Source organism: Periophthalmus magnuspinnatus, chromosome 7 (assembly GCF_009829125.3).
Source record: "Periophthalmus magnuspinnatus isolate fPerMag1 chromosome 7, fPerMag1.2.pri, whole genome shotgun sequence".
Lineage (NCBI taxonomy): Eukaryota > Metazoa > Chordata > Actinopteri > Gobiiformes > Gobiidae > Periophthalmus > Periophthalmus magnuspinnatus.
Genome location: NC_047132.1, coordinates 19,069,396 through 19,191,294, shown reverse-complemented (window position 1 = coordinate 19,191,294; position 121,899 = coordinate 19,069,396). Strand labels below are relative to the sequence as shown.

The window sequence follows — 121,899 nt, the reverse complement described above, 5'->3', positions numbered from 1 at the left end:
GTACAGTTTTGTCATGTCCTGACATGTTCTATTTTTTGATGCGAGTTTCAGATTTTTACGTTGACTTTTTTCTGAGTCGGGCTCAGAAAAAAATCTAAATTTGAGGTGGCACGTTCCGGGTTTCGGACGCAGTCTTAATGAGTCCCTCGCCGGGATGTTGTCCCAGGCTCGGGCCTAATAATAATAATTAGTAAGGAATTTTAGACTATAGTTTATTTTTGGGTTCTGTTTTTACTTGAAGTGCAATTAGTAGTAATCTGTTCACAGGATGGGGATCTGATAGGACTTGAGGAAAATGTGAAAACATTTTTACTATAGTATGTTATGTTCATTATATATAACCGATAACACATAAATTGGACTCAAGAATAGGGTGACCAGATGTCCTTATTTACCCGGGACAGTCCCAGTTTTGAGCCCTGTGCCCCCTGTGCCAGCAGATTTACCCAAAAACATTGATTTGTCCGTGTTACGTACAAGAAATGTCCCAGGTGTCCCTCTTTTGACAATTTGGATCCCCATGACTATACAGAAAATTGAGCCTGAAAATGAGGATAAGGCAAAAGGAATGTACTCAGATTATGACTGACCCACAAGTGAGTTTTGTTACGTTTTTTTATTTGTACCACTCTTTCCAACCTGGGTGTGTCCCAGTTTTGAATTGTGAAAACCTGGTCACCCTAAATACTGACACTTGCAAAATCACAAACTATATATAACGCAGTATGTGATATGATTTTTGTAAGTACCTTCTGTTAATTACCAGTGAAACCCCAAGTATTCTGGCTGCGTCAGATAGACCTATTGGGTGTCCTACTAATGTGGCAACTAATTTCGGAGACTGCCGTTGCATCATTTCAACAACAAATTGCAAAAGCTATTGGTTATAAATACACCCTTACGATGACTCACATTTTGTTTTAATATCACACATGAATCACACTTAAACCCAACCCCAGCCTTGTACTGAGCTCTGAGACAAGCTCCTTCTTTGTAGCTCCAGACTTTTGCAGCATGTGCTAAGTCTCCGTAGTCCCCCAGCCTCAGGAGTCCCCCGCTATTACCGTCTAATGTAGCAGCCGCGGTCTTAAGCTGAAAAGCCCAGGTTGGCACTCACTATTTTCCATTTTTAGCACGCCGTAATAAGACTCCTCCCAGTGGAGCACAAAGAGTGTAGCGCCATCAAAACAGCACCTGCTCGACGATGTGGATCACTGGGTTAGTAGGAGTTGGAGATTCACACCTTATAAATCATAGCACGGCGCACATATGCCCCAAATGTGTTGTATACTTCATCATCTACATGTTTGTAATTGTATACAGTAGTAGTAGGGTGCATCCCAGTTTGGTACTCGTATGAGACAAAGGTTGTAGATTTCCATATTAATTCACAAATGCACACTCTTGACCTCCACTTTGGCTCGTGTGACCCCTGGCCGCACCACTTCACACTGAAACGTGACCTGCATTCATTAGGTCTGATGCCATGGCTAATTTAAGGCTCACTCATTCTACCAGGTCTGTATTTGCTCAATAGGACGTGATGACAAGTGCAGTTAGAGATAAAGAATTTTTCGCATAAGTCTTAGATGAAGCCCCATCTCCACCGTAGCAGAACTGTCAGCCCATTCAGACTTTTTTTTTTACAATTATATACAGTCTATACACAGATATTTTCCCTCACACATCTATCATACTCCATTCCTTTGGTACCTGCCAGGGTCATTGCATCAAACTCTTTCTCCTCAAGACCTTTTATCTCATTACACCTTGGACGGGAAGTTCAGAGGCACTTATAAAATGTGCTCCTTGTACATTAGAGGTAGGCTAGTACTTTTGTTAGCATACATGAACTTAAAGAAGGTTGTCGGTGTATGATAAAATTGAACAAAGGCTCAAAACGCAAATCCACTGAGACAAGTTTATTGCGCCATATGAAGTTGTTGTTAGGGTTATTGGTTAGCAAGGCTAAGTCAGTTTGTATCTACATGAACCGCAGTGATGTTAGCCTCCAGCAATTCTACTTTTCATGGCAAAGATTAGGAATTAACCTTTTTTTTAACAAGTTAGTTTGCACATTACAAAGTATACTGGAAAAATAGATACAAAAAATAAAAGCAGACATTTGAATAGTACCAGGATTCAAGCATCATGTGTTAATCTGTGCACAGCGAACGTTCACACAACACTAAATAGCTTGTAAAAATGTTCCGTCTTTTACAAAATGACACCAATGCAATATGATTGAGGACAAAAATATAGCCACGTATCGCTTCTACTTCTGAAAAGCCTAAACAACAACAAATGAAATAAATAAACAATAAGTTAAATCAGAAAAATAACATACGTCTTTGACACAGCGCGTCTTTGGAGGCTTCTGGATGATGTTCCTCGGTTTGGAGACATCAGGAGAAGCAGTAACACTGTTTACATGGGTCAGAACTTCAGTGCATTCAATTGGACAGGGGTAAAGTTTGGTAGTTTGTTTCTGTTTTTGACTTGAAAAATATGGGTTGTGTTGAGTTGGTATGGCAACAAGAAAGATTTTTATTATTTTTCTAAGATTATAGAAGATTACAGTCTGGAACAGGGCTGGGTGATATTGACAAAACCTATTGACTGAATCTTTCATATATTTTGCATAATCGTTCAGGCCCCCAGTGGGTGCTCTCACACTTATTAGAGCATGCTAGGATGAGCGGAAAGACGTCTTCACTGTAAAACTTTTGTCCAGTTGACAAAATTTAATTTTTCCTTTGCTATGGATCATACCTGGACATCTGAGGGATTGCACAGACATTATAACAAGTTACCACCAATGAAATTACAATAGTAACAGTTTGCCAGTGTTTGCAATTATCATATTGTTGGTAAAATTCACAGTGCCCCTTTGAAGTATCCAGGACGGATCAGGTTAAGCTTATCAAAAACGCACAAGTTCACAAAAGTAGACCAGATGAAAATGTTAAAGTTCAGCAGTGAAAAGATTTGACGATGTGAAGCTTTAAAAATCGTCCTTACAAACTAAAACAGCAGCACACACGTTAAGACTCAGGAGGGTGAAGACAGAAGACCAAAAGAGTAGAGTTGTTTAAATCCATGTAAGACTCAAAAGGTGAACAGTCACCAAGAATGTTTTTTTTTTTTTTTTTTTTTTTTTCCCTTTTTCACCATTTTAACCAAAAAACACAGTGCGTATCAATGGTGCAGGAATGTTCAGTATGTCACAGAAAAAGTGTGGTTCCCTTTCTTCTTCGTGGTGCCAAAAACTCAGTGCTGAAGTTATGTCAACCCTTCCAAGATGATTCCCTCCAAGTGTCAATAGTTGTTGGGAAATTCCAGAGTTCAGGGGGGTAAAGGTGCGTGTTTTTTTGAGTTTTGGAGGTCATAGGTCAGTCACTTTGTTTTCCACAGCGGCTGCGATTTGCTGGAGCCTGTATCCGAGCTGCATCTTCTGAGCCGTGGAGTCGTCCTCCAGTGCCGTAATGATCTGAAAGTAATTACAATGAACAGTTTTAAAATTAGACAGAGGATATGATTTGTTGGAGTAATATTTAAAGAGGAGGTTTTAACCATGTTATAATGGCATTCCCTCATCATTTAGTCAATTTAGAGTAAGAGTTCATTTAGAGTAATAATGTTTTGTCCTAGATTCAAGGCTTGCCCAGAGGATGTCTACTTACATTTACCCCCATCTCTGCCCAGAGCTTTGTACTTTGTATCCATCCTTTCTTTTAGTTGCTTTAGATTAATATTGAGGCTTTACAATTAAATCAACAAGATGTAAAATAATAATGTACATGTTATAGATAAAAATAAAAATACCTCAAAAAATCTAATCTTAATATGTCTGTTTTAACCCATGCCATATTTATCAATAACTTCACTACTGCATAATACTATATACTGCATAGCCCTGTTTTAGTCTTGTAGTCCTAATAAGTGAGCTTAGTCCTGATTTAGTTGTGGTCATTGGTTTAGTCTTACACCTGCTTTCATCTTGGTTTGGTATCCTGATTTGCTCTTTTGGATTGGTCGAAACAGAAACATTGAAAAAACACTGCAATGCAAGACCTGTGTATCAACTTTAAACTAACGGTATCTGATTGTATCTTACCTGGTCATAGTATTTGTTTATGTACTTGTAGAGTTCATTCAAAGCCACCAGACAGTTGACCTCTGCCGCGTAATTCTGCGTTTTAAAAAGAAAAAACAGTGGCACCACATAAAGTCTTCATTTTAAATAAATTTTTCATAGTTTTATATTCATTTATGTTCTTAAACTCACCCGTGAAAGTTCAGCCAGAGCAGAGTTCATCTCCTGGTCACTGGCTGAGATGGTCTGTCTGATGTCTCCGTAGTACCTATGAGCAGAAAATAGAATATTGGAAGTTTATTTCTTACCATTCTGAAGCTGATGTATTTGTGTAACTACAGTGACCTCTTGTGGTGGATTGATAGATTTTTTTTACACTATTTTTGACTGAGAAACTATCAGTAAAATGTGTAAAAAGATTAGTTCTTATCTTGTATCTTTGCCATATTTTATAACAAGATCTTTACACTTTTGTACACATACACTTTAAAGTAATTTGACTGTATCATATCATAACATTTTTATCTACATTCTCTGTTTTATAGGCGTTAAGGGTGGCCTGGCCCATATTGCAATCAGGGAAGCCACATTCTGTTGGCCAATATTTAAAACAGATTGGGGTAGCCAAAATACAGGATGTAATAAGGCCGACTGAATATGGCACAAAAAGGAAAAAGAGAACACACACTGAGATGATGTCTAAAAAGAGAATTGCCTGTTTATAATTTCTCCTAATTCACGAGGCTAACCATCCTCTCAAACTGTCCGATTAGCGTCTAACACATGTCCAATGAGCCTTCAGAGTATCAGAGCACTAAATGTAACCGTCTGCTGTAGACCCACTCACGCGTTGAGCCTGGCGGGCCTTTGCTCTGCCCTGGTCCATGTCTGCTCCCTGTCTGCTCTGACAGATTGTCCCAGGACCCCCCCACACCCCCCTAACCCAGACTCTGGTGTACAGCATGTGTATGGGTGCGTGTATGTGTGTGTAGGCCTGGGGTCAGCAGGGCGCACGCTTGGCATATTCTCACCTCTCCACCATCTGCTTGTAGCGAGGGATGTCTCTCGCGTACAGCAACTTGTTGATGGGAGAGTCCTGAGCACAAAGACAGATGGAAAAATGCAAGCGTGAAGATTGGACAATGGAACCTGCTTCAAATTATGAAACACAAAACTAAAGGGAATCAGAATAGTTTTGCATTATGCTTCTAAGTGCAATTTTTCAAATCAAATTGTGGGATTTTCCTTGACTTTCCTTGAGTATATTTTGTAATGCTATTTTTAAGGTGACTTTAAATAGGATTGCAGATCCAGTAACATTACCAAAGTTTAGTAGGCCTATGAGGAGATAGCGTAAGTAGCTAAAGATCATAAGCAACTTTGAGCCGTACCCTTCCTAGTTTATGGTCAGCAATGGTGCAGGAGTCCATAAAGGTCTGTGCAATAACCGACAGCACAGCGTCCACATGGTCTGAAGTCTGAACATCAAAGATGAACTGAGGGTTCTTCAGAATGTTGATCCAAAACCGCAGAGGCAAACTGTACACACACACAATCAGATTAATCTAAAGATATTCAAGGATGGTTTTGGTTTACATATGGGTAACATTAGAAGAATAAATAAGTTTCCTGTCAGCACTGATGATGAAAATGATGAAAAAATACTCGAAAAAATTTCACTGTTAGGAAAGACATTAAACCAACTGGAGACACACCGTTCTCTGAATATATTAATTGTCTTGGTATATTATTTACTACAAATATTTGTAATATATTTAACAAAAACATAAATTTTTTGCAATTGTTGTCAATGGAAGATGTTCAAGATCAGTGTGTGATCAGTACTCTTTTTGCCTGCTTAGTCACCTGTCAGCTCAACATGAGCCTGTCTGTATCTGAGGGGGTGAGTCTACTTTGGCAGTGGTCCACTCACCTGTTGGTCTTCCAGATGTGGATGGTCTCTGGGTCAGTGATGTTGTGCTGTAGAGCCTGCTCGTCCAGCAGGTCAAAGAAGTACTTCACAGCCAGAGGCACAGGGCGACTGGTGCTCAGGATAGCTGTGAACAAGTCATCCACAAACTTCTGCAGTGTGCCCTAGGATCAACACAAGAACACAGGTCAGAGCAGAGGAGCTGTTGAAGGAGTCGTACAACGATTGTTGTGAGGAAAAAAACTATTTACAATTATTGACACCACAGATGAAAAAAGTTAATTATTCATTCACTTTGCTGCTGAGTAACCATAACTAATATACAATATACAAGCCCTTTATTAAATGTACTTTATTATGCCAGTGCATCAACTAGAGCATTGAAAAGTTAACTATTCTCAAGCTTGTGGCAAAAACTGCACTCTGGAGCAAACTTGAGTTTGGTGAAGGTGTATGGACTTTAAAAAGGACCAATATGAATTCAAATTGATGTTCAAACAGATACACCTAACAAATGGGGCAAGCATTTTAAGGTTTCGAGTAAATATGTAGGATTACTCAAACATGCCTCAATGAACCACAAAAAACTACCGGTAAATACACAAAGTAAATATAAATATGCTTTTCATTCAAACTTTGTGACCCCTTGTTTGAAAATATCAATGACATTTAAATGTCATAGTTGCGTAGGCTACATCCTTAGTTGTAAAATGGACATCCAAGTACCTTCATGGAGAGTAGCCTGGTGAGGTAGATTTCGGGGATAGCCTTGGCCCTCTCCCCTCCTCTCTCCCTCAGGCTGCCTCTGCGGTGTTTGGGCAGCTCTGAGTCCTCACTGGCTTTCACCAAGTGCCACAGTCTCACCCCACCTTCCTCCCCATCGTCCAGCATTGGGGTCTCTGCACGTAAACAAATATTTAATGCAGTTATTTCTTGTACTTCTGTTTTAATCATCTAACATTCAACAAAAACTTTAAAACGATGTTACATAATCCTAAAACAATAAACTAAATAAAATATGTATCAACTGACTAATGTACCATACAGAAGGTGAATTAGCTTGCCTTGCTGCCAGTCGGTGAATATAATATGTACGTCTGTGTATGTAACAAGCTGTAACTGCTACTTTGATTAAAATATAAAAATGCTGCATTATGCATTTTTTGTTACAATCCCAAATAATTGTGTATTTGCAAAAACAATTGCTATTAATTCCCTGTATAATGACTACATCATAACAAAAGGACACAGCACCCTCCTCTGGTAGATTTGTGAATTGCCTGTTTAATTTTATAGTATATGAACACTTTACAAACCTTTAGTGAATATGTGTGAGTACTCACTCTCTCCAGGCATGTAGTCGTGGCTGTCGTGGAGATGGTGTTTGACATTTCTGGGGACAAGAGCCACTGTTGCTCCATCAGGAACCTGTGGAAAGAACAAATGTGCTTAATGAAGAATAACAACTGAGTATTGAATAGTGGGCACGTGTGCTGTGTATGCACTGACCTTGTAGTGCTGTAATGTATTGAGACGCTTCCATGAGCCCTGGACCACAGAGGTTAAATCCTCATCTGAGAGGATGAGGTGACCCGCTACTCCTGCACGCCATTCTGTAAGCACAGAGCAGTCACAGAACTTAGATCATAAGGTGTATGCACACAAACAGTTATGGGCAATTAATCGATTCCAAATATTGGCTCTAAAATTTCCCAGATATCGGTATAATGCTGAAAATTTAGCAAATATTTGGTGACAATATTGTTTCTAAGCTGCTCCTGTCTGTGTGCCCATTCCCAGTTTGTACAACATCAGAATTCTTTTTGATCTGACTAATGAATAAAAATGGAAATAGAAAAGCAAAAAGGCTAAAAATACATCTGTTAAGTTTACACAATCATGCAGCTAATAATTTTATACCCTAGATAAATAAAATATGTTCACTTAGTATATTATGTGAAAATGAAAAGTTAATTTTACAATAACTTTAACAACAATAACAAAATATTGATATTGGCCAAAAAAATCTACTTCATGAAGGGGAAATACAGCACTCACCAAGGAGCACAGAGTCTATGTGTGGTCTTTGAGAGAACGACGTTCCCTTCCAGGTCTGCTCCAGAAGTTTCTCCTTCACCTGGGTGATGGTGTCACAGTCCAGCACTTTGGCTGGTACTGTCTGAGACGCAGCTCCTCCACCCGCTGACGCTGGCACCACTACATTCAGGGTCTGTAAAAATTTGAATTAATTTAATAAAATATAGTGAAGTTTATTATGTATCCTGTACTGTTTGATATACATTTATTCAATCACAATAAGTATGTAGAAACAACACAAAATGTTCATAAATAGTTCTTATAGTGTTACCAGAGTGCGGTACTCCACGTCCTCCCTCAGCAGACGGTTGTCATTTAGTGTGTACTTGGCCTTCCCTGTCACAGCGTCCACTGGGCCCTTGTCCACCTGGTGTTTAATGGCTCTGAACAGCATGTAGAAGGACTCCCCCGCTGACTCCTGCCAACAACACATCCAAGGTCAGGGCAGGCTTATCTCTAATGGATTTAACAATTGTTTAAGTGATCCCATACAGCATTTTCCATATAAGAATCTTTTATATCCAGCAAAAGTTTGGACACTGCCCAACCTGGTCAGCTTACAGATAAAGCTCTCTTTCAGTAATTGTTGCATTCCAGATACACATAATAGTAAGAAATAAAAAAAACAGCACTGGACAGGTTTCTCCTATAAGGCTATTAGTTTGTTGGCACTTGGCTAATGTGAAATGATAAAAGCTGAGACTATGTACTGGATACAGAAATTTACACCCCTGCTAGTTTGGATTTCTTCCATTTTCTAGGCTAGCTTCGAACTGACTTGCAGTACATTCTGAGAAATTCCAATCATTTTTTATTTATTTTTTAATTTTAGACTGAAAATGCAGAACATACCCTCAAAAATGTGTACAGACATATTGACATCCAGTTTGTCAAAAGCTTTTCAACCACTGATTCAGTCCTGCAAAAACACAAAGTATTTTAAATGTCTATAGTTCACCCGCTTTAATACTGATAGCCATGCAATATTCTTACCTCCGCAACATCAGTTTGGGGTTTTTGGCCACATACTGCTCCACCAGGTCATTGAGAAGTGTTTTGAGGATGTCTGTGAAGTACTCCAGTTTACCATGCAGAGCAACAGTGAGAAGAGACGCCACATAGGCCCTGTCCCGAGGGGAAAAAGTCCTCTGTACCTCCAACGTGTGGATAAACTACAGGAAGGAAAATGACAAATTTGATTACAATTGGTTGCTGAATAATTTGAGAATTTTTTACCATAAAAACTAACCTTAGTGAGGAAGAGTTTACTGTTGAGTAGATTGGAGAGCTGGACCAGACCCTGCTCTACGGTCTGTCTCCGGCTCTCAGGAACATCCAGGTCTCGTCTCAAAGGCGACTCCTGGTGGCCGGGAAAGAAAATGCGCTCTGCATAGGCTCTGTAATCCAAGAAAGGGATCCCGGAGCCCACCAGGTCACTAGACATGTCCATCATCTCTGTCATGAGGTCTAAGGGAACACAGCACCAAACTTTATCTTTCAGAATCAAATTAGTTGTGTCTTTTTTTGTTGTATTTTTTACCTGTGAATTCTTTCTTGCAGCGGTCTCTCACGCTAGTTTCCAAATTCTCCAGCTGGATCTGTACCTTTTTGTAGTCTCTCATTGCTTGTTTACTCTTCCTCCTAATGGCACAAATTGCATGTTGGTCTACATACCTTTTGATATTGATTCTAGGACATACACAGCCTTTCTGTACCTGTATATGAGCACTATCATGAGCACGATGAGAGCCACAATAGAAGCCCCCACTCCGACCCCCACCTGAGCCTCCAGAGGGAATGTGGACTGGGCCTGGCTATCGTACTGTACTCTGCCCAACGAGAAGTTCAGGTTCCCCATTCTCACCTGAAAAAAAACAAAAAACAAAAAAACAATTCATTATAACCAACTTTTTGGATTATTCTCTGAACAATTATAACACAAAATTTTTGAATTTAGCAGAAAGGTACAAAAATGTATTTTATTTTAATGATAATTTTGTATTTTGGTTCTTTATTTTTGTTATATGTAATGCTTTTGTTATTCAAAGGACAGTGAATACATCCAAAAATTTTCACCAGTAGAAGAATCACTTTGGTCGTGAATTCCCTTTATTTTGATACTTCTCCAGAGATATTATTACTACATAACGTTTATATACCCCCAAATAAGTACCAGTAAATACAACTATTTATGTAATTGAAGTACTATTAGTAGTTGCAGTGTTTCTCTTACAGTAAATTCAGGCAGGCTCTCCAGGTCCTGCTTCTTCCCAGAGGTGAGGGAGGGCAGGTGGGCTGGGGGCTCACAGTACAGATGGTTGTGGGTCAGAGTCTTCACTGCACAGGTCCCCTCTCCAATACGTGCCTCTACCTCATGTTTGAAGATGGCCAGGTCCAGGTTTTCTCCCTAAAACACACCGAGATAATGGTATATTTTCTTTAAGAATTAAACCAGTACCAAATATATAATTAATAAATATAATTATTTTCTGTAATTTGTACCATCTAATTTAATTAAATAATAATTAATGCAAGTAGTATAAATGTGTAAGGAAAAAAATCCACGATGTCTTGTGACTTTTATTTCAGTATTATTAAATGTACAACTCTGAGAGGGGATTAAATAATTATTATTGTGTATTTAAGCTGTGTTTACCTCCACAGAGATGATGCTGCCTGGCTTGTGGTGGAAGGGCTTGTTGGGGTTGTTGTGGTTGAGAGGATAAAGTCTGGGGTTGGGCTCATAGCTGAAGGCCTCGTTCCCCACAGTGCTGAAATCAAAATGGAGGCTGTCCAAAAGGAAGTGAACTTTGACCTTCGCTCTTCTGGCCTCTGGTCCCACTTCTGGGGTAGGACACAAGATGAGGGTCGAGCTGTTGACTGTACAGCGAGCCTCGTACTGGAACAGGAAGAAGTTAAAAAATAAAAAATAAAATTAGCATGATTTTTATTTCTGATTCATCTTTTTTGCACCAGATCATTTTATAAAGAACAACATGTTCTTTCTGGGATAGTGTAGCTAATTATATTAAAGTGGATAAAGGAGTAGAGGTCAAGCTTCATTTTGGCACCAGATTGCATATATAGTCTAAAAAATGGGAGTAAGGAGTAAAAACATTCAATAACATATCGTACATTTTTTTGTATTTTGTATTTTTTTATTTATAGTTATCATTGTCTAATATTGGAGGGAGTACCTGTTTGACCTGACAGAGAGCACCCTCGGGACAGTCTGCCTCTGGGACAATCCTCCTCCACCTTTTCAGCGAATTCTTATGGAGGTGTTTCCTGTCCTTTTTCCGCACCACGTTCCGTCTCCTTCTCGGGGGGAGAGTGTCCGGGGGGCTCAGAGTCACCCGGATTTTAGGCTCTTGGACAACATCCAGATTCTGACCAGACACTCGGATAATCCTGCCACCACTGAACAGAGCGAGAGAAATAATTATGTGCCTTAAATAAAAACTATAGATGCTTTGCTCAACATTTAGTTATGTTAGTTGCATTTAGCATAAAATAATAAAACATAAACTTTTGTTTTAAAACTATTTTAAAATAGAATCTGTTTCAGAGTGCATCACAATATTCTATAAGTCTATCATTTCTAATAAAGATGGAAGTTGGTAAAATTACAGCTAAAACAGTCATTGTAGTTGTAGTAGTAGTAGTAGCAGTAGTTGTGGAAATAGCAATAATAATCTTTCAAGGGCCTAGTTGTTATAAAAGTGAATGACAGGTCTAAGATGTGTAGGTATTTCTGTAGAATATTTGTGGTAAAACCATGCAATGAATGTGTCTGGGAGTATGATATTAACTAACATTAATTAAGCAACAGACCTGAAGAAGCTCTTGGATGGAGCTGCACTGGTGATGTTGGGGTTGGGGGTGTAATGATAGACTAGGCCCTGCAGGTGTCGCTCTGCATTTCCAAATCTTACAGTGATGCTGTGCTCCCCTGTTCTGTTACCGCCCCGGGTCACACACTGGATCTCATCATCCAGGATTTTCAACCTGCGCGCACAAATCCACACAGAAATAAACAACACTATGAAGCCTAAAAAGTAGGTCACTTCACTGGATGTAACAAAAACAGATTTTTAAAAACCCACTAACCCACAATATAGCTGTGCTGATACTTACACCAGACAGGGCTCTCCTCCGATCAGGACGCTGACTTCACTAGTATGTCCTGTCCGCAGCCGCCTGCCCCTAATGGTCACAGACGAACCCCCGGCTTTGGGACCTCTATGTGGGAATATGCTGTTTAACACTGGGTCCTAGATGTTTTTAAAAAGAGAAAAATATATGTGTGCATATTCATAAGTTTCAACTTCTTGTTGTAGGTGACATTTTGAAGACTTTTTATCATTGAAAAAATACAACAATATGTTTTTAATTGTTAATTACTATGGCAACGGAATTAATATTTCATCAGTATGGAAATAATGGATAGGTCTTTGTCAACATGTCTGGGGATATTCATATTCATAGGGCTCTAATATTAAATAGAGATGGGGCTGGGGAAAATTACTATTAAAAGTAGTAGTAGTTGTATGATAGCAGAATCAAGGGCATATTCACTTTTATGATCCTCACATCATCACATACTATAGTCTGATCCAACAGTAGGTGTGTGGAGATTTAAAGTTTGCTATGTGCAACAACATCATTGTGCAAAAATGTATGCAATCTATTTTCTGTAATGTGACATTTATAGAGGCTCAAGATCATATCAGTATTTCACAGAAAACAGTAGCACTGCACTTTCACGCCACACAGGAAGTCTTCAGAGTCAGTGATAAAGAGTTAAATCCCATCTGTGTCCGACCGTTTCATAAACAGTCAGATGTGAGTCTAAATGGAGCGTGACAGTGTAGCTCATTACAGCAGAGAGGGAAGTTCCGTGCCCTGGTCCACACAACATAAATGTCAACCGTGTTTTATACTCCCTGGTATAGTCTGTTTTTTCACACCAAGTAAATATTTGGCCTTTGGAGTACTCTAACCCTAACCAAAACCAGGTCTAAATTGGGACTACACACTACACTAGTTCTAACCAAGGACTGGTCCAAAGGAGGGCAAAACTCAGCAAATATTTGAACTGTGCAGACTGTACCACTTGAACGAGCTTGTGTACCGCCAATGGTACGCATACCCTGGTTTGAGAGCCACTGATGTATACCATTATTTATGGAATGAATGCATCTAAATTTGGTTGGGCTTAAGACAGTAATCCTCAACATCTATACAACGTGTTTTACCTGGAAGCTGAAGATTTGTTGCGACAGGCCTAATCCTCCGCCTCTCACTTTGACAGAAGCATGGCCACTTCTCTCTCCTCCGCTGCTCGAAGTCTCACACACAATCCTAGAAAACAACATGAAACAACACAACAAACAATCAACACAAATGAATATCTCCACACTGTTCTGGAATAAAGCCGCATGCATTTGACTGAAGCAGAGATATGTCTTGCCTGGAGGACACTTCGTATCTGCTGTGGATGACGTGACAGGCAACTCCAGCCACAGTCACAGAACTCTGGATGTCCTCGGCTCTCTGCCCCAAGTTAGAGCCAGAGATGGTCACCACTGTGCCCCCCTCGACCGGGCCAGACACCGGGTCCACCTGCAACATGTGAACCGTCGGGCATGTTGAGTTATAGTAGTTCACAAAAAACAAATAAAATAAGAAAAAAAACTTTAAAAAACATAAGTAATAAATAAATGAAATTAAAGTTATCAAGCATTTTATTATACAAATTTGTACTGATATAAAATATGCACATTTGTGTGTCTAACTGAGCAAGCAAGATTTCACAAAATTTGTCCAAAGCTTCCATATCCTCCGAGGCTAACGCAGCTCTTTGCAAACCACAACTCTTTAAGCTTCTCTATTGTGCTAGTGATTATCTTTGCTTTATCTACACAAAAGTCGTAGAACAATGGGGACTGTTTCCACTTTGAATAGACCTACGAGAAAAACAATGTCAGACCACAAATGCAAAACCGTTAACCAAAAACAAACAAAACCAGTTCTATACAACATGAAAACGCATTCAAGTTTGTCTTAATTTCTTATCCACCTTTACCCAACAATTCTTTCACATTAGTGTTATATAATGTGCTAATATAGTCATTTAAAATCGCTTTACAGTTTAGTGCACTCATTAACATGATGAACATACAGCAAAGACAGTCCCTCCCACTCATCAAAATCACACACTAACACTTTTCTCCTTAAATATTATATCTACCAATCTAACACAAGTCTATTTTTACAGTCACTTATGTTGAAGCAGTTTCATTATTTTGAAAATGCTGTTTTGAATTAGACTTACAAAGTGAATAACAGGTGCTGGGCAGGAGTGCTTGACTTCATCTGAACAGGAGTCTCTGTACACACATCTGGATTGCACCGCTCCCCCACACCACACACAGCCATACTTATGGTCAGCTGTCCGACAGCGGCTGCAGTCTGAGCGACCCACGGAGCAGTTGAATAGGGTCACTGCAGAAGACAGAGAGAAACATTCAGGAGATTGCAGTAATGATCAAAATCCATATCGGTCTCAAAATATCGTCAGAGCTTATCAGCAATCACTGCTCTATATTCCAATACATTAGTATTGGCCATGAAAAAAACAACAACATACTGGCTCTAATTATGACACAACATGCATGGAAAAGTCAAAATGGCTGCCTGCACTGACCATGAAGATTCTCAGAGCTGTCGATAAGAAAGTGGTTCTTTCGTCTCACATTTATAGTTGCCTGGTACTCCTCCGTCAGGGATGAATAGGCATACTGGAACACATCAATGCAATGGATTAAAAAAAAAAAAGCAAAATAATCTACTGATGATAAACATTTATCACAGACTATCATGGTATAAGATTAGACCCAGACCGTTTCACTCACAGAAGAAGTTAGAAGAGTTAGAGACAAGTTATGAGGTAAATATATTCTACTAAACATTGGCCACAAAACTATTAAACAGCAACGCTGGATTTTATCTTATATTTATTTGATTGGGACAATGCATGTTAATGAACAGACATGATTCAGCATGAATGTAAACACACCAGATTATAGCCAAAGGCTAATTTCCATCCGTTGTCCTAAAGGCAACTAGTATATACTAATAAAGTTAATCACAATCACAAACGTACCAAATTTAAAATCATTTTAGCACACTGAAACTGAATAATGTCAGAAGCAAAACATTTGATTAGTAGACAGACGTTTCCTTATTTTGAGTTCAGACCTGGTGGGGGTGACAGGTGATAAAGAAGACAGTGGGCTGGTTCTGGTCCTGCTCCACAGACGCTTCCACCACCACTGAGTGATTCTCTACATCTAGAACACACTCATACTGCAGACTCTCATCCTATGGGCCAGAGGACAGGGATAAGGCAGGGAATCGGCACAAGTTAACCATGATTTTATCTTTTAAAACAAATACATTAAAACGGTTTGGGAGATGATAAACAATTAAAATCTGTTCTGTCAGCGTAATATTTCTTATATTCTACATTTTTAGTGGTTTACCTGGAACAAGTGTAGGTGCTGTCCCACCAGAGTGATTTTTCTCTCCACATTCACTGGCAGAAGAGAGGAGTCCTGGACCTTATCCACACAAGGACACTCCTGCTCAACCAGGACAAACCATTAGTAAGGACATATAGGCAAGAAAAGACAAGTGCCACTTTGTAAATTACACTACTGACTATTGACTGCATAGACAACCAACAAGAGAGTACTAATTTTGTTATTACAAGTCTAAGCCTCTGGTGGTTTCTTCATAATTCAGTGGCAGCAAATAAGAGACAAATTATCTTTCCGTAAATGACAGCTGTGTAACAGTAGATACCTTCACACTGTCAGAAAAGATCAACATTCACCTTGCACCTTGGGTTAATCTTGGTGAACAATATTTTCTAGACTACTTCACAGCCTCATCAGCATGCTGACTCATGCAAACTATTCATTCACTTCATGCAAACATTTACACACCAAGCAAACAGGCACTGCTAATTCTAAATTATTACTAACAAACTCATAAACCAACTCAACATGAACAAGAGATAGTAAACCTGTTTATGATTTGTGCATATATGAAGAATGACATCTGTGTGTGGTCAAGTTAATTTTGACTGGATCGTTGTAGTTAGCATATCATGTGGTGAGCAATGGCATGGAGAGAGCTGTGTTAGTGCTGTGAAATCTTAAGACTTGTATTAAAATGATGTCAGCTAGTGTGCATTTTAAATAGTTTACAAAGGTTAAAAAATACCACCACTATCAGAAAATTATTATACTTTCATTTTTATTTTTCAGTGGTTCTGTCAACATAGATGCTACTTTCATAAGTTATTCTATTCATTGGCCAAATTATGAGAAAACCAACGTGGCGCACGGTCCATTGTTGACATTAGATTAAACTAGTGCAATGATTTTTGTTTGTATATTTTGGTAGTTTTATTTATTTATTTATTTTTCATGATTTTCTTTGCACACCCGCCTTCTCCACTCACCCGCAGATATGTCTCATCTGTAGAATCCCCCTGATAACCCACTGCCATGTCTGATATGGCCTCACTTTGCAGAGGTGGTTCATAAACTTGAGCCTCGTCTTCTTCCATTGGAGCTTCTGATGCTGTAAAGATGAGTGCTTCCTTCTCCTCTTCTCCACTTTTGTCCCACTCTTTCACCCAAGCCTCCGTTCCCTCCAACACCTCCAAACCTTCCACCTGACTATCCGCCATAGTTGTAAAATCTGTCAAAATTATTATTTCTGAAGATGTAGTCGGGTTAATACCAGATGAAGAAGACCCCACACTTTCTCCAGAGGGATCTAGCAACTTCAACTCTTCATGACCGCTAGTGCTGCTGGGTAATGTAGTCCCACTGGTCACATTTACCTTAGTGCCCTCTGTTACAAATAGTGTAGTTGTGGTTTCTTGGCCTTCTTCCTCTGTGTTGGTGAAAGTAGGGGTGACACTTGTTGTAGCTTGGGTCATAAACTTTTCATTAGTGGTGATAAAAGTTAAGTTGGCGTTTTGGGTTGTTGGGGGCACGGGGGTCATGATCGTTGTTGCTTCTATAGTTTGCGTAGTAATTGGAGGCGGCATAGTTGATGTTGTAGTGGTCATTAAAACTGTAGTAGCAGCAGTAGTAGTTGTAGTAGTGGTAGTAGTAGTTGTGGGCGTTGTGGTCGGTGTACTGGTAGGAGGTGGCATGGTTGGTGTAGGAGGGTTGAACTTAAGGATGGATAGAAATAAAAAAGAGGAAGGGGAAGACAAAAAACAAAAAGGTAGAACCACGAATGACAACGACATAATTAAAGAGAAACAAAATGGATCACCGAACATGCAGTCTAATAGAGGGAGCATGCACCATTCGGCTAAAAAAGTAACATTCTGGGGATTGTCAAGTATGTTTATAAATGTGGTACCAATATATTTATTACCTCTGTGGCTTGGAAAAGGAGGACTGAACAGACATTAATAATAAAAACTAAATTGAAGATAGATTATATTAAATAAAATACTTTAGGTATCTACTCTGTTCACTATATTTTATAATGTCCCATACTGTGAACAATACAACAATTCTGAATGCAAGTCATGCTGTCATGTACCACCTATCCTCAAGAGTCTGCTCAACAGTTTGCTATATCACTCGCTCAAATAGTTAACATGTCACTTCAATCTGGAACATTCCCAAGAGCTTTGAAAACTGTGGTTATCAAACCTCTCCTAAAGAACAGCAGTCTTCATGCCACAATATTGAACAATTACCGACCCATCTCAAATATGCTGTTTTTAGGCAAAGTCCTTGAAAAAGTTGTTTACCAACAGCTTATTAACTTTCTCCAAATGAACAACTCCTTTGAAGATAAAATGTCCCTGAGCTGTGGGGTGCCCCAGGGGTCAGTCCTGGGACCAATGTTGTTCAAGGTCTACATGCTGCCTTTAGGCCAGTTAATACGCAGCAATGATGTGTCGTACCACAACTATGCAGATGAAACTCAGATCTATGTCTCACTGGCAGCAGGTGAATATGGACCAGTGGATTGACTCTGCCCCTGTGTTCAATAGATCAGTGTGTGGATGCAAAACAACTTTCTCCAGTTAAACTCATACAAGACTGACTAGTCTCTGGCCCAAAGAAACAAAGAGAAAGTGTCTGCAGTTACCTCGAATCTCTCTCACTAAAACCTTCAAATCAGGCTAGAAATCTAGGGGCAATAATTAACTCAGACTTCAACTTTAACAACCAAATTAAATCAATAACATTTTCAGCTTTTTACCATCTAAAAAACATTGCAAAAATCTAAGGTATACTGTCAGACCAGACTTAGAGAGACCTATCCATGCATTTGTCTGGACTAAACATGGGGAATCAGCGCTTCAGTTTTATGCTGCTAATATGTTTTGATTTCTTTGTATTATGGTTTTAATGTCTTTCTTATCCTGTAAAGCACTTTGAATTACTTTGTGTACAGATTGTGCTATACAAATAAACTTTCCTTGCCTTATACAAGATATGTAAGAAATGTGAATGTATTTTTGTTCAATTAAACAATGAATACTTATACCCACTAATTAATTAATATCAAAATAGAAAATGCTTACTATTGTATTATGTTCAATATGCACACATTTCAAATTAAAATGTATCATAATACGTTGACACTGTAAAAGGAGCAGTAGAATTTGAAATTACAGAAGGTTTGCGAAAATGTGTTAGTTGCAGTTATCCATATATAACCGTGATCTCAGAGTCTGGACAGTTTTCCATGATTGTAAAACTAGTCCCAGACTCTCCAGAATACTTAACACAATTACCATCTACAATCCTACTTAACAAACCCCAGAACATCACTTTGATAGACCATTCATTTGCACATATACTTGTGTTGTCACTCACATGTTGGTTGTAGATCATAAGCCCCTGTCCACAAGAGTGCTGGTGGGTGCAGAGGTGCTGTTGGATGCACCAGTTACAGCCCCAGCGACTGCTCACACAGCCCTGGCACCTGCCACAAACACAGGGGACCAGATGAGAGGGGGTGTCCATATGTCAGCGAGATGTAGAGGGAGGATGCATCAAATATTAATAGATGAAATATTAAGGGTGCCAGACATAAAAACGGCCTCAAGCCCACAGATTTGTGTCTGATGGTGTCCAGCTATCACCCCAATACTCAAACTTTACATTAATGAAGTAGTAGCTAAATATAGCATAGTTTAAATTACATAGTTATATAGTTTAAATTAAATTATTCTGTTATTTTCCATTTTGATATAACAAAAAATTGGTAAAAAGGTAAATAAAAATTACTTGAATTCAGAATATCAATTCTGCCAAAATTAATAAGATCTTTTTCTTGTACACAACTTTCTGGAGATGTCACCTGCATGACTCCATGGAAACAGAAAGTTAAAATCATACTTCAGAACATTGTGTATGATAATGTTGTATCGTCAGAGGAACAACATTTCCATGGAAACAGCAGGTGGTGGTAAACTACTATTGTAGCCACAGCTGCCCTGGAACAGGCTGACAGAAGCGAGGCTGCGAATCTGTGCCATTGGTCCAGCCGACCATCACCAATTATCTATGCACACACCACAAGTGGTCTGAGTGGGAATTGATCCTCCAACCTCCGGGACCAACTGCTCTAACGAGTGAGCCACTATTGCCCCAGTTGACACAATTTATTTATTTTCTTTTATGCTAAATTATCATGATTTCTTGAAAACTTAAATATTGTATGTACTAAAATCCATATTCAAATTCTGAATTTAAGTCATTTTAAGTTTATACAGCCACATATTAACTGGGATATCAAGCTGAAATGCTTTGAGATAATAATAAGCCTTTCAATTCAAAGTTTCAACTCTACTAAGCCTTAAGCAAGCCATAACCACTGTGGACATACAAAAAACAAGGCCACACCACTGCCCACTTCTGGCTGTGTGTACTCACGGCCTGCGTCCTGAAAGCTGCTGAACCAGGCTGCAGTTATAGAAGGTGAACTCGGTCTCTGCTACAATCACATTGAGAAAGCGCAGGGAGAGGGTGGCCATCACATAGTCTGCATACAAACACACCAGCTGTCAGTTATTTCCAGAACTTTTAGATGTGATTTATAACACAAATGTTGACTTTTGTGTACCATCTCCATGTCTGATGGGAGGTAGTCGGTTCCCATCAGGAGTAGAACACATCACTCCACTGTTGGTGAGGACGGCTGGAGACTCGGTGTTGTGGAAAAAGCAGGAATAAGCCTCTTCTTTGGTGAGACTGGGAAGGCCTTCTACTGACACTGTAATCTAAGGAAAGAGGGAATAATGCGCCATATTTAATTTGATCTGGATCATGTTGTATCGGTGAGAATGGATAAAACAAAAAACAATAGCAACAGAACAGAACTTATTGGTTGGCTGTATCTGCAATCGCTCAGCTGCCCTTTCCAATTGGTTAATATATTTTAGACAATCTAAATCCAATCTCTGGTTAGTTGTATGTGAATTCAATTATATCTACAGTTTACTCTGCCCAGGGGAAACAATAACATTACAGAGACCAGACAGGTTAAGATGGCTATCAACTAATGTAATATGTCCAATCAATAGTATTAAGTAGTAGTAGTACATTTTGAAGCAAAAATGTTTCATTATATTCACACAAGAACATTTTATAAAGTTTAATAGAACTTGTGAAGTGATGTTAAAAGTACAATGAAATTTTAAAGGTGCACTATGTGACTTACATACTTGTATCTATGGAGATGATGTTCCACAGAATGGCATCAAAAATACCTTTCTGTGAGCAGGATGTCCTCTTCAAAGATTTGACCAGTAACGTGGCCTGGTGATCTCCATGTAGATTTATTAAGTATATGTTTAATGCCATGCTGTGGAACATTCTAGGCAAAGTAATCCAATACCTCTCTATGGACATGAGCAGGTGATGCATCAGAATGTTGCATAGTGCAGCTTTAAATCAAAGAGAATTTGTATAATCCTTAATCATAAACTTCATTAGATCTTAAAATTAAAGATATGTGAATTTTTTTCAGTTTTGCGCTCTCCTTTTGCTCACCTCGGTCTTCACCCCTCGGCTGATGTTGTAGAGGCTGAGCTGCTGAATACTGAGACATTGCTGGGTTTGGTTGAAGCTCCAGAGCCAGTGACCGTGTACAGATCCACGCCGACATTCCCAGCGCTGGCCACACCTGAGCACACCATACACAGTGTTACACATGTATGAACCCGGGGGTGAGCGGGTGAAGGGGGAGTATGGGAGGGCATCAGTGACTCACCGTCCCTCCAGCACACACCAACCGCAGTACGGGTCTCTGGTCGACAGACAGGACTGGCAATCTGTGTGCTCTCCACATTCAGCCACTGGGCGCTTCTCGACCTGAATACAACACATCACATGTCAGCAATACTTTAGATCTTGAAATACAATTCGGTTTAAAGGTGGGCAGAAGGGTATAAATGATATGTCTGCACTTTTTTATGTTACAGTGATTTATAGTGATACTTAAACCTCAAGTAGTACATAAAGACATGGTTTTACACATTTCTGTTGGATTGACATCATATCGACTGAATATTGCCATATTCTACAATATTCATAAACTAATTTTGTCAATGTTGCCCACCGCTAATTTTACTTCTCCAGATTGTGTCTGGTCAGAAAAAATTTGAAGATCTACATTGGAAAAAAAACATAAATCTTGTTTGTTTTTAGTTCTTTTAAAAGATCTGTTATGCCCAAAGCTCAGACTTTGAACATTTACCAACTGTATACTCCAAAAGTCATCTAGTAATAAACTGTTGGCTCACCTAAAAACGTATAGGTTCTATATCACGCAAAACTGATTCAAGTGAGCTTTAAGAAATGTTAGAATGCTGTTACCTCCTCAAATACATACCTAGAGTTGTATTTTGTTTCATTCACACATGTTTGAGCTTAAAATGCTCTGTTCCAACTTGTGATGTCATGAAGTGGTAGTTTTCAAGTTAAGAGTTAGCTTTTACTGTAAGTTCAGTAGCGATCGGAAATTTCAGGGCTGAATTTTTCCAAATGATTCTAATGAAGGTGCATGAAGTTTAAAAACACAGTGGAGTGTTTTCTGTTTAGAAGAAGAACTCCTGCCTAAATATGCAGGATTTGTGTGTTAAAAATGTGTGAATGAAAGAAAACACAACTCCAGGCACGTTTGAGACGAGGAAACAACATAATAACAGATCAGAAAATGGCGTAATGTGTGCCTTTTAAGGACAACACATTTTTAAAAAGTGCGTAACTGTTAAACAAAACTGAATTCATCATACCCTTTTGGTTTGGAATGTTATGAGTCATTAATAATAAACTAGGGCTGTAGCCAACAAGAGAAAAATATAGTCAGCAAAATCCTGACCAACCGCTCTCCTAGTCACACATAACAGTTCTCTTACTCACAGCAGCTGCCACTCCAAACCAGTCCAAATTTAACTGCTTTAGCGAGTATGTATATAGAGGCATTACATGGGTTTAGGTAAGGATCATTAGTCAAACTCAAAGCTAGAGCTGAACATTGGTCATAAGCTGTCAACACCATTCAAACTATGGACTCAAATTCCCATAATTCCCCATAATCATTTATCAACTCTACCCTGTCCACGCAGAGCCGCTGTAGGGAGCGTGCCGCGACAATGAAGGCCACTTTTCCCAATCAGTCCTATTGTTGTGTCTGACCTGCACCCTCATGCTGACTGTTGTATCGGGCACGGCGGGGGTCGTGACCTCTGAACCCTACAGCCAGCTGGCCTCTGTGTTTCCTTTTATGAATTCTCTGCCCGTATTTGGTGTGAGACGCAGCCTGAGGAAGTATCAAAAGCTGAAAACGTCTGACAAACGCTAAATTGTCGGAGGTTGAATGATGGGCCATGTTCACGTTGTTCTATGGAGACATCTGGGGACAGAATGAAAGGACTTATACCTTGAAAAGGCCATGGTTGTTCAGGCATCTGTTCGCAGCACAGTAGGTTACACACATTCAAATGGAAACTTAAGGACTCTTATTGATTTAGAACATTTTGCATTGTTTGAGAAAGACCAGGATGTTAAAGGTTGTGAGTTGATCAAAAGAAGTAAATGAGAGTAAATTAATGTCATTAATCATCTGTGTGAAATTGACTGTTTTATAAAATATAAATAAAGTTATTCAGAAGATGATTTATTAGTCATTCACTAGTTTAAGGTGCAAATGACTGATTTATCTTTAACAAGGAACAAGTAAACAGTACATTTTTTGCGTTGAATATAGGGGTGGGCAATTTAGATTTTGTTTTATTTATTAATTTATCATCCTCATCATTATTATTATTGTTATCGTTAATATTACCATCATCACCCCATTGATGGAATGCAGACAATACTACAACAATCCATCAGCAGACTGTGAGATTCCTGTGAGAAAAACTACTTTTGGTCAAAATGTTCTGTCATTTAAAGGTTGTGTACAGTGGAACAGTCTTCCCACTTTTGTAAGGGAGGCACCCACTTTTACTACATTTAAAAGTTATTTAAAGGAGTGGCTTAGATCAACACAAACATGTGAACACAATTCATAGTTACTCAGTTTTAGATTTACATAAAATACTCGACTTATAGGACTTGTACAATACACCTTGCACTTTAGGTTATGTGCAATACACTTAGCACTTTAGAACTCGTGCAATACACTTAGCACTTTAGAACTTATGCAATAAACACAGCACTTTAGGACTTGTGCAATACACTTAGCACTTTAGAACTTATGCAATAAACACAGCACTTTAGGACTTGTGCAATACACACAGCACTTTAAAAGTTGTAGTAACCCTCCTGAGTTTATGTTTTTGACTTGGCTTCTGTCCTGCCCTGTATGTATTTGACTGTATTTTGTGTATGTGGTATTTTATGTTAAATGTGACTATCAACCTGTCCAGGGACAACAGATGGAAACTAGCCTGTGGCTAAAATCTGGCATATTTACATATGTATCTTATGTTCATTAGTATGCACTGTCCCTTTTCTAAATAAATAAATAAAAAGCAATGTGCTTAAATGCCATGGTTGAGGAACTGCACTAAACATCACTTTGGACCCCAATTTGAAAGATTACACAGGAAGTTTGTTTTGTTTAGTTTTTTTAACTAGCTATTTGTCCATCCTTTTTTTATTAGAAACAAAATGCATGATAATCAACAATTTGTTTCAATATATGAAACGTGGAACAATAGTTTTTGGGCGTCAATATTTATTGTGGGTAGTTTTTCTTTGTACTATTTTTCTGTACTACAATAAGATTTAAGGTGTAGAGGGTGGAATGAGTTACATTTAAGCCTCACTACAGCAACACAAGCTAACTACTTAAGTGTTTTATTCTGCTATTGATTTTTTTGCATTTTTTAAACAATGCTGCTCACTTACAGTATTTTTGGGGATAACCCTGCTTCTCGATTATTGTGTCTCTGGCATCATTTAGCTTCAGTATTATCGTTTATGGTCTATATTTTCATTAGCAATATAGTGCACTCAATTTGTTGTCACGACAGGTGTAAGTATACCTTCAAAATTGATCTCTTTAGCATACAAATCTGTGAGACTTTTATAGGTCAAGTTTTGATAAACAGGGCGAGAATATACTCAAAACTGCAATTTCGGTGAGGTGTTGCCAGTCTGAAGTGGTCAGTATCTAACAGACGTCACTGTTCCCATGAAAGCAACAGTGATGAACCGGAGACAGGTACATGTGGGTAATTAAGGCTGGAGAGATATTGGGCTCATTTTATATTCATACTTACAGCGTTTTGAGTCATGATGTAAATGTGTCCTCCATTGGGGTCCAAAAGAAGATCACTGCTGATGGGAGAATTGGCCTGGATGACGGTATTGGCGTAGACCTCCACTTCTCCATTCTGTCCTAGATAAACCTAAAAAAGTACAACCAAAAAATGTGTAGAAATATGTTAGATACATAGTGATTTGCCTAGAATAAAATCAATAGCGATGGTTTTATATTCAACTGTGAGATTTGTTATATTCAACTGAAACTAAGTGCTGAAAAAACTAAATAAAAGTGAAAACCCTTCTTCTCTGCCAACCTAAATCCAATCAGGCTTGTGCAGGATTGCGGCAGAAGTGGTTGAGAATGCGATTACTGCCCTGTTAAATCTAATATGGCCGACAGGAAGACACCTCTGGCCTGAGTGGTTCCCAGACTCGTGTTACGTCCAGTTAACAAGATTAGCCTCGGCTCCCTCTGCAATAGAGCGGAGAATCCCTATCCCTACCCATTAACAGAATGCACTTAATGGGTAATAAGTGGGGGAAATAGCCTGGTAATGTATGGAGACTGACAAAAACAATTAGTGGAGTGTTTACAGTAAGGATTTGAATATTCAATGCACCTTATAGAATATATTACAGGTATGAGATTATATACCTGTCAATACAATTATATAAGACTAACAGAAACTATTACAGTACAGTAAGGCATTGTTTTGATGACAGAAATCAGTGAAAACTATTTCATGTTAATGATGCTGAAAGTAATAATTTCATCCATTAATGGCCATTTAATCTTTTAAATAAAGGTTGTTGCCAATATATTGAAACTGAAAGTAGACAAATCTCGAAGGAACGCCTACTAAAACTAGTCTTGAACTTTAAGTAAGGGGAAACCTTTCAGCAAACATGGTAGGTTCTGTCCATGGTGTTACTGCCTGCAGCATTTTGCTGAATGTCTCTCACCGCTCTTTATCCCCATTTCATACTACTTTCTGACCTGCTTACAAATTAATAAAAAAAAATAAATAAATAAATTAGAAATTTGTAACTTTTTTCAATGTTTTAATAGTTAGGGGTACATAAGGGCTGTACCTATTTTTATAAACAAGGCTAAAGTAGTCCTCCCTCAGGCTCACACTTGTAGACTGTGGAGGGAGTAGAAGCTGTGGAATGTGTCCTGCTGTGATACAATAATCCTGCCACAACAGCTCACTGAAGATAGCTCCATGGAGTACAGCTTTGAACTACCGCACAACCCAAGTATTCCCAATTCACACTTAGGAGGGACAGGGGTTCTCAAGAAGAGGGTCAGGGCTCTGCATGGGAGGTGAACAGACTAATAGGACATTATCTTTTGTGCTACCTGTGTATTAGAGGTAGATGTGTAGAACCAGACATGTGAGGCTTGTGTAAGGTGAAAAATTAATGTACACTTACATGTTACACAATTTTGACTCCAATGACAATGACATTAGAGAAAAGATCAATGCTTAGTCAGTTATAGTACGATTCATTAGAATCAGTTTCAACTGACAGAAATAGATATCCTTTCATTAACTGATTATATGACGGTCGCTTGCGTGTTTCTTTGAATTAAGTTACTGGCTGGTTACTAATTTATATATTTTCTAGGTCATTTTAAATGCAATACCAATAAAGCTTGCAATAGCCTATACAAAGAAGATAAAAATAAATGGTGACGTTTTTAAGCGTCAGCACACTTATGATCCTGATATAGTCCTGATGGTGAACTGGTTAGGTCCTGTTCTAGTGCTGGATTTGTCCTAGGCTAGTCCAGGTTTAGTTCTGGGTTTCATCCCTGATCAGTCCTAGTTAGATGCAGTCTATGTGCAAGTGTGAACCCACCTGAGTGAATACTTATGTCTGCACTCTTCATATCTGAATACCAGCCTAAGATCAGTAGAGATGATACCTCCCCTGCTTTTCAAAAATCAAATAAAAACGATGCTTGTCTTTTTTGGAACACAGTGAAGAACGGAATGAAAAGAATGTCCTGCTAAAGCCACAAAGCTGTAGTGCAAAAATCCTTTTATGTGGTGTCTGCGGGTCAGGCACGTGAGCTTTGATTTGAGAAAAATTAAATGCTGCAATAATACATAATCCCTTCGGGTCATAGTCTTGGGAGAGTATTTTGAGCGGCTTCCCTGATGGCCAACACCTCTGTTTGTGTCTCCTGTCTGAGTGGGTTGTATATCTCTACTCAAAAGCTCATCACTGCATTTGATTGTGCCAGATAAGTACAGAACTAGAATCCTATTGATGTGATGGAAATTTAAGTATATTTATGTTGTAAAGAAAATATTCTTATCATTAGTCATTTAGTCATCGTTAGTCTGCCAGACGCAGACCACACATTAACATGTGTGAAGGCTCTGTCCCATCCTCCAGGAAACACTTTGTAGTCTTATCTGTCCTCAGGTGTAAAAGTTCATTATCTCAGGAAAGACAAATCCATCTTTGAATGGAAATGGGGGTCAGAGGCATAATTTATCTCCTATGTATAACTCCATCCTCAGACCTAAATCAAAACAACAGTACTAGCCAGTATGTTAATAGGTGAGAGAGCACCCATTAGGGGCCTGAATGATGCAAAATATAACTCAGGCAGTGTTCATACTTGATTTTGTAGTGCAGTGTAGTGTAATGCAATAGACCTAGCCAACAAATAGTAACTAAAAGTTAGCTCCTGCCTTCAGATAAATATAAGGCAGTGTCCTTCAGCAATCTGACCACAACAGAAATATACCAAGACACCTTTTATGGTGTGTGGGTATATTATCTTGGGAAAGAAACCTTGATAGAAATACAAGTAATAGTAATAAAAATCTTTATAATATCTACATCTTAAATAGCCTCTATAAATAATCAGCAAAAATTCATTCATAATGAACAAATTATTGGTAATAGAATAACAGGTTTAGTCACAACTTAATTAAGGGGTTTGGGTATTAAGTAATGACTAAGTCTGAATCATTTGAAACTGATTTTGAAATTGATTGAGTCTTGCTGTTCATGATTTATTAATACTAATTAAAATGTACTTATTATAAAGTTTTACCAAAATCAGTTTGTTTAAAAGTGGTGATATATTGATTCATTGTCACAGCATGTAGATGCAACATACTCTGGTCATTCTTGTTTTGAGACGAAGGGTAAACTGATTACATCCCTTCTGTCGGTGCACGCAGCACTCTGATAGAAACACATTAGGATATTGGTCACCTTGTGCAGCGCTCCTCGGGCGTCTCCCAGAAAGGCGATGCTGTGTCCTTCCCTGACACTGACGGCCACCGCAGTGAGACGTGAGGCGGAGGTGCTCCATGCGGGCCGGACCTCCACGGGGGAGCGGCTGGCCATGGGGCTGGGGGTGTGGTCTGAGCCACATGGGTACGCATTCAGGGTGTTCTGGGACACAGTATCAGAGAGAAGAGCAGTTGGATATATCTCAAAAGACAAAATTACAAAGAATGGTTTATGATGTGACATTCTCCGACATATGTTAAAGAGGTATTACGCAAAATTGACTTTTGGGCGATTTCAACCATGTTATAAGGTTGTTCCCTCACCAGAAACATACCTGAAGAGGTTTTAGTTCCTATCCATGTAGTTTATGTAACTTAGCAATCTCTTCAGGGATTTATTCGAACCCTCCTTAGGGTAAGCTGTAAAATTGCTCCTGCACTGCAATTCCCCATAAATCTACAAAAGCCTGATACAAAACAATACACTAAGTTCACAAACCTGATGCCATGTGCAGTAGTTTTATTGGAGTGACTTAGTGAAACAAAAGTGAAACTTGTGAAACATGTTAATATGTTGTTTTTGGCTAATTTTGCATTTTCAAAACAATAAAAGGTAACATGATGATCTAAATATGTGATGTATTAGTAGTTAATACATCATAGAAGTAAAATACCCCCACTTTAACAGGGTTTCTTTATTTTTATCACTTCAATGTATGAGTAAATATATTGCATGTGACAAGTAACCTTATGTAGTACAGTTTAAAACCGGTTAATGGTGTTCTACCATCATATCATTTACAAACTCAATAAGGTTCCAAGCCTATATGACTAAAGGCATGGGGGCACAGTCAAACCTTTACTATTCACCAGTTTCAATGATTCACTGTAATAACCATTATCTGTGGTCCATTGCATCATACCGAAAGCGACTATGATGAAAATATAAACATCCCTGAAGCATTTTATCTTTCAGTTCTTTCCAAAATAACATTCCTTTAAAATTACAGTTACAAATAAGGTAGGATATGTGAGATTTGCATTTCAAATTTCATTGTAACAATTCAACTGGTAAAATGTGATTAGATTAGTGATGAGTATTAAGCAGATTTAGTTTTGGCAAGAGTGTATATTGAATGTTATATCCAGCTAAACTCATCATGGATTATAAAAGTAACTTAAAGCACTTGGGTTACCAAAGATTCTAAAGATTATACTGCATATACATTTTTACAAACTCATATATTGGTGGAACTAAAAACACAGGTCCAGATTGAAAGCCATTGTAATTACTGTATATTATAAGAGTGATGTTCAAAGATTAAGCAAGAGAAAACTTTCCTATGTACTCCAAAGATGTAAAAGTTTGCTCTACACACAAAATGTCTCACCAAGTACTTGATAACAGTGCAATATTACTCTCATAAACTGCTGCTTTATAGATACTGCCCTATGCATTAGCCCTGCACAGTAAACCACTTGGATGTATACGATAGTGAGCCTAATGCATTTTTAAATACGTTGCCATAGGAAATTTAGTGGTCAGGAATGCATCACAGTTCAGGATCTACAAGCTCCTAACAAGGCTTTTCATCTGCAACTTTCCATAGAATAAATAGTGCGTGATCTCTGGGTCACTGAGTTGAGTAATAAGGGGCTTGTTTAAAAGACCTAAGCCCCCACCTGCAGTTTTCCAGTGGGACTCTCCCCTACCTCTGCACCATGCCCAGCCTTAGAAGTCTAATGGGATCATTATGGATCAATATGAACTAACCCCAAATCAGCTGCGTAGTTTTATAATGAGAGCTGACAAGAAAGACATGCAGTTCTTTTGAATTTCACAGCCAAATGAGGACACCTGGGACTGAGGTAAAAAGCAGAGCAGTAAAAATCTTGAGACAAACAACATTCACAATCAAGAATTTGGAAAATAAAAAAGGACATTTACAATGGCAGAGATATCCACAATTTGGGTTCTGCTTCGTCCTTCAGGGCCAATTATCTTAAAACTTGGGACTTACTGGAAAAGCAGGATTTGGAGTGGTTGTTGTGCAAAAACCAAAAGAAGGGAGTTGGCTGCCTCCGTTTGGGCCCGCTTTAATCTATAGCCCAATCCTCTTATGGTGAATCATAAGAGGATTCCCAAGCTTTGGGGCAATCACAAAAAGGAAGGAGAGACTAGCCCAATACATGCCAGCCTAATCGTGTTAATCGCAAACTTTACTCAAAAGGCATTTGTGTGGTCTATTTACAGAGAAATAGTTCATCTTCTTATGTTCACTTCTACTACTGCTATACATAGATTCTTAAATTTGCTATACCTGTTTTTTACAGTCTTAAAAAATGTCAAAAACAGAACTGTTTGCAATAATAATAATAATAAGCTGCTCTTCCTTGTTAGCATAGTCATTTGACACATATTAGAGTCAAATTATGTCGAACACATATTGTATGCAGTATTATCTCACCGGAGGCAGGTTGGCACAACTGGACTTGACCTCATACTCGATGTAGGCCACCTCCTGTCCCCGGTCCGTGCGCCCGTCCTGTGTGTAGCACAGGTTACGGGTGGAGTTGATGTGCAGGTCGAGCTCCTCCAGAGGGTACACACACAGAGCAGAGGGGTCCGAGGGGCTGGAGTGTGAGGAGCTCAGACGAGAGGAGAACACCCCCAACAAGTGGTCACCCTGCCTGCCCGTCCCACGACCCACCTGGGAAAGTGCACAGGAATATATATATATTATATATATATATAGACTTGCAAAATAAACTTATCTACCAGGAGAAGGCCATGTACAACATTTTGAGAAACACAGATTTCAGTGTTCAAAGGTGCACAAAGTAACTTTTCTAGTGGAGGAACAACCACCTGCTTATCTGGAAATAAAATATTACTTTGCTTAGAATGTTCCACAGTATGGCATTCTGTATAACATTTTTTCCAGGCCGCTTTTATTTTTCATAAAAATACAGCATATCATTCTTCCTGTGAGAGGAACAGGCTCGCAATAGATCTGACCTGTAGCTTTACATAGTGCGTCCACCTTTTTGTCTCCATAGAGATAGATGAGGTTAATGGCAATTTTTGTGGAACATTGTGGGCAAAGGAATAACATCTGCGTGAAGACAATCATGTGGCATTCACTAAACCAGAAAAGTTATACAGTACATCTTTTAAGTTTCCTTTTTATTGATCCATTTAACCTGTGCTCTTACCTGAGCAGCTTGGAGGAGGTTGAAATTCCTACTAGAGGCAGATGATGACGACTTACAAACCAGAGGCACTTCAACATAGGAGTAGTAGGAAGTATCGTCTAGACAAACTCTGGCAGCGTAGGTCCGGTACTCCCTTGACCCCGCCTGTATATCCCGCCGATAAAACAGAAAGTACACGTAGCTGTGTCGCGTAAACACAGACACAAAATGGTGGTCGTACTCTGCTAGCCGCCCAGCTACCGCTAACTTTGCTGTCTCTTCGTAAGAGAACACTGGCTCAGAGGACAGGTGACGTGTGGATATGGGGGGGTGGTTGGCCGTGTAGCCCCTTCCCACGTACATCACAGTTCTGCCCCCTGCATGAGGTCGAACAACCAACCCCACTGTGGACACATGCTCGTCATTGGCGGCTACATGTTGGGTGTCTACTGGTCGCTCGGTGGAGAATATAACTTTCTTGATGGAGGCAAGGCTTCTCTTTTGGCATGTCCCCTGGTGAACACTTCCACAGGTGATAAGTTCTTGCGCATACGGGTCTAGCAGAAGTAGTTTATTGTAATTGCTGGTTATCCCGGCGTGAGAGCAGCTAGTCTCGGTGATAGGCGGGAAGCAGTCTTTACCATCACTAACAGGGCCTGTAATCTCCTCCTGCTCCAATCGTAGTCCTCTTAACCCGTCCAGCTGGAAGAGGTGGTTCCGGGCCCCCACGTACACGGTGCCCACAGAAGGGTCCGGGTGGAGGGCCAGGTGCTGGAAAACTGTGTCATTACGGGAGAATCGGGGGTAAGTGCGAGCCAGAGCAGAGGGGGAAAGGAGAGTGGAAAGGAGGGTGGAGAGGAACAGGAGCAGGGTGCAGCTCGCAGCCTTTCCATGTGGCATTGCAGATATTCTGAAAGGGGATAAGAAATGTATTTATAACTGAAAAAACTAAAACTTTTTTTCTCATTGACAAATGTCAATTTTCAGTTTCACAAACAACATTAAAGTGGCTATTTCAAGGACTTGTACCTGATTTTTTTTCCCCCATGTATTTGAGCAAAAACCATCTTGCCCCAGTACATATATATTGTAGCTATTGAGGTCAAACTATGTCGCTGCATACCATCTGCATTTAATTTCAGTGAATAATTAGGATGCTCGGAATGCATAAGGTAAGTGAAGATTAACTATGGACCACTGCAGACGCTTTAAACTGGTTCAGTTTTTCACATTTTAAAGACCTTTAACACATAAAATAGTCACATTTCTTCCCACCATGTCTGAACTCTTCTCCAGACCAAATGTTTTTACGGACAGAAGATTGGCTGATCATTGGTGATCAGATATGACTCTATCTTAATCTCGAATAAAATTTGATTAATTCCTGAAAATAAGGAGGAACATTTAAAAGTAAATTCTCACCATCTATTTTCCTGGTTCATTTGAAGATGTCCTCCTTCTTATCACCTTGACTCAGTTCCCATATTTTCTGCAAAACATAAAAAAGGACCATAAATACACCAAATGCACACATTTATTATAAACTATAGTTACATTATTATATTTTATTATGAGTAATTTTCTCATGTTCAGTCTTGTAATACATCAATCTGCTACATTCAAACCGGCCACCAGCCTCCACTGTATCTATTACCACTGAAGCATTCACAACAAAAACAACTCCCATTTCCTACTCGCTGGTCCATCAGTCAACGCCTCACAGTAGAGTGCACCCTGACAGCCCCGCCATTAGACAGAAAAACCAGTTTAAATATTCACGAGCTGCTCGGGACCTCTCTGTGACCTTACAGTGGAGGGTAACACCAGAATACATGTTGTGCTTCATGTAGCCAGACATGGATTAGACAAATTATACATGCATTAAGGATCTGCATAATGGCAGGGCTAAGGTGCTCAAATGACACAAAATCACAAAGCTAGCATCATGTTCCATGCAAATAGCACAGCTCAGACATCGTGTTTGTGGATTGAGCAAAATTACTCAAAAACATATGGTAAAAAAAGGCAAGTGTTGGTAATTGTCCCTCAAAAAAAAAAAAAAAAAAACAAGTGTTGAATTTAGAGCATAAAGTAGATCCAAGCCTCATGTATCAATGATGTCATGATACTAAAATTACAAAGGAGATTTTGGCACGGAGAAAAGGGCTCAACTGGTTTTGATGCCGCAATAATAATCAAAACACTCTTATTTTAGATAACACAATGTAATTTACAACATAAAATAATACAAATGTCTTTAATATTCATTTGTGGGTCTCATAATTTGATTAAGGTCAAAACCATTCTAAAAGTATTCAGAAAAAGCTCAATTTTGTCTGTGTTTTATTTTTTTCCACATCAGTTTGATTCGTTGTGTAAAGGGTCTTTTTCGGCATCTTGTAAAGTGCTATACAAGTGCTATGTATTATCTTTGTTAAATGAGTATATAGTGGTATTAGTATTTGAGTATGTGGACACAACAAACTCTACTCAGAAACAAAAACAAGACGTTCTGTGATTTATCAATTTGTAGTTGTAGGAGCAATTTGAGTTTTATTCAAAGATGTCATCGAAGTATTTTCCATATAAATGAGCTGATGCTTCTGCTGTTCACCCTTTAAGCCAAGATATAGTTTTGTTAGATAAAGCACATCTGAACCATGCATAAAAACTATTTCAATTTAATGATTTACTTTACTGCTATTGACAAATGTAATGTATTCATGATTATTATTATTTTTTTTTTACTTTGCTTAATTTTCTACATACACTTTTCTCAGACAATAGCATTACATTACTTTGTGCAATAAAAAAGCTAATCCTCCGACAAATTACCAGCCTGGAAAAAAAACAACACTTTTCCAATTAAACTAAGCACTGTAAAATTGCACTTTACAGTTGATATTTCGACCTTACACATGCCGCCGCCTCACCCAAGCGTCCACACTCTAGGGGCGCGTTCAACAACAAAGAAAAAGTGGGAGCACCCAGTGAGTGTAGCCAGGGGCATTCTGAGGCTGCAGCGGTGTGTTCGGGTGTGTCTGGAAAATGTGTCTCAGCCTCGCCCCGCTTACTTATTCATGAGCAGGACGAGAGGTATAATAACTAACACCCTCCACGCCCAGGGTCAGGACAGAGACGGGCAGAGGACAGAGGAGGAGTAAAGGGAGAGACAAGAGACAGAGGGAGAAGAGATGAGAGGAAGAGGGAGAGATGAGAGGAGGAAGAACAAAGACAGAGAGGAGAAAGAGGGAGGAAAGCGTCAGAGAAGGAGAGAAGAGGGGGAGGGAGTGAGGAGATGAGAGGAGGACAAACAGAGAGAGAGGAGAAAGAGGGTGGAGAGGGCCAGAGAAGGAGAAGAGGAAGAGGATTTGAGGAGGTGAGAGTAGGAAGAACAAAGACAGAGAGAAGAAAGAGGGAGGAAAGGGTCAGAGAAGGAGAGAAGAGGGGGAAGGAGTGAGGAGATGAGAGGAGGAAGAACAAAGACAGAGAGGAGAAAGAGGGAGGAAAGGGTCAGAGAAGGAGAGAAGAGGGGGAAGGAGTGAGGAGATGAGAGGAGGAAGAGGGTGGAGAGGGCCTGAGAAGGCGAGAAAAGGAAGAGGAAGTGAGGGGATGAGAGGATGAGAGGAGGAAGAACAAAGAGAGTGAGGAGAAAGAAAGAGGAGAGGGCCAAAGAAGGAGAGAAGAGGAGGAGGGAGAGAGGAGAGAAGGAGAGGAAGGAGGGAAAGATGAGGGAAGACGAGAAAGAAAGAAGAACAAGAGAGAGGAGAATGAGGGAGGAAAGGGCCAGAGAAGGAGAGAATAGCAGGAGGGAGTGAGGAGATGAGAGGAGGACAAACAGAGAGAGAGGAGAAAGAGGGTGGAGAGGGCCAGAGAAGGAGAGAAGAGGAAGAGGATTTGAGGAGGTGAGAGGAGGAAGAACAAAGACAGAGAGAAGAAAGAGGGAGGAAAGGGTCAGAAAAGGAGAGAAGAGGGGGAAGGAGTGAGGAGATGAGAGGAGGAAGAACAAAGACAGAGAGGAGAAAGAGGGAGGAAAGGGTCAGAGAAGGAGAGAAGAGGGGGAAGGAGTGAGGAGATGAGAGGAGGAAGAACAAAGACAGAGAGGAGAAAGAGGGAGGAAAGGGTCAGAGAAGGAGAGAAGAGGGGGAAGGAGTGAGGAGATGAGAGGAGGAAGAACAAAGACAGAGAGGAGAAAGAGGGAGGAAAGGGTCAGAGAAGGAGAGAAGAGGGGGAGGGAGTAAGGAGGTGAGAGGAGGAAGAGGGTGGAGAGGGCCTGAGAAGGGAAGAAAAGGAAGAGGAAGTGAGGGGATGAGAGGAGGAAGAACAAAGAGTGAGGAGAAAGAAAGAGGAGAGGGCCAAAGAAGGAGAGAAGAGGAGGAGGGGGAGCGGGAGGGAGCAGAGGGCCTGGGAAGGAGAGAAGATAAGGAGGGAGAGAGGAGAGAAGGAGAGGAAGGAGGGAAAGATGAGGGAAGATGAGAAAGAAAGAAAAAGAACAAGAGAGAGGAGAACGAGGGAGGAAAGGGCCAGAGAAGGAGAGAATAGCGGGTGGTAGTGAGGAGATGAGAGGTGGAAGAACAGAGAGAGGGAGGAGAAAGATGGAGGAGAGGGCCAGATAAGGTGAGGAAAGGAAGAGAGAGAGAGTTTGGGAGAAGAGGGAGGAGAGGGCCAGAGAAGGAGAGAAGAGGTGGAGGGAGACAGAGAGGAGGAAGGAGGTAAAGAAGATGGAGGAGGAGAGAGCCACAGTAGGAGAAGAAGAGAGAGAAATGAGAAAGGTAGAAGAGGAGAAGTGAGAGAGAAGAGGTGGAAGACCAAAGAGAGTGAGGAGAAATAAAGAGGAGAGGGCCAAAGAAGGGGAGAAGACAAGAAGGTGGAGTGGGAGAGATGAGGAGAGGAGGGAGGGGGGCAGAGAAGGAGAGAAGAGGAGCAGGGAGAGAGGAGGGAATGAGAGGAAGAAGGAGGGAAAGATGAGGGAGGACAGAAAGAAAGAGAACAAGAGAAAGGAGAAAGAGGGAGAAGAGGGCCAGAGAAGGAGAAAAGTAGGAGAGAAAGACAGAGAGATGAGGAGTGGAGGGAGCAGAGGACCAGAGAAAGAAATGAGACAAATGAGTGAAATTGGGAGGAGAGGATGAGAGAGAAGAGAAAAAGAAAAAAGTGGGAAGAAAGTAGGAGAGGATTAAGAAAGGAAATGCATTATAAAAGCATGTGGATACGATGAAAGCTGTTAGTGTTTACCAGGGTCAGATGTCAGGAGAGAAAATTGACTACAACATAAATGACAGCCCTCGTGTTTAAAACCGCTTCATTGCCTTGTACTCAACATCTACGCTACGGATGAGTGAATATTGGCCTGTCAATCCTGGCCCTACAGTCAAAGGTGTACCCCATTTGAAGTCCATTTAGTGTCATTACTGCGGGAATGGAATCTCTTGAAAGCGTCCAAGCTACCACTCAAGCTGCCATGATTTGATTAGCAACAAAATACACAGCTAAATGTCAAATTACTCCCACGACCAAAACATTAAATGTTTTCCAAGTGAACATATATACTGTACTTTCCATTTCTACAGTTCAGTGACTTCTCTTTTTCCAAATATGGCTGACTAACTGTAAGAGTTTATTTATAACTGTTTTGACATCACCCCATAAATGAAAACACATCCCAGTGCCAAATTATGGGATAATACTTCTCATTCTTCTATGGGGCTATTCACTAGACTTTGTCCCATCAGAGAAGATGGAGGAGTTTGTATAAAAGGGATAGGTGCTATATCGTATCAGGCCTGTAACAATAACAAATTTTGAAGCTCGATATATTGCTGAAGTAAATATAGATGACAAACGATAATATTGAAACTAATTCATACCACTGACACAATAACCTAAGAGAGATTTATACCACCAAGGCCGTTCTAAATGAACAATATGGTTAAAAAACAATGAGCTGCTTATTTTGCATCTGTAATGGGTCATGGAAGTTATTAATTAAAACTTCTACAGGTCAATTATTATCACAAAGCTACAAAATAAACAACAATTTCAACAAATTTGGGCAAAGAAAAAGTAATAATATAAACACTATATAAACACCGATCGCCCATATCGACCGATAAGTCAATAGTAATTATCGAGACAGGCCTACGTATCAGTAATATCAGGGGATGATTTCATATATTGGTATTGCACTAATGGTATTGCACTAATGGTATTGGATTCATATTTTTCCTAAAATGTAGGTTTTATTTCAAATGGAAATAGAAGACCAGTGAAGATGAAGAAGGGTCTGTATGTTAACACAATTATCATAAAAGCTACACACAAATACATGTTGTTACATTTTTTGTTTTTTAACAAATTATATATATATTTGTTTATTAACTTAACCACAACTTCAATTCGTGGGGTTACAATTAATTTTAAACTATTGATATCGAGATCAGCAAATATCGTTATCGGCCACAGCATGACAAATATCAGATATAATGAATACAGAGTGGTAAGTATGTTCAAAAGTTCTCAAACCTCATTATAAGGAATCATTTTCATTTAGACAAATGATTATAGGGAGATACATAAATCAGATAAATGATTATAGGAAGTGTGGTCAAAATTGGTATTTAAGTTTGACAAAGTTAAGTCCCTAAAGACTTTCTCTTGTGCTAAACAAGAGCTGGCTGATTCTGCTTTGCTCGAGCTCATGAAGCTCATAGCCGTTGGGTTAGAGGAAGTTCCCATGGAAATAGGGTCGCAGTAAAACTATAAATAAGAGAAGAGACGTTAGGTCAAAGATCAGGTGAGGACGCCAAAGCAGAGAGGCAGGCAGACTGAGAGGGGTAGTTTAAAAAGCTTGTACATACAAAGATTAATCAGTAGGGCTGTGCAATTAATCATGATCACAACTGCACCAATCAATCCGAAGCCTCCAAATTCCATACAGAAAGGAAAAGGCTAAATATTTTAAGCAACAGATTTTATTTTTAAGTACTATTTTAAAACATATTCCCATACACTTTACAAGAGGCTGTGATGAGGGGTGTAAAAAGTACTGGGTGCTATGGGTCCTAAAAGACACAAGTTGCATTGTGTCCTGCAGTGAAGAAAGTCTGCTGCCCTAAGATTAAACTTTTTAACTATTATAATAACCAAAATAAATACAAATATACACATACAATATAAACTTCCCTTTTACAGGCTATAGTCTCTGTGCACAACTTCCTCACTCTCTCCATGCTGTGTGACAATAGCACAGACAAATGTATCCTCTTCACTGTATATAGTGGATTTACAGCGCTTTAAACGTCCCACACTGTGATCGTGTGAGTGCTCTTCTGTCTTCTCTGTCTTTTTAGAGCTGTCTGCTGTGGACGCTGCTTTCTAAAGGCGCTAATGAGCCGTGACTGCCACTGAATGTCTGATAAAATATGTGGTCAGTCGCAGCAGTGGCGGGGGACAGTGGTGGGGGTCCAGTGGGGGGTCCTAGGACTGGAGCCAGGAGTAGCACATTGTGGAGCGCAGGGGTATTCTGGAGGCAGGCCCTGGATAGATTCACTATGACATTTTCTTTCTGTTAGAGAAGAGTGAGGGCAGTTATGTATTTATTTATTTTACGGATGTGGTGAATATCAACTGTAAACTAACAGACCAACAGTGTCTCTTTGTCTGTAGTATTAATATTTTTTCCTCCTTGATAACATTTGATAAAATAACACTGGTTTTCTACGCATGTCCTTTTCTAGAGTTTGAGCCCCTTGATGCTCTATACAGCCCTGTGTGAAAAACTAAAGTGGGAAACTTGGGCCAAAATGAAGAAGTAAAGATGAGTTTATAAGCCCTTTTTACAACCGTTAGTAGTAGCCAGAGTAGAGTTTTTCCTGTGAAGCTAACAACAACTTATAGCACCCTTCCTGCTCCGTCCCAAGTTATAGTAACATGCCAACGGTACAGAAGTTTTATTTTGAGCCAAAGAGAAAGCTTTTGCTATATATCTGTACTAGGGCAAATCAACTTTTGCTCAACATCAAAAATCGTGGAAAAAACAGACTCTCTAAGCCAGGATAAGGAGTACCTAACTGAAGGATTAGCCTACATGCATGTTTTTTGATTAATCGTGGAAACCAGAGTACTTAATGTTGTTCTGCCTGGAGACACCTGTCTGATGGATTGTGACACTGTATCAACACACAATCTAAAATGCAGTTACTGTAGCTTCTGCCTGACTGCTCAGAGACAGAGCCATCCATCCGCAGTCTGACCTGTCTGCTCCCCCTTCACTCAGTCAAAACCAGCCAGCAGACAGACTACTAATAAACTTCTTCAAACTCTACTTTCTACAATACACTCTGTCGTCTGCAGTACGTCCCAAAGTATCCATGCAGGTCAGTGAAGAGTGCAAGCTAATATTATGAGAGGCAGACGTACACATGCTGGGCACGGCTCCACTTCCGTTGCCTTCTTCACTTCAATAGGCGCCTCTAAGAGCAGTGGTCTCAGCCCTCGACACAGAGGTCTGTTTGTCCAGACACCGGTGGTGAACGGCCTCTCTGTACTGGCCCAAATAGACTCTCTTTCACTGGGCTCACAGATCTGGGGCTGCTCAGAGCGGATCCACCATAAAAGACACTTCCCCTGGCTGTAGCAGTGCCCACCGCCCAGGGCACGCTCCCCTATAACAGAGCCTTTCACTGAGGGAGGCTGCAGAGGCAGGTGCTGCCTCTAACGGACTGCCTGAGCACAGTCATTAGAGTCATTAGCGGTGGACATTCATCTGATGAGAGAGTATAAACAATAATATCTATCCCATAAATTAGAATAAAAACACAATATGCACTCATTGGGTCTACTACAACCGAGCTTGGTAGTTACATAGGTTTCAGAGTCATGTAAATCTAACACCATTTCCGGAGCAATTAAAAAAATCATTATCAAACACTAAAATTAGGGCTGACAATCGATTACATTTTTTAATCACGCTTAATTGACTTTTTTTTTTTTTTGTATATTTCAACAACACATTTAGCTTTTTAATTGCAAATACATTTTTTATTTATTGCTTATTACCATATTTTCAGGACTTCCGGAGTACCAAAAACAAAATTCAATAATGAAGAAAAAAAACATAACTGTGCTGGACTATAAGTCGCATTTTTTGGGGAAATTTATTTTACAAAATCTGAGACCAAGAAAAGGCATTTTTTTTCTTTAAAGGCAAGTTATAATAAGAACAATAAAATAGAGACCAACAGGCTGAATAGCAGTACACAGTACACAGTAACTATACCATGCCAAACTATGAAAAAAGTGCAACTTATAGTCTGGAAAATACGGTACTTACTTTACTAATGACTTTATTTGTAAGCATAAATACTATCTAGAAATGTTTTTTCGAAAATTGTATCTTATATCTCACACAGGCCTAAGTATAAAGTTAAGCAGTCACATTATGAAGTGATATGACTTATTCATTATCATCAGAAACATTCACTCATTTAAACACTGCTGTTGCTCTACGGTCCACAGTAATCTGCTCTGTCGCTGTTTGACTCTTTCACAATAAGACTCTTTCTGAAGCCGGAGACTTTTATTGTGCAAATGTGCTCTGGGATTTTAACATCGAGATATGACATTGTAAGCCCACACACACAGAATGATGAATCAGAGCCAGCTGAGCCCAGTCTGACCCAGAACCTCGCTCTAAACTTGCTTTTTGTATGAACCACTTGCCCATCTCCTCAAAAACATCATTAATTTGAATGAATGAATGAACTGTACTCATGGTCTTCCACATCAACATCAGAGAAACTGATCAATTCACGCCATATATACTTGTAGAAAAAATACTGCAACAAACACGTAATCCCCTACATATAACTTCACCGCCACTGGTGTGGGAGCAGACAGTATGACGACACGCCCTGATGACAGCGTGTCTTTGACCTCTGACCCTGACTAGGTGAGGGAAAGAGGAGAGGGGCTTGGGTGCACTTATGACGGGCTATAACTCCTCATCACAACACAAAGATCAAAGGGACAATGACTGACAACAACAGCTGAGGGTGGCCCACTTTACCTTTTACTCACACAAAACTAACACCGCTCAGCAAGTTACAGAGATATAGGCACTTAATTATCAAGTTTAGAAGCGAGATAGTTAATAGTATAGTTAGTTTAATGGAGCTCATAAGATCCTGTTTAAGACGTTGCGTAGGCCAAGAGGTCACCAGAGGAGTGCATGTTAGCTTCAAGGAATGCATAAGTTGAACTGATGAGTGAATAGTGAATGAATGATACGTGGTTGTCTATCGATGTCAATGTGTCAGCCCTGTAACGCAACATTTCAGTCAGTACCAAATTTACCAAATGTCCGATTCAATAGCAGCTGAGGCAGAAAAATTTGTTGGTGAAATTTAAAATCTTTACCGGGGCATACAGATTAGGGTTAAGTTGTAGTAAAGTTAAAGAAAAAAAAAATCCTTTAAAGAAGACCTATTGTGCTTGTGTCTGCTATATAGTTATAATCTATGAACATTATTTTGCAATTTGCACATTTTAAAGCGCAGTACTCATCTAAAACGTCTCCATAAAGTCTGTGTTAGAAAACTGTGGTGCCCAATGGGATCAGACATCGCTGTAAACACCATCACACATCACAACAATGAGTCGCCACCTCTGATGGATAGATACAGATCACACAAGTTACCAAAATGGCTACTCAACTCTGCTGCATCCTGCGCATGTCATCGATTAAGAAAATAAAATTGTTGAACACAGTAAGTACAGAGCAGTGGGTGAAAATAAAGATTGATCAGCATACAACAACATAACAACATAAAACATAATGACAAAACAAAACACCGAATGATATCACCAATATTAGCACCATCTGTTGTCCGTCCCTTACCAATACTCAAAGCTACTGGAACAGAATCTTTCACAAAACAACACATAAAATGCTGACAAAACATAGAACATTAAGATAAATGACAGTACGATTGCTTAAATGACTGGAAATATGTCATATGCCGTTTAAATAGAACATGAATACAACAAGCCAAACCAAAATAGTGCCACATTAGAACACGGGATAATAATAATGATCATAGTCAGAAAGTGCATGGGTGAGAGTGTCAGTTACTTATTTACATTAGGTTGTGCTGACACAGTTCCACCGCAGCAGCTCCACACTCACTGACAAATCCCCCACAATTACAGCTCTGAAAGGGACAGCACTCAGCCTGGAGAGACACGTGGAACATAATGACACACAAGAAAGTGGGAAAGATGGTGGTGTGTGTACGATAAATGTAAGAAAAGTATTATTTTCAGAAATTTTGAAATCATATGTGGTCTGCTAGGCTTGTAATTTTTACCAATGCAAACATGTTCTGAAATGCGGGATTCTTAGGATAGTTTCATACTTTATAATACGGTCTTATCTCAAATGTTAATGCGGCTAGACATGAGATAAAAATTTGCACTTTGAAATGAATCCTGATTTCGAAAAATAAATGACAAATCTAATTGCAATGGACGGGAAAATAAAATCCAATTAGCAAGTTTATCAGAAGTGTTTTAGTAGGTTACAGTGGACCGATTTTTGCCATAAAAACTGTGCATTAGGAATAAGGCAGTGGATAAATGTTATCTTGATCTGCAACCATAAAAGCAAAGTACTTGAACCATGGTAACTCGGGTTGTTTTACAATTGTAGAATAATACCAATGTAACTGGGTGGGTGTGGCTGGTCTCTGTGTGTGAATCGAAGTGTGTTTCCCTTTTTTGTTTATGTTGCAGTTTAACTAAACGTTTAACTCGACGCAATTGATGCAAATCTTTGATAAAGGTTTTGGACATCTATAAGGTTCAATATACATGGATTTTGAGAAATGTAGATGTACTGCTTTGCCCATTTCTGCCAATGCTGAAAACCTTAAACCACAGAGAGAGATTGGACTGAGTCAAGCATTGACTGTATATATAAATGGACGTAGCTAACTTGCTAGCCGCCGCATTCCAAGTAGGAAGTGAGCATGGGTGCGCTTCTGGCTCCATGAACTCTAGCACCAATTCAATTTGTACTGAAAAACTGTCGCTCCTCTCTCCATAACTGCTACTCTTGTGCTCATCGTTTTGGTGTTAAAATGTTCGTATTAACCCACTCTACATGATTCTGGTATTTTTATTTCACTACTGTGTCCATAAATTAAGATATGAACATTAATAACAGACAAATCAGGCGCCTTTTTTCCTTGAGGTCTCTCCCGATAGTGTTAGCAACAGGTTTGATCTATAGCATTGCTAAGCGTCCATTTCATGTTAAACCAGCAGTGAGGGTGGGAAGGAGTGTTACCTTCAACAGCCTCACTCCAGATTGGCTCTTTGCCTGCTATGATACTCGCGATCAGGATCCAAGTATAGAACTCGGCTCCAAATTTGACCCTATAACTGCTAGCCATGATGAGCTTTATTTGATTTGAGCTGAACGCACACTCCCTTAGTTAATTTCTTTATAGAGTCTGTGGAGTCAAGAGTGAATCACCTGTATATTTTTTTTAATATGGCAGAACTTTATGTTGAAATTTATGTAACATTAACATCTATCATCAACATCCTGGTCCAAAGTCCATCAAAGCTAAACAACAGAAAATGATTCAGTCTAGCCATACCCACTTTTATTGCCAGGCAGGTATAAATGACTTTCAGGTCCATTCAATCTGGCACAATCAATATCACTACTCTATAAAAGCAGCAAGCATAAGTCACCAGCCTCTTCACATTCAGTAATATTATATGGATTAACAGTGGCACTATAAAGACGCATTTGCTTGTATTAATTATGGAACAGGTCAATTCCCATTTACCATATTGCCCTATAAAACGCCAGGGCACATTTCAAGACTCCCATGGGCTCAGTAACATAACCTTGATTGGATATTCCCACTGTGACTAGTAGAGATCAAGACTCTGCTTTCAGTGTCTTACCACTCAACTGAACAAGCAAGCTTAAGACAGTTTTAGATGTGATTTTGAAAGTTATTTCAAAGTTCATTTATTTGACTCATCATTAGATTAGAGACAGAATAGGAATGTCACTTATCCTTTATTACTGGTTTGTCTTCTTGTTCCATTGACTTGTTGTTTTTAATTTTTTTTTATTTCCGATATGGTTTTGCACTTTAGAAAGTAGCTCTATGTAACTTTTCAAGTGGAGGGTCTGACACCTGCTTGTCTTCATGGAAATGTTGTAGTTTTTCCTTGAATGTTCCACAGTATGGCATTAAACTCATCTTTGGGGGAAAGTAACCCGACCAGACAAGGTTACAGGCCAAAGCTTTGGTGAGCAAACCCCATTCACAAGAAAGAATGTGTGCGTTTTTAGTTATTTTCTTACAATAAAAACACCTGTTATTGGTAATGAAGATAATGCCTTACTGGAAAAGAACCAATGCAAAGCTGTAACATGTAACTCAGAAACCAAATCACAAAAGTTACACAATGCACCTTGCCATTCAGGTTCCTCACTATACAGGATGTTTTTGACAATCCTTTTAAAAATGGAAAAAAATAGGGTGTGTAATCATTCACTAATAATACACAACAAGATGAATTCATGAATGTTTAACTGCCCTCAAGTTCACACTCTGTCCATCAAACCTATGTCTGTGTAGACTTTGCTTTGACTTGCATCTCCAACACAGCGCACTACATCTGCCACTTTTAGCCCAAAGACAATGAGTGAAAAGATGACCAATCTGAATCATTAGCATGCTGGCTCTACAAAAACAAAGCCCTCACAAATAACCATTCTTCTGAGGTTAATTAGTGGTTTAGAACGGCCATATGCTGTGATGCAGCCTGCGTCATCGGCGCATGTGAGTATGCTCATTGTTCAAGCTAATGCTAAGGAGGCAGCAGTGGGCTCAACTCTGCATACATTACCACCTACGGGCCGGACAGCCGCAACTCTCCAAGTCCCCTCTTTCACTGCAGCTAAATAGACCCAGGTCGGCCATTGTGGTGCTGGGTTGTCGTGGCGACGGGGGTGCGTTGAATGGAGAGTGGTGGTCTCGCTCATGTCGGTGGTGGGCATTTTAATCAGCTTGTCACGCTGTCTGGGGGTAACTGGTAATGGTTGGGACAGAGGCGTACAGTTCTTTTTTGCTGAAAAAAATTGTGTGTTGTCGTATGATTCAGAGAGCTCTGGGAAACATCCAGATTCATTTTCCACTGTGTTATTTAATAAAAGAGCCAGTGGAGAAGGGGGAAGCGCCATAGCCAGGCACCAATGATGGTGACCAATGAAGTTTATTGCCAACACGACCAGGCCGGATGTTTCAAAGGGATATAAAATTACTAGTCCCAAGATGGAACCAAAAATGACCTAGTTTAAGCAGACAAAATTGTGTGCACAAGCAAAGTGCTTGTTTCTGAGTAAATTCTACAACTGTATAAAAAAATGAAGAAGAGAAATTTGTAGGAGAAATGATACTTATTTAAGTGATACAATTTCTAGGGCTGTAGTCAACTAAATTAATTCTTGGTAAACTGAGGACATGCAGATTGATTAGCCAACTAAAAATAGGGTGTGGCAAAAGGTCTCAAAACTATTGTGTATCTCTATGTATCTGACCCAAACTGCACTAACAAGACTGCACCGGCACGGGAGTTCATGCAAAAACAACTATTCATGCAGGAAAAAAAGTAATAGGAAACAATGCATTTACATGTAATAATGCATGTAAAGACAGAATAAACTTGTGAATCATGAGTTTAATCTGCCTTATTAGATATTAAGGCCAAACAAATATAAAATCTGCTAACTCACTCGTTCACTAACTCTCCTTTCTGCTGTTGCCCCATTTAATTCCCACAATCTGAATACAATTATTAGGACTAATACAAATTTTGGTTGACTTTACTGCAATAATATAACAATGAAACCTTTCCTTCATTGCAGAATTCTTAAGGTGTAGATCTGATGTCCATATAAAAGGGAACTGAGGAGGAATGGACTAAAATTGCTATGACTATGACCTGCTGCTTATTCAGTCTTCTACAAATACTGTTTAATAAAAGGAAAAAATATTACATTCAACCACATGTCAGTATTACAAACCATCTATTATTACCAATATTCCACTCTCAAGTTTCAAGGGAACAAATCTCAGCCCCAACTTAATAAGACAAGAAAAAATTCCAAAGACAGTCCCAGTCCAATCCCACCGGACTGGAGTACACACCAAAGAGCATCATTTGTTTAATTCATGAAAGAATCACATGACCTCTGGGTAAACCTTTGACTCCGCCTCCCCTCCCTCCAGTCACGGTCCTCTCCCAGTGCCTGCGCTCTCACCCAGGCTGCTGGTATGTAAGGCGCCTCTTTGGATGCCACACATATTCGGGATGTTTGGTCCCAATGCTTAAGACCCGCTGTCATGCACGGCTGTTGGGAGGGCACAGGCTGCAGGCTTATAACATTTCATCATCACACAGGGACACATCTGCTTAAGGGTTGAGAAGATGTGGAGAACCCCTCTGAACCGAAAAGGTACAAAATGTCTTAGAAGTTGAGGTTATGAAGCCTGGTGAGTCATGGTTTTGATTGCGTTCTGTCAAAAATAATTAATCTGAACAAAAGATATGGATTTCAGTACAAGAGAATACGCAAACACATTTCTGGATTAAGCCTACACAATCAGTCACCAAACAGGTATTAGAATAACAACATACAGAATGCAAGCAATGGCACGAATACATCCAAGTGATAATCCAAAAAAACCAACACACCAATTCTGCATTTCACTTAAAGGTTCTGCAGGATTTGAACAACTAACATTTTGGTGGATTGGCATTTGTAAAGCTTAAGGTACTTATGTTTTGAACTGGTAGGGGACAGTTTTGAATTGTTATGTCCCTTTGGAAACTGCCAAAATAAGCTGGCGGGTTCTGAACACATAGACTTGATGATTAAAGAAGCAAAAATAGCGGGACTCAGTTATTATCTTAAGTGTGCTATGTAACTTTTCTGGTGGAGGATCCATCTTGCACTTCCAGAAAAGATGTAATAGCTTTGTTTGAATTGGAATGTTTCAGAGTATGGCAATAATCTACTCTAGCTTCTATTTTATCCAATTACATTAGTTTTATTTGCTAAGAAAATACCTTGAAAAATATGTATTCTTTCTGTGAGCGGGGTTGTCGCTCCACAGATATGACTTATAACTTGGCCTGGGACGCACTGGCTTGTCTCCATGAAGAAAGATATGTTTAATAGCATACTGTGTAACATTTTGGGCAGCATAACAATAACATCTTCATCAAGAGAAGCGGCTGGTGGATCCTCAACCAGAAAAATTACATAGAAGCCATATTAACGATGTAGAAATGTACAGAATGTTGATGGTGTATATTTTAGATCGAAGCTTATACATACAAACATACATTTTTTTAATCTTATGTATTTGTAAATGATATACAAGTGAATTTTCTTACCCAGATTCTAGGTATTCTCTCGTTGGTGGAAACAATGATCTGCACTTCTATCCTTGTATCCACTCCACTCACCCCTCTGTCTCTGCCTGAGGACACTGCAAGCACACAGAGAAGGACAATTCAGGTGACTGCCTTTTCTATAGAACACATTACATCTTTTTGTCATCCCAACATGGAGGTGAGACATTAAACTGGCACTTGTGTCTGGATTTTAGACGCTAGCTAACACCGTTAAACCACAGAGAAGACAATTCAACAATACCAGGCCTGAATATCTCAATGGCGTGACTAGTCATTTTAACGCTTGTATGTAAAAGACTGCCTACTCCGACCAAGGCGCGTTTCATCTGAAGCCAGGGCACCCATGCAAACATAATCCCACCAAATCTCTAAAAAGGGAGCAGTGACAGGCGTTCCTAATTCGCATTTCACCGCGGATGGGCCCGTACTGTCCACAGGGGTCATTTTCGCACCAGGAAACTGCTCAAGGGTACTTCCTGCTGTATTACTCTTCTCCATAGGGTATAAAGTGCTGGTTAAACAAGTCAGTGATGTAGAAGTGACAAAAGGAAATGCATGTGGGCGTAAGAAAAAAGTAAATCAATAAAAGCTGACTAAATAGATATTGGGAAACCAGCCAAACTGTATAAGGCAGATATCATCATATTGTACTTCACTGAGAATGAGAGAATGAGAATAAGGTAAAGAAACAGTCAATGAGGGAAACTTGTGTGGGAAAACACAATGCATTTGAAAGATGACTGATCATCTATTAATTTAGTCTGAATCATATAATCTAAATAAAAAATAAATAAAACATTAAACATTCCATTTATATTGCAATGATGAATGGTTGAAAAAGATCATCACAACAAACTGCATAAGCACTGTTATATTAGATCTATTTCAACTGGAAACCATTCAATATTCAAACTATTCATACCGTTTGATAATGATGGACTAGATGGTATTATTTTTACATTTTCCACCCTCCACCACCACTAAAAATAGGTTGTACTTCTACCAGTTCTTTATATTTTTTGTTATGTTAGTTCATGTCTGTATGTTGGTGCTACTTACCCCTGCACCAAGTCAAATTTCTCCATGAGGAAACGGAAATAAATAAAACCTGAACCTGAACCTACCACTACATAATGTGTTAAAAGGTACAGTAACAAGCCCACATTAGAAAAGGCTGGTCACTTGTTATCTTGTCCTCAAGCGTGGTCCTCTGCATCTCTAAAAGATCTAGTAAAAATACAAGTTGCTCAAAACAAAGCAGCAAGACTTGTGCTTGGTTACTCATTTAAAACAAGAAGAGAACAGATTATTTGATTTAAAAGGCACAACAGAGTGGAAAACAAGTTACATTGGGCAAATTGTTATGCAATACACTGACCCTAAAAACGCCAGCTTTTATATTCAAGTTGATCATTGTGATTCTTTGCATAAGTATGGCACTAGAACTGTTACTAATGGCCATATAATTACACCTTACCCTTGTATAGATCCATATCTACTTGGAACAGTTTTCCTATTGAAATTCGCCATCTTAAAAACAAGCAATTATCTAAAATGTCATGTCTTAAATCGAGACTAAATATACTGTAAATGAACTGTAAATGTGCACTGAGATGAACTGGAATTCAACTGTGATTATTTTGTTTAGGAAATGTGCTTTTATTGCAATGAGGAAGACTAGCTGATTGCACGGCTTTCAGCTAATGGGATCCAAATAAATAAACATATTAACAATTAGGTTCAGAAACATTAATATTTTATAATAATAGTAATGCCTTTGTGTGCCAGTGTGCAAGATTGTCAAAACCTCTCAAAGCACTAATCATTATCCATTCCCTCCATACTCAGTGGCTAGCCACAGCTGTCCTGGGGTAAGTGATGGAGGCAAGACTGTCACTTCAACTACATTAACACATGAAAGAATATTGCTAATACCAGAACATTTGAAGATATTTAAACTATCTATTTTAAAAGATTAGTAGATTTCATAGGGCAAGAAAATAGGGAAGCATTTATCATCACAAAACATCTATGTTATCAACACACTTAAAATGAAGAGTGGGCTCTGATTTATCAAGAACAACAGTCATGTCCTTGTACCAAACTGTGCTGATTTAGTGTTATGTTTTATTTCTACTAATCCATTTTAATCAAGATTTAGTGGCGTTAAATACTGGAACATGCTCAATAAAAACAAATTGCATCAAAGTTAATTACATCTTGATATTGTGCACAAATAGCTTGGGTCTTTCCTGTCCAATATAAATTACTCTTTGCTAATTGCACAAAGCCAAGGCCCAATCACAATATTTCCAGTAACAATTTCCGCTCCCTTTTCTCAGCTCCACAATGACTTTAGACTTCCATTCACCCTCCAAGCTGGTGGTTGGAGTGTGGGCAGGTGGGACTCATATCCTGGCCTTCTGTCAACAAGCCCGGTGACAGACAGCTTCATTAGAAACAAAATGGACGCCCTTCGAGACACGCCTCACTCCCCCATCACCACAGCACTGGTCCCTTTAGCTCTCCAGAGATTGGGAGAGTGGGAGGTCTTCACTTGTCAGGCGCTTAATAGACTATGTTCTCTACATCTCCCTTTTGGAAGAGATGCATTTGAGATTGGAGTAGAGGTAGAGGTGGTATCTGTGGCGCTGGCAGGAAATCAAAGATGATGGATGAGAGTGGCCTGGCCCGTGCTGAGGTTCTGAGGTGTTGGAGGCTGATCCGGAGACAAAGAATAAGGTGGGGAGAGGTTAAGCGTATGATAAACCAGCTGCGAGAATCAAAGGGGGGATCGGACAAGTCATTAATCACGTTTAGCCCGTCAATCAAACATCAACTTTCAGAATCTATGGATGCCAGTGCCATTAAAGCAGAAGCATTTATTTAATTAATTACAAGAGGAGGAAACACAGTAAATGTAAGTCCCATCTCTGCATCGATCATGTATTATAAAAGGTAGGAAAGGACATTAGTAATGAGGCATTGCATAGGGTTCAAACTACTAATACTACTAGTAGTAACTAGTTTGACTTTTCATTTTTAATTAGTCTATTTTTATATGGTGTAGTTCTCAGACAAGACTATTCAATCTATTCTGATTATGTGACCCACTACTAATGTCAGCTGCTAGTACAATTATATAGGGCTCACAGCTTGGAGTGCTCTAAAGAGGAAGAGAAATAGTATATAGTGTTTAATGGTTAACTCCAGTTCTATGATTGTGTCAACTTTGTCAACACAATCACTGTCAGCACTCTATAATGAATACATACAATTTCAAGAGTTGTTTCATTCCACTAGGTCATAACAGCCTCTATCCCTTTGTCTTGAGTGGACTCTGGCTCTGGATAGATTTGAACTCTATCTGCAAGTACGTGTCAGTCCTGGACACATCTACAGCTTGTCCTTCACTCCTCAAGGTTTGTCTTTTTTCAACTGGGTTTTTGGAGTTTTTGCTGCACCAAATACGGGTCTAAGGACAGTGGAAGCTCTGGAGCAGTTATCCATTTTCTTGTTTCCTTTGAATGTTGCTTAATTTGACTTGTATTGACCAATGACTGTTTGACTGTTTGATTTTCTAACTTTTCTAACTAACCAACTTTCTGTCGGTTAAATCAACAATTGTGCTCCGTGAGATGACTGCTGTTGTGATTTTGGGCTCTACAAAATAAATGTAATGTCTAGGGCTTTTTGTGGAGCTAAACCACACACAAAAAGATGACCCTACACTGCTTTCTGAACTTGCTGCCTGCTCCTTAATTCAGCATGACTTCAAAAAATTCCAGATTACTTCCCGGAGTCTCTTAGCTCAGTGGGTGCTGTCCGGGCCTCTTTACAGTCAGTGATCTGGAGACAAACAGCGAGCAAACGGCAGCAGGAAGCTCCAAGGAGGCTTTGTCGACGCAGGGGCCACGGGCATGGACCCAACACTAATACGGCTAATGGCTTAGGAAACCCCACGGCTTCTTTAATTGAGGCTTCTCTTGAGGGTCCAGAGGGGAGAGAGCGGACCGGGCGCGATAAGGAGCGGCAGCAGGGACCCAGATTGGCCCCGAGTGCGAGATTGGACTGATGTGGAGAGAAGGGGCGGAGCTGTGGAGGGGCTATAGGACAACCAATCAAAGAGACACTTGAGGTCTGGGACACCTGGGATCATCAATGATTGATCAAACTGGAGGGGTTAGGAAAAGGAGAGACTGGTTAAAAAGAAGGTGGGGGGAAGACAAGAGGACAGGGATATGACAATGAGAAAGGAATGAGCAAAACAAAGTCCGACAGATTCTGAATCAACTGAATGAACCACTTAAAGAAAGAAAAGGTAAGTCGGTGGAATATTGAATAAAATATTGTGGGGTATGCAAACAAAGCAAAAAGCAGAGTTATAGATTTTACAGGTGGGAGCTTTGTCCACAAATCCCATGAACAAACAAAGAAACAAATGGAAACAAAGTCTGAGGAAAGAATGAATACAAAAACAAAGAACAACCAGAAAAAGAACAAAAGATCAGAGAGCAGTAGCAGTTGCTAAAAGACCATATGCCATCCAGAAACATGTCATCAGGGATGATAACATTAGACTCACAATATAACCAAAACTAGCACGCACAATTATACAAGTCATCTCTACAAGTAGCGGTCATGAAACAATTGAGTATATGAAAGTCATTTGAAAATTCGCAGTTTTGATATAGGCAAAAAAAATGTCTAGACGAAAAACAAACATTCAATCCCCTGAAGCCCCTTTGCTCGCATGGACCTTAAAATCCTGCATTTGCATTTTACTACCTAATGCAAAACACAAGAAAAATGTGATTTGCATTAATTAACTACTGTTGCCTAGGGTTGGACAATATTGGCAAAAATCATCCATGATCTCTATATTCTGGATGATTATTCCAAGAACAATATTCAGATGATATCGAGGGAATGTTATGTTTGAGGTTCAAGTACAATTATCGTATTGGATGTTTCTCCAATCTCAAATGTTGTACAAGTAACTTTCAATGATCTAGTCAATGTTGTGCAATGGTGGAAGTACTCAATTTTGTTACTGTTATAGAGAAGTATAGATACCAGAGCAAAAAACACATAAGTAAAAGTAACACAATCACGTGAAAAAAAATCTACTTAAGTAAAAGTATTAAAGTACCTGTTAAAACTGTACTAAATAAGTATTTTTGCACAGATTTTGAGGTCTCATAAAGCTTCAAATGTAGTGACTTTGATAAAGATTTGTGTTGAATTTTATTTAATAGAAAAAAATTGATGATAACAATTGTTTTTTTACAAGCTGTTTTTACTATATTTTTGTTTGCTCAAACTATGAATGTGATAAAAATAAAGCCCTCAGTCTTTTCAACAAACTATCAAAAAAAATAACTTTACTTTTCAGTCCTGTTCAAAAATGCAGTGGAGAAGAAAGTGCAGATACCTTCTTTCAAATGTAGTTTATGTAGTAAATGTAGTACAAGTAAAAAGGATCCACTTTAAACTTTATAGTAAAGTACAGCTACCATTTTTTTTAACTTATTTACAATATTTCACTACTTTTACTTTGTTATGTTCCACCACTAATGTAACATAGCTTTTTACCAAATTGTTACAGCACTATGAATTGGGCCATGGAAAAGCTATACCACTTAAACATTAGCCTTTCAAAAGTGACGCAATATCCTTACATCCATGACAAAGATTCTTGCTTTCACTGCCGACCTGCTTTAGAAGGTGAACACAAGATAGTCTTTATTTGCCCCACAATGGAAAAACACACAGAAGGTGAATGCGAGAATGTTCAGAAATAGATGGCTGTTTATTTATTGAGACAAAGCATCTCTCCTTGACTAGGACAGGTCTGCAGATTTACGTTGCCGCGTGGCTCATTTAGCATCGCCCTGCTTTGTTTAGTGGCTTGTAACGCGAGTACACCGGCGTACCATGGAGCGTGCTGTTGTATTCTTCTACTGCAGTCTGGCTTTGGGGGTCGCCTGCTGATCAGGCTCAGTGTGTGAAGAAAGACTTGGAACTGCTGTCTGAGCTGCTCACAAATGTATTATTAATGAGCTGAGTGACTGATGCTGGAATAATTACTGTAGCTTTTGAATAGTAACACAATCTTGACTTCTAACTCAGGTTCAAATGAATGGAGTATGTTTCCATGGTAATTCAACTTTTGTTTCCCAGCCTGAGGCAAACAGACATTAATGTGGAGTTTAATGATTTACACTTGCACTGTGTCATAGTTGCACCTGCGGAGTACGCACTCAACTGTGAAGTCTCGACAGTAACTTTGTCTAGGGATTCATAGGATGTGAGAGAGGTTAAATTATGTGCCAGGTGTTTTTCTATTCTCTGTTGTCTTTGATTGCTTGACTTTTGTTCCACGTAGTAGTTTAAGTCATGCTAATAACATTTTTAAAAGAGTAACTCAGAGTCCCACAGCATAGGTCCTGGGTACCTTGACAAAAGTTAGCCCCAATAACTTAAAGCAGCAAAAGACAAAAATGAAAGTGATATTTGTTGAAAAAAGTGTTTTAAGGATTTGGGATGGGCCGATATGGATTTTTTTTTTATCCAAAATTTGTCCTGCTGCTGTGGTCGATAACCAATATTTGTTGAAACCAGTATTTAGCTTTTAAAATCCATTGCAAGACCCACAAATACATCTTAAATTGAAGATCACAGATTAACTTTTCACTTTACATGTTAGTGTAACAAACACACATATAACGCTTTATCCAAAAAAAAAAAGTTTGATATGGGCCGATACTGATAATAGAACTGATATATCGCTATTAAGGATAGTTGGGAGTTTTTACCATTGTTTTATGTGATAAAACGGAATAGTGAAAGGAGGAAAAGCATTAGATGGTAAATCTCAACTTATGACTCTCCACAATAGTCAGGCCTGCTCAAGTTTCTGCAAAACCTCAGTGTAAAAATGTTTTCCAAACTTGAAGTCTGGATGAAGTCAGCATAATCTTACAACATTTTTGGTCCACTATGTAACACAACATAGGAATTCATTAACTAGTCCAGCAATATGTTAAGCTCGCTCACAGTTATTTAAATAGGCCATTTTTCCCATGCTATTTAATGCTCATTTTTCCATAGAGAAATATATTGCAGCTCAGCTTACAACAACTAAATGCATTCAGTAACTGTAATGAGCCTCGATGGATTCTGGGGAAGTTGATCTCTGTGTTTCTAGTTTGTGACAAATCTATTTTAAGCAGATGTTTATTTAAGACTTGTTCCTCACCCCACGAGGGAGCAATAAACCAACTTCCTCAACAAAAACATGTCCATCCATTTTTAACCTTGCTGAGTCACTATGGTCAGTCCAACACTGTATCACATCCCTGTGAACGACTCCCATCTTAACCATGACTCTACATTTGTCTTGCTGTCAAACACGGCACAACTGAAAGCCATTTTTTCTGCTAATGTTGCAAATTGTGAGGTGTGAACAATGCGTAAGGACGGAGTGATCACCATGTGAATGTGCCCCTCCTCATTCATCATCACAGGGTGGATACCATCGCTACGGGCTGTTGTTGCTTTCAATTAGCAGCGGCTGCGTCCGACAACGGGCAGCAGAACGTGTATTGATTGGCCAAAGCTTTAGAAATGCATGTGTCAAGGCCAACTGGGGTCAAACTGTGAAGCCTGGAGAAGAATAGATGGGAAGAGTGTGCGGAGGGAGGGGCCGGGGAGAGGGGGGGACGGGCAAGAGGACACATCCCATTGAACATGCCTCTGGACCAGGAGATTCAGGGGAACGCTAATGGGAATGGCATATTTGCGTAGAGGTACAAAATATTGTTTAGAAATCCTGAAATTGAACAGAAAGGATGTTGAAATGACAGATTTAAGCCAATTTGTGCAGGATTAAAAGGATTATGTTTCATCTATATGGTGTCATTTTACTTTTATTAGTTATCAGTGGAAAGAGTAGGGAAGCGTACATGAAGTAGCATTTTGAGATGATGTTAAGGCTATATTTTTTAAGGATTACTGTAGTATAAATATCCTTTCACTTGAATTATACAGCATTAAACCATAAACAATGTGTACTGGCTTTTGTTTTGACATAAAGAGGCCAGTGTGTGGTCACAATATAAAAAAAAGAATACATTTTAAGCAATAAAATGGGAAATATAATCAGATGTCCAAAAGGTAATCAAAAGGCAAGAATAATTATTAATAACTCTGACCTTTACATGTTATTTCAAATCGACTGTGTACTGCTGTTCTCCTGCACCAGCAAACATGCACGCACTTTTTCCTCCTCCCTAACAACACCAACGCAGCATGCTGTTGAACGTTACCATTTCATGATTAGGAGTATATGGAGACATAACCATAACAAACCCAGGTGTAAAAACCTAATTAACCTGATTAGAGCTAATGAGGAGAAGTAAGAGAGACCATTCACAGACACCTGCTAAGTTCTGCCACTCTGATCTCCTAAGTAGGCCTGTCACACTAATTACTACATCAACTTATTGTTCAATACTTGACAGATAGAACAATCATTTTTGGCGGGCAGTATTTATTGTGTTTTTTCTTTGTACTAGTGGGAAATTTTTGGGATATTTTTTTCTGCAATATAATATTTGAGCTGAAGAAGAATAAAAGAATAAACTAATTTGCTCATTTTCTTTTTTTTTTTTACATTTAGAATAATTTTTTGGGGGGATAATTCTGCTTTATGATATGGTTTCAATATTATCATTCATCTTCTATGTTTTCTTCAGAAAAATATCACACTTCAAAATGTGTTATCGTGACAAGCCTACTCCTGAGGTCTTCTTTAATCAATGAACAGTAGTCTCAGTTTGTTGTGATAACTCTATATTATGTAACACAGTAGCACAGTATATATATATATATATATATATATATATATATATATACATATATATATATATATATACATATATACATATATATATACATATATATATATATACACCGCTGCCCTGGTTGGTAAAAACATGTTTGGGTATACGGTGGGTTAATCACAGGTTCATTCGCACTGCAGTAGCCTGGAGTGAGTCGTGTGAGCGGATCCGTGCAGGGGGCGGACGGCAGCTGGACAAATAAACCTGAGCTCACTCCTGTTGGACTAATGGACACCACTGTGCACTTACCGCAGCGGCTCTTGGCTCTTATGTTAGCAATAGCATTAGCCACTTTGATGTGGAACCGTGATATTAACAATAATAAGTCCTGCATTTGGGCCTGGTGTTTGTTTAAAACCAGTATCACAGTCAGGAGGGGCACACCTGGAGAGACAGGGAGCAGCAGATGAATGAACCACAAAGTACTAACCACAAAATAATAGGTAATGGGAGGTCAGGCTAGGGTAGGGCAAAAAATATATCTTCCCCTTAAATTATACAGTTCAATCTGTATTCTAGGTAGTTCTGAGAGATTGAGGTTGAGAAATTGACCACTCAACAAAATGGAACAAGGAATTGATTTGCGCTCAAGAAAAACAAAAACAAAAATACCAAACTAGGGCTGCACAATTTTGGTAAAAAAAAAAAAAAAAGTTGCAATTGCGATTAGATTTGTGAGTTATGTTTAAAAAGTAGGCTTCTGTTCAGATCAGAGGACATTTTAAACAACTCCAAGGGCATTATCATTTGAGAGAAGATGAACCGATAAACTTTTTGTGACGATTGTCACGATTGTGATTTGATAATAATTAATTGCGCAGACCTATACCAAACCCCACAAAATTTTGAATAAGAGTACAAAGAATATTCAGGAACAAGAATATAAGAATAACTGAATTTTGACCAAAACATCACATTGAACCTTATAATTCTAAGAGGGCGATATGATTTTGTAAAGGCAAGATTAGGGCTGAACAATATAGTGATAAAAACTGACTCATGATCCAATTCCACTTTGATGAAATCACCAAGTTTTTCCTTGAAAGTTACTCTATGCTCAAACAAAGACTTTTTCAGCTCCTATTGGTTAGTGTCAAGTGGATTTAACCAACTGCAATGAACTGTGAACTTTCAGAAGAAGCAGATGAGTTTAGTTGCAAGAGAAAGATACTAACTTTTGAATAAAATTGTGAACTGGCTCCAAGAAAATTGCGATTTTTTTTTTTGCATATCACCCACTCCTATCCTAGATCAAGATTATAACACCATTCATCTAAGCAGCTTTATACTTTAGGTAAATAACTACAGCTTCTGATTTGTCTGGGTTAAGATTAAATTAAAGACACAAGATGGAATATGTAACTCTTGATGACAATAGACCAAGATTGGGACAAATGTCTGAAACAAGGCTGACGGATGCCATATTTGATTTTGGAGAAGACATCCAGACGTTACTCGCAAGTATTAACTTGTGGTTTCTGTGTTTGGTCATTTCCTCCTGTTTTCTCGATGTGTGGTCAATTGGGCTGAAACCGCACTGAAAACCTATCCTCCCTTCTGTACTGGACTGTATGTACCACGGCTCCTGGTGTTTGGTTAGCCTCCTGGACAGAATGGGACAGCTCATACTGGAGCTCAACTCTTAGAACAGAGGCAGTTTAGCAATGACATGAAGCTAAACAGATGAGAATACTCTAATAGCAAGTACATATTTGCCCTCAGATGAATATCTCTAGTCCAAAATACCACATAGTCAGTCCGCAAGAAACTACTTTAACAATAGTTTAACAATACAAGGTCTAAAGATGGCTAGTTCTAAATCAGCAATCACCTAGTGTAGTCTAGTAATGTATTTTAAAAGGAATTGTACTTGAGTAGTAAATTTGTTTTGACCAAGTAAGAATATATAATAAAAGGAGCTCTTATGGTCAAAAGGAAACCGCTGTGTGCTGTCTGCATCTAATTATAAAGCATTTTTATCTTCCCCCGAACAAGGAAGTAGTGAAATAAAGTGTTTTGCACGTTTTTAAAATTGTACAAATCTGGTACAGTACAGCGCCTTTAAATGTAAATCTGGAAATATGGTCACACTAACAGACAAAATTAAGCAGATTGATCAGCCAGATCCATTAACTTTGTAAGTCTGGAATCCCCCTCGTACAATCTCACTTTAGAGCAATACCAGTTTATCTATTATTAAAGTGTCACTATGTTCGTTCTGGACCCGTTTTAACATAGCACACTTTCATTTTTAAACTTGTTACTCCCCTTTAATTTTGTGGAATTCAACCTCTAATGAAGGGATACTAAACTAACTTACTCGCTTTTTAGAAATGAGTTACTTCAGCTGACTAGACTACTACACAAAATAATAGAGAGATCCTACAAGCAGCCAACATCACATGGTTTCTCTAGTCACGTGGCATCAACATCTGAAATAACTCCCCGCTGTTTTCCATATTGCAGTCGTTACTACACAGGCTAATGACCTTCACTAGCCAAACATCCAGGGTTCAGAGGGACACAAGGAGACGTGTTTTCATTGTAACTCACTCATAAATGCGTGACAGAACACACCAGTCTGAAAAAATGTCTTCCGCTCTCAGAATCCTCCTGCTTGTCTTTCTCCACACAGCCTATCTGCCCAAGGTCCTTTTCTGAATTATACTCTTGTCTATGGTGCCTCTCCCTGCTCCTCATTTAATAAAAACAGTGAGTGCATGGGTGGGTGGGAGGACATGCTCGGAGGCCTGGCGTTGGCACAAAAAGCAACTATCTGTCAGCTCAAGAGGGCTAGGGGGAGGAGTAATTTAAAGCCACTTTTCAGGTTCAATATCAGGCTTCCGGATGAATTTCACAAACACGCATCAGCGTTTCCAGGGAGGTGCAGTTAAACCCATGTGGAGAGCCCTGAAGCAAGATAAAGATGAAAGCAGAACAATAAATATTAAACTATTATTTTACATAAAGTAAGGCCAAGTACTGTAATTAATTAGTGAGAGATTGTATTGATTGCATTTTCTGTCATCAGGACAACATCATAAGATCAATAAGAAAAACTGTTGCTGTACGCAGTTCTTCTGCATGTTTTGTTTGTTTTTTTTACCTTGGCCCAAGTGTTAGTCCATCTATGTAAGGTGGGAGAATGAACCTTGTCAGTGGAAGCAAGCACAAATGGGAAGATAGTATTAACTGTGAGTTAAGACTGTTAAACTTCAGTGTATAAGAAAAACAGATAATAATAAAGTTTACTCTGGTATCAATTCTTAGTGAAGCTTTCTGTGAACAAATATGGGCTCAATACCAAGACTCTCCAAAGGGATTCAGTTTGTGGTAGGGCTGGGCAATTAATCAAAAGATGGAGAGATTGTGAATCAGTCATGTCTAATAGTAACTGATATGATTGGGGTTTTTGAGAGGTCTACAGCCAGTCCTTTCAGTAAAAGCATGTGGTTTGGAGCAGACGGAAGACTATGGAAGAAGAAATTTAACTATATTTTGTTTTGTATGGCACAGATTAAAAATATGTTTTGTTTATGTTTATGAAATCAATGATATGAACTATTTTAATTTAGTTTGAAAAACTAAGCATCAACAAATATAAGAAAAAAATAAAGTTTTTTTCCCCCATATCACTCAGTAGTTAGAGACATTAATAATAATGACACTAAGGCCACTAGCAAGACCATTAGCAAGATGACTTTTTCAGAATAGATTCCGCCTGTCTCTTGTGCATTTTATGGGATCTAAATAAATTATTAATAATCGTGTTTTAGTGCCTAAAAAGCTGATATGTATCAATATCCAATATCCTTTAAAGACAATCAGCTTTTCACATTGCTGTACTCAAAGGTTTATTATTTTTGGACCCTGAAACGGAAAAATAAAAATAACAGAAGACCCATAAAATACACTTTTATAGTATCCAATTTATTGTACAAAGTAACTAATGGATCACTATTGTCATAAGGTAATTGAGCTCATGTAGCGTATGCTAACAACAGCAGCTAATGGAAATCATTGTTGAACCTGTAATTACAGGTAATGTGTTAAGTAAATACCGTTAATGGGCCCCTATGCCTCAGTGTTCTTCTGTTATTTGTGTTGAGTGTCCATCTGTGTGTGAGTGCCTTGACCATTACAGCTCAAATGAGATAATAGACATCGTGCATTATACTTTTAGCTTCAAGGTATAGTCCCACTCCCATATGAGAGGATAACTCACCAAGCTGCCTAAGGGTATTTGACTCATGTCTTAGGAGAGCTGATGGTGTCTATAGCCCGTAGTCAGGTAAATCCATGTTCGACTGCTGACTATAAGATCCGGGCTGACTTAGCTCAGAATCCTACCCTGAATCCATCAGACCAATTGACAGCAGCGTAAAGCAATCTGGGCTCAATCAATCCCCACAAAGTTATCTCCACTTGTGCAAATTATATTGATTACCCATTGACTGACCGTGATACCCAGCTCCATTGTTAAAGTAACATAATTAAACTAAACTAATAATGAAGTTAATATTGCATGATCTAGTTGGGGTTTATTTAGACCACATGGCAGTTGTATCTGGAGCACAAGGCAATAGACAAATGCTAAGGCTTTTTCTGCAAAAGGGGAATCCTGCAACTGTGAATGGCGCAGATGGCTAGCATAGCATAGCAGCATCCAGACACAACTGTCCAGGGATCAGGGCTGCATGGGCGTGAAGGGGATTATATCTCAGGGCAAAAGCAACTGGGAGCACATGGAACTGGCCTCTAGACACCAACAAAATCAATACGCTAAGAGATGAAACAGTTAAGTGAGCGTAGAGAAAGGGATAGTTTAAGTGGGTAATTGTACCACATGAAACAAAACACAGTGAAAACATATATATATATATATATATATATATATATATATATATATATATATATATATATATATATATAAAGGTGTAATTATAATTAGCGTGATGAAATGAAAGTAAATATTGGTCACAAAAGCTTAGTCAAAACTAAATTTCTGTAAAATCAACATGCAACTGATTAACTGAGGCACAAACTTCACAAATACAAACTTCATTACTTTAGCTTTCTCACTGTTTGGAAAGATTCCTGTATTGAAAGCACCTGATTTTTACTGTCTTAAAAATGTGAAAAACAGAACCGGTTCATTTTAAATGGTTTCAAACACATTCCAATAATTCACCGTGATTAGTTTATAGGCGTGTTTCGTATCTTTCAAAGGAGCAGCATTTTGCCATCACAGGAATCCTAACAGCAGATTGCATGCCGACAACACACTTCCTGATTCTCAGAGGATAATCACTTTATAATTAGATGAAGAATGCACACAGCGATCTCATTTCAAACCCAAGAGCAGCTTTTACAATGCATCTGTATTGGGGCAAGACACATTTTGCTCAGCTACATGGGGGAAAAAAATCTGGTGCTGCCCCTTTAACCGTTAGTCTTTCTTAAATGTGGATGATTCAAGCATTAATAGCTGAAGCTGCAGGTAGCAACAAGACGGTCATTTGGCACAAAAACTTGTCAAATCACTGCAATCCCATGCAAACGGTAGATGGTTCAATGCTTGACTCATTTCCCCAAAAGTGTATTGCCTAACCTTACATCAGAGTAGTGATAACTTCAGCTACTGTCACCACATATTCCCAATGCAAACAATGGGAACATCCACAGTGAGTAATCAAATGTGGAGGGCTGAGTTGAGGCGGGACAGGAAGAGCAGCTGCTAGCAGAGTTTGGGCGTCCTGCAGTCCAGGCTACAGGCTGGCCTCTCTGGGGACATGGAATGGGTGGTGGGGGTTTGTTGGCACATTCACCACTGTCCCAGGGCCCAGCGCTGCGTCCGCACAAAGAGGACACGCCCCTGCCTTCAATATGGCACGCCTTATTGTGGCCCACTGTAAGCAGATTAGGTGAAACAGGATTACATTAGACAGCGTAATCCTCATATTGTTGTATCATCCACTTATATTTTCCATTCAGGCCCGGACACATGATTGCTGATGGATTAAAAGCTATTATTTCTAATTAAATGTGTCTTTTAAATTTATGGCTAGTGTTTTAAGATAATGAATGGAATTTTATAGTTAGAATAATAAGACCTATTCATTAGTTTAAACTGCATCTTTATAATTACAATTGGAGAAGCTGATATATTTACTGCAGTTCATGCATTTTTGTTATTGATTAATAAGTCCAGGTTTGAATGACTGACAGCTTTAGTGCCCAGTCAAGATAGTTAGTTGGTGTGTAGCAATCATAGTTCATTCTCAACCGACACTCAATATATCAGTGAACAGGCATTAATGGGAACTGCTTGACAGAGATCCAAGCTTAGATAAAATGGTTCCAGGAATTCTTAATTTGAGTATCAAACAAGAACATTACAATGAACTCACATTTGAAGACGAGATATTGAGAATATGAGTGAATGGTTACCTCTGCACATGTCTTGCTTGTACCCTCTTCAAGACTGAAACAAATAAGAACCCAGAACTGTACGATACTGATTCTCATTTTAACCAAAATATATGGTTTAGATTAACAATTTAAAAAATTCCCACCCATGTATGAAACTGCAATCCAGTATAATCAGGTGAATGATGTCTTAGGGGTTTTTCTCAGCAATTTCCCAGAAATAGTAGACTTCAGTACAATTTCCTTGGCCATCTGAAATATGCTTCTGTTCTTTGGTACCAAGCTAATAAAACAACCTCTCCGTCTGAGGCTGTAACAGACCATGTTCTTCGTGTAGGACCAGGGAACAGCTCTTATCTTTGTTTTCTATCCAAATATACTGGGCCCCTCAGTGTCAACACATTGGCCTTTTCCACGACAGAATTCTCAGTGTTGTGCTCATGATGCGAGTCAGCCCAAGTCGATAAGGATGGAGTGGATTTCCATTTAAGTCCTGTACGCTGGGGAAGAGTGATAATGAAATGATGTATTTATTAATCTACCAACCTGAATGTCGACCATCACAGGGATGTTTGGAAGGCATGAGATCAGAAGGAGAGAAGAAATACTGGTAGGCATATTTGAACCAGGAGTGTTCTTGTTCAGAGGTAAATTCTTGAAGGCTCAGTCAAAATGTTACAGAGTTCACTTATGTATTGTCCACTAACCTAAATTTCTAGCGCATGAGAAAGCTTGTGGGGGCTGTTAATTGAAGATGAAAACAGCTGTATGATTGTAGAAAAAAAATTAAGTAAAACATGTAAGCAAGTTATAAAAAAATAAAAAATAAAAAAGTAATAAAAATGTATATAGTAACACACAGACTGAAAGACTAGGTTAGGGATGGTACACTTTACTGTCCCATTAGGGAATTTTGTCCTCTGCATTTGACCCACCCCTCAGTGCTGCAGGGGAAACCTTGACGGTGCACGTTTTAGACAAACATGGGGAGAACATGCCAACTCCACATAGAAAAGCTCTGCTAGCCCACAAGTCTAACACGGAGCTTTCATTGTCATCTTTTGTACAATATTATTTTGACAAGAACCCTGTGGTCAGGGTGTGCCCCACAAGTGTTGCTGCTCTGTGCACTCCTGTCTGCAGCTCAAGAATGTGACATAAGGTCTCATCAGCAGCTGCAGACACCAAAACAGGCACCTAGATCTCACCATCACACCACTATGTCAACCCTACCCCAATCAGAACTGTCAGTTGAACACTGCACACAAAGATACAGGAAACAGATAATAAACTCCCACCTCTAAGTGCAGCAGTTGAGTAAAGAGATTGTCAGTAGGGTAAAGTCAATAAAACGATAATTAGATGGCAGTTACCTTGAATTTTGCTGGACTTACTTTGTTCTAATAACTCAAATTATTCATCAAATTGTAGCATATATGTTTGTCTGTATGCTGCAAACAAGAATCAAGTATGGAGGTCTCTCAAAATAAAAATTAAAAAAAGAGCTATATTTGCAAAGAAAAGCCACAAGCTCAAACCAGCAGACAGACGTTGAAACCAGCAGATTGAAGCCATCCAAAACTCAAGCACAGGTGACATGGACCTGGTTTGTGTTTGCATAAATGTGGTAGAGGGAGAAACATGATCATTTGTGTTGCAAAATAGCTTTGGTCTGCATTGTTTTATCTGTAAAAAGATTAAAGAAGAACAATGAACAAAAGACTTTTTAACATTTAAAAGTTCCGTTTTATTTGGAGAGTATAGAGGGACGTATTGTACATAGATCATTAGGGGTGGGATTTAGTTTTTGCTGTTGTTGGTGGTTTTCAGATTCTACAAAGTAATGATGTCATACTCCCAGATGGGGGGCAAGATCTAGATTTCCCTAGTATGTAATCACGCTGAATACTATAATCGACTCATCATTCAATATATGTTAGATGGAACAATACATTTTGGGGGTCAATATTTATCATGGGGACTTTTTCTTTGTACTACAGGGTACTTTCTGTACTACAGTGAGATATGAACTAGAAGGCTGAATTATGAATTTCTATGACTCATTATAGATACAACAACTTAACTGTAGGGATGGGACGATATACGATAATATGGTTAATTGCAATAAAAAAGGTCCTAACTTCTAAATCGTTTGTGGCATTTTTTAATAATCGTAATCATCCCACATGATTATAATCCCCTTTACTGCCCTCTGTCATAGTAATGAAACTTGTTAGCTTCTGTGTCTATTCTGATTTGGGGATGGTTCTTTATCACTCCTTGTCATGGCTAATGGACAGGCAGTGGATCTGGATCCCAGTGACGGTGTACATTTCTATCCTCCACTCAAGAAGGTGAAGTCTGGAATTATTATGGATTTGAAAAAAGAAGACCAGCAAGATGAGCCACCAATCTGCAGAGCCTGCCGAAAAAAAGATACGGCTTCAAACACTAGCAACTTACATGCACATTTAAGAGACAACCATCCTGCATAATTTGACAAACAAAATATCCATTATAAGTAACATATCATGTGAAATAAACTATTGAATATAGTTTGTGTTAGTTTGGATTTGTATGAATCAGTGTTTGTGTTGACTTTGCTATCGCTAGGTTAGCACTAGCTGAACAGCGTTTTGCACAGCTGATTGCACAGCTTACTAGCAGTGGCGCATGGCTTTACAACAATCATGAATTAATCTGAATACCTATAACCTCTTAGGACCTGGTGTCCACATATGTGGACAACACATTTTGGGTTGTGTAGGCTACAATACATTTTTTTCTCTACAAGATCCTGGTGTCCACATATGAGGACATTATGCTGCCTTGGTTTAATGATTATCGTGATTACTTTGGTCACAATAATCGTTAGACTAAATTTTAATACTGTCCCATCCCTACTTAACTGTTGCATTCAGCTATTTCTTTTGTAGATTTAGAACACCTTTTGGGGGATAGTACTGCTTTATGGTTTGGTTTCAATAATATTATTAATATTTACTTTAGCAATATATCGCATTTTAAAATTTGTCATCATGACAGGCCTACTATTGATAACATTGCACTTTGCCATGAAGCGTCCAATTCCTATAATAGGGACTAGGCCCAAGAACTCCTTATATTACAACAAAAATCACTTTTTAAGAACATTCATTTAAGCTGCCTCCATCTGTATTAAATATTATTGGTCTATAAAATGTTGTGTGTCATCTTAAACCTAGCACTGCTTCTTGAAGCTACATCTTCTCAACAGGTATAACGTTTTTGCCTGAACCAAGTGTAAACACAGGACAAAATCTCACGCAATCATTTTTATCTTGCAATATCTTATGGCACAAGATCTTGTCCTATCACCACAAATCAATCTTTCATGAGAAACAACAGAAAAATCATGTTGTATCAAAACACATTCTAACAGACAAACCTAAGAAAAACATAAAATATGCCATCAATGTACAACCATTTAAAATTATAATTCCAGGTTAAAATACCATCATGCTCTCATAGCGGTGTAATGCAGCAGACTCCAGTTCCTCTTTCTGTAATTCATTAACACATATTCTCAGCAGGAGCGACACCACTGAATACCTGTGGAGTGTGCAGCTATGAATACTCCTTACAGCCTCCTGCAGAATGTGGCACCAGAGCAAGGCTGACCAGGACTCATCACATCTCACACCACCAGCACCAGAGATCGGACCTCATACAAACATCCAGTTCTCACGCTGCTGAGAAGAAGCGCTCTCCTTAACCCCTAGTACACACATTTGACTCCTGTAAATCATAACATCTTGTCTTCACTGCCTACACACCCCGCAGTCCTGTTTTATTACACGTTTTAACTTCACCATGCAGCTGTGAGTGAGCCTACAGGTCGATTCGCTCACATTGTGTGGTCTAGATTAGTAAAAAGTTAAATAAATAATCCACTTCCTGAGGATAATTACTCACAAGATTTTAAATGCTGCCTTTAACTAGCTTGTTCACACATAAATAAATACAACTGGAGTTAGGTGTGGGCAATATGCCATTTAAAAATGTATAATAAGATCACAATTTAGATTTTATCCCAAAATCAAAATTGGGATAAAGGTAACTTCTGCTTCTAACCGCTTCTTCTGAAAGTTAAGACTTCACTGTGATTGGATAATTCCACCTGACACTCACTCAGAGCATGTCAGGGGCTGACCAATAGGAGGAGTGAGTGGGACAAAATGCTTTGTGTTTTTGAGCATAGAGCTACATTAAACTGACACTGAATCATCATGTCATCATGTCATACCATCCAGCCATACCTGGACATCTTGTCTGTTATTGACCAATGTCTGTTTGATTTTCTAACTTTCTGTTTGTTAAACCGATGATCTTGTGAACCCCTAAGAGGCAACTGCTGTTGTGATTTTGAGCTTTACAAAGATAAATTGAATTAAACTGAAATTGAATCAAATAACTGAATACATTATATTATAATATTACTATTTTCATCTGAGAGGTAAATGAGAGATTTTTTTTTTTCTTTTTTAAAGATGTGCGAAGATCACCATTTGCTAACCTACTGTAAGTCTTCAAATGGAGCGGTCCTGAAACAATATCTGAGAGGGGCAGATTTAGCAGATGTGTAAGACAGTTACCAAATGGCCTGAGATGATAAAAGGCAACAGTAACCTAATATATCAGACGTTACTATGCACAACTTCTGCAAAGTACCATTTCTGAAAGCCCAACCGCCTTCAGACAGATGGGCAGCAGCAGCAGAAGACCACACCAGGGGACCCTTTAGCTAAGAACAGAAAACTGATACAACTCCAGAGAAAACATGTATGCATTCAATTCACATTTTAACCAAGTAACAGTCTTCCTGCCATAAATAATTAGACATCAGCTTTTCAGTTACCAGAGTATTAGGGCAACACTGTACCACCTTTTTAACTGGTGTAGACTCAATCCACTACAACTTCACATAGTCGATCCCCACAGTATAGTGCAGACAAGTGGGGTAACGTGATATGGTACTTGTAGAGCCTATAGCAGACAGATGGTCAGCTATTCAAGTATGGAGATTCAAAGGAAAGAGTTTGCAGGTTCAACGCAGGGCTGCATGACCACAAAAATGTAACAAAGGGAGACCGCTCCACACTCTACAAATAAATGAAAACAGAATGGATGAATTTGATTAGTTTCTATGGGAACAGATCAAACAAAAGAAGAGCAGATTAACTGTCTCTTTTCCTTTTAGAGAAGTTTGCAGAACATTAGGAACGGTCTTTGTGAGTGGCTGTTTGATTTATTCACAGGGAGCATCAGACAGGAGTGAACCTCACCTAGTCTCCGAACAGCTGAAAACGCAGGCCAGGGTGGAACAAAAACACTCCTCACAACATAACACCTCTACCTGCAGCATGCAGACCGACTAAAGTTAAAGAGAAAGTCTGAATCCATAACATCAGGTCCATCACAATTCAATTTTATGACTCACAATATAGATAATTCATTAATCAAAATTCCAGTTCATGATTTTTTTTTGAAGAAGCAAACTTATTTCTAAGCACAAGTTTGTAAAATACCTCCTTTCACCATTTTTTAATGAAATGTTGATAAGTTTGTCTAAATAAACAAAGATATATAGCCTAGTGGTGCCCTAATTATGTGTGTGCAATACAAAAGAAGGATGTTTGATCTCTGATAATGATGACAGAAGCAAAAAAACATGCAAGAAGGATGAAATCATTTTTGGGAGGTACTCAAAGAAAAAGAAAATTAAGGCTCAGTCAATCCAATACATCAGAATACACAACTCTAGACCAGAAGCAGATGCCCAGGTGTCTTGCCCAAGGATACAACAGCAGCAATGATGGACCAATGATTGAACCACAAGCCTCTGGTTAGTGGGCAAAGGGAAGCCTTTACCACCAGAGCTACTGCCATCCCATCAGATTAGTATCATGACTCACCAGATGGTTTGGGTTACATATAATATTCAGCTTAACACAAAGATGCTTATATTGAATTGGATGTGAGCTCTCCAAACAGAGAACATAGCTTCTTTTTCATCATAATAAGTTATTTTAAGGAGCGACAGCTCAGTACTGTCTGTCTCTTTAGAAATTACCTCTATCCATATAGGCAAAATACCCCAGAGCAAGTTGAAGAGTTGAAATGATGAATATCCCCAAAAATGCATTAATATTCCTGAAAGCAGAGATGGGCGGCTAACCACATGTGCGGTTCAACACAAACACATTCTTGTCCTAGGCTAGTCCTTACATGGGCAGCTGTGAGTGTCCATGCTGAACAGTAGCAGGTGAACCAGGTATTTGACATTTGGCTCACACAGCTCACACACATTCTGCCATCAGCTGACAAAAGAGAGGTGCCTGACCCTGGCCCCCTGCCCTGACTGGCTGGGGAGTTGTCTGGTACAACTAAGCAAGTAACCACAACATTTAGTTCGAAGCCAGAATTGTACAGCTGTTTTCATATTACACTGTCCAAGAAGACTGGGGCAGATATGTGGACATTGCATGCTCTCTAATGTAAACAATAATAGGACACTCCCATTTATTATAAGTTTAACATTTTTTAATTGATTAAAGAATTCACAGTTTCAAATAAATAAGTTAAATCATAAGTAGCTAGAAGAATATGATTTAAACATGACATGACTGACCCATATTCACATAAGAGCCGCTGTGTAACAATGAGTATACTACACAAAGGGAAAACTCGTAAGATGTCTGTATATTTCTTATTTTATTGATTTTGGGTCTAATTTTTAATTTGATGTTCAGTCAGAAAAACCTACCTGTTCGCCTGTTGCCCTATGGGTGACCCGGACCTTCCCATCCAAACACGGGGCTAGTTGGAGGAGTTCGCATCCACTTCAGCCACACGAGTCTGTCCAGTCCTCAAAATTCGACTGAACAATCACACAAGTTAAATGATTATCAAGTCCATGAGATGTATTCAGGAGTCTGCAGGCTTGTCGCGGATCGTCCTCCAAATACACAAAGAATACAGCGTGTTGTTTAACCGAGACGAGCGCCCGGGACAGTGGACTGCTCCTCTGAATGAACCCGACAAGAAGTGAGTGAACCGCGGACAGCCAGTCAAGTCAGACAGCGGAAGCACCGGAGGTATGGTGACGAATCCTTCAAAGTAAAACCGGAAATGTGTCCTGTGGTCATTATTCAAATTTGTAATATTAAAAAAGTTAAATAAACTATATATGTAAGGCCATCGTGTCAGGCTACCAATATCTTAGTTATTTTAGTGGGAAATTGCCTCCACACATTTTCATAACTAAACATGGCATTATTAATGTGACCAGTTTGTGCCATATTAGTGAGTTAAGAGCCTATAAATTAAAAAGGTATAATAATGGGCATAATTTTGTTGAATTTTATATCCATTCATAGCCTAACTTAGGCCAAGTGTGCCAGCAATTATTAGCTTATGTAGGTGGGCCCTATTTACTTCAACACAGGCCAATATCAATATGTATTGTAGCCTATAGCCCATGTCCTCACATGTAGCATTCTCGAGTTTAGACCTAACCGGACAGCTTTCCAAGGCTCTTTGTAAATTCGTTGTTCAGTATTTTGGAACGTTTCTGCCCTCTGCTGGACAATGAGGTGAATTGACATTCATTTAAAAAATTCTACAGGTGTCACATTTTCAGATGCAGAGGAAATAAGTATTAATGTTAGGTGACACTAGATCTATTCTAGTCATGATTGATTGTTTGAAGTGAAGACATGCCTGTTCTAAGTGTGCTGCCATACTCACATAGTCAGGTCTGGTTACTGTTTGACCAGTGTCTGGCCTCACTACATGTTATCAGACCATTGTTCTGAGCTGTTAAACACTTGAGGAACTAGGACTCAAGTCCGTCCCACTTCTCTCTGAAAAAACATAGTCTATCAAGTATGGTCCCTGTTATACAAAGAAATAAGCACTTTTAATTTCAAAAGAAGCCTTTTTCCTTATTTTAATGCATTGCAAGTTGGCATATTATTCAGAAAGCCTATCTATTCATTTACAGACTAGATAAAGGAAACTCGATGGGCAATGGGCAAACAGAATGAGGTGTGTCCTTCCTACAGCTGGCCACTTAAAGCACTTGTGATTGTAAGAGAAAATACATGCAAATATATACAATTAAACTAGCTCTATCATTATGACAGTGCCAGCACTGATGAATTAAATATAAATTCCCTAAATATGTCTGACTGGTGGGTGCTTTTGACAGCTCAGCACCAAAAGCTGAGAGCGCTCGGGGGCGTGTCCACTGCCCACCCGCCTCTGTAGACCTACCTGCCTCACCTGTCAGACGCACGGAAGGAGAACAGGCACCACAGGCTGTCAAGACGGTGCTATGGAGTCCCCGGTGAGCGACTCCCCTGTGAGACCAGGATACTACCGTGTGGAAGTGCAGAAAACCACGTGGGATATCCCGCAGAGATACACGCAGCTCCACTCCATTGGATCTGGCGCGTACGGAACTGTGTGGTAAGTGGCACTGGGCACTGGGCTTGACATGTCCCTTTATTTGAGTCCACACAAAACAGTGGGCTGGTGGATCTCGGTTAGGCCTATATCTTTGTCTCTTTTAAAGAACAATTATGAGCGTAAACCTGAGGCGATGTAAACATGGGCCATAAAAGTAAAAAGTGCTTTGGGTAAGGCTTACATCAATTGCAACACGCCCCTTAATTTTATGATAGGCCCCGGGTAGGTCTGCAGAATCTGAAGTCTGTCTGCAGCTGATAGTGGGACAGTAGCCTACACAACAAGGCTTTAGCCCAGTTTATTATGCACATACATGATTTGCACTTTTTAGGGTCTGTGTCTTGCCAAGAGATTGTAATGTTGGAGGAGGGTATATGACAGAAGTCTAAAAGTAGCCTTAAAAAGGTAATTATATTTTGTGTTACTATGGGCTATTATCAAGAGTCATTATATCCACAATATTATTATAGTGGCTTAAACAACCTAAACCTTTGCAAAAAGTTTTTCAAATTATTATTTTTTTTAAAAACAGTGCCTCCATATTATCAAACTAGCCCTGCTCTTTTGACATCTTCAATTGTCCAACATTATCCTAGCCAAACTTCTGTCCTGACTCCAGTGATAGTGATAAGTGAAGGCTCAGTGACACAAAGAATTTTCTCTCAGATTGTTAAAGTGCGTTGAGAGCCAGGCAGTGGTGCCAGCCCTCTGAAGGGCCCGGTGATTACACACAGAGCCTCTATTGTGGCCCCGGGCTCCTCAGCGTGTAGCTGCAGGTCTGAAGGAGAACACTGGAATCTGGGTCTGGAATCTGAGCAGCCAGGCCAACTAAGTCACTTTGCACTGGGGAGGAACAGAGCACACATAGGGGAGCCATTTGGGGTCAAAGTCTGGATTGATACTGACTTAAAAAGTGTCCATCGCAAGTGCGCAGACAGAGTAAGATTTAAAGTAAAAGGTGTGACTATCACTATGCTTTGGAAGAACATGCACAATTTATGAACATGTGTTCTCTCGGTGGTTGGATAACAAACAGTAGCAAAGGCTGCTTCACTGAGTTAAAGTATAGTACATTCCATTAGGGATGTTCAGCTATCCAAAATTAACAATCATTATTCATACAGAATAGTGGTGCCCTCACATGAAATGAAGTAGGAGATGTATCATATATAAAGGAGGTTATGAACTTATTCTACAAGTAAAAGCTACAAACCATAATCACCTTACATACAATAGTTTTATGCAGCTCTTTTGAACTTTAATCTCTTATCGCACATGAAGATTGGCCTCCTCACTTTTTATATTTACTCCAAGATATTTTTTGTAATAGAAATGCAACGATCTAGCTTGTTCAGTTCCTATGCCATAACTTTGGCTTTAAGTATATATCAGTACCTGACATCAACGGAGAAAGCCCCACTACTATAAAGAGCCTCATTATATTATTTGATTGACTTCATTCTGAATGAAAATCCTGGAACAAATGCCCAAAGAAGCATTTTCCTTGCTCTAATGTGGTACCTGACACCAGCATCAATTCACAAGTTTCAGGTTCCTATTCTGCAACATTTGGAGAAATTTTCTCCATTCAAAATACATCACATTTTGTTTAAAATAGTTAATTGCTATGGTATAACATAATTTATCATAATTTTTCATCATTCTGAAAATATGTCCATCTATACTTTTATTTACATTGTCATCATTTCACTTAGAAATGTGTAATTTGTAGGATGCATCCTCTTCTCAACACCACAGCAGTTTCCTCTTCTCTTCATTCATGAATCTTCTCCTTGGTCTTCATGTGACTGGAATCCCTCATGCAACATCATCCCTCCTTTGTTCTTGTCCAAAACATACCACTTTGGGTTATAATGTGTTTGTACTTCCAATTGATCTCATTTGTCTCCTCAGCGCGGCCATTGACCAGAACACCAAGGAGAAGGTGGCTATCAAAAAGCTGTACAGACCCTTCCAGTCCCTGATCCATGCTAAAAGAGCTTACAGAGAACTGCGGCTGCTGCGCCACATACAACATGATAATGTAAGCACCTCCAAATACAGTGCAGTTTTTCAATCAGTTTCATACTTGTGATTAATCTGTCAGAATTTAGTAAAATTATGTTTTTCACTCTGGTGGTTATATTGTGATGTGGATAACAGCAAAGCAGATTTGACATTTGACACTGGCTTTGTTCATGTGCAAATCAGTCTAATTATTATCTGATTTCTGGACATTTAAGATCACATAAATAACATGAAAAACACAAGCTATGATGTCAGTAATCAGAAGGACCATGATCAGAGATAGTTTTGCTGTTTACATGTCATTTTAATAAGTAAAAAAAAATCAGATAATAATCTTATTTTGAGTGCGCATGTTACCACAGCCATTGCCATTAATATATTACTAATAAAACATAACATAAAAAACATCATTCTCCACAACAAATCAAATTATTAACTTGGTAACAGTAGTAATAGTAGGTCTATAGAGCTCGGGATGAGACGTAATTTTTGTGGCAGTAGTTCAAAACTCGTATAGAGATATATTAGCCAAAACAATATTAAAAAGTAAACATAAGCGATAAACTGATGGAACACTACTGGTAAACACATCTATGTACTCTATAGTGTCAGAAAACTTTAAAATGAGCACTAAGTTTAGTATTTAGCATCTTAAAATCTCCATGGGTTAAGATTATCCTCACTGAAAATTCTATGAGGTGTGATGTCACAATCCTGACGTCTATTGCAGGATTTCAGATGTCATCACAACATTGTATTGGCTAATGTTTTTTGTGTTGTTTATATATATATATATATATATATATGCATAGCAGTTTAGAAGAGAGTCAGGTCAAATTGCTAGGCACACGTTATAGCGAGTGCAAGGGTTTAGTGATTAATATATAGGAACATATTCAACATTTGTGACTTACCTTTTATATATTTCTTATATTAATACTATGTAATAAATAGGGAATACTTGCTGTTGCTATCATTACATTCTAAAATCTGAAAAGTACCATTTATAAAGGCCTACTTAAAGGTAGCTCTGTGCCTTTGCTGTGGAACCCTCATGCTTCAGTGTTTTGCCTGTAAATACCAAGTCAGTGCCCAGCCCAAGTGGCCAAATAGAAATGTCTCTAAAATAAGTATAGAGAGAGGATCGCTCTGCTTCTTAAGAGAGAGATTTAGACAGTTTGTTAATTCTATGGTAGAATTTACTACTGTTCAGTCAAAACGCAGATGTTTTGAAATGATTTATGGTTAATGTCTCTGTAATTACTGAGTCTGTCAACATCAAACAAAAACTACCGTGAAGATAAAAGTGGTAATATGAGCATGTGGTTGTATTCAGATTTAAATAGGCTTTCCTGAATAGTTTAGAGAGGTGCATCCCTAACATTAATATAGTTTTTCTTCACAAAATGCTATTCTTTCTGGCCATAATTTAAACCAAACATGTGTCAGCAAACTGTAAAAATGCCATAGTCCACATGTTGAACCCAATTATGCTCATGTCTTACAAATGGGTCTCTGATTAAGAAAATAGGAGACGTATTAAGAGTCACAAGCTTTTGAGGGGCAAACTGCCAAATTACCACAACATAAACAATACTTTTATCAAGGCAAGGCAAAGCAAAGCAAGACAAGGCAAGTTTATTTGTATAGCACAATTCGTACACAAAGTAATTCAAAGTGCATTACAGAATAAGAAAGACATTAAAATCACAATACAAACAAATCAAAACACAATCATAAATAATCATCATAACATTAACATTAAAAGAGAAAGGAATATGCAGAGAATGCAGAGTGAAAACATTAATTCTCTTAAATAGCAGTTTCTAAAATTAGTTTGGATGTTTACCAGTCGTTTGCATGTGAAATGAGCTCATTCCAGGAAAGCTCTGATCTAGGAATGCTTGTTGTTTTGTCCTTAGAATCACCTTTAAATGAGTTACACTATAATAAGCATTGCGTATTTTCTTTGAAGGTGATCTCACTGCTCAACGTCTTCACCCCAGCTTCTACCTTGGACACATTCCAGACTTTGTGAGTGCATTCTTGCCTGGTGCACCTATATTCGTGTGGGTGCTTGTATGAGGAGTGTGATTGTCAGCATGTTTTTTCTTGTCCATTTGGAGGTTGATGCGTTTTCTATTCTCACCATGGGGACAAACAGTGAGTTGTGCTTATATAGTCCATATGTGTTGTTCACAGTTACATGGTGATGCCCTTCGTAGCTCAAGACCTGGGGCACATCATGAAGAGGAAGAGGCTGACAGACCGTATCATCACCTACCTCTTCTACCAGCTCCTCCGTGGGCTCAAGGTCTCTCAGTGCTTCCAAAACAACTTTTTTTTTGTTTGTTTTTACAAATGTGAAAGGTACACTATGCAAATTTTGTGATGAAGGGCCCGCTACATTGCTATGCCTGGAATATTCCACAGTATCGACTTAAACTTGTCTATCTCAAAGAAGACAAGCTTGTGACTCCACCAGGCCATATTACAGGTCACATCTGAGAGGGTGCGAGAGGTGACCCTGCTTAAAATACTGTGGAACATCCTAGACAAAGTAAAAACATCTCCATAGTGGCAGACCTCCCACCAGAAAAGTTACCTAGTGCACCTTTAAGACAGCGTAATTACATTAACCAACCAGGAACATATACCCAATCCAGCATTTTTTTTCTGGATCAAAGATAATACCCAACACCAGTATCAGTAGTCTTTATTTTAGTAATAACAGCATTGTAGAGACAGTTGTTCTAGAAATGGCTGTAATAGTAATGATAATAGTAGAGCAATGCATGCAATATCATACCTTTGAAAACCCACCCCCTCTGACTATTTGTGATGGATCTTTGTACTTGTATTAACCATGTGTCTCTGTCCATTCCTGCAGTACATTCACTCAGCAGGCATCATTCATCGGGTCAGTATGGAATGTACTGTGCACTGGGGTCATATATGTATACTCACACATACATGTTGTTATTTGGCAGGATCTCAAACCTGGAAACCTGGCTGTGAATGAGAACTGTGAACTCAAGGTAAAGCAGAACACTTATTTTAAATGGGATATTGTTTAAATTATATTTTTTTGTTTGCCTGGCAGGCAAGTCCCTTCTAAGTATAGAAAAAGTGTGTTGTCTTGTTTCATATGGTTGTATAATCCTGTATATAGCTGTTACTATGAATCAATTACAGTCATATTTTTAGGTATGGAAATAATTGCACAGGCTTCCTGACAGCCAAGTTTTGTGGTAATTTGTGACAATAAGTTCCTAATACTCTCACTAAACTTTTGCCCGGATAGTCCAATGAGGTTCCTTTGGTCTGATCCATCCTCAGAGAGGTAGTTGGTCAGCTGATTTACACAGCTTGGAGCTGTCTTCCTACCGGTGAAGCAGGACAACGGTGCCATCTGCAGTCCAACTTCAGGACCGTATCTCAACACACATCATCAGTGGTTTAAGGAGGGAATTGAAATACAGAAATGTGTGCACTGCACAATAAACTGAGACAAGGACGGCTTTTTACTCTCACACACTACCCAGAAGTCAGACTGCAAATGGTCCTGCTTCTATTAGTAGGAAGACATCACCAAAACCTGTGTAAATCAGCTGTCTGGACACATCACAGTAACATGTGATCATGTGACCACTCAGAGGAAGATGATTATGAAACCAAACTACACTAAACTAGTTGAGTAGCTAGTTGGAGTGAGTACTCTACAGGTTTGTGACTTGTGATAACTTCAGATTTTAGACTTTGGCTTGGCACGGCAGACTGAAACAGAGATGACAGGATATGTGGTGACGCGCTGGTACAGAGCTCCAGAGGTCATTTTCAACTGGATGCACTACACTCAAACAGGTAAGTAAAGCAGAGAGTGGAGGTGTGCCAGTGATGGTTGAGCAGGTATATTAGGAGTAGCTGTAGTATTTATGCTGGTTTCACCAAATATGAATGTAACTGTGATGTTTCTCCAGTGGACGTGTGGTCAGCTGCCTGCATTCTGGCTGAGATGATCACTGGACAGGTTCTGTTCCCAGGACACGATAGTATCCTCACACAGCAATCCAAACTTTATCAGTAATTTAATACATGAAGAAGCATTAAGGAGCAGAGTGGAGTTTTTTGAGTGTGTGTGTGTTTCTGAGTCCAGAGAAGTTATTGCTTTAACCAGTTTGCTGAGGCATTGACCAGCTGAAGAAGATAATGCGGATGACCGGAACTCCTGACAGCACTTTGGTCCAAAAGATGCAGAGCAAAGATGTGAGAATTTTTTGTAGCTACTGAACTCATAATATATAAAATATGAACGTTTTAGACTTGTGAAATCTAACTGAGCTCTCTGTTAAAGGAAGCCTGTCCTCTTTTAGTTTTTAAAAAGGTTTCTAAACAGTGCCTTTAATTCTTTGTCATTCTTAGTATGTGCACAGGCCATGCCTCCAGAGCTTTTACTGCAGGTGCTGGGGTGTAGGTCAGAGTGAGTCCTTTTAGGTTTTAACCAACTGGATTTCAACATTGAAACTGAGAATCCAAATGAGTTTCATGTGAGGTTCATTCTATTTTCTGATTGTCTTGAGACCCAAAACATCAAATTATAACATAAATAAATGGAACATTGTGTCTAATATTTTTTGTAATCAAGAAGAAATCAGCATTAGAATTGTTATCAGTAAGACTGATTTCAACATGTTTACATATCTGGGGACAAAGGTCATGTTTATGAAATTTAAAATCAAAATCTAACATAAGGTTCCATTTAAGTTTAGTGTATGTGAACCATTCAGGTTCAAAGGAAAGAGGCATTTTGCAGTTAGCTAACCAAGATGATGTCAAATCAGATATTGATTAAACTAAATTATGTTTTTTTGTCTACAGTAAGTAACCACATTCAAATGCAAATGCAAACACCACATGATTGGTGGATATTCTCAGCTATAGTATAGATCCTTTTTTAATAGTATGGGACTGTACTATATAATTATTGTATTCTTTTAATAATCAATGTGTAGGGTCCGCTATAGTGTTGTGCAAACACAATACACAGCTTTACACAAAGTTTAACCTCAGAATATAATACATGTGATATGTAATTACTATACATATAGTAATGTAGTTATTATATGTAATCTTTTCTTTTAATGTAAATTTTATGGTGATTATTTGTGATTATTTATGTTTTGTTCTGTTGTATTGTGATTTTAATGTATTTCTTATTCTGTAATGCACTTTGAATTACTTTGTGAACGAATTGTGCTATAGAAATAAACTTGCCTTGGCTTGCCCGATTATAATACCATAGGTAACATTTGGTGTATTTTGCAGGCACAGACATATGTACAGGGCCTGCCTCCACAGAAGAAGAAGAACTTCAGAGAGGTGTTTCCTGATATGGACAAACATGGTAGGACCTTTGTGCCTCATTTTGTCTTCTCCTCTTCATTCCTCCATTCAGTGGCTAGTTAACATGCACACCGAAAATCAGATTTCTGGAGTTATTATTGAAATCCAATGTAAATTATACAAAAGGTAGCAAACTAATGTGGCAAAGACATAAATGAGAGAATATGTTAAAGGTTGAAATAATTATTGTAAAATTCCTAGTCATTTGTCTTCCAATCCACTGAGTAACTGGGTAGATTTACAATACAATCTAGACATAAATCAGATTACTCACATCAGACACACCTGTTTACATCTGATATTTTAATAACCTGATAACTACAAACTATAAATCAGATAATGATCAGATTTTTGGTGTGCATGTAAACATAACCAGTCACACATAGTTTTTGATCATCAGATTTCACTTGGGCATGGAAACAAACACCAAAATCAGATCTAATAATTGGGTAATTATTCTAGTAAGCTGAATTCACTAACCAGGTAAATATCCCCACTGTTGTGCTGCTTGTGTGTGTAGCGGTGGAGCTCCTGGAGGGCATGTTGCTGCTGGACCCAGAGAGGCGTCTCACTGCGGCTCAGGGCCTGACTCAGCCCTTCCTTTCTGAGTACCATGATCCAGAGTGTGAACCTGACTCAGAACCCTACGATGACTCCTTCGAGAGCCTGGAGCTGGCAGTGGCGGAGTGGAAGAGTAAGTAACGGCGAGGAATTTTCACACACAAGAGGAAGAGTAAATACTGTTTTACAACACAGGTCTAGCTGTCCAAACCACTGACCAATCAAAGTTAATGTCTGTGTAATCCCTTAGTCATCCAAGTATGATCCATAGTAAAAGAAAAAATAATAATTACATTATTTTTCTTTTACAGTCAAAGTTCATATTATTGAATTCAATTTTATATTAAGCTCATAAAAGTTATTAAAAATGTACTACTGATTTATCAGTTATTCACCTGATACGTTTTGTGAGGTTGCTAAAAAAGTAAACTTTGTAGGAGTTTGGAGTACAACATTATTAGGCCTTAACTGTGCTGCCCCCTACTGGTCTGTAACTGTCTGGGGTGAGCAATATTGACAAAAATCAATATTTCGATATTTCTTTGGATGATCCCCATGATAATAGCTATTATAGCGTTCCAATAAAAATTGGTGTAAACATGCCTTTAAATGTTTTTGTTGAGGTATTTGACAAATGTGAAAAGATACAAAATTACCCCTCAGAAGTGAAGTTTGAAAGATTTCAAAATGAGTTTGTTCCATTTATTTATTTTTGTTATCAACTCTTTGTGTTCCATTTGGGATATTTTGTATTATAAATTATATAGTTTTTGCAGATCTTCAAACCAGCATTCACATATGAGTGATAATGATATATTGTCCATCTCTTGATATTATACTATATCGCTTCATTATAGTGAAGGATGCAGTGTATGTCTATATACTGCAGTAAAACAATGGTGCTTTGTTTGTATTGATTCTGTGTTTTATTTTTATCTTTTGTTACCCAGGTCTTATCCACATGGAGATCATGACCTTTGACCCTGATGATCCTAGAAGGACAGCTATGTAGACATTCTACAGATTGTTTGTTGTTGTTTTTTTTTTTTGTTTTTTTTCAAAAACATTTTTCCCTGTTTATTGAAGCTGAAGAAAATTACTCCACTTCAGCTAGACTGTTTTATCCTTCACATCTTGAAATTCAATGATTTCTCATGTCTCTGCTCACAAAGTGCTGTTAAGTAGATAGGCATGGTTGATGTTTTAAAAGTGAAAATGTTATGGGTCTGTGTTTCAGAGCTGGTGTGTACAGTATCATAAATAAATCTCTCAGCCCCCTTTTGAAACCTGTAGAGCACGCGTCTGAGAGGGACATGCTGCTAACCATTTGACTGTAAATTAAATAACAACAAAAAATGTAATTAAAGGTGTTCTTCTATAGGCTGTTTGATATTATTTTATACAAAATGAAACCCTGGTGTATTCACAATTTTAATATGTGTTTTAAACAAGGCCTGGTACAAACAGTCGTTTAGAATGTTACAATACGATTCACAGACAAAAGCACACAGAAATTGTTATCAAATCATGTAAAAATAAATAAATAAATAAATAAATAATCGATCTGAAAAACACCCTTGTGGTTTTATCGTTGGAGCAGTTTAATTCCCCTTACCACCAGAGGGCAGTATATCCTAGTGCATTTTAGCGTCTCCACCCCCCTGACACTTTTCTGTAGTGCAAGGTTAACAAGAAATATACAATAGCTTTCAAATACAGCAGCATTGTCTAATGGGTGCAGGGTTGCCAGATGTACGATACCTACCGTATCTGTACGATAATTTGACTCATGTGCGATGTACGACCAATAATTCCAAAAAGGGCCAGATGTACCATAATTGCAGGGTTCCAGCTGAAGTCTCACTTAATGATTCATTTCCTTTCTGCTGCGCTTCGCTTTAGGCCACAAACACACTGCACGCGCCGGCGTTTACTTGCGTAACCTCGCGAGACCACAGCCGTGCGTCAACGTGAGGACGGCCACACCGGCAGCTCAAGCAGGACGTAAGCGCTGGCTGTGTTTGTCAATGGGAAAGGCGTTCAGACAGCCACTTTTAACAGGTCTACAGTGAAAATAACTAGCTGAATAGGGTTGTACGTACTGCATGGAGCTAGCCAATACATATAGTACGAATGAAAATCAATGCACTTAGCTTAATGATCTAACGGTTTTATTTGTAACAATTTTCCTTGAGGCAAATTTTTTTTATATAGCCAATTAAACCTATAATAATAATAATAATAATAATAATAATAATAATAATAATAATAATAATAATAGTTTGAATATGATTATTACCAACATAAAAATACCATGTGTCACTCAAAGGTTATTGTCCTATATTAATGGTATAATCTATTTTGTAACATCTTGGCCCTATATTCAGAATACGAATACCCTTTATTCCTTTGATTAAAAAAATAAATAAATAAATAAACTGCTCTGAACACTACCAAATGAAACTGCTCTAACTGACAGTTACTCGAAATTAGTGTTCTGAGTATGTATTTTTGATATGTTCAGTTAGTTACTTCCCACTATTCATAATTATATTAAGTATAACCAAGTACACCAACCATGAACCAACTTGATTACATTTGACTGGTCTGTGACTATTTAACTATGGCCTGTCCAGCACTTTGGTCAAATGGTTGTTTTTAAATGTGCTATAGAAATAAAGTTCGACTTGCCTTGAAAACTTTTGAAGATTATAAGACAGTACACCCAGTCCAAGAAATCCAAGAGATTTCTTTTGTTCCTTATGCTTTTTTCTATGTATCAAAACACACTATGCCATCAACAGAATAATAGACATGTTCACTGACAGCCCTCTTATGTGCCTATCAGTGGATGTAAATATTACACAGGAGATAAGCTCAAATGTACACAGCCCAAAGCTCTGTGCAAACACTTGTGAAACAGTTTTGTTGATTTTAAAGCATTCTCATGGCAAGCATTTTGCCCCAGGCCTGAAATCCAGTTCTCTTTTGCTGACTTCAGACAAACTGCTGAGGCGAATGGTGATTGAGCAGTGTGACATCATAGTGGCCTTATATTGCTTTTTTGAATATCTGCATGCTTGAACACTATCAGGAGACATACATGGCTCAACACTAGCTAGAGGTGGGGTCCACTCATAAATAATTCCCAAGTTAGGTAATGTCAAGTAACACATTCACTCACTGTGGCAAAAATAAAGTAATTGCATGCATAATTTCTTCATAATTGAGTGTAAAATAAGCAATAAGTATAAACTGTTCCAATATAACAATAAAAAACAGACAAAGAATGAACTGTAGATTATGAGTCAGATTTATTTGCTGTGCAGGTGGTACATACACTTTGATAAATCTGGAATCCCAGTCAGCCTGATGGGGTGCAAAAAGTGAACATGGAATGTACAGAGATAAGATACCTTTTGTAAACTTGAGTAAAGAATAGCCTCAGAAGACAGTGGTACATGTTGCTGAAGAGGTACAGAAGAGGGGACAGTTATGCCTATGACATGTGGGTCAATGGTTTATTTGTTTGTCATATGTATAACTGCAGTCCTTTTTCTACAGCCCTGTGTGAGGACATTTCTGTCAGTACACAAACACTCTGGTGTATGTGACAGCAAATCCAACAACCCCTACGACATCTAGGCTGACTGATACAAGAGAGAACTGACTCGTGTGCTGCTCTGACTGATGGTATCTCTGACTCTCTCAAACGTGGGCCTCCTGGTGGGAACGGGGAGCTCTGCTGGACATAGGAAAGGGGGGAGAAGATACGTAGAGTGTGGAGAGGAGTTGTGCTATTTAGATGCGACCCATTCTCATGCTGGATCTGGAGCTTCCTCCAACGCTGATGCCGCTTCCGTAGCCTCCGCTCATGCTCAAGCCTCCACCCATGCCTCCTCCCATGCCTCCTCCCATGCCAAGGCCTCCACCAAAACCGCCGCCCATGCCTCCGCCCATACCGCCTCCATAACCGCCTCCAAAGCCTCCTCCCATGCCTCCTCCCATGCCTCCACCAACGCCTCCTCCTGGTGAGAGAAGAGAGAAACATCAGATCTGACATGTTGAGTTTAATACGTTTTTAGTCTAACCTTGCTGACTAATTATCTTTATTCAAATCTGTTCTGACTTTTCCACGTTACAAGTGTTAAAGAAGACTTATTGCTTGTGTCTGCTCTGTAGCCATATCCTATGACACCTGTGGACTATTATATTATAGTTTATACATTTTAAATCGCAATATTCATCTAAAACAACTTTATAAAACAAACAAGTTCACTGACTTCCGCAAAAACTGTAGTGCCCAATGGGAGCTGATGTTGCTGTAAATGTCAGCAACATTTCAATGGAAAGTTGCAGATCACGCTAGCAAGCAGCAGATTTTTTTTTTCATTTGCACCAAAAAGACTATGCAATGCTGCCGAATCCCATGTGTATCATCGATTAAGAAACTAAAACCGGAGAATGTGGGTGTATCTCAGCGGTAGTGAAAACAGGGACTGATCAGCAATACGATGTCTTTAAAATAAACGATTAGTGATTGTTAAAAACTGCACTGATCACTCCAAAAATAATTTTGGGTGAGCAAATGGTGAGGGAAAACAACTATGGCATGGTTAGAAGGTCTAAAAAGCTGATTTTGCATAATAGGTCTGCTTTAAAATTCTGACATCGAACAAACCTGAGCTGGAGCTCTGTATGTGGACTGTGGCCTGTGTACCAGTAGCAATTCTGAGAAAGAGAAGAGACAGAGAAATTATTTTGAATAATTTCTCCATGCGCCTCAATCACTGTACATAAGTAATATATATATATTTTCAACTGCTTACCTGCTCTCCTCTCCCTCCAGGAGCTTCTTGTAGGTGGCAATCTCAATGTCCAGGGCAAGTTTGACATTCATGAGTTCCTGGTACTCCCGGACCTGTCGGGCCATGTCCTGCTTGGCTCTCTGGAGGGCCTCTTCCAGGTCAGAGATGCGAGCCTTGGCGTCCTTCACTGCCAGCTCTCCACGCTCCTCAGCCTCTGCGATCTGGGCCTCCAGGTTGGCACGCTGGGAGGCATGGCAGATGTTATTCATGCATGCATTTCATATGTTCTACTGACTGAAAAAAGTGATGAATATTCAGCTCACTTGTCCCTTGACTGTCTCAATCTCATTCTGGAGACGGCTGATCATGCGGTTAATCTCAGCAATTTCGTTCTTGGTGTTGCGAAGGTCCTCCCCGTACTGTCCAGCAGAGGTCTGCATCTGTTCAAACTGATTTAAAACAAGAATTTACGTTTCAAAGCTGTTTTATGAAGGTCAAATTGATATTATCTGCAGTAAGTTTCTTGCTTGTACCTTAACTTGATACCAGCTCTCAGCCTCTTGGCGGCTCTTGTTGGCAACATCCTCAAACTGTTTCTTAACTTCAGCAACAATGGAATCCATGTCCAAGCCACGGCTGTTGTCCATCTCCACAATGACTGAGGTGTCCTTGATCTGTCCTTGGAGCTCAGACAGTTCCTTGAAAGTAAATAATTAACTTGAATATTAACAAAATCATTTTTATCGTTCTGTGTAGAATAAAGTGATTGCCATTTTAATATTTCATGATGTTTTGTGTGTATGCAGCCTTACTGCTTCATAGATTGCTCTGAGGAAGTTGATCTCATCTGTGAGGGAGTCGACCTTGGCCTCCAGTTCAACCTTGTTCATGTAGGCACCATCAACATCCTGCCAACAGAGCAGCACATTATCCACCACTCTTTAATATGGTGAATTATTTTCTCTATGTCTCTTACCTTCTTAATAAGCACAAACTCATTTTCCACAGCGGCGCGCTTGTTGATTTCATCCTCATATCTGCACCACAACAGCATGTATTAGAAGGGAAGAAAAAGAGTTTTAAATAAGCTGCTTTGTATCTACTGCTCTCACTTGTTCTTGAAGTCCTCCACCAGGCCTTGCATGGTCTTCAGTTCTCCCTCCAGCTTGATCTTCTCATTGCCGAGCCCATCGAGCTGTCTGCGCAAGTTGGCGATGAAGGCCTCAAACATGGCATCAATGTTAGAGCGAGTGGTGGTCTGTTCCTGAAGCAAGCTCCATTTGGTCTCCAGCATTTTGTTCTGCTGTTCCAAGAAGCGCACCTAAAGAAGCCAAATAATGTAATTAGAAATGTCACATAAGCAAAGGATCAAAAACGGAACATTCAAACTCCAAAGGTGATGTTTGTCTTTCTTTGAACTTAACTTGACTATTTTGCGCCATAATGAATGTTTACACTCAATCTTTCTAATAGTCAAAGAACTTTACATTAGAACAATAGCATGACTTAAATACATTATTGAGAGCTGCACTGGGAGCGAGTTGGTATGTGTGCTTGGCCACACCTTCGCCACCTGATTTGAGAGCTCTATAGCCTACGGGACACTTTCACTGATGAAACTTGTCCAATACATGTCAACGCAAATAAACTAGATGCCTCCAGCTACAAACTGTCAAACAAGCAAGTTAAAACCCTTGTGTTTTAACTAGTAGTTTATAACCACTGAGGGAAGTGTTGAGTTTCTTGTGCTCATTGAATGTGTACTGCCATGAGAGCAGGTGAGAACACGATCCCTCACTGCCATCTGTTACTGGATATGGCTGATTGTATTTCCTGCTTGCACTTTCAATTACAACAAGCACTTGCAAGTCTTCCTGCCTTTGCACACATTAAGTCTTGCATGGTATAGTAATAAATTTGCAATTTAGATAGAGGAGACTTTTCAACATTGCATTCATTTACATGGATTGTCAGTTCATTTGTGCATGGATGCATTGCTCTTATTGGGGTCAGTAATATTTTATGAGCTGTGTAATCTTAGAGAGACCACCAAATGAAATTACGTGGTCTAATTTAGCATTGTCTGTTCATGCTTCTGCCCCTTCATATGCACAATTCTCATCTCACATCATCTTACCTTGTCGATGAAACCGGCAAAGCGGTTGTTCAGGGTCTTGATCTGTTCCTTCTCCTGGTTGCGCACGACTTGGATGTTGGGGTCAATGTTGATGTCAATGGGGGCTAGGAGGCTTGCGTTGACTGTCACATTGGAGATGGTTGGGATTATGGGTCCTGCTCCACCACCGAATCCACCACCCATTCCTCCACCGAATCCTGCGCCACCACCGAATCCTGCGCCACCGCCGAATCCTGCGCCACCACCGAATCCACCACCGTATCCTCCACCGCCCATGCCAAGACCCAAGCCCATGCCTCCACCTCCGGCCGCTGAACCCAGTCTCATGGAAGATGCAGAGGAGATAGCGGGGCCACGGCTGATGACGGCCGATCTGGAAGTGAAGCCACCGCCGCCGCCAGACATACGCATGCTACCGCCACCGAAGCTGGCACCGCCACCATAGCTGCTACCGCCACCATAGCTGCTGCCGCCACCGAAGCCGCCACCGCTAATGCTGGTGCGGGTGGTTTTCATTGTGGTCTTCATGGTTGGAAGGAAGGGAGAAGAGAGGCAGAGCAGTGGAGTGCACTAAGAGGAGAGTCAAGTCCCTCTGAGTGTCATGTAGCAGGATAAGGAGGCGTTTTATACACCTGAGCTGGGGGTGGTTCCCATATCCCACCTCCCCTTGCACCTCCCCTCATTCACCTGCATCCCAGAGGAGCAGGTTGGACTGGTAACAGTGTCACCCCTGTAAGACTCTCACTGCTCGACACACCCCGCTGTGAGCAGGTCATAGCAGCAGAGTCTGAGGAAAACATAAAGACGTGCTAGAGAAGGCATTTTCATTCAATTAGCTGTAGGCCATGGTACACCTGGTTGGGGAGTCTTATACAATCACTTGTGCATATTCCGATCTATACCATTGTCTTCTATATACAACAAACTGCAACTTTGACATGTTTCACACAAAAGTGCATACTGAATGGCTCTGAACAATTCTATGGATGGCCCACAGTTTTTAGATGACCCACTTTACCTTATATTTGCATGATTCAGTTGCTAGAACTTAAAGTTGCACTATGGATTTTTTCTGGTGGAGGGTGGACCACCTGCTTTTTGTTATTACTTTGTCTGAAATGTTTTGTGAGTCGGTAAACTTATTTATTTCCACAGAGACAGACAGGTAAGTGACAAGTCAGATCTGTGTAGAGTGCATGTTTTTTAAGGGATTATTTTTTTAGCAATAAAACTGTAAGTCAATAAATGCAAGTGAGATAAGTTCCATGTCATACTATGGATCATTCCAGGCAAAGTAATCTCCATCTCCATGGAGACAAGCAAGTGGCAGAGCCTCTACCAGAAAATTTGCATATCATACCTTTAAATAACTGTTGGAGTAAATGTCATTGAGGTTGTAGTACTGAGTGTATTGAGTTGCTGATTCTTGTCTGGGCCTATCTCCATAGCTCCTGTCTGCTGGCAGCAGCTTCTCCATATTCCATTCACTACAAGCTGCAGGGCACTGTCACGGCACACCCTGAAAGAAAATCCTTTATTTGGAGAAATATGCAACATTTTGTAAAAAAAAAAAAAAAATCAATCTATATGAAATGCCATTTGCCAATTAGCTGACTAAAGGAGCTGTGGTGCAAGCTCTCTATGATCTGATCATGCAGCTGAAAGTGAAAGCAGTGAAAATAACTATGATGATATTAAAATTTTCCTCTTAAAAGCCCAATTCACTTAAAAAGCTCCAGCTACTTCACTCAATGCTGTTTCCTTTCTAATTCTATAAAACCCAATCCCAGTAAAGTCACTGATGAATAAAAACTGGTTGAAGACTCCATCACCCAATCAATCAATTTCCTACAGGACCACTGCTACCATCTGTAAGTTTATTTGATTCTTTTTATCAATAGATGGCAGATGTGAACCCACCGCAGCTGGTCCCTCCCTTCACCTGTCCTTTGTTCAGGCTCACCTGTGGTCTCTGTGCTACTCTTCCTCTATGAGACTAAAGCTGGCACATCAGACAGCAGTAACGTAGTTAGCATTCAGTGGTGTTATCTGAGAATACAACAGGGTTAAGTCAACCAGTGAAATTATAAATGGCCTATAGCACTAGTTTAATTCTACAAACTGGAAATTATAATCTAAAACGACATATTCTCAGGTCACTTTTACATTGTCTGTGGATCACACTGATTGTGACGCAATTATAGAACTAGGATTTCTTTCACTTTGCAACTGACTCAAACATTCTTTAATTGGCATAAATTATATATAAAGCAATAGGCACTAGTGTTAAGGAATTAGCATTTGATTTCACCTTATGATACGAGGGTGACATTTGGAGTTCTAGTCGACACATGCAGCGGAATGCTCACAAGCTCATTTGATGTGTGAGAACCAACCTCTGGATAGGAGTCGACACGACTGAAACTTGGCAGGTGGAACTGCTGAGGTAAGAACAAGTAATTAAATCAGTTTGAAGTGAGTGTGAGCGTGAGTGTGAGCCTCTCAAACGCCAAAAACAGCCATCCCAATTTATACAACAGGACCAAGGTCTGGAGCAGGTCACTGCAATAGTCTGACCTGATGCCGTGATGGGACACAGTTTATAGCCATAGCCACCGTTACATAACTTCATAAATGCCCAACTGTATACATTACATACCTATTGCAATTACAATGTGGAGCAACAATTTTGAACCCAAAAATATCTTTAATGTGTGGGGTTTAAATTTTGATAACACAAAATGGCATGTGTAGTGTTATGTCATAATGTCACATGTATGGTTCATGTATGTTACATGTGTAGTTCAGATTAAAAATTATTAAATCACATAATATTATCACATATCTCTGTATTATCAGCATTGCAGCTGAATCACAGCATGTTTCTCTCATGACTTGATACACTGAATATTGTTTTGTGACAGAGCTTGAGATTTACACCTCCACTATAATGCCTTAGATCTTTACACGGACTCCCATTGGAGGCGTGAGCAAATGCTGATCTGACAAAGCGTATAGTAAATGACACCTGTTTATTTTATCTTCGTGCTCAATGAGTTGTGCAGTGTAAAGAGTCAAAGTCACCACGCCCAATACTGCTGCAGCTGCTCTGACTTAAGATTATTGCATTGCTATTCAAGGTCATTTTACACATAATTTTTTGCAAAGTGTTAATTGACAGAGAGCTGCACACTCACAGAGAAAGTAACAGTTCAGAGGTGGGTGAACTTCCCTGCATATGCACTGCAGCTTTACCTAATGAGTCACATGGCAACATAGCATCTGTTAAGCAATGCACTGTACTGTCGAGTACACAGAGTTCGAGGACACTACCTAACTTTTATTTTGCCTTGTTCCTAATAGTTTCACACTTGGGCAAGTTATAACATTCTAATTAGAGACTGACCAATAAGTTTTTGTTTGTTGTTTTTTTTTTTCCCCATGGCCGATACCAATCATTTAGAATCCAGAGAAACTGATGGCTGATAATTTGGGCCATATGTAGGGCTGATTTGGGGAATTTTACTACTAATTGGATAAAAGAACAGTGTACTCACATTTTTGCATACCCTTCTGGGCTTTAGTATTCAACTAAAGCTTTCTTTATGCATATTTAAGCAGCTGGTTAGGCCAAACAAAGTATGGGCCTCTGCTGAAGATTTACGGCCAATAGCCGATGTGTTAGAAACTGCAAATATCGGCCCTGATATATCAGTTGGTCAATATATCTGGGCCGATATTTTATATTATATTTTTATTGCCATCACAATAGCCATAATAAATGGAGTTGTGTTGTTATGAAGCAAGTAGTCTATAATAAGAATACTGGCAAAAATGCACAAAAGGGTGTAACAGAGAACTGCCATAAGGTGATATCTGCACTTTTACTGTTAATTTAAGAATTGAATAGGTGTCCAAAATTGTTACTTCAACCAGGCACGTTTACATGAAAAAATATGATTTGATGAAAAAAACAGCTGGTCCAAACTAGTCTGAGCAGGTGAGGAGCATAATGCAGTGACTAACACTCCTCACGGCTGATCGGATTCTGCAGCAGGACAACAGGCCTATAGTGATCTCTGTCCTGATCACATAGCATGACGTCTCAAGGAACACCACAACAATGAGAGCACATCACAGTCATTGGATAGCAGCCACAAGCAACACCCAAATTCTGTATAAAAATTCTGATGGAGCCATGGACTGTCTGTGACAAGCAGTATTCCACTGGAGGTTGAGAATTTATTGATCCTACTATTCTGTGCTACTAGTCTTTCTGTCGTTCACCAATATGAAATTTATCTTATTACTTTGCTTTCATTCTTCTATACAACTATTTTGGTGCAGTCTGAAAGTATATTGGCATAGTCAAATACATGATCTAATCACCCCAAACGATGTGAATCAGGAGTGCCAGTGTAGATTTGGGATTAGAGATTGACCCATATGTTGTTTTGTTTTGTTGTTTTTTTTTAAATAGCTGATAGCAATAGAAATGAAGGGCAGATCCAAATTATCTCATTTGAATTTTGAATAAACTCATCCAGAACCTGGTTTTATGGCAAACAGGAGAAGAGAGCAGTGTAGTCACATTTGCGCAGTACTCTTGGAGTAAAGTGTTCAAATAAAGCTTTATGCATATTTTCATGCATATTTGGACAGCTAGTTGTTACAAACCAATTGTCAAATTTTGCTGGAGATAAAAAGTGCAGATTTCAGCCTAATATATTAACGTGTCTATCTCTACTTGGGATGCCTTTGTGGACAAAGCACTTCACAGGAGCAGGACCCAGACACACACAATATTTGCTTTAACACGGGCTCATTCTTCTCTTCCTCTAGAAGAGAAAACATTGAAAAAAAACAAAAAACATTGAATAGGAAACACTGACAGAGCTTTTCAAGATTTTGTTCAGTCAGTCTTTACTGTGTCCAAACAATGGCCTGGAAGCCAAATCGTGGTCACTTCTATTAGAGCTGTCAACGAGTGAGTAGAGTTAAAATCATACAGCCACATGGAGCTCAACAGTGACAGCCTGTTCCAGAAGTAAATTTTCCATTTATTTTTCTTATAAACTTTTTGAAAAAATTACAATATTAAGAGTTCAAAGGCGTTGCGTAGGCTATCCAGTTACAGTGGTAACTAATATCCATAACGCTGTTGTTTTAGGTCCAAAAAGGCCATTTAAAATTCAACATTCTGCAAAATGTTGTAATAACTTAGCGGGTTATTATGTTTCAGAAACAGATTTTAAATACAATTATAATTCTTGTGGTCATTAGTTACTACATAGCTTATCCTCAAGCAAGCGTTCAAACTTTATTTTATTATTATTATTATTATTTTTTTTTTTTTTTTCTGAAAGTCTATGAGAAAAAATAATGGGAAATTTACTGCTAGACTCATGAGTGGGCAGTCACTGTCAAGCTCCATTATATAACTTCATATTTTTAAATATAAACTATAAACTTTAAGATTGTTCTGTCTCACTGGTGAAGAGCTGTGACTCTTATGGGAGAAGAAACATCTTTACTTTTCTTTTTTTTTAAATCACACTGTACATTTTTAAGTAGTACATTGTTATGGTATCGACATTTAAGTTACAAATGATTCACATATATATTTATTATTTTTGAAGCAAATAATATTGATGTCATGTATTTATGATATAAGATGTAAAACCATACAGGGACATGTTTAATTGTGATTTCAAGTAATGTAGGAGTCACAGTGCATGACATCTCTTGTATTTGCATTGGTTTCTATATGTTACCACTGAAATGTGATGAAAAACAAAGAAACGTGATGAAAACAAAGCCATAATTCAAATGATAGACTGAATTTATAGTTACACTCCAGAAGATTGAACTAATCTGAACTAACTTTACCACACAAATTTAAGGTAAAAGCTAATATTTCACTTTGAGACAGCAGAGACACTGCAATGTGCTTCTATGGCACAGGAATGTATTATGTAACATTGATTTCACACATGGTTAAGTCTTACAAGTGTTACTTGTTTATGTTTTGTAAAGGAGTGAGGCACTATTATTTATTGTGGATTTAATGATTTTTTTATTGATGTATTTTGCTCAGTGGGAAGAGTCATGCACTGGAGCAATTATCTTCTAATTTGGTGTTTGGGTTGCCAGTTTCAGAGCTGAAATCCAGTTGGTTTAAACGTAAAAAGTCTCTCTCTGGCTTGTTCCGAATTGTTCAGATTATAGCTCCTTGGTCCTAGGTTGTAACTCCTTTACTTTTGGAAGTATATCAAGGGGTCAACCATAAGAATCCTAAGTAGAGAGGAGAAGGAGCTTCAGCTGCCTCCGGAGAATTAGACTGTCCTAATAGAGCATTGACGTAACACTACAACTACAATAAGTGCTCCTCGTCTCCTCTGCTGCACTGATTTTAATGAATATTGTACGTTCTGTGACGTTGGAAAGCTTAAACATGAGCCACCACGTCTCGATATGAGCCCACGTACAGACTCACCATCAGCTGCACAGCCTCTGCTCTGTCCCAACAAATATTCAACCCAAATCCTGCCTGCCAGCAGCATAGAGCGGTGCAGGGGGCTCCATCAGCAGGGTTTATGCAAATGAGCCATGCGGCTTTAAGTTTGGTCTCTGTAAATGTAAACAATGTGTGCAGATTTTCCTTATGTCATTATATTGTCTACAGATAAAGTTTGTGAAGCTGTGTTGGCCCTAAAGCTTTTATTTTCATCTTTTATAAAGTTTGGTTTATCCAGATAGTTGATTTGTATAATGTCTGAGGAAATGAAACTTTTACTGCATTAGAAACTCTTTGTGCAGAGGTCAGCCATATTCGGAAACTTTTGAGGAAAATGTGCACGGTATTATAGGATGGTGCTTACTCCTGATTAGGAAGCTCCCAGAGTTCCTATGGTAAAGGAGCTCAGGTTAAACATTTATTGGATATTTCATGGCAAAGTACAATGTAATCAATACGGAAAACTGCCCCCCATGTGAGAGTACGATGTCATCACATTGTAGAGTCTGAAAACCAGCAATACTCAGCTTAAAGGAGTCGCAACCCAGGTTTTTTTTAATAACAGTAAGAACAGTGGGTCTATCAAAGCTTTATAAATCGATCTGTGGCCCTCTGCTTCGAAGATGTTTCGACCCTCAAAGAAACATGATTTATATACTAATCCACTATGAGGCCTATAGTATCCATTACATTGTATGTTGTTTTTGACTTTTACATCTTTGTTCTTGGGGTAGTTAAATGCCACTTATCTCTATTCAAGCCATTGGTTTCAGTTAATATGCAAAATTAATATTGCACACATGAAAACACATTTTTATAAGCGTTTTGTATGCCCTTGAATTTTAAGTACATAATAGGTTGAACTTGTGTGGATAATGGCAAATAAAACATTACTTTACATATGGCCTGGTTACTTAGATTTTATGCTAATTAAGCCCATTAAACGTGGTACTCGGAATACTAAACTTTTGACCAAGGTGGTACTTCATGTGATTACTGGATTATAAGTGTTAAAGTATTTGTTTACATAAGACTCCTCATACTGTACAGTGAGTACATTAATGATCTGAGCCTGGGCTTTAAAAATGTTCGTTTCATTTCAAGTCAGGTGGTAACAGTTGAAGCCTTATATAACTGTCACCTGGAGCACTGATCACATATATACTGCTGACAGTGCATGGTATATGTTCTTACGAGCCACGTGTACCGAGTTAGACATGTTCAGAGAGGCTCACTAACCTGTCGGGCATTAAATTGTTATTCATGTTCATTAATTTTAGCCATAATTTAGAACAGAACTAAACTCATTGTGTTCCAATGCACATCTTTATTTTGAACAAGGGGCATCCCCCAGTTACAATGCAAAATTCCAAGTTTTATAACAATATTGAATGAGACCTATGTGTAGTAAAGTGCATGTGCCTGACCAAAAGCCAGGCACTGTCACCCGCTGCTCTTGAACCGCTGTCTAAGAGAAGTTAAAACCTTTAAGCCTTTATCTTGATTTGAGAACAGTTTGTCTCATCTATTGCCAAATGAGCAAGTAGTAGTTTTATAGTTTTTTTGTCACTTTGTTTTTTGCTATTTCAGATGTAATATGAATTTTTCTCATTTAAATAAATCATTTTATTTAAAATAATTTTAATAAAATGCTTGTGGAAGTATATATTTCAAGTGTGATAATGCTTGTTGCATGTACAAATCTTATTTCTAGACAGACATTAAGATTATTTAATATTATTTAGGATTATTTAAGATTATTTATATTGCAGCTCTACTCACTCCCTCACATCAGTCAGTGTCACAGTAAACTTGCCAAAAAGCTTGGAAGAAGAAGAATGGACTAATATGAACACTAGATCAATGAAAGTGCTTTATCTGTAGTCTTAAATACAATTTTATTATTGTCATTAAAGTCTTTCTTGACTAGAGGTGAGGTGAGTTGCAGATTTATGGTCACTCATCTCCACCCACTGCTGCATGTGTAAGGCTTGGTGTCCTGGAGCCTCCTCTGTCACTGAAGTATGTTAAACACCTCTGGCAAAAACCACACCTCTCATCACGTCTGTATAAAGGCTCTCCTCATTTTCTCCTTTTATTAGTCTTTTAGTCACTCCACTCTTTGGCCAACAGTTACAGTCTTTCTATCTTCCCCCCATCCATTTTACCATATCACATTACTTTTGCACACTTACTTTGTCTGACTCTTCTTTAAATGTTTGGAGGCAAATGCTGGCACAGGAACTCTCTTGGTTAACATGGAAATTAGAAGAGATTGTGGTTGGCACTAATTACAGTTTTACTCAGAATGTGTTTCAGTGAATGCTAAATCCTGCTTAATACTGGCAAGAAGCAACAAATAAAATTACCGTGATAGTGTGAGATTATAATAACCTGATACTGAACTCAGGCTTTAAATATGTATGGAATTTATTTATATCTCCATAGAGACAGGTAGCTGATTCTACCAAGAAAAGTTGCAGGTTAGATTTGTGCAGAAGTGTTTTTTAAAGTTTTTTTTTTGTTTTTCTTTCTAAAAAGACACCTATGGTGAAATGAATGATAGATATATATGTTTAATGCCATGCTGTGGGACATCTTTAGGGAGACAAGCAGGTATATCCTCCACCATAAAGAATATGCAGTGCACTAATGCAGTAGGGTTGTCAAAAGTGTAGAATATTGAAACTAGATACTCATTTGATACTAAAACAAATTCACAAGACAGAAATGAACCTTTCATGCATGGCTTTAGAATGATCTTCAGCTATATATGCACATGGACCACTATGGAACCTAACTGGACATCTGTGTTTGCACAGAAATAAGAATAAGATTAAAGAAAGTACTATGATTTCGTGTCAAAAATCACATTCTATTGTCTAAAGAAATACAATTACCACCATGCTACTGGAATCAGTATGGAGTATTCATTAGTGTCGAAGTCAAGTTTAAAATATTAGTATTGTGACAACACTATACTGCTGTAGCTTATTTATATAAATTTGTTCCTTTGAAGTCTGAGCTCAGCTCCAAAACACATGCTTTTACTGACAAAGGACTGGCTGTAGTCCTCTTGATTAAAGACACAATCTGATCATTAACAATTAGAAATGACAGAATCACAGCTTGATAAATATCTGATCAATTGTGGAAAATTGCAAATGTCTATAACTTTGGAAAAAGGAAAGGAAAGAGGGTATTGAATACAGGTTGGTGGCTTGTTGAAACATACAATAACACCCGCTTTGATTTGGGAGAGGCTTGTCCAAATGTTTCATTTATTACAAAGTCTGTACAAAGTCAGATTTCAACCACAGATGAAGCAGCAGCAGCCTAAGCTAGCAGTCCTCCAATACTCTTGCACCTTTAATGGTATACAGAATTAGTTTTTCCGCACAACTCATAACACTGCCAACCAAAGGTCTGTGCATAATGCTATTGTGGTTGGGATATCCTTTTTCTACCAAAGAAACTGTAGGGCAATGGGCTTTCTTTCATTGATAACTTTGATCCAGCAATTTGATCAGCTTTAAGTCGCAGCCCCACCTTAAAATGCCCAGAGCACCAGAGATAAAACAGGCTCTGACAAGACGCACTGCTCACTTTAACCCTTTTGGGAACCCCTTTCTTTTATTGGAAGAGAAAACTGAGTTGTTTCGTTCTTGATGAATTATACCGCAGTTATGCCCCAACCTGTCAAGAGCTGGTAGAGGTAGAAACAAGCCTTGCCCACAGGCTCCAAACCGAGAAAAAAGATTGTAATTCTCTTCAGTGTCCCCCAGTGTTTTCCAACCAGGGGTATGAGGACCTGGGAGTATACAAGCATTTACCAAGGAGTATTTGGAATGGGGACAGTAAAGTATACCTTACCTTATGGTCAGCTTTAGGACTAATCAAGAGGTCTAAGTATATGGTTTGGAGAGGAGTTCAGAATATTCAGAATATTTGTATTGTTTTGTGGTTCTTTATGATTTATAAGAAAATACCTTGAAAAACATGCATTTTTACTGTGAGTCGAGTCTCCACAGATCTGACTTGTGATTTGTCTCGATGGAGATAGATGAGCTAAATGCCCTACAACATATACAACATTCAAGAAATAACATCTTTATGGACACAAGCAGGTGGAGGACCCATTGTCGCAATGAGCCTTTATTTTTGTCTTATTTCTTCCACAAACAACAAAATATCCAATATACATGTTTTTTTGTTTACAACCTGCTAACTCTATAGTTTAGACCTCTACAGTCAGTTTATATTTCAGTCTTCCCTGAAATGCTCCTCAACCAGTTCAAAATGTGCATTGTGGTCTGTTCTTTATGCCAGTGTATGCAATTCATAATAAAAGCAGTTTTTATTATCAATAAGAAAAAAATTCAATAACTCAAAAATTTGTATCAATCATCACAAGGAGCCAAAAATGTGATCAATTTTGCCACATCAACCAGCTCTACTCCTTGTCAACCCCTTCCACATCCCATTGAGTTACTTTTGAAGGCTATTTTAAAGACTCCCCATACACAGAAGGTCAGGTCTAAGACACACCCTGCAGTGCTGGTTACATAACAGCACATTTAAAGAAGCTGCTTTTGACAGCACTCAAATGTCAAGATAAAGTTCATGTTCGTTATGCGCATTTTTACACAAGGAGAGGTTTGGAGGCTTTAGGGACTGGGGGTATAGAAAACTGCTGACTGCAGAACTAATGATGATACATGCTCCCTATAGAACACCTGTCACATGTTCTCAAATTCTGTCACATGGGAGTGCACCATACCATATTAAAACTATTAACATCCAACTTGTGTCTAGATTCTAACAGAGTATAAACTTGTAAGTCAAGGGTTCTCCAACTTTTTGAGACCAGGGATTCCTTATCAAACCAACATCACAAATGGTTTGGATCTATATTAGAATAGGCAAGGCAAGTTTATTTGCAAAGAACAATTCATGCACAAAGTAATTTAAAGTGCTTTACAGAATAAGACATTAAAATCGCACAAATAAAAACATAAATAATCAGAAAAAATGATCATAAAATTAACGTTAAAATAGTGCAGAATAAAAACCTTTCAGTCATATGCACAGCTAAACAGAACTGCTTTGAGCCTGGACTTAAACATTGTCAGAGTAGAGGCCTGTCTCACATCTTCAGGAAAACTGTTCCAGGTTTTAGCTACATAAAACAAAAACGCTTATTCTCCATGTTTAGTCCTGACTCTGGGCACCAACAGGAGGCCGGTCGCTGAAGTCCTCTGAGTGTGAGATGGTTCATGTGGCACTAACATGTTGGAGATGTACTTTGGAGCTAGGCCATGGATAAACTTGTTCACAAGCAGAGCTGCTTTAAAGTCTATTCTCTGAGCCACAGGAGCCAGTGCAGAGACCTAAGCACAGGACTTATGTGCTCATACTTCCTGGTTCTAGTCAGAACCCAAGCAGCAGCATTCTGGATGTACTGCAGCTGTTTTAATGCCCGTTTGGAGAGGCCAATGAGCAGGCCGGTACAATACTGGAGACAAATGCATGGATAAGTCTCTCTGACTTTGACAGTATACCTTTGATTTTTGCAATGTTTGTTAGATGGTAAAAAGATGCAGATGTTATTTATTTGATGTGGCTGTTAAAGTTCAAGTCTGAGTCCATTATTACCCTTAGATTTTTAGCCTGATTTGAAGGTTTAGCGAGAGAGAGACTAGATGCGACTGACACTTTTTGTTTGTTTCTGTGAGTCAACAACTATGACTTCAGTCTTGTCTGAGTTTAGCTGGAGAAAGTTGCTTTACATCCACACACTGATCTGTTGGATGCAGGGGCAGAGTGAATCCACTGGTCCATTTTCACCTGCTGCCAGTGAGACATAGATCTGAGTGTCATCTGCATAGTTGTGGTAGGACACACTACTGCTGTGTATTAACTGGCCTAATGGCAGCATGTAGAAATTGGACAACAGGGGTCCCAGGATTGACCCCTGGGGCACCCCACAGGTCAGGGACATTTTATCTGAGACACATTTTCCAATTTCAACAAAGTACTCCCTGTTTTCTGGATAGGACTTGAACTAGTTTGGTGCCATACCTGAGATACTCACCCAGTCCTCTAGTCTCTGTAAGAGGATCCCATGATCGACACTGTCAAAGGCAACACTCAGATCTAATAGGATCAAGACTGAGACTTTGCCGTTTGCATCAGTGTTCAGGCAGATGTCATTTGTCACCTTGATAAGAGCAGTCTCAATGCTGTGGTGGGATCTAAAACCTGACTGGAAAACATCAAAGAAGTTGAAGTTAATAAGCTGTTGGTAAACAACTTTTTCAAGGACTATACCTAAAAATGGCAGATTTGAGATTGGTCGGTGATTGTTCAACCTTGTTGAACCGCTCTTCTTTCAGAGAGGCTTGATAACTGCAGTTTTCAAAGCTCTTGGGAATCCTCAAGATTGAAGTGACATGTTAACTATGCAAGCGAGTGGTGATGGCAAACTGTTGAGCACAGACTTTAGAAATTTAGTGGGTAACACATCGAAGCAGCATGTAGATGAACTCAGGCTGGTGACGATCTCTTGGACAGTTTTGTCAGTTACAGGTGCAAAATGAGTCAGCTCTGTGTTTAGGTGGCTGTAGGGTTGTTATTTGCGTTGTGGAATTGATGGTATTTTTAATGCCCTGAACATTGTTATTAAAGAATAAAGAATACTGCAAACTCATTGCACTTGGATGTGGAAATTAGTTCTAACAGCAACAGAGGTGGAGGGTTTCTTAATCTGTTTACTGTTGTAAACAGGACACGAGAGTTGTTACTGCAACTTCCAATAATGTCAGAAAAATACCTCTTCCTTGTTCTACATAAACTGCAGTTGTACCTGTACATCTTTTCTCTGTAAATCTCATAATGAACCTGGAGCTTTGACTTGCACCTTTCCCGCTCGGCCCTCCGGCACTCCCTTTTCTGTGCCCTGACCGAGTCATCATTCCTCCATGGCGCTTTCCGCTTATCTTTAACCATTTCAACCTTCATTGGGGCAATGGTGTCCAGAACATTCAAAACACTCAAAGTGACAGAGTTCCCAACATCATCAACATTAGAACATGAGGCATTTTCAAATTGTATCATTTCCATGAACAGTGCACATGTGTTATCATTTATGTGTTTCCTTCGAACAACGGCAGGACCAGCCGCTGGTTTGCGAATAACACACAGATAAAAAAAAGACACAGAAATGATCAGACAGAGCAACATCCAACACATTGACATTTGAAATATTTACTACTTTTGTAATGAGCAGGTCCAGAGTGTGCCCTTTGTTGTGGGTGGGCTCACTGACATGTTGAGTCAGACCAAATGTTTCAAAGACAGAACTGAGCTCTTTAGCGTTTCTCAAAGACGTTATCCATATGTACATTAAAATCACCTGTAATGACTAAGACAAGGGATGGTTTGATATGGATTTTTTTTTAGCTGTAATTCGATTGATGTGGCTAATATTTGCTATAGTTTGCTGTCCTACCTCTGAACGAGATGCTTCTAGGGTTGATTTTTGGTCTTACCTCTTGTATACGATGTGTTATTACATATACTGCCTTCTAATATCAGTTCAGAGAAAACAAACGTAAACGTCCACTTTGAATGAATGAGAGTTAAGTGGAAGTGATAGTTTTATGCACATCGAAATAGTTGATAAATATATTGAAGTAATATTTTTTGTGTATAGTATACTTTAATAATGTGTAAATAACAAATACTGACTGGTGTAGTTTTCATAACAAAAGTCTTCTTAACTGCAGATGATAAAAAGATTTCACAATGCCATATCTGATAATAATACTAAAGTACTCTGAACCCCTCCTACCCCTGCAGCCATCACACGCTGGCGCTTTAACACATTCCCTTCAACTGTACGCATGAATATTAAACACTGCAGAAAGACAGCACATTGAGGTAGAATGTATCCATGACAGCTCCCTCCCTAAACTTCACCCTTTTTATGCAAACCTCTGTCTGTGCTTGCATTTGCATTACTGACATTGAAATTCCAGTGATTTGTGCTATTTGGTAGTGGGATGCTGAGGTTTCTTCATACTACTGTGTTCTCCAGTTATGTGAAATCATGTTTCAAATCAAATGTTTCAGCATATACTACTGTAGGAGCATAAAAGCACTATGTGAAAAGATGAGAACCTCAGAGGGTCAAGGGGAATAATTGAAAATGTACAAGGCTTGACACCCTTCAAATGCAGTGGTATGTGTAGATTCCCATTTGTTGGCCTACCCAATGAATTTTTCTTGGCCTATGTCTTGAAAATAACTAAAACAAAAAGCTACGTTATCATTTTGCTGGAAACCTCAGGGGGAGCGTGAATGCCAACAACTTTTACTATGGAGGTCGCCCCTGAAAAGATTTGAGAGCCATCACTCCACAGAATGTAGGCATCCTCTCCTACTTTCACATACATATAGTCAGATATTCACTGAAATTGAGGGAGCAACAGGTAGAATCTGAATTGTCCTGTTAATATTGACATCTGGTGGACAGTTCGTTCATTGCGTCTCTGCGCTTATGATGACTTTGTTATACGCCACACAGCTGCTCCCAAGCGGCTACAGTGCAATATCACCACTCAAAATATAGATCACTAAAATCAATATGTGCGTCTCTTATTCAATCTAAGAACATGGAGTAGAACCGTAATGAGTCCAAAACCACTTACCAGAAAAAACAGGCCTTCAACTCATCCAGGTTGGCCACTGCTCTGATACAAAAATAACTGAAAGTTACTGCAAGCAATATTTTAAAAGCATGATATTACCAACTCAATTAGGCTCAAAGATGGCATAATGCTACCCTTAACAACCCTATATTGCGTTAATGTAGCCTTAATCATTTATCTACTGTATTAGTTATCAAAAGGTTGGGTAAGCCTACTTAATATGTCGTAAAAAATCACGAGTGCGGTCGATCAAGTCATTTGTTGAAGCCAAGCACATGGCCACGCGCTTTGAGCAGTGTCCAGTTGAGCCTCGTGCAGGGGAAGCCCCGCCCACTGCAGCGCGAGCGCACTCCCACCTGACACGTCCGCCCACACACCAGGAAAGGTACAGCAGCTAGCATGCTCAGGAGTTGTTTCTTTTTATTTATTTGTCTAATTGATTTCATTGGGAAATTTTGAGTTTCGATTGATTATTATCTAGTTCTTAAACCAATAGAGCCTACATTTTACATATACAATTCAACACATAAGATTTTGTAGACGGACACTCATGGGTAAAATAAGATTTGGTCAGACTTTTTGCTGTTGCAGTACATTGGGACCCATCTGCAGACCATATTTGCAGGAGGAAACTACTGCAAACTCAACTGAAAGCACCCATGAAGACCAACCAGCATCTCCCAGCTGTGAGGTGCACCTTGAGGTACCATGGTTTTTATGGCAAGGATATTGAGAAAAATAAATATGTTGATTTATTTTGGATTATTCAAATAACATTTAGATCAGATTTTTCCAATCCATCAAAATCTGCTAAAAAAGTGCAGAGAAAAGTTCAGAAGTTTCACCATTTAACCTATATACTGTTTGAAAAATCCAGCTGCAATTTTCTGTTCTTATATTGCCCACTTATTGTTCCCAAATTACATATTTTAATTCAGTTAACTTGTCTTTATAATTTCAATGACAAAACATAGGACTTTTAGTAAACACCTTTTATTTGATGATCATAGCAAAAACAGCACCTCAGGACAGCTGTGTGGTGTGGGCAGCCTCCTTAAAGGGTTGAACAGTTACACGCTCAGGGAAGACATGCACTACCTAACTGTAACAAGTGCTTAAGACTAGCTGACCCCAACACTGCCACTGCCGAAATACATTCATTTTCCTTCAATGTCCTCTTAGCGCACCATTTTGAATTTGAATGGTTCTTTGTGTGAGAAGAATGGCATTTGCATATAGATATTTTTTTCAGTGTGCCATTTTATGCCATTTTTTCCCCAATACACTCAGACAACACATACAAAATAAATTCTTTGGTCCCTTTCAGGTCTTTGGTAGTGTTAGAATTTATTGCTTCATGAACAAAACAAGCTCTACTGGAAGTGGCTGGTATTACAACATCTGGGGTGAATTGTAAGTATAAAAACTAATAAGCAGACGTGGGTACTCTTTAGGGGGGCGCTTAGTCTTCGATGACCTCGGAGGATTCGGAAACCACTTTGCCATCGCGGGTCTCGATCATCTTGATGACCACGTTCTTCTTGCTCTGTGCACTGCTGTAGCCACTGCCGCTGCCGCTGCTGAAGCCACCTCCGTAACCTCCTCCGAAGCCCCCACTGGAGTAGCCCCCACTGGAGTAGCCCCCACTGGAGTAGCCCCCACTGGAGATGCCGGAGGAGTAGCCACTGGAGTAGCTGCTCTTCATGGACTCCATTGGGTAGCCGCTGTAGCTTGCTGCAAAGTGAGGTATCGATTAATTTAAGACTGATCAAAGTTTCTGCTAATGCTACAAAGTAGCCTACAAAGCAACTACAGCTTTGTCCGTTTGACTCAATTTAATCTTTTTTACAATGAATCACCTGGACAACTGGGGGTTTACACGGACATCCAACTATAACTTAAATATATTGGATTGTACATATATTGAAAAAGAAAGAAATCACAAGTAAACTAAGGAATTATTGGTTGTTTTGAATGAAAGTGGATAAATGTAATCCCTTTTACAAGCCATGTCTTCTAGCTGTCATGATGGCCACTAGGGATATTAAATGTCTATCTAAATGAATTAAACCTTACATTACATGGCATAGAAATGTAGTCCTACACATAACAGTTCATGATCATACTCTAAATATCTAATAATGTATCAGTGAAACATACTGCTCTGTTGGGAGATGTTGATAGCCTTGATGCCATTTGCCAGCCTGTCCTCCTCTCCCTCCAGGAGCTTTCTGTAGGTGGCGATCTCAATGTCCAAAGCCAGTTTGACGTTCATCAGGTCCTGGTACTCTCTGATCTGTCGGGCCATGTCCTGCTTGGCTCTCTGGGTGGCATCTTCCAAGTCCTTGATGCGACCCTTGGCGTCCTTCACTGCCAACTCTCCACGCTCCTCGGCCTCTGCGATCTGGGCCTCCATGTTGGCACGCTGGAAGAACATAGAGCATTACAAGGTGACACTTCTAAATCTATATTTAGAAGTAGATAACGCATATGCTTAGTGCATTATGGCACTATTCAAAGTACTTTCAACTGTGATGCAACATAATAAAAAAAAAAATTGTAAGAGTACCAGTGTAACCACTAGTCTTGAGCTATAACATTGCAATAATGACACATACAGTTTTGTAGCAATATTGAAATCTGCCTGGGCAGCACAGTATTTTACATTGTTTAATATAAACTAAATCCCTAATATAATTGGATTATAGAATGTTTAATATATAAAAATCATTGCTTAAATTAGAGGTAATTATTTGGCCTACAAATTCATTCAATCATTGTGCAATGTCATTAAATCACCAGGTATATAAGTCAAACATATTTTCTGTGAACCACAAATATAGTATAGTATAGTATAGTATAATATAAGGTAATATATATAATATATTTTTTCTACTCCATAAACATATAGAGCCAATCCTTTCTGGTTCCTTTTCTTATCAGTGTTAGACTTTTTACTAAATACAGTAAGTACAGTATAATAGCCAGATGTAATAACCATGTATTACATTTACAGTACATTACAGCTGTCATACCTGTCCCTTCACAGCATCGATCTCTGATGTCAGTCTCTGGATCATACGGTTCAGGTCTGCGATCTCTGTTCTGGTTGTTCTCAGATCTTCTCCGTATCTGGAGGCGGATGTCTGAATCTCCTCATACTGAAATGTACCAAAGCAGCAGATTACTTCACCTGACTTGACGCTTATTTATATAGAATCCATGAATTAAATGAATAGAGTAGTGAGACTTTACCTTGGTCTTGTACCATGTCTCGGCCTCTTGGCGGGTGCGGTTTGCAATATCCTCATACTGAGCCCTGACTTCAGCCACGATGGCATCCATGTCCAGGTGACGGCTGTTGTCCATCTCCACAATGACGGAGGTGTCCTTGATCTGACTCTGAAGCTCACGAAGTTCCTAAGTAAAAATAAATAAATAAATAATATTAATACTTCTTAGAGAGATGAGAGATTTGACAAAGAAATGCAACTCTAAAGATGCATTATGTAACTTTTCTTAAGAGTCTGCCACCTCCTTGTCTCCATGGAGATGTGTTTAAATTGTCTTAAATATTCTATAGTAGTGAAATGAATATATGTATCTAGAATTAATTGAATTTCGTGTATTTTGATTGGTCAACTCATTGTGGGCGATGTCTCCTCCACAGATCTGAGTTCTTACTCATGGGGGAATAGCTGCTTGTCTTCATGGAGATAGATACATTTTATGCCATACTGTAGCGTGTTTATAACATCTCCATGAGACAAATAAAATAAAATGATAAAAAGACCTGAGTTACATAGTGCCCGTTTAAGTAAATCTATTCTTGCTCTTACCTCCTCATAGATAGACCTGAGGAAGTTGATCTCGTCTGTCAGACTCTCCAGCTTGGCCTCCAGCTCAACCTTATTCATGTAGGCCTCATCAACATCCTGAAAACAACAAACAAAGGATGTTACCCAAACATCCATCTCACAAAATATTTGTTTTAGTTTTGGTTAGTACTCAAAAGTGAAAAAAGGGTTTGTTTAGTATTTGAAATAAAAAAAAACAACAAAACAAACTATTCTCTATCTCCACCCATTTCTCTGTACTTGTGATTATTCTAAAATCCTGTCCACAGATCATTCATGCAGGGTTAAAAATATCACGTAGCCATTTTTCAACAGTAAAAACAAGTCAATGAAGATCTGCTGCTTGCTACGGTGAAATGCTACTATGAAGAGTTATCAGTTCTGTAGTTTTGAACAGGAAGTAAATGAACCAGTTTATTATTATTAAATCATTTTAGATCAATATTGCGGTCAAATTTGAAGTAAAAAGCTATGTGTACTGACCTTTTTGATGAGGACAAAGTCATTCTCACATTCTGTGCGCTTGTTGATTTCGTCTTCATACCTAAAACACAATTATATATTCACATTCTGTAGTTTTTTTCTTGAAGCAAAATATTGACTTTCCTTGTGTTGTACTATATCTCTGTGAACTCTAGAGGGTGCAAGTCACCCATAAAAACTCCCTCCTTCAGGAAGCCCACTTATAAACCTAGTGCTGACATTTTGGTATAACATAGTGTCTTGGGGCTATAGAAATAGCTGTTGGACTCAAAGTAACATTATTAAAACATCACCGCTCTATTATGTAATTGAAATTTCCCCACTTGAATAACATCCTCCAATATTCATCAGTATTTGTTATCATTTTTCCATTGGGTTTTGCACATACTTTTGTAATGTTGTAATCCTCTGGAGCTAGGCCTGACGCAAGCAGCTGGACAGATGTAGGGAGTAGTCAAATATTACCTCACTTTGCTCTATAGCTTGTCCCTCATGACCAAGATCTAACCATGTATTACTGGACTTCAAATAAGGGCATTTCTGAGTTCTTTATCTCTTCTACTCACTTGTTCTTGAAGTCCTCCACCAGGCCTTGCATGTTGTGCAGATCAGCCTCCAGTTTCATCTTGTCGTTGCCCAGGCTGTCGAGCTGTCTGCGCAGGTTGGTGATGTAGGCCTCAAACATGGCGTCGATGTTGGAGCGGGTGGTGGTCTGTCCTTGCAGCAGGTTCCATTTTGTCTCCAGCATTTTGTTCTGCTGTTCCAAGAAGCGCACCTAAAGAAGCAAAACATTTGATATTAGGGATGTGTAAGCATGGTTTGGAGCACAGTTCACACTTTGGAGGAAGAGAGTTGACTTTTTGTGTTAAATGGCAATGGCTAAGGGTTTACTGTTTAACTTGAATTCAAAAAGTTCATATGGCCAGCATTCGTTTTTAATAAGATAAAATTAAATTGAACATTGGGATTGATCAGTATTAGGGAAAGTATTGTAGTTAATCCTTTGTCACATCGCCCAGCACTATGTAATAGTGTATAGTATATACATATATTCATTATTGTATAGTAATGAAAAAAAGCCTCTTTAATATCCTGTGTAATTTACCTTTCCATGACTTGTTACTCATGCTTATTGTTTTAGTATATATTTGGATCCCTGAGCTGCTGTTGGCTTTGTTATCGGTCTCATTTGTTCCAAAGGAAGGCCTAGTGGGTGTGCATCCTGACAGGAGGTGTAGGGGTGAGGGTAGAACCAAAGGAGGTCGGAAAGAACCATTGATGATGGAATAGAAGTCCCCATACCAATGCCTGCTTTCCTTCCTGTTTTTGTACACGAGGCATGACACTACAAATGGCTATTCAGCTTATCTCCATATTAACACTGGATAAGGTAAATCATCAACCCAGTGAAGCAAAGCTTCACACAGCTGGGAGAATAGCATTGGAAAGTTGAATTGGCATTTATTGTAGGGGATGGCAAATGCAGATATGTGCTTGAGAGAGTGAACCTTGGTCTTTCTTCACAGTTCTGGTCATTGTTTAAACTGATTAGCAAGAGCTGTGTTAAGATGAGGTGATAAGGCATGTGTTTTTACAGAAACAAGAGGTTGTTCATTCAATTGAGTGAGTATAGATGGTAGAAGTCAGCTGGCTTTAATGCGAACCTGAAACCTAGTGACCTTTTTAATTATTAACTTGGCTTGTGCTCGGAAAGAACAGATGCACCTACAGCATGTTACTCAACCATGCAATATTTACAATTTGTTGCTTTTTATACTTTTGAAAGAAAGTTTTGAAATGAGTTTTCAATGCTCATTTTAGACGAGACTACTGTCACTTAGCTGACAATAGCTCCAGTCCTGCCCGCACTGTCTGGGAGGGGTGAAGGGCACAAAGGCAGCCACACCCCAGCTATAGGGAGGGCCAGTCCCAAGGTAACTCGTATCACAAGCTCTCCTCTCCGCCGACACACCCTTTTCTCTCACTCACTATTCATGTTTTTTTTTATTACCAAAAGTCTGTTTCTCATCAGTACGGGAGGCCAGCCAAGAGATAGGGAGCCCAAATTTGCAGCGGTGCACAGTCATCACTCTTTCTGTCATGTGTGCGTTTGTGGGAGGTGGAGAAACAATTAGGAGGGGGTATAAATCAACTAGAGGTTAAGCAAAATACACATGTGCCAAACATATGAGGCTTTTAATTATATTTTTCCTTAACTCAATCAAATATTGGATAATAGTGTGAGCAAGCTGAGGTCAAACTTTGGAGTGATGATTTCCAAGTCAAAAGGACTACAAGAAATGACTATGCACTAGAAACAGCATTCTGAATGACAGAAACGGCAGATTATTGTCAAATTTAACAGTGTGGCCAGTTGTGATCTACCAGCAAGTTTCTATATTACTATGACATTATAATCTTACCTTGTCAATGAAGGAAGCAAAGCGGTTGTTAAGGCTCTTGATCTGTTCCTTCTCCTGGGTACGGACAGCCTGGATGTTGGGGTCAATCTCCAGGTTCAAGGGGGCCAGGAGGCTCTTGTTCACAGTTACCGCAGTGATAGGGGCCTGCGACATGCCCATACCACCACCCATGCCCATGCCCATGCCCATACCCATGCCGCCACCACCACCCATGGCAGAGCCCAGGCCATAAACGGAGGAGCTGGAGATGTAGCCACCACCCCCACCGATGCTGCCTGCCCCAAAGCCTCTCCCGCCACCACTGGAGTAATTCATGGATACACTTTTGCGGGAAACTCCAGCCCCGGGAGCAGAGTAGGAAAGACTGCTGAAGTTCCTCGGGGCAGAGGAAGACCTCACGCTGTAGGAGGTGGTTGTCCTAGATCTGCTCGACATAGTTGCGTTAGTTGTTTTAGTCGTGGAAGAGGAGTTTGCAGGCAGGCAGGCAGGCTGGTCAGCAGAGGGGATAGGACCAGGATAGGAAGAGAAGTACAGCACAAGAGAGTTTTAAAGTGCCTGTGGAGGTGGGCGGGACTCTACTCTGCTCCCATTGGCCACCCAGGAGAGAGGGCGGGAGGATGTAACTTTACACTTGCATGACACACTGGTCAGTCATTCAGACTCATTACCTGGTTGTTCTACTGGGCTCACTGAATTGTAAGAAGTCTAGAAAAGTGTTGCTGTTATAAAATATTACATAACTTTACTGAAGTCTCAAATTCAGATTATGAGTAGAGAAGGCCAAACTATAGGAAATGAGTTGTTACAAATTGATTAGAGGTACAAAAAGAATTCCATGTATTTCCAAAGTGCAGATAGGGTGGGCGTGCTTGTGTCAGAGAGCAGATGTAAGTGGGGTAGGTCAGAGATAAGAAGTTCAAATCAATGCTCTTATGATTGCTATTGTAAATGTAGGCGTGCTGTGTTCACAGCTCTAGGTGTGTGCTTAAGAAAATGTTCAAGATCTTTTGCAATACTAACAACTCTATATTTATTTTATATACAGCACAGGCCTATGGGGTTATGTAGTGGTTCTTACTAGCTAAGAACATATTAATTAATTGAAATTAGCTTGTTTTGCCAGCACACCTTCCATTCATGTTTTAACAATTGCAATTATCTGATTAACTAACCCTATGTGGTAAGTTTCAGTTAAATTTTTGGGCTTGCCAGGTAATTCTTTCGCATAATATTCTGGCTGTGCCAAAATGTATTAAATAGGGTTGGGTGAAACAAATTTGCATTAATTCAAAGATCAGTGTTTGAAAAAAGGATTAAGAGAGCACAGACACGGACTGACAGACTGCAATTGACATTTGTGAACCAGTAGTGTAAGCTAGTCACACTAAATCCACTCTAAAAGGAGGTGGCTTAGCTTGATACAATTTAGGTGTACAAAATATGTAACATGTGATACTAACAACATATTTTATTTATTAACACATTAGATAGACCAGTAAAATGTTTAAGTATTCAGGGATGTGTTTCCTATGACTCTTTGAGTCATGAGTTTTAGTTTTGCAATACTAGCTCTGTAATAGCTCATATAGCTAATATTATTTATATATATATATATATATATATATATATATATATATATATATATATATATATATATATATATATATATATATATATATATATATATATATATATATATATATATATATATATATATATCTTGTCAGAAGATAAAATCTTCTGACAAGATAATCAAAATTAAACCATCTAAGAGGAAGCTGATACCCATGAATAGCTTGGTAGGACTTAGGTGGCTAAAATGAATAGGGTCACTGTTCTTTTGTGATATTTAGAACCTTCCATCTACATTAGGCTCTGCTTATTACCACCCAACCAAAAAGAGAAAAAAATGCCGGAGTGAACCAATACCCAGCCTGCTTCCCTCTCCTCCCCTCCATCTATTACCCTCATGAGTCATCAGCCTTGGTATTACCAGAATTAAACCTTTCCAAACATTCTTTGACCTAACTGAGTTCCTACCTAATATAGTTTGGACACACTTTTATTTTCATTTTAGTTTTGTCTTTATTTCCATGATTAATTCTACTGTATATTCTCACTAAAATTATCAAAACTATGAATGACACATATTGAATGTACCAAACAAAAAGCAAAAAAACTAGATTAGTTAGAAATAATTACTTGATTTCTGTGCTACTTATTTCCATATATCTTGCATCATATATTTGATGCCTTCCGCATGTAATTAAAATGTAGAAAGTAGTCAACATAAAGATAACAAAAAAAAGTGTGTCCAAACTTTTAATACCTACATTTGAGTACAATATATCCTTATTTTATTTTTTTATTTCTATTAATTGGTTGCTACTGCTGTAAAACGGCTAAAAATACATTTAATTGTGCAAATCCAAGCATGGATTATGAATCATGTCTCAACTGATCGCATGACTGTCAGACATCTTAGTAATTTAATCAGGACTTGGCAGTAGAAGTTGAAAGTAACCACACACATAAGGCTTTTTGAAATGGACACTGGAAGTAATAACATTCTTTGCCTATGCAATATTTATGGCCCATTTAATTCAGTTTGTAGATAAAGTAATAGTAGGCATGTGTATGTTAATTTGTTGTCTGGGTCATGCATGTCTCATAATAGGACTTCAACGCCATGAATAAAAAAAAAGTTAAAAAATAAATATTTATAATTATTTGATAAAAGTGTAAAATTATATATTTATAACACCTTGGATAAGTAATAGGAAGGTATCACACGTTGCCTGTTTCATTTTAATTTAATCTCATTTAAGTCTTTCAACTGGGCCTCACATGATCCAAACAATTATCACACTGCCATGAACAGATCTTCGCTGACAAGATAAGCTCAAGTCATGTTTATCTGAGTTAAAGGGGATTTGCAAGTTACAAGAAGAAACAAGTGTGTAGTCTGACCTTTACACCCGCCTAAAATCTATCAGTTAGTTAAGAACTGTTCAAAAAGGAATGTTTTTAGTAAATCTGCAAGTAAATACTACTACTGCTTCTACTGTCCTACTCCTGTTATTTAGCACACATTTCTTTACGGTTGACTTATATTTGTTTTACTAGTCCTTCTACAATTATATTATATATTTTAATTTGCATTAGTAGTTTGTTGGATTTGCCAGACACGTGACAAATGACCAACTAATGTAAACAAATGTGAATTCCATAGAAAAATGAAATTACTGACCAAATTATTAGTATTAAATAAGTTTTTAGGAGATAAGCAACCATCTCTGCCTGTTTTAAGCCCATCAGTGGTGGTGAATCATGTAGATCCTGTTTAGCACCTACTGTCCCAATATTTGCACTGATTGCCCTGTAAAAAGGTAGCAACAGCGATTGTTCTCTGCAGAATATCGGACTGTAGAATGTTGAGTTGGTGGGCAAAGGCATAATATTAAGCCACTGTCACGATGTATTATGCAGCTATTACTGTAACGTCAAAAGCTAATGTTCTCTCTACTAACAATCTGCTCAACTTACTGTTTTCCATAGCTTTTAACTCCACTCAATAAGAAAAGTAGTCCCAGTATAGTCATAAGTCATAACTAAAATGTGACATAGTGTGACCTGCTGGAAATTGGCCCTTAATATGTTCAGCCTGTTTTGTGTTTACAGTGGCTGGTGTGTGCGGCTGTCTTCCTCACTTCCTCACTGCATTCACACTTGCACACACTACATCAAAATAGAGACTAAACTGGGACTAAGCCAAGAAAAAAAATGGCCTTCTCCATAATTAAACCAGGACTAGAATAGGACCAGACCAAGTTTTTCATTTAGGAGGAAATCTGGATCAAAGTAGGATTGAACCAAAACGCAGCCTAACTCTCATCTAAACTAAAGTTGATATTGTACAAAATGTTTCACTTATAACAAAAGTTTAAGTTTAAAAGCGTTTGGTCATACAATGTAAAGACTCTACCTTCCATGCATATCTTTCAAAGAAAACAGCGGTGGAACAGCAGACAATGCCCCGCCTACTAATTTAATGACAACAAACATAACTGTACTGTGACATGTAATCTCATAAGGAGCAAGTTTCAGCTTCAACCAGAGACGTAGTGTGTCTGTCATTTGTATGTATGTTTTGAAGTATAATAAATACTATTACTGTTGTGTTCAGCTTTAGTATCAGTGGCTATTGTTCTCTATCTAGGCACTAACAATCTGCTCGACTTACTTGTCTAACTTGTTACTTGTTTTTTTTACTTTTAACTGCACTCAGTAAGAAAAGTAGTCACTGTATAATCTTAAATCATACCTGAGATGTGACATATTGTGTGACCTGCTGGAAAATGGCCCTTGATTGCTTCTGCTCTAAGGTTCAGCCTGTTTTGTGTTTACACTGGCTGGTATGTGTGTGTCTGTCTTCCTGTGAGGAAATGTACAGGCTCTATGCACTTTAAACAACCTTTTTGTTTAAGACCCTATTGTTCAGCTGAAGCATCTATACCATTAAGTAGTGAAAGATGACCATGCGACTCATATTACACAGGCCTTTACTTCACTTTCCTCCAGAACAACAGGTTTCACCTGCTTTAGAAATAAATAAATAATGCCATAACGGGATCATACACAAGATGTATTCTGGAGAGACTGTGTGAAATCCAAAACAAACAAGTGTGTCTTTGTAGGTTATTAGTGTTTATAAAATGCTTAAACCAGACTTATTATGCAAAATCGACTTTTCAGACCTTTTAAGCATGTTATAATTGTTTCCCTTTTTCATTTACCCATTCAAAGTTGTATTTGGAGTGATTTGTGCATGTCTTTAATCGCTTATTTTCAAGACACCATATTGCCAGTCACCAGTTTGTACTTCATTCTTCAGTATAACTTTCTTAATCAGTGATACGTATAAGATTTGGCAGCGTTGTGTATTCATTTTGGTACTAATGAAAAAAAAAGGATATTTCTGAAAGGATAATTTAACTGTAAACTTTTTGGATCTGTTTAAAGTTCATTGGGTGAGACACAAATTCAAAAGATGTTTAGCCTATAAACAAAATAGGCTGAATAGTTTAAAACTCAAGCAAGGCTGCATTCACACTTGCACACACGCAACATCAAAATTGGGACAAACCTGGAACCAATCCAAAAAAACAAACAAACTGGCCTTCACCATAACTAAATCAGGACTAGGACAGGACCAGACTAAGTTTACTAAACTAAACTAGATATTGCATAATTCCCACCAAATGTTTCACTTATAACATCTAAAGTTGACAAAAGCACTAAGTCATACAATGTAAAGATTCTACCTTCCATGCATATCTTTCAAAGAAAACAGCGGTGGAAGAGCAGACAATGTTTCGCCCACTAATGTAACAACAACATAACTGTACTGTGACATGTAATCTCATAAGGACCAAGCTTCAACTTCAACAAGAGACATGGTATGTCTGTCATTTTTATGTATGTTTGAAGTATCATAAATACAGCATGTTTCTGTTTAGCTTATTACTTTGGTACAGTGTGATATTTCTGGACATTGCGTTTATGACTAACTCATTAATATACACATGTTAAATAATCACATCCCTGTTGTTTATATTCTGCCATAGTCCTCTTTCTTTAGTTTTAAATAATTTGTAACTGTTTTCTTTTAACACAGTTCTACCTGAGACCTTAAATCATTTCATCATGGAGCTGCAGTCCATTATCAAAGGAATGCCTATCATTCCTATCCAAGACAACACAGATGCAGAGAGGAGGGCTGCTCTCAGTGAAATGCCTGTAGTTACCTGCAGTGATTGGTAAGCGTACACCTGGAAGAGAAACTACAGAATAAGCCAATAAACTTGGCTCTTAAAGTTGTAACTTTTCTGGTGCAGGGCCTGCCATTTGCTTGTTTCATGAAAATGTATGTAAACTTATTTATATTTCATTTAATACCATACTGTGGAACATTCCAGGCAAAACAATGACCTCTCCATGGAAACAAGACGGTGGCATACCCTCCATGCAGAAAAATTACACTGTGCGCCTTTTATCAAAGCATGATTTTAATACTATTAGTAATTATTATTAAAATAGAAAGATTACATAGTTAAACATTGAGGATTCTTTTATAGGCAAATATAGTTCAGTGATGTATGGATGAATGTCCATGCATATTTTAAAATTAAAAGACATATACAAAAGCGTGGTGATTTTCAAGCACTGAAATGTTACTACTACATATTCTTAAACTGCATGCGTACATTTCAGGAAAACATTCAGTATGGTATTGTTAGTTTTGTAACTTTGTAGGTAGGACTTAAAAACCTACACTAATATGTGAGTTTTAAAATTAGTCCATTTTACTACATTCAGCCTCTGAGGAGTTGAGAACAGGAGGTGCAGGGGGCGTATTCCATGGAAAAAGCTGGTCTTACTCAGCTCTGTGGCTTGGTGCCCATTTGACCAGTACCCACAGGCTCCTAGTTTGGGATTTACCATTTTTATTTTCCAGCATATGCTCGCTAGCTTTTTATACACACTTTTTCATCTTTATGGCTCAAACTGAGATTCGCAAATGTATTGAATCCAGTATTTTACCACCACATGATAACCGTATGTTGCTTATGTTTCCCTCCGTGTCCTCATTTACCTCCTTGTAACGAAGACTCCTCCCACTTCTACTGTCACATTCGGGACCACACCTCGCGGCTGCCATGGCAACGCTTCCACCGCAGCATGTTGATTACTTTCCCAGATGCAGATGCCTTGGAAATATGTGTGTGGTAACCATAGTAACTCCCATACAATGAGAAATAACTTTGTGGAAAGTCAGTGGAGATTTGTAGCAGTCACACGTTCCTTCTCTCACACTTTTTCTGGCTGTGCACAATGTAAAGAACAGATTTATGTTTATGTGCTAAAGTTGTTACTCACATCCAAGCGTTTCTGTAGCGACAAGTGATTATTTTGGCTGTATGTCTTGAACTTGAGGACTTACAACTGAAAAAGGAAGTCTGAGAATACTTAGCCTTTTGTACGCGTGGAGCCAATTTGGAAATTTACTGTCTCGGCTTTGTCTAGTGCAACTACAGCAAATCGCCAACTTTGAATCTGGTCCCAATCAAACCAGTCCCACAATAGTCTCCCTTGTACCTAACTTTGCCTGCTTCCAATTACTTTTTGTATATACGAAACCAGGATTACTTATTTGATGAAAGTGAAAGTAATTTATTTATTCTTTGTGACATAGCAAGTTGAAAAAATCTAAAAAGTTTGCTGCTTGCTGTCTGGACATGTGGTCTGTCCAAGAGTTGAGTGGAAACAGGCATGCTCAAAATAAAAGAGAGGACATTTTAAGTGTTATGTAACTTGGAAAGAAAGAAAAGCTGAGGAATATTTGAAACTCTCTGGCCCTGTTACGGCTTACCTCAGAGAAGAAAAAAGAGAAATTATATATTTGGCTCAAAAGTTGATTAAAAGATTCAGTGTATAATTTCTTCAAGAATGTTCCAGGAAAAGCTTTTACAGTAATTGTTTGGCATTATCAAGGAATAAATGCAGCATAAAACCTGGACAGTATATTGCGCACATAAACATAAATAAAATGTAATACAAATTTTTTTTTATGTAAATCATGAGTCTGACTACCATTCACTCATACCTTGTTTTACTAGGGACAAAAAATAACCTTTATGACAAATTTTGACATATTTACAGAAATGTTCATTAATATGCGCCGTCCCTGAAATAAATACATAAACATACTCCACATTCAAATATAGGTAAGGTGGGTGAAGTGTCTTGCCCAGCGACACAACAACAGTAGGCATTGATGGGGATAAACCGCTAAAGCATATTTATGAATCTATGTACCATAATAGTTGCATAAATAAAAGATATATGTATTTTCTGTCCTAACTTATAAAAAACACCCAATAATACCTTTTTAATGACTATGATACATTGCAAAAAGACTTAATTGGAGCCGTTGAGCAAAGTATTTCACTTTACGTTCCCGTCCCATCTGTTTCAAAACAAAATGGTGCACATAATGTTATAGCTGTTGTAAAAGTACAGGCCCCTATGTGCCATAACCGTAAATGAGAGCCCCCAACAGCTTATAGAACAATACCTCCAGTGTCTCTAAATGTCATTCATTTACATCCAGAATACTGCTGCATGGAAAACACAAGTCACTGAGAAACATTGGAGTTGGGCCTGGAAAGGGGAAGAGTAGGACTGCTTTGTAAAGATTTTTAAGCCTCGCATGGATAACTGCCACTTACCTGAACAAGTGGTATTTTTCAGACTTATAAAACCCATATCACCAGAGCATGACAGAATGTTGTTAATGTTATGTCACGGTATGTAAAAGAGCACAGCGTAGGTCTACGTGGCTTGAGAGTGACTTTTTTTTTTTTTTTACAGAACATGTTTGCTCCCCAATAATGACGGGCTGTGACTGTGGGTAATTATATGTCTTGTGTCAGATCTATAAAATGTGTTCGTTGCAGCTGGTCTTTTCACACACCTATGAGATGGGTTTTTACAACACAGTCTCAGCTCAGCCCATTCTGGCATGATCCCTATTCACATTTATGTTACAGACAGATGACGTGATGTACAGTAGGCAGGAAGTGACATAGAAATGAGACACATTAGTTTGTGCCCATGAATGTAAGGTGAGACAGTGACGCAATATGTTGACAAATAGACACGTTTCCATTATACACTTTACAAATTGCTGGGCTTCAGGTGACTTTACAACATTCTATAGTCCAATTATATTTAATACAGATGGGTTGCATTTTAAAATAAATACAATTTTTTTTGTAATGCAGTGACTTCATGGGTCTCGTCACTGATAAAAAAATGATCAGATTCAACATTTGTGCATTTACTTTTTGGATATTTCATGGCAAAGTACAGTGTAATCAATAGGGGAAATGGCTCTTGCCTCCCATCTTCTACAATCTGAAAACCACCAATACCACCAGATCTTGACCGGGTCTATAATAGGACTTTACAGTAGGGCTAAAGTATGAAACTATGTATCTAAAGTAGTTGTGCACAGTTAAAGGATGACAAGAATAGGAATAAAGTTGACTACAAACATATTAAAAGTTGTAGCTGTACCACTGTTTGAGAAACACTGTTCTGACCTGAGATATTGGTAGCTCAGTACAGAGAATTTTAGAAAAAGAAATCCTCTGAATTTGTGTTGGTACTAATTATACTATTTCCAGCATACCATAAAATCTATAAACTATAATCCTATCCATATAATGGTACTGTGACAATATGGTACCCAATCTCAACCATTAGTGCAGAGACTAAAAGTGTTTAATTCCTTAAATCACAAATCACTTTTTTGTATTCTTCAAGATGAAATATCACAGGGTTTCACAGTGTTTTGGGCCATCAAAGTCCAGTAAGTCTTATGGCATCCTTTAATTGGCCTGACTCTCAACAGATATCCTTGAACCAATAGCCAGTCCTGTACATTTTCCTGAATGGGAGCCGATAGCAATATCAGTATCAATATCACCAGTTTTAAAGTACTTGACTCTTTAATAAGGTTTGTGATCATGTCACCATATTTATCCCTAACCTTCACATAGCAGTACATGACATCATTGTAGTGCAGATATGACCACCTCTTTTGACAATGAGGTCACACTCTAATTTAGCTGTTCAAACAAAAAATGCACTTGTGCACACACTTGGATTACATTTACAAATTATATTTAATTTAAATTTGTATTAACTATAAAGCATCACTAAATATTGTAAATACATTATTAAACCTCTCACATAAAGTTGACAAGTAGCTGTCACTGTTTAATTCTTTTTATTTCTCATGAGGTTCATTATAGATATGCTTTTCTTCATCAGATTTCTATTAGGTTTTAAAGAAGACCTTTTATGCAAAATTGACTTTTCAGAGCTTTTAACCATGTTATAGTTTTTTCCTGTCACAATTTACTTATTTTCAAGCTACCATATTGCCACCGGTATACACCTGCTGTATACTTACTTCATCTGCCAACTACATTTTCTTTTAGGGATATTCGTAAGATTTAGCAGTATCAGGTTGTTATCGGAGGTGGTGATGACGTTTACAGCGATATCGGCTCCCATTGGACATCACAGTTTTCTAACATGAATGTCAGTGGACTTGTTTGATTTTAGATCAATATTGTGATTTAAAATGTGCAATATATAACATAATGATCCATGGGGCTAATAGATCATAACTTTAGAGCAGACACAAGCACAATATGTCATCTTTAAATGTCAGGTTAAACCATTTAACCAACCACAATAAAGCAATAAATATTGGAAGACTAAGATAAGATTTCATTTTTTTCCCTTCCATTCCCACAGTACTGACTGAACTGTCTATATACCATCACTAAAGGTTAGTTGTTAAAATCTATTAGACAATTAATTTAACTAGTGGCTTCATGTACCAGAAGTTTACATACATTATATAAAAAGATACATAAGCTTTTTCTCTCACTGTCTGACATGAAATCAGACTAAACTTTTTCTGTTTTATATCAATTACGATTACCAAAATTATTTCTATTTGCTAAATGCCAGAACACAACACAAGACAATTTTTCATTACTTTCTTCAGTCAGAAGGTCTGCCCCAAAAAAAATTCAAAGGGATTGAGATCAGGGCTTTGTGATGGCCACTTCAAAACATTGACTTTGTTATCCTTAGCCACTTTGTAACCAGTTTGGCAGTATGCTTCATATCATTGTCCATTTGGAAAACCCATTTGCTCCCAAGCTTTAACTACCTGGTTTTCTTGAGATTTTGCTTTCAGTATTTCAATATAATGTTCCTCATGATGCCATTTATTTTGTGAAGTGCACCAGTCCCTCCTGCAGCAAAACAACCTCACAACATGATGCTGCCACCCCCATTTTTCACAGTTGGGATGGTGTTGTCAGGTTTGCAAGTTTCCCCCTTTTTCTTCCAAACGTAACGACGCTCATCATGACCAAACAGTTCAATTTTAGTTTCATCAGACCGCAGGACATATCTCCAAAAATTCAGGTCTTTGTCCCTGTGTGCATTTGCAAACCGTAATCTGGCCTTTTTTATGTTTCTTTTGGACTAATGGCTTCTTCCTGGCAGACTGGCTTTTCAGCCCATGTCAGTACAGTACTCGTTTCAGTGTGGATAATGACAGACACTTACCAGCTTCAGCAGCATCTTCACAAGGTATTTTTCTTTTGTTCTAGGGGTTGATATGCATCATCCCTGGGACACAGAATCCATCTCCTTCATGAGTGGTATGATGGCAGGACATTCCCATGGTGTTTATACTTGTGTATAATTGTTTGACTAGATGAGCGTGGTACCTTCAGGCATCTGGAAATTGCACCAAGACTGAACCAGACTTATGCAAGTCCACAATTCTCTTCCTGATATCTTGACTGATTTCTTTTGAGTTTTCCATGATGTTACACAAAGAAGCAGTGTGCTTCAGGTGTGCCATTAAATACATCCACAGGTGTGTCTCTAATTAACTGTCTAATTAAACCTATAAGAAGCTTCCAAAGACATGGCATCATCACCTGGGTTTTCCCAAATTGTTTAAAGTCATAGTAATGTTACTGTATGTAAACTTCTGACTTTGAAGAAAGTAATGAAAAGCTGTCTAAAAAAGTCCTTCTCTCATTATTCTGGCATTTAGCAAATATAATTAATTTTGGTGATCCTAACTCACCTAAAACAGGAAAAATTTAGTCTGATTTCAAGTCAGAGAGTGAGGAAAAAAGCATATCTGTCTTTTTATATAGTGTATGTAAACTTCTGGTTTCAACTGTATGTAGTGTACACTGGAACACTCCTCACTTTGATCTGCCTGGTGGCTCCCTATGAATCATTGTTGTTTAATAGGAAGATGTTATTAATCACAAGCTCAGTCATATGTTCACGTCAATATTGACAAAGTACAGATTAAGAGGAAATTATTGTCTGTGTTTCCATGGTGATGTTATCGCTATTCCACCTCCCCCTCTTGCAGGAGTTCCAGGGAAAGGTCTAGTGCCCTTGATCTGACTCTGCTCTGTATCTTTTATGACTGTCAGTGCATAACTTTGAACCATAAATGCAATTGTTCTTCAGTAAAACTTTAGCTAGCTTTCAAATGATTTATACTCTGCAGCTTATATTAATCACTTTTCTTGACTAGGTTAAGTCCATTAACTCAAGTGAATATATGCCAAACTGAAATATTATAAATCATGTTGTGTTAGACATAGTGAGGACTTGTTTTTATTTCAGATACCTTTTTTATTTTTTTGATAACTGAGAACTAGAACTCCAAGGTAGTTTAATTATTTAGCTTCTATTAATTTTGAGCAGTGATGTTATTATGTGTCCACAGAGGTACAAATATACCATCTAATATGTAAGGTTAAAGCTGGATACACAACTTTCTTTTCCCTCATTAAGTACATTGTAGAAAAATAGCACTTTGTGACAAAATCAGACCAGGTCACACTCTCTGCAGCTGATAATTAAAGTGGGAACACCTTAACTCCACTCACAACCACTTTTTAAATAGAGCTGCTAAACTGGGCTCTACCTGTGGACTAAAGGGGAAAGTGAGAGAGAAGGATGGGCGGGTCTGGACATATAAGGAACTGTGTGATTGGTCTAGCAGGTATCAACACCTAAAAACCCGCCCCTGGAGGCAGGTGTTGTTTTTTTTCAGAATCATCAACAAATTTAGGTGTTTTTGGCCAAAAAGCTGCAAATTTATCTAGTTTGCACTCAAGTTGCCAAAAAATTACTCGGAACAGTAGATAATGCTATAGTTTAGTAGCAAAAAAGTGGATTTACTGTTTATTTCCACTTAGTATTTTATTGATCAGAAACCTGGAAGAAAGAGCCAAATGTGGAGCACGGATTGACAAAGCATTGGCAAAAAAGGTGCCAGAAAATGTATGCATGTGAATACTAGCTATGAGCCAAAGGTTGATAGTGCTAGGAATGAGTTACAAACATTGAAATAGCTCCTTTTTCTTTTGTATTGCCGCTTTGATGTTCTGCTAGAATTTGTCTGCGCCCATAAGAAAATGTGTTATCTGCAATTATCCCGGCCGTCATTGCCGCTGGGGTACCGTGTCAAGAACACCTGTCCTTTCTTCAAATAATGAGCCAGGATAT

The 121,899-nt window shown here is 38.7% G+C and overlaps 4 protein-coding genes across 5 annotated transcripts; 1 reads left to right on the top strand and 3 right to left on the bottom strand.

The window, feature by feature from the left end:
* Positions 1–1,914: 1,914 nt before the first annotated feature.
* On the bottom strand, positions 1,915–70,348 carry LOC117373236 (plexin-B1-like). Its single transcript, XM_033969164.2, has 40 exons — positions 70,066–70,348; positions 47,905–47,999; positions 32,842–32,908; positions 31,441–32,329; positions 30,693–30,935; positions 28,205–28,387; positions 24,976–25,104; positions 21,456–21,556; positions 21,236–21,368; positions 20,307–20,463; positions 20,117–20,225; positions 19,055–19,163; positions 16,657–17,382; positions 15,671–15,769; positions 15,387–15,509; positions 14,833–14,926; positions 14,461–14,630; positions 13,597–13,748; positions 13,382–13,487; positions 12,261–12,397; positions 11,958–12,131; positions 11,321–11,543; positions 10,780–11,022; positions 10,357–10,530; positions 9,839–9,987; positions 9,664–9,764; positions 9,373–9,590; positions 9,117–9,295; positions 8,976–9,042; positions 8,395–8,541; positions 8,085–8,256; positions 7,536–7,639; positions 7,370–7,454; positions 6,753–6,925; positions 6,030–6,190; positions 5,488–5,635; positions 5,128–5,192; positions 4,289–4,364; positions 4,118–4,192; positions 1,915–3,490 (listed from the first exon to the last, which is right to left on the bottom strand). Exons 4-40 carry the CDS (start codon positions 32,317–32,319, stop codon positions 3,386–3,388), a joined length of 6,489 nt encoding a protein of 2,162 aa, XP_033825055.1. The 5' UTR covers positions 32,320–32,329; positions 32,842–32,908; positions 47,905–47,999; positions 70,066–70,348; the 3' UTR covers positions 1,915–3,385.
* A 1,245-nt stretch (positions 70,349–71,593) lies between these two features.
* On the top strand, positions 71,594–81,294 carry zgc:171775 (STKc_p38 domain-containing protein). Its single transcript, XM_033969597.2, has 12 exons — positions 71,594–71,771; positions 73,686–73,815; positions 75,775–75,833; positions 76,002–76,113; positions 76,690–76,719; positions 76,790–76,837; positions 77,549–77,663; positions 77,780–77,851; positions 77,986–78,065; positions 79,125–79,203; positions 79,723–79,896; positions 80,714–81,294. Exons 1-12 carry the CDS (start codon positions 71,638–71,640, stop codon positions 80,773–80,775), a joined length of 1,095 nt encoding a protein of 364 aa, XP_033825488.1. The 5' UTR covers positions 71,594–71,637; the 3' UTR covers positions 80,776–81,294.
* Positions 81,295–83,058: 1,764 nt separating this feature from the next.
* Positions 83,059–87,322, bottom strand: LOC117373542 (keratin, type II cytoskeletal 8-like). Its single transcript, XM_033969596.2, has 9 exons — positions 86,709–87,322; positions 85,684–85,892; positions 85,548–85,608; positions 85,384–85,479; positions 85,105–85,269; positions 84,895–85,020; positions 84,593–84,813; positions 84,445–84,494; positions 83,059–83,791 (listed from the first exon to the last, which is right to left on the bottom strand). Exons 1-9 carry the CDS (start codon positions 87,234–87,236, stop codon positions 83,565–83,567), a joined length of 1,683 nt encoding a protein of 560 aa, XP_033825487.2. The 5' UTR covers positions 87,237–87,322; the 3' UTR covers positions 83,059–83,564.
* Positions 87,323–102,913: 15,591 nt separating this feature from the next.
* On the bottom strand, positions 102,914–109,235 carry krt8 (keratin 8). Of its 2 annotated transcripts, XM_055222782.1 has the most exons (9): positions 108,700–109,235; positions 106,843–107,051; positions 106,277–106,337; positions 105,776–105,871; positions 105,192–105,356; positions 104,972–105,097; positions 104,097–104,361; positions 103,569–103,670; positions 102,914–103,538 (listed from the first exon to the last, which is right to left on the bottom strand). In XM_055222782.1, the coding sequence occupies exons 1-9, from the start codon at positions 109,132–109,134 to the stop codon at positions 103,399–103,401; spliced, it is 1,599 nt and encodes a 532-aa protein (XP_055078757.1). In that variant the 5' UTR covers positions 109,135–109,235; the 3' UTR covers positions 102,914–103,398. The 2 variants fall into 2 exon arrangements, with proteins under 2 accessions (XP_055078757.1, XP_033825486.1); XM_033969595.2 differs by having other exon boundaries at positions 102,914–103,670.
* Between the last annotated feature and the right edge of the window lie 12,664 nt (positions 109,236–121,899).

Excerpts from the sequence above, each read along its gene's own strand:
- LOC117373236 (XM_033969164.2), bottom strand. The coding sequence starts at position 32,319 with ATGCCACATGGAAAGGCTGCGAGCTGCACCCTGCTCCTGTTCCTCTCC. Across the intron at positions 21,369-21,455 it reads TGGTGTGTGCTGGAGGGACG|GTGTGGCCAGCGCTGGGAAT; the intron begins GTGAGTCACTGA and ends TGGTGTGCTCAG. Across the intron at positions 13,488-13,596 it reads AGATACGAAGTGTCCTCCAG|GATTGTGTGTGAGACTTCGA; the intron begins GCAAGACATATC and ends GTTGTTTTCTAG.
- zgc:171775 (XM_033969597.2), top strand. The coding sequence starts at position 71,638 with ATGGAGTCCCCGGTGAGCGACTCCCCTGTGAGACCAGGATACTACCGT. Across the intron at positions 76,114-76,689 it reads AGCTCCTCCGTGGGCTCAAG|TACATTCACTCAGCAGGCAT; the intron begins GTCTCTCAGTGC and ends CCATTCCTGCAG. Across the intron at positions 79,897-80,713 it reads GGCAGTGGCGGAGTGGAAGA|GTCTTATCCACATGGAGATC; the intron begins GTAAGTAACGGC and ends TTTGTTACCCAG.
- LOC117373542 (XM_033969596.2), bottom strand. The coding sequence starts at position 87,236 with ATGAAGACCACAATGAAAACCACCCGCACCAGCATTAGCGGTGGCGGC. Across the intron at positions 84,814-84,894 it reads TTGAGACAGTCAAGGGACAA|CGTGCCAACCTGGAGGCCCA; the intron begins GTGAGCTGAATA and ends CATGCCTCCCAG. Across the intron at positions 84,495-84,592 it reads CTGGAGGGAGAGGAGAGCAG|AATTGCTACTGGTACACAGG; the intron begins GTAAGCAGTTGA and ends TCTCTTTCTCAG.
- krt8 (XM_033969595.2), bottom strand. The coding sequence starts at position 109,134 with ATGTCGAGCAGATCTAGGACAACCACCTCCTACAGCGTGAGGTCTTCC. Across the intron at positions 105,098-105,191 it reads AGACATGGTACAAGACCAAG|TATGAGGAGATTCAGACATC; the intron begins GTAAAGTCTCAC and ends GGTACATTTCAG. Across the intron at positions 104,362-104,971 it reads TCGATGCTGTGAAGGGACAG|CGTGCCAACATGGAGGCCCA; the intron begins GTATGACAGCTG and ends ATGTTCTTCCAG.